The 144,179-nt window shown below is 43.9% G+C and overlaps 1 protein-coding gene across 2 annotated transcripts; it reads right to left on the reverse strand.

Moving 5' to 3' along the window:
• Positions 1-13,016: 13,016 nt before the first annotated feature.
• LHX9 (LIM homeobox 9) lies at positions 13,017-64,106 on the reverse strand. 2 transcript variants are annotated; one of them, XM_078643978.1, is made up of 5 exons: positions 63,786-64,106; positions 59,327-59,529; positions 53,538-53,896; positions 22,504-22,700; positions 13,017-14,172 (listed from the first exon to the last, which is right to left on the reverse strand). In XM_078643978.1, exons 1-5 carry the CDS (start codon positions 63,960-63,962, stop codon positions 14,116-14,118), a joined length of 993 nt encoding a protein of 330 aa, XP_078500104.1. In that variant the 5' UTR covers positions 63,963-64,106; the 3' UTR covers positions 13,017-14,115. The 2 variants fall into 2 exon arrangements, with proteins under 2 accessions (XP_078500104.1, XP_078500095.1); XM_078643969.1 differs by lacking the exon at positions 13,017-14,172 and adding an exon at positions 18,663-21,145.
• Positions 64,107-144,179: the final 80,073 nt, after the last annotated feature.

A 144,179-nucleotide genomic window follows, 5' to 3' on the forward strand; every position in this document is an offset into this window, starting at 1 on the left:
AGAAGAAGCACATGTGCGGCCCCGAGGAGCGGTGTGGGAACCGGTGCTGACCGGTATCTGCGTAAAAGACGTCGCAGGGCTGCATCGTGGAGAAGGACGACCACGAACTCCCTCCCCCACGCTGTCACAAGGGGCACGCGAGGGTACAGAGGCGGGGGGCCCTTGGGGCATGACGACTACCACTGCCGGTGAGTGATCCCCGACCACGCGGAACGCAGTTCGCAACCATCCGGTGAGTGATTGATCTAACTGGAGGTGGCGGCCCGGAATCCCGGCGGGTGCCCTGTCTATCACGACTTGCCCAAATCGGGCTGGCTGTTCACCCGTAGGTGGCATGGGGAAACCTAAAGGGCCGAAAGGTGAGGCGGGACCGACCACAGAGGCTCCTGACGCCATGCAACAGCCCCAAACAGAGTTGCAAATGATGCAGGACACGATCCTAGGAGCTATTACGGCCACGAAAGACGCTCTGCAGCAGGACATAGCCCAAGTGGCAACGAGCCTGGGGCTCCTGAGAGCCGACCATGGGAAGCTGGCCGACAGGGTCAAAGAAGTGGAAACCACCCTGAAAGAAATAGTGCCGGGACATAAAGCCTTGGAAGGAAAACTCTCGGACGCCCTGGACCGCATCCAGATACTGGAGAGAAGGGCGGAGGATGTGGAAAACCGAAGCCGGCGGAACAATGTACGCCTGGTGGGCCTGCCAGAGAAAACGGAAGGGGCAGACATGATGGGTTACGTGGACAATTGGCTGCGGACAGTAGTGGCGCCAGAGGGCCTGTCCCCGTTCTTTACATTGGAGCGAGCACATCGAGTACCGGCCCGGCCTCCGAAACCGGGGCTCCCCCCGCGACCGGTTGTGATTAAATTGCTCCACTATAGGGACAGAGACTGGCTTCTGCAACGAGCGAGGGAGGCGGGGCCATTCCAAGTTGATAATAGTAAAGTCACGCTGTTCCCGGACTACACCTTCGAAACTCAAAAACAACGGGCTTCGTTCCTATCCATTAAAAAAGAACTACGTACGGAGGGACTGCAATATTCACTATTATTCCCAGCACGGCTCCGAATATCACTGGATGGGAAGGCATTGTTCTTTACGTCATCAGCGGATGCCTGGGCCTGGTGGGACACTTACAAGGCTGGAACGGATGGGGCCCGCTTCAGAGCTGAGGGGGAGTTCCAGCAGGGCTCGGTACGAAGATCCAAGCGACTTCGGAAACGTGGACAACATCGGAAGAAGCCGACGGAATCGCAGACGGAAGCGGAGCGGAGAGCAGCTCTACAAGCAGTGAAGGAGGTATCGGGCGTGGTGTCGCCGCAGCTGGGGGGGGAGTCGATCTCAGAGAGCAGGAAAATGGGGTCGGATACCGACCTGTCGGAGGTGGACAGCACAAGAGGCCCGACAGTAACGCCACAAACAGCGGAGGACGTTTTTGGCAGCTGAACTGTAGATGATGGGGGGTCTGGCGGCGACAGCCTGGCCGGGATGGCGTGGCCGGCTACGGGAGCAGGCAGACGTACGCTTGAACAATCGTGAGTCTGGTTGCATTTTTGTGGGGCGGGGGGGGAAATGGGAGGTGAATTCCACAGAGGAAGCTAGTTCACGCGCCCAGAGGCCCATAAGGCCGCCGCAGTACAGACTGTGGAGTAGAAAGTTTTGAGAGCACTTTTGCTCAATTGTTTGGACGGGGGTAACTCTTTTGTAGTTAGGTCCTGTTCTGGGGGGGGAGGATGTCTGGAGAGGTTGGGGTATCTCAGGACTGGGGTGGGGGATGGGGGGGAGGGGCTGTGCAGGGAGGGGTTGGAGGGAGGAATGTGAGGGGGGCGGAACTGTTGGGGATGGACGCAAGAGGGGTTGTTACTGGTGTCTGGCCACTGTTAATCAGGGCTCTTAGCCGACAACACCGAGATGATGGGTAGTGTGGGATTGTTAAACTGTGTGTTTTGGAATGTGCGGGGTCTGAACTCGATGTCTAAAAGACACAAAATACACTCCTACCTGATCCGCAGGGGGGTTCACATTGCCTTCCTGCAGGAGACTCATTTAACTAAAAAGGAAGGAGCCGCACTACAACGGAGGTGGAGGGGTCACCTGTACTACACCACATATTCAGCGTTTGCCAGGGGAACACTCATCTGGATTCGGGCCGGGGTCCCCTTACAAGTCACTAAGCACACTGTAGACCCGGAAGGGCGATTTGTAGCTCTTGAGGGATTACTCAGGGGCCGTGATGTAGCACTCTGTAGCGTTTATGCGCCGAACACTGAACAAGCGGCATTCTTCACTAAGCTATCCAAGCACTTAGCTGCCTATTTCGCTGGCCCTCTATTGATGGGAGGAGACTTCAACTCTATTGAGAACACCACCTTAGATAGATCTCACCCTCCGCTGCACGCTTCCCCAGTGCATAGACTGGCGAAACACAAGTTGAATTGGCAGGAGCAGTGGGACCTGACTGATGTGTGGCGCATACAACACCCGGTAGAGAGGGACTATTCATTCTATTCCAGCATGCACGACCTACACGTCCGTATAGACACGTTCCTCTCCTCCCAACAAGTATTACCGATGGTTGCCCGTACAGAATACCTGACACGCACGATATCAGATCATAACCCCCTACTACTCACACTGGCCTGGATGACTGAGACCGCGCCGATCCCGACGTGGCGGCTCTGGCCAGACACGTTGGATGACCCCCCGTTCAGTGCAGACTTAGAACTTAGAATCACCCAATACTTTACGGAGAACGAGGAGACTACCTCCTCAAGAGCCGCTGAATGGAACGCATTCAAGGTAGTGGTGAGGGGACACTGTATCGGGAAATTTGCAGGTGCGCGGCGGACGTTGGTGGAGGACGTAGACAGAGCTGAACGGCTATTACGGGACGCTGAGAAATCGCGACCCAATCATCCCGAATTGCAGGGTAGGGTATGTGCGGCACGTGAAGCGGTGGCTGTTGAAGTAGAACGCCTACGCTGCTTTGATCACAAAGCCTATTTGTCTAAAGCTCTCGCGGAGGGGGATAAGACGGGGACACTCCTAGCCTGGCTGGCCAACCCCAATCGGGGTACGACCCCGATATTATCCTTACAAGGGTCGGGCGGGGAAGTGTACACCACCCAACTGGACATAGTGAGGTGCTTCAAGGCCTATTATGGCAAATTATACAGGAGGGGCTTGGAGACTCGACCCGAAGCGACAGAAGCCTTGCTAGCAGAGATCCAGCTCCCTCGGCTAGACCCGGAACATGCCAAAACCATCGGAGGCCCAATCGACCTCGCGGAAATTAGAGGGGCCATAAAGAGTATGGCCCGTAACAAAACACCAGGGATGGATGGGCTACCTATTGAGTTCTATGCAAAGTATATGGATTTACTAGCCCCCAGGCTTCGAACGGTGTATAACGAAGCAAAGGAGAGGGGCGAGTTGCCCCAATCGATGCGTAAGGCGATCATGATCCCACTGCTAAAACCGCGCAGGGATAGCGCAGATCCAGCTTCATACCGGCCGTTGTCTATGCTGACGACAGATTACAAAATACTAAGCACGATCCTGGCCACGAGACTGGTAGCCCATATGAGGGGTCTGATTCATGGAGCCCAATCGGGCTTCATCCCTACTAGAAACACATCACACAACATTCGACGGTTGCTTAGACTAATAGCGGACCCTCCGCGAACTGCAAGAGCCCCTATGGTGCTATCAGTCGACATCGAAAAAGCATTCGATAGCCTGGAATGGGACTACCTCTACACAGTAATGCAGGGGTTTGGGCTGGGGGACGACTACATAAAGTGGACCAAAGTGCTTTATGCATCGGCAGGCGCGAGGGTGAGAGTAGGCGCTTTAATATCGGATCGTTATGAGGTGAACAGGGGTACGAGGCAGGGGTGTGCGCTTTCTCCTCTATTATTTGCTCTGGCGATGGAGCCATTTGCAACGATGGCTAGAAGGGGCGAGGCCTACCAGGGAATTGAGACTAGAGGTACCCACCACCATATCTCGCTGTACGCGGACGATCTTCTGTTGTTCTTAGACAATGCCGGGGAGGCGGTTAAAGGTGCGGAGGAACTACTGATGAGATTCGGAGCACTCTCGGGTTTAAAGGTGAATTGGGCGAAAACTTGCCTCTTTCCGCTCTGGAAGTCGGAGAAATGCCCATCGGACGACATGAACGTGCGATGGGAACCAGACTGTCTGCATTACCTTGGGGTATACATCTACCACGATCCCACCAACTTGTTGGACGGGAACTTCGGACGATGTATCCGTGCATTGAAGGGCAACATGTCCTTCTGGGCTACCCTTCCCCTGTCCATGACGGGACGAGTATCCCTCCTTAAAATGATAGCCCTGCCACGTTTACTGTACTTCTTCAGGACCCTCCCGGTATGGATTCCGGGTGAAGTGTTCAGGCGCCTGAAATCTAGCATAATATCCTTCCTATGGGGAGACGGTAGGCGGCGAATCGCGTTGGCGACTCTTATGCGCCCGAAAGATCAGGGCGGCCTAGCGGTCCCAGACTTCGAGCTCTATTATTTGGCCGCGCAACTGCAATTCTTCACGCAAGAGGTGGCGAGAGTGTACCGGGGGCCTGATTAAGAGAGGGACGCGGGTACTCCCCGCCATGTGCTGGCATATATAGCCCTACAGCAGAAACTGACACTCAGTGGGTTGACCCAAGAGGAGAGGACGCTGCGGCTGTGCTGGAACCGCATGCAGAAGCGTGCCGGTCCTGGTCACCCATATGCACCAGAGATACCTTTAGGGATGATAACGGCGCTTCCGCATGGAGGGGATTGGTCGAACCTCCAATTGTGGGAAGAAGCGGGACTGCAGATGGTGGGAGACCTGTATACTGACGGGGTGCTGACGACATTCCAGACTTTGCAGGAGCAGTATGACCTACCGAGAGGGGACTATTTACTGCATGCGGCGGTAGTGAGGACTATTCAGGCACATTGGGGAGAGGGATTGATTGAACCTGAAACATCACTGGCGTGCCAATACACGATGATGACGGCGGGAACGATCAAAGCGGTCACGTGTCTCTACTCCAGAATGAGCTCGGGAAACATACCACCTTTAACACGCCTCAAAACACAATGGGAGACTGATCTGCAAAAAGAAATCCCTGACACAACATGGTCCCACCTGCTTCAGAGAGCCAAGAAATGCACTAGGAACGCCCGCTTCCAATTAATACAGCTTTACATCCTTCACAGGGCCTACCTCACTCCGAATAAAATAGCACAATACTTTGGAGCAGTAGATGCAGCGTGCCCCAGATGCGCGCTAACAGGAGCTGACTTACTACACATGCTCAGGGACTGTCCACAATTACAAGAATACTGGGAAGGGGTGGGGGACACCCTGAACGAGGTTACAGATAGAGTCCTGCACTATGATAGCGCGGTTGTCCTTCTGCATTGGTTTCCACATACACGCAAAACCAAACTGACGAGTAAATTTATAGACATGGGTCTACTTATCGCAAAGAGGGAGCTCACCAAGGGTTGGAAATCTAAGACAGCACCGACACATCAAAAATGGTTGAGGGAGTTTCTGAAATGGGCTGCGGCAGAGAGCACACTTAGGTACCAGCTGGCCAGGCGCAGAACGGATGAGAAGGCTCAGGAAGCGGCACTAGCGTGGGAGATCCTAGTCCAGGCACTTAGGGACGGCACAGGAACGAGGGACGAAGAGGGGGACGTAGGGAACACGGAGGCCCCGGAGGAGGAGGGATTGGACCCCGCCCTACCACCGGACACACACACCGAATAATCGACACCTTGATCCTAAAACCACCAACTCAAGTATGTTTCTGACATTAACACGGAGGCCTAGACACCAGGGGGACGGGGTGGGGGGGGGAAAGTTTAGAGTTGCATCACATCAGACATTATGGAAAGTACATGTACCACCACTGAATGAGGGAAACGGAATGCATTGAAAATTAAAAGCGGAAGGAGATGTATCGATGAGAACACATGTAAATGGATACTGCGGCACATTACACTGTGATATTACGCCACCCAACCTCCGGGATGTGGGTTATGAGGCTGTGTACATGACACTTGGTTGTAGAGACCTTGCTTGCGACACCGAGAGCAATCTGGTGTGTATGTTGTATAATTCACATTACTTCTGCAATAAAAATTGTTATACAAAAAAAAAAAAAGATGGAAATGGCTAGATCCTGCAGGAAGAATAAGATCGCTTTCTGGGACTTATTAATACAGTGGAGATAGTGAGCCCGGGTTTTATTTTTTTCCCGGGTCCTATGATTATGCCTTTCTCAGTTACTCCATGGACCTTTGTTTGGGTTCCCCAGCTCACCGATATGGTCCATCAGGTCTATAAAGACCAAGGTGGAGTAAAAACCCTTTCCTCACCCCTTGACATCCCTTCTGCCCTCCGTCCGTATCCCAGTCTGACTTCCTTAACCTATCAAAGTCTCCTGAACTTCTTCAGTAGGGCTACGAGAGGTGGTTTGCTTCTTTTCAAGAGGGTGAAAAGGCGAATGAGGACAAAAAAAAAACATCACTGTAATCATGTGGACTGTACCGACCCTGCTCCAATTTAGAAAAAAGGTGAATGCTCACCTCTTTAAAGAACACTACATCACAATGCATTATTCATTGACTTTATGCTTGTCTGTGACCATGTACAGCACTCCACTGCCCTTTGGCTAGGTTTCCACTATAGAAATACCATGTATATATATATATATAAACTTTTCAGATGTGGAATTGGTAAAGTGTTCCTTTACACAAATAAGTTCTCACCTAATAAACATGGTGAGCAGGATTTATTTCAGAGTGCTTGATAGACACTCTGTCAGCCCTGCACTGTTACAAATATTTCACTCACAGTGTTTGTCAAACTGTCCAAGATACAGAAAAGATAAATCAGATGTTTATTACTCGTTGACAATATGCTCCAAAATATAGGAAGAGTGGCAAAGGGAGACAGCATTTATCACACTTCAGCAGAGTGTGGAAACCTCTGTTGTGCCACAACACACATCCTGCGTTTGTAACAAGAATGATTGTTAGAAATGGGTTCCCCGGCTGGCCAGGGCTTGCGCCAAGGTCAGTCAGAGACCACCATTCCCACGTCAGGGCAAGGGAGTTACACGCCAAGATAACCCCTGCTCACCCCCTTGGTAACGTGACACGAGCAGTAAGGCCAAGCTTGGAGGCAATGTGAGTTAAGTGTTTGCGCGCGCTAGACCCTAGGCTGGAGAACCAGTGGCAGTCTAGTCCTGTCTTGCAGACAGGAAGAGTGGAGAATGGCTACTATGTACCAGGGGTTACTACCCCCCGCTCTGCGAATAGGCAAGGACCAGTGGGGCCTGGGTGACAGCTTGGGAGTACCAGTAGGATAGCCCACTTGTTCCAGACAGTGGTTTTGGAAGGAATCCCATGGGTTCACAGCAGCGTAGAACAGGAGGGTGTCCCTGCAGTTGCGGGCCCGCGTCAGTGTTCTATCACCCCAAGAAGGGAAGTCCATCACGGTGGTGTTTGGTCTCCCCTGCGTTTTGGCTAGAAGGGGGTTGTGTTGGACTTGGCCCTTCAGGCAGGTTCACCCCTAAACATTTTGCTTTTAATGGTGACCTGGTGGTGGTGCTTTTTGGTTTCTGCGCACTTTCACTGTGTCCCAGTGGAAAGTGCATGCGCACTCTGAGTGCATGTGGTGAGATAGGCCTGCCCTCCCATAGGAATGCATGGGGAATGTATGTGTCCCTGGTAGTTCGTGATGCGTGGGGTGTGCAGGCTCGAGTCTGTTATGTGCGGACTCGTGTGATTGAATGTTGAGCAATGATGTATGCGGCGTGTATGTGTCTAGTGTGGAAGTGCCACTTCTAGGCATGGGTGTGCGTGTGCAGTGAGTGTGCTGGCACGTGATTGGCTGGAGCTGGCTGGTGAGCCTGGCTCCAGGAGTCTGGATGGGTCTGCCCCGCTGGTGAATGGAGAGATTAGCATGCTGATGTGAGGGATGGGTGCACCTGGGTCCTGAGCTTTCCCCACACAATGCTGGCTCCACCCCCTGTGGTGCGTCTAATGTCCCTAGCCCTGCCAGTGAATAGAGTGAGGGGCTGAGCAAATCAAGAGTGCTCAAAACCAGCTCCGACTGGTTTTTCCCCACACCCTGAGCAAAGACAAAGGAATACTGTGTATAAAAAGGGGCTGTGTCCTCTTACAATCTGTTCTCTTCCTGGATCCTGTTGCTGAGGGGGGCTGCTGCTGGGCGCCAGGAGGACCGCCACTGGCGATTGCCTCCCTGTCTTGGAGGACCCCCGTGAGCTGGCTCTGGGACCAGCCTTGCCCCCCTGCCTGCCTAAAGAACTTTGCTGTATCTGGCCCTTGCCTCTAGCGCTTGGGAGCGCTTTAGCTTTTCATGAGCGCTGGGAGCGCTTCTACTTTTGAGCCCCTAGCGCCTGGGAGCACTTGTTTGAGCCCCTAGTGCTCCGAGCGATTTATTTTCACATTTGCGGCTGCGAACGCCGCTTGTGGCCGTGTTCCGGCCTCTTGCGTCCCCTGGCAGGTGCCCACCCCGCCAGGGACCTTGCCGCTGGTTTGTGGTTCCTTTTCGAGGGTGCCCGCCCCTCTTTTGCCCAGAGGAGATCACCGCCGCAAGCCCGAGTCTCCCCAGCCCCTGAGAAGCCTGCCCGCAGCGTCACGAGCCGTGCCGCGCTGGGATTGGACACAGCGCCAGCGCCGCGCTCCGATTGGCTGGGGAAAAGTGAAGAAGCAGGAGGCCGGAAGCCGCCGGCCGTGTCCTGCTCGGGGCTCCCGAGTGAAGGGAGAGCCCCGGGAAGAGCAAGAAGTCCAGCCGCGAGAGCCGCGAGGCTCCCAGAGAAAAGGGAGAGCCCCGCAGCCAGTGAAGGAAGACGCCGCGGAAGAGCGGAACCTAAAAGAGAAGCCGGTGAGTGTCCATTGCCGAAGAGGAGGGCGTCGGGGCACATTACCGGTGCATGCCCCTCCCCTCCAGCGCGAGCCTTTGTGGGAGCCTGAGAGGCTCCACTAGTTCCTCATTGCCGGAGAGCGGCCCCGATTGGCAGCGGGCCGCACCCCCCCCCCCAAAGTTGCTAATTCCGAGTCCCGAGAGCGGGACTCCAACGACCTGGGGGCACATTTCTTCAGGGCCCGAGAGGCTCGTGGGGGCATATTTGTTCTCAGAGCCCCAAGAGGCTCAAGGCGCCCCATTTGTTCTCAGAGCCCTGAGAGGCTCAAGGCGCCCCATTTGTTCTCAGAGCCCCGAGAGGCTCTAGGGGGCATCACTTTGTTTTAGAGCCGAGAGAGGCTCAGGGGACAGTCAGTTGTTCAGAGCCTGCAAGGCTCCCACGTTGGCCCCATCAGTGTCTCCACAGCTGCCCAGCACTTAGTGGGCAGCTGCTCCATTTAGGCCCCCTGCATTCTTGTTTGGCTGCCTGTGCAGCCTGCCCTGACATTGGGACACAGGGCGTCCTAGACCTAGAGAGGCCAGTTGGCCTAGGGACTGACACAGGTGGTGGCTTATGTGAGGGCTGCGCAATTGTTCTTACACCGCTGAATGTAAGTTTATGCATCATGTGTTTTCCTTCCCTACACCTCTGAATGTTGTGATGCATCATGTGTAATATGCCTATACCCCTAAATGTATGGTGATACTTAGGTGGTTGTTCTTTCTAGTACAGGTGTGCTAGTGAAGCCCAGGTTCCCTGCGTAATATTCTCCTAAGTTGGTTAGGGTTGCGTAGGTGGTACTTACCTGGTACCATTGATTACTGGTTGTGTGCTACAGTTGTTATTGTGTGCTAAAGTGATTATTATTCTATGATCTACAACGTGCTATTTCTAACAGTATTTCTAGTTCTAAAAGTGCTGATTTCTGACAGTGGTCCAGGTGGCCCTGTCTTGTACATATCCCCTGTAAATTCTGCCCGTGCCTGTTGGCACATTGTAAAGTGTGTGTTTTTATATAATGTGTTTTGGTATAATACAAAGGCTATTTTTATATATAACCTTGTGTGGAGTTTCCTTTGTGGTGGGCCTTGGGTGTTGTTGCTGGGTGCCCACGCAAACACTTAACTCACATTGCCTCCAAGTTTGGCCTTACTGCTCGTGTCACGTTACCAAGGGGGTGAGCAGGGGATATCTTGGCGTGTAACTCCCTTGCCCTGAGGTGGGAATGGTGGTCTCTGACTGACCTTGGCGCAAGCCCTGGCCAGCCGGGGTCACAACATTCGAGGTGTAGGAAGGAAAACACATGATGCATAAACATACATTCAGCAGTGTAAGAACAATTGCGCAGCCCTCACATAAGCCACCACCTGTGGCAGTCCCTAGGCCAACTGGCCTCTCTAGGGCTAGGACACCCTGTGTCCCAATGTCAGGGCAGGCTGCACAGGCAGCCAAACAAGACTGCAGAGGGCCTAAGCGGAGCAGCTGCCCACTAAGTGCTGGGCAGCTGTGGAGACACTGATGGGGCCAATGTGGGAGCCTCGCAGGCTCTGAACAACTGACTGTCCCCTGAGCCTCTCTGGGCTCTAAAACAAAGTGATGCCCCTTAGAGCCTCTCGGGGCTCTGAGAACAAATGGGGCGCCTTGAGCCTCTCGGGGCTCTGAGAACAAATGGGGCGCCTTGAGCCTCTCGGGCTCTGAGAACAAATATGCCCCCACGAGCCTCTCGGGCCCTGAAGAAATGTGCCCCCAGGTCATTGGAGTCCCGCTCTGGGGACTCAGAATTAGCAACTTGTGGGGGGGGGCTGGTGCGGCCCGCTGCCAATCGGGGCCGCTCTCCGGCAATGAGGAACTAGTGGAGCCTCTCAGGCTCCCACACTTCACTCGAGAGCCCCGAGCAGGACACGGACGGCGGCTTTCGGCTTCCTGCTTCTTCACTTTTCCCCAGCCAATCGGAGCGCGGCGCTGGCGCTGGCGCTGGATCCAATCCCAGCGCGGCGCGGCTCGTGACGCTGCGGGCAGGCTTCTCGGGGGCTGGGGAGACTCGGGCTTGCGGCGGTGATCTCCTCTAGGCAAAAGAGGGGCGGGCACCATCGAAAAGGAACCTCAAACCAGCGGCAAGGTCCCTGGCGGGGTGGGCACCTGCCAGGTGACTCAAGAGGCCGGAACACGGCCACAAGCGGCGTGGGCAGCCGCAAATTTGAAAATAAAGTGCTCGGAGTGCTAGGGGCTCAATAAAGCGCTTACAGGCGCTAGGGGCTCAAAAGTAGAAGCGCTCCCAGCGCTAATGAAAAGATATATCGCTCCCAAGCGCTAGAGGCAAGGGCCAGATACAGCAAAGTTCTTTAGGCAGGCAGGGCGGCATGGCTGGGCCCAGAGCCAGCTCATAGGGTCCACCAAGGCAGGGAGGCAATCCCCAGTGGCGGTCCTCCTGGCGCCCAGCAGCAGCCCCCCTCAGCAACAGGATCCAGGAAGAGAACAGATTGTAGGGGGACACAGCTCCTTTTTATACACAGTATTCCTTTGTCTTTGCTCAGGGTGAGGGGAAAAACCAGTCGCAGCTGGTTTGTGAGCACTCTTGATGTGCTCAGCCCCTCACTCTATTCACTGGCAGGGCTAGGGACATTAGACGCACCACAGGGGGTGGAGCCAGCATTGTGTGGGGAAAGTCTAGCCCTATTCAGGACCCAGGTGCACCCCTCCCTCACATCAGCATGCTAATCTCTCCATTCACCACCGGGGCAGACCCATCCAGACTCCTGGAGCCAGGCTCACCAGCCAGCTCCAGCCAATCACGTGCCAGCACACTCACTGCACACGCACACCCATGTCTAGAAGTGGCACTTCCACACTAGACACATACACGCCACATACATCATTGCGCAGAATTCAATCACACGAGTCCGCACATACCAGACTCGAGCCTGCACACCCCACGCATCAGGAACTACCAGGGACACATACATTCCACATGCATTCCTATGGGAAGGAAGGCCTATCTCACCACATGCACTCAGAGTGCACACGCACTTTCCACTGGGACACAGTGAAAGTGCGCAGAAACCAAAAAGCACCACCACCAGGTCACCATTAAAAGCAAAAAGTTTAGGGGTGAACCTGCCAGAAGGGCCAAGTCCAACAGTTATACAATAATGAGAAACTTTGTGGCAATGCCACTGCTGCTCTATAGGAAAATGTATAGGATGTATTGGTTGAAAGAGAGCACCATGACTAATTATGGAGGCACAGAGAATTGATAATTGGACGATATTGGAAGCCATATTGGTTGCGGGAAGAATATTAGAATGTGCCAATATGCACAAATAATATCTGAATTTCTGGAAACCATTAAATGAATAAAACAGAGAACATTTTAGACAGCACAGAGACAGCAATCCAGAGGAGGAAAAAAACGTGAATGAAAACTTACCAATTAATAAAGGCAATGAGGTTTGGATACAAGTGGGACAAGGGATCTTGAAAGGTCACTAAGGAATGTTGTCAGGAGATGTACCCACTGCTACTTGCTCTTTGGATTGGATGAATATGCTAACATACATTGATGTTGCTATTTTCTATGTGTAGAACGCCTATTACTGTGTTGAAAATGGAATTAACAGCAGTGTGTTATCATAAGTGATTAGGACTGTTGAAAATGAGCTGATCAATATTGAAATCATTGGGTGCATGAACTTCTTTCGATCAAAATCCCTTAAGAGAACTACACATGAACTTTCAACAGAGACTGACAACTATATTTTACATCACGTACCTGTAATTCATATAGGAACATTAGAAAATTAGTTTCCTCAATATCATTGGATAGTCAAAACAGAACTAATTAAAAACATTCAACATACTAAAATTGCAGGTCCATGTCATTCAAATATTTAATGCTCTTCATCAATATTCATAAATGTTACATAGGTACATATGATTCCTTTCGATACAATATAAATGTACTGCTACTGCTAGTATTTTCTGGGAAGTGTTCTATGTTAATGCCTTTAACATATGCTTTGGAGATTTAGCTAAATATGAGTATATTGTTTATTTTAAAAAAAAAATCAACAAGACGACAATGTTTGAATTCTAATTATAAAAGAATTGATACTCTTAATATTACACATTTTTAAATCTTCCATTTACTTTATTGTGCAATAATAAAATCCTTTTTCCGGATAGCTTATTTTTCTCTTTTTCATCATCTTTGCTCTTTGCATAGTGAGCAGCACGAAAGCTCATCAAGGAGCCAAAATGTGCATGTTGTTATACTCAAATGATGTTACATTTTACAAACATGCTTTCACGTGACAAGTTTCTGGTACATGTCAGTTTTACACATAAAGATTAAATTTAGATAAAATTAGAAAAAGTGAACAATATCATTGGTACACCCTGCAGCAAGGTTACCAAGGCATGTTCAGTATTTTAGTTTATGTATATTTCAAATATGTTTTGACACTGTTTTCAACAAGCCTAAAACAGCATGACTAGCAGATGAAGTCAGAAGCTGTGTTTGCATAAAGGTAGCAGAATTTCTTTACATGGAAAACAAGTGTTTATTAGTGAAAACGATTTATTTTACACAAAACACAAGGGTATTTCTTCATACAGAAATGCACACGATACATAACAGATGTAAAATTGCATGCAGACTTTTCATAATTTTAAAAAGTAACAGGCAGAAACAATATTTTCTATTTACTGGTTAAGGCCCTACTTCCATTATGAAAGAAAGTTGTCCTCTGAATTTACAAAAATGCTCTTTAACCAATATAACTAGTACACATTTGCAAGCAGAGGCAATGAAAATATGTGGGCATTTTTACAAGTGGTTTTGTTGGGCAAATGTAACTTATTTCAATATTTACTTTTATTTAACAAGGGAAGGGTAAATAAATGCCAGGTTGCTCTGGGTTTTACATAACTTGTCTTTTTTCTAAAAAAGTTTGGTAACACACAATTTCAATTCCATTTCGATTATTCAGATACCAGAAGGAACGTTGCTTGTTAACATTCAGGAAATGCCATTCTGAGTCTTTTTCTATTTTCTATTTTGGCTGGATAGAATTAAAAATGGATGCTTAGCATAACCTAATAATGTCTTTGTCTTCAGTGCAGTGGTTTTCCGATCAAACTTTCCCCGTCTTTTAATACTTTAGGGAATTTTCAAACGCCGGGATGTGTGGCTGTAATGACCCAAGATTTGTTCTCCCTGAAAGAAATCATAGTGACAATTTATTAAACTACAGAGCAACCTGGCTTTTAGGGGTCTGCAATTTCTATTTTGCCTTACATGTATTCATCTACACCCTGTACATCTACTGGTAATTAATGATTCTATGAATATTTAATGGTGAGGTCAATTGTCATGCAATTACTTCACAGTATCTGCTAAGATATGTGTTTTAGGGGCTGCAAGACCAAAAGGAAAATCAATTGCATATTATTGTTAAATATGTATATAATTATATTTAAACAAATTGTGAAGACATCAAAACATGTTTCTGTGCATGTATACATATTTGTGTATATTTGTGCATGTAAATGCATACATACATTCACATAAATAAGGATTTATGTAGATGTGTGTGTGTTTACATACACATATATAGACACATAGATCTATCTCACGATAACTTTCATCACCATTCATTCACATTCTTTTAATCATTCAAGCAACAAAGGTGTGTTGAGCTATAAATAAATACTAGCAGAAAGTAAAACTCCTTCAAATCAAAATGATTTATTCACACAAATTGAATAGGATATATCACAATTGTTTGGTCCATAAATATTTAGGGGCATTAGTTTCTATACAATGCATCTCAATAAACAAAGAAATTGGACAAATTTGCTAGACAACTTACTGTACTCTAAACACAAAGCTCAATATATAAGATTAGGGAGTTTTCCACAATACTGGAAAGAGTGCACAGCTGCTTTCTATGACATGGTTGTCCCCTCTAACATGGTACACCAGAAGTAGATTTTTTCCGAAAAAAAGAGGTAAAACAGTACAAAACTATTGAGGTGTCAAAAAGAGTGTATCAAACAATTAAGTTAACAAATAACACATACATCCTGATTTTCACAAAGAAACCCCAAGTTATATCATAAGGCACATAATAGAACTGAGTCATATTTAATTAGTCTACTTAATAAAGTAGGTTCATAATATTGTACTGTTCTGTCAAAGAACAATGTTTACCTTTCAATATTCTTTACCTGTAAAAGTGTATTCAAAGGATATCAGCATTAATACATTTGCTTCTATACTGGCCAGTGGTAAATGTCCATTAGGCAAGTAAAATAAGATCTATCAATGTTTTCAGTAAAGAAAGGTTTTCACTTGGCAATAACACATATTCCATGTTTTTTAGTCTGCTATTTTAATATGTAGGTGTCAAAATCCCCTGAGCAAAAGTTGCAAAGATGAACTTGGATATTTGAAGTACACTGATAACGTGTAACTAAATATGCATACAAATGGTCATCAGTCTAGGGTGACCAGCAATGTGGTTCATATTGGCAAGTGTGTGATGTTTACATGATCAGGAAGTGTATCACTCATGTAAGGAGGGAAAGGACAACCTGTGGACAGCAGCAGTTTAGCTTGTTATAAACCTTTGGCTGAAAAAATTATTTTGGGAAATCATGCAAAGTGCTAACAAACTACCATTATTTGCTTCCGCTGTAGTGCTCATGGAATTGATTTAGACTTATAACATACACTAGGTGGACAGAACTGAGGAGTAGGTGTTACCCACTTCTCTCCAGTGTCCCAGAAAAAGGAAGAGTTTTCAAATCTAATGAGATGATTGTTTTGTTCAGGTAAATGTAATTTAAACAAAATGGACATTCACCACTGCCCAGCTGCACGTGCAATAAAATAAATAAATAAAACAGTGCTGTTAAAAAGTAAAAAATTATTATTTATCAGCATCCACCAGGCGTCTGAGTTTGAATAGTGTTTTTTCAGATGTCAGAACATATGCAATAGTGCTTTAAAACTCAAATCGTTTAATTTCCTTAGAGAGGCCATGACTTTGGATACATACTTTAGACATATGGTGGTATATTAATAATGGATTGCTCTTTCTAATTATGTGTCTTTTGGATGTTATATATGACTCTACTCTGTTAGTCTGTAACTTTGTTTTGCATATTAAGTTTCTGGCTACCATAAATACAGTAGCCTATGCATGCAAATTGCAAATATAATATTACCTCTACAGACAAGGTTTTTGGCCGCATGATAGGAAAGTATCTCTCAAAGTGTACAAATTGGAGTGAGATGTTTCAATGTGTAAAGGTCTCCATGCTAAAGGTTTTTCTTGTAATGATCAGTCTTATATTCTTATACTAAAAAGGTAAACATCAGGGGGATTTTTTTATCACCATTAATTATCTTAACACTGCTCTCTCTCTCTCTCATTTACAGATCTCATATTTGTATGGTGTCTAAAATATATGTTAATACTGCAAAATGTCTTACATAGTACATCCACATAGGTGAAATACAGCTTTAAATGCGTATGGCAGCTTCTAAGTGTTTTGTGCACACATGTATGCAACAGTGAATTTTGTCTAGAGAATGCATATTGATTGACCATGAAATATGAATCTACAAAACCAGTAAGGGATTTCAGGTGACATGTTGCTAAATAAGGCGCTGAGGGCCAGATGTAGGAGCCAAAATACCGGTCGGTAACGGCCGATTTTGGCATTTACCGACCGGTATTTAGGATTTGGCATGTAGGGGGCATGTCATTTACAGAATCGGTAAATTTACCGATTCGGTAAATATACAGAATCGGTAAAATACCGAATCTGTAAATTTACCGATTCTGTAAATGAGATGTAGGTAGCACTTCAGAAAGTGCCACAGGCCCTTAAGAGTCGGTATTTTACCACCCAATCCTATTGGGTGGTAAAATACCGAATACAGGTGTGCATGCACATCCGTGCATGCACACCTGTGCAAGGTGACACACAGACATGCCCTTAGGGCATGTATGTGTGCCACATGTTAGACGTGCCTGTATTTGGGGTGCTAGAGGGTGTCAAAGTGACACCCCCTGCACCCTTGCAGAAATCGGTATTTACCGAATCGGTAAATACCGATTCGGTATTGCCCATTGATTCCTATGGGCTGCAAGGCCCATAGGAATCAATGGGCAATACCGAATCGGTATTTACTGATTCGTTAAATACCGATTTTTACAGATTCGGTAATTCCCCAAAATATTTTTCCTACATCTCCCTTCTTCTAATTTACCGATTCATAAATACCGAATCGGTAAAATTCGGTATTTATGAGTCGGTAAATTGAAGTTACCTACATCTAGCCCTGAAAGTCATAGCTGTTTGTATATGTTAGCAGAGCCATAAGAGGATATTGTAGGATATTGTGGGTTTGTGGAAGTGTGCCTTTTGTGTAATTGTGTATTTTATGTTTAATTTTTTACGCTGTCCTTTGGTTATGTATGTGCAATTCACAGAAAGTATGCTATTCCTGTAAATTATTTCCCAAAGTTCAGTAGTGCGGGTGGGGTCACAACTCACAAGAGAACAGACCTGGGGAGATATGCAGTCTGAATCCTCATGAAAAATCATTGAACATAAAAACTCTGCCTTACAACTCACACATACTCTTTACTACACCAAGACATTAAAGAGATAGTGATTGAACTTATGTACTAGGAAAATATTTTTAAAGTATCAAGAACTTTCTTTAAGGTCTCAAGTGACCCTAAAGGCAAACAAGTAAGAATTAAAGGAACAGGAGTTTGGTTTCAAGCATGGCCTGTTCATGTGACATGAAAACATAAATGTCTCCATGTCCTATTGTGTGTGTGTGACCTTAACTCCTGCTCTCAAAAGCAATTTGTTAACCATGGCATCTACATTCTAAAACAGACTAGGGATAGACATTACTACACAGAGATATGAATATGAGGTAATTTTTCATGAGACTTATGCAGAATTAAATTGCCTCAGTTATAGGTCATATAAGCATGCACGTCAAACAGTTATTTGTGCCAGTGCATAGTACTGATTTTTGGACCAGGTACTCCAATTGCAAGGTGAGTTTTTTCAGCTTTTTCTTAGCTGAAACGGGTGGCTGATCATAATTAAGGCTCACTGCCTGTCAGTGCCTCCATCCCAAATGACATTTGATTGCCATCTGTCTCCTCTTTCTTCATCCCTATTCAATTTTTAGCCATTCATGTTTACAACTGCCTGGTTAAAACTTTGGTTCAAAACACAGCTATGTCACCTTTCATCCCACATTCAAAAAAGGTGTTTCAGTGGTCTCGCTGTTCAGTACACCTCATCTTACGACTGACATCTGATAATGCCCATAGCACCATAGTACATTAATTTGAATTATCATATCTGTTCTTCCTTGTGCCATCAGGTATGATTGGATAGGCCTGGCTGTTTTTTGGTGCTTCACTGTGATTGAAAATCATACAAATTTCCTTCACAGTGTTTGGCTGTAGAAGTGGGGGAAATACATGTTATGAACTATGCATGATGCATACATGAATAAACGCTTTGGGGACACAGTGCTGAGCTCAATATATTTAACCTACAAGGTAGAAGAAATATAATGTATGAGAGATGTTTTTGTGTTAGAAACAATAAAATAAAACAGACTAACGCTTCTATTATGAAATGCTGCAGCCAATGCAGAATGGCTGCATACCACCTGGTGTGCAAGTTTCTATCGCACACCAGTAATACCAATTTGGGTGGGCATGCTCTGCATCAGTGCAAAAATGCAATATATAAATACAGGAGACATATCCGCATAGGCTCCTGCCCCATGCCCTATTTCCTGGCAACCAATGTATGCAAGAGAACAATTTTAGACAAAGATGGAATACACTACACCTGACCACCCCATTGTTTTATTAAATTGAGATTTTCAATGGGGCAAGCAGCAGATGGCTGTCATTTGTGGTGTGCTACAGTGCCCAGTGTGACAGTGTGTACTGGTGTACAGAACGAGGACACAAAATATGTAATAAGACACTTGGCACAAAGTTGCAACAGATGTAGTGCAAATTGCACTTTGCTCAAACAAGTAATTAGTTGGGCTTGGATGGCAAGCTAAAATTTGATGTACAAATGGAGATGGAAAGCTAAAATTGCTACAACAATTCAGTCTGAGTATACATTTATGTCGTGCATGTTTTTGTACTGTTCTGTACTATTGAGACCCAGATATTAAATTCTTGAGAGAGAGGGGGAGCATATGCATCAGATTATATTTGTTTTTCTTGGCTTGTAAATGATTTTCTCCGTTTTTCTCTATTCTGTCATTCTTACCTTTGGTGTTTTAGAAATATATGTAATTCTGCCTCTTGGCTACATTACCCATTAGTCCATGTGTTGGTACTTGATGAATAAATACACCTAAATAAATGTATTCCAGAGGTGTGGTGACAAATACACAGACGAGCTCATAGAGCTACTCCACATATTCATCAGTTAGCATTAAGAGAACATATGGCACATTTGTGTAAATATTGATTTTGCCAGCATACTACAAATGGTCTAGTTAAATTAATTTGAAACATTATCTGAATAACATGTTTTATTGAGATCGATGTAACCATATTGATTGCTGTAGAATATTCGTTCCTTCGAACTAAGCTCTGGCTAAAGTTATGTTTCATTGGCAAAGCATCAATTAAAATAATCTAAAAATGTAAAGAAAATGTACTCCAACAGAGTTCAAAGGAGCTATAACCATTTAGTGTTTGAAAATCTTTACACAATTAATTCAGATTGGATAAGATTCTAACCAGAGGATGACATTATGGGGCATGGTACAATAAATAATATCTCACTGATTTAACTTGAAAAGTAAATATACATAAAACATTTTTAATATACCATTCAGAGACACAAAAAAGATAACATTTAAAAATGGGAAAAATTCCAAACCCCATGAATATGTTAAAAGATTTTCTCTAACACCATGTTTTTTTCTTTTGTACAAAAGTAAAAAAAATAAAGAATATATTAGAACTATGTTTGCTCATATGTAAAACAAAATGTCTGATACAATCTTATGTAGCATCCAAAGCAAATTCAGAATAGCAATGAATAAACATCACTAACCATGTTTCCTAAACATCTTATTAAATTATATTTTGCTTATTTCCACGTTCTCTGAAAAAATATATTTTATAGAAAAAATATATTCGGTACTAGAGACTATGCCTAATTTAAGGCTTTTTCCCATTACAAAATAAATACTATTAACGAGAGAATGAAAAATCAATTAAATCATTTTTAGTCTGTAGAAAAGAAATAGTCAATTATAAACTGCATTTTGTTCTGCGTCTAGACTATCTGGAACAAATGCTGCCTGGAGAAATAGCCAAATGTTAAAAGCCAAGTTAGTATAATTTCTTCCTAATTTCTGATATGTACAACCAACAAAAGAAAAACATGATACATTCATGATTATTACTAATGATAGAAGTAAAATGACCACATAATGAGCATTATGAGCATTAAATTGATGTATAATGATTACATATCCAGTTTGTGAGTAATAGAGTTCCATTTCTCGTTGGAAAGTATCTTAGTTAAGTAGAATAGTCATGGATTTAAACTTGAATTTTCAAAACTCTGGAAATAAGGAACATACAATTTTAAGAGGCACTTAGTAGGATAATTTATGTATATTGATAACCAATCAATCAGTAATCTAATGGATTACTAAATTCAATATGATCCTAGAACAATTTATAGACAATATGTGTTTATTTATAGCATAGACATTTTACTTGCAAACTCATTTGCCAAGTGGCTGCAGATGCTACAAACCAAGCTGATTCCAAAATAGGTTGAGGTGGAAAAAGTCTTGTGAATTGTTATTAAAATAGAAAAAAGATCAGTTAGAAAAGGTTCGTTAAGGTAGTTTGTGAGGGGCTCCCAGATTCATGGCTGTCCAAGTGAGGGGTCACTGACGTCACTACAGTGATAGTGGGATTGGTCAAGTCTGTTAAAGTGGTTGCAGTGCCGGGTGGTGGAGGAGACAGAGCGCCGCTGTCTGATGAGGCTGGGGGCGGAAGTGACGTACCATCAGCTTTATCAACACCCCCATTCTCCTGTCGCAAAAGATTCCTTCTGAATTTGGCTCGTGCGTTTTGAAACCAAACCTGCAAACCAATCCCAATTTGTGATTTCTTTACCGAGTTTTTGTTTGGATGTAAAACTGGCAAATCATTTCAGTAACACTACAGTGCCATTGCTACTTTGGTAGTTTTGTTAAATTCATGGGCTAGTCAAATCACTATTTCATCAAATTAATTCATGGATATTGACTCTACACTAGAATTTCTTATGGATTGCATTAGAGAGATAGAAGAAAGACTACAACTGCAAGTTCTCATGACTCTCTCTGAGCTGACATCAACACAGTGGCCATCTTGACAAAAGTGAGATTATTCCTTTGAATCAATTAGGAAGGCATTGCAGTTAATCAACAAGTATTAGCATCATCCAAAATAATTATTTATTCAAACACCCTCTTTTCTTAGAAACAGTGGCAATTGAGTTGTCTGTAAACACATTAAATATGCAAGTCTTTCATTTTTCAAATTGGATTCCTCACAGTTGCTACTAAGGAACAACTACAACACTTTTAAGATGGCCACCATGTTTAACATTCCTAAGAAGCCATAGCTGCCAAATGTCCTTGTTTCATATATGCAATCTACAGCCAGGCCTTGCTTTTCAGCCCACAGCAGTTTACATGCTGGGAAAAGTAGGCCTACAACTAAAATGAGAATAGCAATGCTACTAGACACGTAATGTAAAGTGCTTTTGGCTAAAAGGCCAGGATATGGCACAGCGTCACTTGATCTCATAGAGAGTGATTTGTTAGTTAGTCCTCTTTATAAAAGTATTTATTAGACGACCAGATTTGCCAAAAAGTGAATCTAGGGCTTAACAACATTTCTTAGTCTATACATCGCCATGGCATTTAGGCAACATTCTATTTCATGTTTCAAACAGGCAATTCTATTCTCAAATATACATATATGATCTGCCAAGAGTGCATGGCTGAATTCACTGTTGACATAGATCAGGTTACATATTAACAATTGAACTTGGTATAAGGTGCACCAAATGATAACTGATTAATATAATTTTGCTAACCTCCCAGATTTACATTTAATATGAAGAAAAATTCCCATGTGAAAATAAAATGCAACTGTGCCATATATTTTCTTTGTTCCACTCTCAAAATTAATTATGCACTAGCTAATTAAATGTAATATAATGTATTTGTTCCCCTTGGTAAACATTTTTACATTGGCAGCTATGCTCTACCGGCAAGTCTATGATGTTTTACCATGCAATTAATACATGCATTCATACTACATGTCCTTTCAAGTATATCCTGCTACCAGGACTGCACTATGTAACATGAATTAGACTTGCAGAGCCTCAGAGCTAAAAACAGAGTATATTATTAATTAATACATCACAGGAAATGCTAAATGGTGCTCACCTGCAGAACCCTCTTTGTTAATCCTGTTTTTTGGGCAAGCTGTTTCAAATCCTTTGCATCAGGATTGTGATTGATGGCAAAGTAAGACTTCATGGTGCGGAGCTGGTGGTGCTTGAATGACGTGCGCATTCGCTTCGTCTTTTGGGAGGGAGGGTAGGACTGGTCTCTGTCCAGGTCTGTATCATTCTCATTACAACCTGCATCAAAAAGTCAACAATTATTTATCTGCAACAATGCATGCCACTGTCTAATCCATACAAATGAATGATCAATTGCCAAATGTGGGATATCAGTATGACATGTGACTCTGCATTCACTTTCCTTTGCCCTGTCTCACATGACATTGTTTACAATACCACATGGATTCCATTTGTCTTGTGTTTGCAGAGTAGGATTACTATTATGATCATTAATTATGTTGGATTATAGCATTACCTATTTGCCATTTGTTTTTAAATCTTCTTATTCATGTTAAAGATGATGTACAAATGATAGACAACTCATATGGTCAATTCAAATTTGGGAACCATGATTAGCCCCTCAAGAAAAATATCAATCTTATACTATTAGTAGATTCAATGAGATAGATAGATATAATAGTAGTACGAGTCATTTTACATGTAGTATTCAAAACTGTAACACTAGTAATGCCAGATCTAATGAATCTGAGGATTCTCAATAGTAAAAGTAATATAATTTAGTAGTTACAGTAGAAGCACCTGTTAAACATAGCATCACTACTTATAGGGGTCACAATAGCCCTAGCACTAAAAGATCTAGCTATAGCAATGCTATTAGTGGTAGCAATAATACTAATTCTAGTACTGATATTAGTCCTAGCTTAGTGCCTGTAGTAGTCATAATTACACTTATATTAGCCATATGAGGGCTTGGCAAAATAATGATATGGATACCAGAACCAGTGATAGCTATAGTAATTGTATTAATGTCAGTGTTGGTAATTACAATATTGTAGTAAAACTATTTTTACCATTAACAGTGCTGCTAAACAAGGGCCAAATTCTCTAACCTTTGGCACAAAGTAGCACAACAACCAAAGTTGCTGCCCTGTGTCACATCAAAGGGGAAGAGAAAACAGCACTATATCTACTAAGATATGATGCTGCATTTGTCCCTTCCACCTGCAGTCTTGCACTTTTGGCAGCATACACACGCTTGCATAATGCTGCAAGGGTGTGTGCACTCTGGCAGGCATAGGTTTTGTACTGGAAGGATATGTTCTGACATAATTTAATACTTTACCCACTCTGAATGTGTCCTGTAGAGTGCAGCACACGTGCAAACGTCGAAAGGTTTTGTGAAAAGAAAATGTTTTCAAACCTCTTGCTTGCCTCAAGAAGGCGAAAATTTTTGGTGAAATCCTGTCAAACTTTTTTATCAGATAAGGCTTTCCGTCAAAACCTATGGATGATTGCATAGGAATGCCCATGTACTACCCATGGAACACTTCCTTGATGCAAATCAGTGCAAAGTAGTGAGTAGTGCTACTTTGCATCACTTTAGGATACTTTCCAATGGAAATTGGGATTTGTGTTGGAAAGCAAATCCCAAGACAACACTTTGCACTGAGGTTGCGTTCCTTTTGCAATGCAAACCTGGTGCAAAGTGTTTGTAAATGCCCTCCTGAATGACTGATTGTAGTAATTATAACACTGACAGATTATAACAAATGAGAACACTGACAGTAATTATAACACTGACACTAAAACGCTAACAGAATGTAGAAGCTGATGTTCTCAAGGTGCAAATCCTTGGTGTATGGTAAGTGTGGAAGACTTTGAGGGACAGTATACCATGAACATAATTAATTAACATTAATACTAATGCATAACCTCGAGAGATTTTACTTTTGATAGGAAATATCTCTTGGATAGGGCCTTTATCGATCATATGCAGGGCTGGATAAAAGATTTTTTTTTCAGAACAACAGACACTCCACGATACGCGGAGTAGTATGGGATGCATTCAAAGCCTGCTTTAGAGGCGAAACATTGAGCTTTAGACTCTATAAATAGAAACAGGCCAGACTGGCAATGCAGGAGCTATACAACAAACTTAAAGGAGCAGAAGAGAATTTTGCTGGTGGGATAGGGGCTGGTAGCAATAATATTATAGAGCTGCAAGCCAGTCTGGCTAGAAGCAAAGCTAAAATAAATTCAGTATGGAGTAAAGAAATTGCATTAAAATTTCAGACTTTAAAAAAAAGAATGCTATGAATACGGGGAGGCCATAGGGCGATGCTTAGCCCAGAAGCTACGTTCGAAGGAAGCGGGACAAAGAATTACCGGAATACAGAATGCTATGGGGACATAGTACATGACCCACATGAGATTATGCGGGTTTTCTTCGATTCTTATAAAGAACTCTGTTCAGGACAGGAAACGGGGCAATATCTTTGGCTCTAGGACTCCCATGCTCCCATTAATACTAATGCATAACCTCGAGAGATTTTACTTTTGATAGGAAATATCTCTTGGATAGGGCCTTTATCGATCATATGCAGGGCTGGATAAAAGATTTTTTTTTCAGAACAACAGACACTCCACGATACGCGGAGTAGTATGGGATGCATTCAAAGCCTGCTTTAGAGGCGAAACATTGAGCTTTAGACTCTATAAATAGAAACAGGCCAGACTGGCAATGCAGGAGCTATACAACAAACTTAAAGGAGCAGAAGAGAATTTTGCCGGTGGGATAGGGGCTGGTAGCAATAATATTATAGAGCTGCAAGCCAGTCTGGCTAGAAGCAAAGCTAAAATAAATTCAGTATGGAGTAAAGAAATTGCATTAAAATTTCAGACTTTAAAAAAAAGAATGCTATGAATACGGGGAGGCCATAGGGCGATGCTTAGCCCAGAAGCTACGTTCGAAGGAAGCGGGACAAAGAATTACCGGAATACAGAATGCTATGGGGACATAGTACATGACCCACATGAGATTATGCGGGTTTTCTTCGATTCTTATAAAGAACTCTGTTCAGGACAGGAAACGGGGCAATATCTTTGGCTCTAGGACTCCCATGCTCATTGTGGGAATTACTGGATAGGGAGGAGGCTGATAGCTTGGATAGCCCTATAACTATTGAGGAATTAGAGCAAGCGATAAACAGCTTAGCGACTGGAAAAGCCGTAGGCCCACACAAACTCCCACTAGAAATGTATAAAACCTTTTTTCAAGATCTTAAGACCAATATGCTTGTGACTTTTCAAGCAGCACGAGCAGGGGAGGCACTGCTTTCCTGGGATGAGTCCGGCATTATTATTTTTAAAATGAAAGATAAACCATCAGATCTACCAGGGTCTTACCGCCCGATCTCATTGGCCAACCGCAATGGTAAAATTTATGCTAAGATTCTTGCCAATCGGTTGGTGAAGGTTCCCTCCCCCCTAGTCTCTCCAAGATAAAACAGTTTCATTCCTGGAAGGGGGACCGTGAATTATATCAATAGAGTAGTGACTTTACTTGACATTGCTCATGTAGAAGCTAGGGACTTGGGATTGATTTTTCTCGATGCTGAAAAAGCATTCGATCGTGTGGCGTGGGACTTCCTTTGGGGAGTCTTACATCGAATGGGGTTTGGCCGGGGATTTATTCAGGTGAATCGGGTTCTATATTGATCACCCACAGCTAAAATATATTCAATGGGGTGTTTCTCTGAGGCAATTCATATCTCCAGAGGTACACGACAAGGATGTCCTTGCTCCACTCTTTTGTTTGCGCTTTACATTACCCTTTTATAAATATGTTAGAGCGGAGCTCCCAAATGATACCCTTTAAGGTACATCAGGATTGTTTTTGTGTTTTGACGTATGCCGATGATATCGTGATTATAACAGCAAATTTTGTCTCGGCGTTACCTGAAAACAAACAACTGGCACAGGAGTTTGGCGCAGTTTCATGTTACAAACTTAAGGCATCAAAAACTCAGATCCTATGTACGATTCAAAGGTTGAATAATGACCCTAGAATAGTCACAGAAGTCACATACTTGGGTATTAAGATCCGGACCTGCCTAACAGATTTAGTTACGGTTAATTGGGGGATATTATAGGTAAAGTGAAACTATCACTTGAGAGATGGGAGAGCCTGCATCTTTCTTTGGTTGGCAGATCTAATGTTCTTAAGATGAACATATTGCCCAGGGTTATGTACTTCTTTAGAGCTGTCCCATTGGAAATATCTCAAGGAGAACTCCAATATTTACAGTCATTGTGTGCTAGATATATGTGGGCTCCTGGGAAACCACGCAGAGCCACCCCTTTTATGACTCTGCCTCGAGAGGGAGGTGCATGGTCGATTCCTGACTTCGCGTTATATTACTATGCATGCATTCTATCAAATATACGCATTTTACTGACGGGAGAGGAAGTTAATAACCTAGCTGAGGGTCCGTCAATCTATCAGATGGTTTTGGGCTCAGAGGTTAATAACTGTTTATTTAGGAGGATTGACAGTAGCTACTATAAAAGAACCTGTTTCAAGATATTGGGAGCCATTTTTAAAGTTTGGAATATTGTTCGTAAAACCGCACAGATACCTGGGATATCTGTATATACACCCACTGCAGCTGTGGGATTATTGCCTTAGATCTTCAGGGATTATGTGGCAGCTAACTGGAGATCGAAGGGAATAATCCAAATTGGGGATTTCTATCAACCTGGAGGAGTCCGCCTGTCTTTCTCATGCTTGGCGGATAAATATCATTTAACTAAAACCCAATTCTTCACATTTCTACAAATAAGGGATTTTTTAGGTAAACACCCAATCACTAGGACATCGTATGAGATTGTAGAATCTGTCAGACGTCAGGAAAGGATTGGTTCTTTGTATAAAATACTGCCAGCAGCACGATTAGATGATTTGGAGAAGTATAACTCTAAATGGGGAGATTGGCTGGGGGATCGATCGATCGATCTCCTTGGAGAAATCGATAGATATAGCAGGGGAGGTACTTTTGGCAGCTAATTTAAAATCCCAACATTATAAAACTTTATTTAATCTCTATCACACCCCTGCGAAGATGGCAAAAATGATGGGAAATGCTTTCGTATGGGGCAGACAACGCTGATATCATTCACATATTTTATTAGTGCTCCACTTTGACTCCTTTGATAGGATGCATGGAAAAGTTCTTAGCTGAAGTTACTGGAATATCTGTAAGAATATCAGCCTCTATGATGCTGTTAGGGATATGTGGGAGTCTATGTCAAGGGATGCCAATGTACACATTTCGCTATTTGATTTTTATTGCCACAGCAGTAGCACAAATATCTATAGCATCCTTCTGGCTACAACATGAGGTTCTATCTTTTGAAATGTGACAGGCTAAGTTATATAACACTTTTAATATGGAATTTAGTTTGTACTCTTTGAAAAGGCCCAGGAAACAAAAAAAAATTATTTTGGTTTGGGGGGCAATGATTGATTATATGGTGGACTGATACCAATGGGTAACTAAGGGAAGGAGTTGTAAAATGCTTGTGTCATATAGCTTAGCTATTCTCAAGGTCCGGCACTTTGGGTTGCACCAATTGTATATATGATGGATTTATATTAATGGTTATACAGGAAAATGAATTGAATTAGTACTGTGTTAAATCATGAATATATGTTTAAATGTATTTTATTTACTGTGGATTTTTGATAAATAAAAAAAAATACTAATGAAATAAATATAACACCGATTATAAATATTGATTCATGTATCTACTGTGCTGTTTCAATACGGTCTGGAAGAAATTATTTTACCAGACCCTCAAAATGTTAAAAAGGATGAAAAGTATGTGTTACAAAGTCTGTCATTTACTTTCATTAAAACAGCACTGCAAAAGTACTTAAAACTTTTCATTGTAAAAGCATTAAAGTGTGATTTGACAGGGTGGTGCAAACGTCTATTCTGGCGTATGTTCCTAACTTGCTGTTTCTGGATCCTGAATGTTTGTGAGCTTGTAGACTGTTTTTAGTACTATTTCATGCTAGATTTAATGCCACTTAGTTGCATTCAAATAAGGAATAGCCATTTTGTCACACCTTCAGAGGTTCTCTTGTTTTATAAAATTACTTTTGATTGTCCTGAAATATGTATACTGGTGTTGTTTGCTGCCTCTTGTTCAAGAACTCTTTTTTCTATGACTAGTATCCTTATGAATTTGGTTCTTATGAAAGGATTTTTTGCTATCTTGGCTGAAAGGCTGCTGTTAGTCAAAGAACTTTAGTTGTTAAGCTGCTGTAAGGCAAAGACTTCAATTTTCTTATTTCCTGTTTTATATGTTCCCACTTTAAATGTATGCACATTTCAAATATATGCAAATTATTATACATTAGTGGGTCTGGATTTCCTAGGATCTCCTCTACATTTAACTTTATGGGCCTTATCACAAGTCTGGCAGTCCATGGACCACCAGACTCGCGGGGTGTGGTGGTGGCGGTCCAGCCACCGACTCACGGGTGGTCTGTCCGCCATGTTATAAGTTTGGCGGTAGGACCGCCATTTGACAACTGCAACCGCCAGGGAACCGTGTTCCCTGGTGGTGGCACAGCGGTCAAGGTGTTAGAATACGCTGGCAGTGCTGCTGCTGCCAGCATGTCATGCATATTGTGATTTTCCCAGACACCAGCCTTACATTGTGGTCTACACCACCATGTAAAAGCTGGTGGTGGGGAAATAAGGGGGCCCTACAGGCCCCGCCTTATGTAATGCAGGTAGGTGCATGCAGGGTGGAGCATGTTGTGTGCAAGCATCCCCCCAGTTCCAGCACGGCATGGTCTTAACAGTCCATGCCTTGCTGGAATGCGCTGTGGCAGTACCTCGGCAGGGCAGTATTAAAGGCTCATTGAGCCTTTTTACTGCACTGCTTCGGGACCGCTACGCTGCCCGGCAACCAGACAATAATTTGTATCATAATCTGGTGGGCGGGCAACGTACAGGCTTGGTGGTGAGGGAGCGGGGCGGTGGTGAACCACCTCGCTCCCACACCGTCAAACTTGTAAGAAAGCCCTATACCACACTTTATTGAGCATTATGCCTCAAAAGAAAATGTACCATTAAAAGTAGAACTCGTTTTGGCATTTCTTTTTGTTATTTCAGTTGATATACACCTTGAAGACATTATTGTATTCTCTTTTTTTCTTTTCTGGTTTTCTTTTCTTTTTTCTATAGTGGTGCATGTTTACACATATCTGAGCTGACATAGCTATCACTATTGGGTCCAGTAGAAGCAATAGAAAAGGTTGGATGCTCCTTGCTTAACTGTCAAATTAAATTCTTTCATTATTTTGTTCAAGTGATATGAGTGGTTCTCTCCTTGCCCACAACATTTCAAGGAACATATTGAAAACAAGGACTTTTTTTGCCCTTTTTTGTCCACAATAATATACATGATTTTATTCTTGATTTCATAAATGATGTCACTTTGAGTTTGTTAAGTGTTATTTCATCAGAGATGTCATGAACATTTCCTTTCCTTTAACGTTTTATTATGGGAACCTTAACATTAGTGCTTTGATTTGATTTTAATACGTATTATCTTTTCTGACATTGATTATTTTTTGTGTTTGAGTTCTTATGTTTTTTTGTACCAATCCAGCAAACAGTCACAGCAGACTCAACTGGTTTTCATACATTATTGTGAGACTGGTCTACCAAGCAGAGCGTTGCCTTCAGTAACTAAAGTCCATGTTGTGCATGCAGTCCACTAAATAAGGACCCTGACAGCAATCTGTGCTTGTCAGACTGGTGCCCCAAAAGACAGACATTAACTGGATGATAGCTCCATCTACGCTTTTTCAGAGAACAGTCGGAAACATGGGCAGAAGCTGCATTCTGGGGGCTGACACTCTTGTTCTTTACGCTTGTTAAACAAATTTGGACCACAACAGTGATAATATCTCATCCTTATATTGGTTAGCTAAAATAAAGCATTTGTAAGATTGAACCATGAACCACAGATAGTCAATGTGTGCTTAAAATGCCCCCATACATTTTTCAGATTCATTTTCATTTTCAAAATTCTAATTTTTTTATTCTGCAGCTTCAAACATAAAGATATTTTAGTACAGCCCATTCACAGAAAAAATGCATATTAAATATTATTCTATATTTGTTAAAACTGCATTTTGTTTTACCGATACCTACATTTAAGAAGTAATTAACATTTTACAGGGTACTATACTTTTTTTAATTAATGCTGTTTTATCTCGGTTTTCAAAAAAGAATGTTTTGAACTTCTATATATTGCTTGTTTGGTGGACTGGTCAAACTAGCCCATGTCAGAGCCTGCGGCCGCTCGTATGTACAGTGTTATTATAGAAGTCCAAATAAGCAAAGCATAGCCATTTGTGGCTATTGTCTTTGTTGCCAGACCTAAATAGGAAGCTCAAACCTAAACTTGTTTCAGATGTTGTCTGAATTCCTCGAACCAGATCACCAAATGTACCTAAATCATAGACGTTTCAGAAAATGTGCTATTTACCAGACTCTGACTTTTTTTAGAATAGTGAGCCAAAGATAGAGAACACTTACTATAGAATATCTCAGACTGCCCACTAAACATAGATCATGGCTGTAGTTTGTTGACTGGGAATGGCTTTGAAACTTAGAGCATGGGCATAAAATGCCAGAGTCCACATCTGCCTGAGCCATTTGCAAGCACATAACCAGGGCCACTGGAATTAAGCGTTTGGCCGCCGTGTTGTCTGCATATTTATACATTTGCTGCATTTGCCACCTAATTCATCATCTGCTGCATATTCTGCAAATTTTAACAAAAACGCATTTTGTTTCTAGCTCAAAAGGTTCAAAAGTTTTTTAAAATGCATCCACATTTGTTGCCGCGCAGTGAATAACTTTCTGCAAAGATTGAAGGGCCACCTTTCTGTTGCTTATCGCTGTATTTGCGTGCTAAACTAGTACAGTGTTAACAAGCACACAAATTACAAAATAACGAAGTAGTACAATCACAAATTGTGCCATATTATGCAGCATAGTTTGCCTTCTTTTGCTGCATAATTTACTCAACCCTGCCACATAATTTGAGCCTCCCCGGCGGCATAATTTCAGTGGCCCTGTACATAACATCTGAAGCAACAAAGACCTTGGATCAATGTCAGCATGAACAGAAATTAAATCGTATGAATTCTTTAAAAGTTTAAATACACCAGTGTAAGTAAGAAGTGGTATGATTATAAGCCATAATGGCTTGAGTAACACGCAGTTATTTTTTTTGTTTACTGAATTAAAAAATAACTGTTGTTGTGCTCATCTCTAAATTAGACAGATGATAGTGCCACTATGTAGCAGACTGTCATAAGTGCTGGTGTTGCCAATTAAGTGCTGGTGCCGAGCACCGGAAACCACTGGCTCAAATTAAGCACTGCATAGGTTAATGCCTACCCATTGTTATATTTAATGAGTCTTTGACTGATTGACATATATTTGTAATCTACAGAAGTATATTACATGCATAGTGCTTGATATTCACTAATATTAATGGCTTACTCCTCTTTCCATAAACTATGAATGTGTGCATGGTATGCAATAGCAAACAGTACGCATGCAGCTCCTTGCGCCACTAGTGCGTCACTTTTTGTGACATACCGGTGGCGGAACCTGCTGCCCCATATTTACAAGGACACATGAAGCCACCCTGCATGGTTTTTCAAGTCTTTGTGAATATGGACCCAGTAAAAGCAATACTTTGCGTGAAAGGGTTGTGCCATGGGTATTGCGTTGGGTGTTCCCATGCAACACCCATGGCTTCTGCCGCATTTCCAGACTACAATGCAGCACATAAAAACACATCATCACAAAAAAATAACACAGCACGTGATGCCACAACACATTGCAACAAAACAAATACGGACAAACATTACTGTTACATTTTACCACCTTCGCAAATCTGGTTTCATAATTAAGTGGTAACAGGTGTTTCCAGTAATCACTGTCTTGCTTACCACCAAAAAGGGCGGGGGTCCCGAAGCCAGCATTAGGATGTGCCCGCCACAGTGGCGGGCACATCCTGCATTTGTAGCATTGTGGCGGGCGGTGCTCTCAGCACCGCCCGCCGCAATGCTAGAAATGCATTTCTGCATTTGCATTAACAAAGCGGCAGGCACCGCGCGGTGTCTGCCGCTTTGTTAATGCAAATGAAGGGGGGTACCACAGGTACCCTCCCATGTGCAATACCCTCCCCTCCTTCACTCTGGGGGCCCGCAGGGGGCCCCCAGAGTGAAGACCGCATGCCCGATGCCGCCACGGAAAGGTATCACCCTCAGCCCATCGTAATATGTCTGGCGGTGTCTGCTTGACACCGCCACCATATGAATCATTTTCCGCCCCGGCCGCAATGCGACCGGGGCGGAGAAGTGGCGGGCGGTGTTTTGCTCCGCCGTGGTCCCCCTCGCCATTCTAATATGGCGGGGGGGGAATACAGGGAAGGATGGCGGGCGGATTGCCCCCGCCAGGCTGGCGGTGGCTACCGCCAGCCTGGTAGAGCAATCCGCCCGCCATCCTAATGGACCCCTATTTTGTAGAAAAAATATCTTCAAGTAAAAACAATTAAAACGCAAGGTAAGATGTGCTATACAGTTTAAAATTAGAGTTAATATTAGTGAATGTCAATTATTTTGGGGGTGGAGTGAAGTGCAGTCACAGGTTTTACGGCTCCAACCAGACTTGTCCGTAGACCAGTATCGCCTTGCGTATTATGTTCAGGTTATCCGAACTTGTTGCGAGGTAGTTTGCTAAAGTGCAGGTGAACTATCCTTAATGTCATCAAAGCAAAGGCCTCTTCCCATCTGCAGAACATCTTAAATCGTCCAAGCATTGTGTTTGTTATATCAAATTTTTGGTGTTTTGGGCATTTTTTGTTCGGCCACCATAGGAATTTTACCAGTCTGCAGTTCAGTTGTGTGTTCTCCGGGTTTAAGCAGGCCAGCACTGCTTGCCTCCTGTTGCGGGTGCCTATCTGCTTAAGAGGTTCTTTTAGGAGCTGCTGCCGTTCTTGATGCAGTTCCCTGCATGAGCAGATTAGGTGTAAAATATCTCCTTGCCTGATGTTACACAGCCTACAGGTGTCTTGTGCCGTTTTCCTTAGCCATGGTGGAAGATGCTGAGCACCTGGAAGAATCCCCAATATATGCCTTAAAATAAATTTTTGTGGCTTTGGGGTATCCCTGATTTAAAAAAAGTGTGTAAGGCAAGTGATTTGTAGGAGTTCCGGGTCATCCAGGCATGAGATCTGTTTGAGAAGCTTGCCTTGTCCTCCACCAAGGAAATTTGTTTTATGCATTTCCAGACAATTTGTTTTAAAGTTTTCTAAATTATATGAATACACATTTAAAAAATCCAAAAACAATTATGTTGTGATGAGTTTTTTTGACCAGCTACAATATCAACAAATTACAAATGTTATCCTTTTAATTTGCAGAAGATAGGAATAAGATCGCATCCCTAGTGGGCCTGAGTCACAAAGTCCATTGTCTTAAAGTTATAAATTTGCCTCTGAAGAATTAAGCCCACATTCAGATGAAATTTCTCAGTGTGCCAGAGTTCACAGAAGATTCCCATTGTACTTTTCCATGATAATAATACATTTTCAGGTGTACTCAAATGTTTTAGATTGATAAATGCGCATTTTTGATCAGGGAAAAATTCACCATATGTAAAAGTGAAGGAAATGTCATTTCAATAAATGTAACTTGTTTCCCTCCACTGAAAAAATCTTTTTCCCCAATGAGAAGCCTTTCTTTCTATTTCTAGTTTGGCAAAGTTTTAATAACCATCTTTAACAGGAGCAAACACTGGCAAACTACACACTTTTAATACATTTTACTACCTGTTCTTCAGAGGACTTAACCAAATTCTAACTCTAAAATGTAAATCTATGAATCCAATAATTCAGTTTACCATTCCAAATTCGTTGCATTGGGATGCAACATCTGATACTGCACAAGAAACTCTGACGAGTATTCAAAGTAGATCCACGAAGACTACATCACCCGATTTCCAGGATCACTTCTCTTGCTCTACTTTTCATACAGGCAATGCATAGTGGCAACTTAATAATGTCTTCAAGTTTCAACTGACAGGAATCAGAATTTAACTAATCATATTTGGCCTACACTGGCCAATCTCCAGCAGGTAGGCAATGAAAAGGAAGCAGTCTGGAAGGCTAGACTAATGATGTTAGAACAGAGGAACTTTATGCAGTCAACTAGCTTGTGAATAATCCATGTGTTTTTGATAGGCAAAGTGCGACAAAGTTGTCATTTCAGACAGCAAAATACTGGTGGCTCCCTTTCAGCAAAGTGCCAACATTACAGGTTCTTCCCTCCCTTTGCAGTATGTTCATCTCTTCCACTGAATACTTTAGACTGCATTACTTATGAAAAAGATATATGTTATGTTTGTAAACTTTAACAGCTTGTGTACTTCGTTTATTTTACAGTTAAGTCCTTCATAAGAGACCGGCTAGACGTGTGGTTATTTTGTATTTTTTGTGCTTTGTATACCATGTGTAGGCCACTTGGATCTTTATAGAACTAACAAACAGATAATCAAGCAAGGGCGAAACAAACACTATTCGTATAATTGCATCATGACACCTATTGAAACATTTTTTGAGAAAGTCATTCAAGGTGTTGAGGCTTGAAACTATTTTAAATGAGGCAATTTTGCATTACAGTTAACCTTATAATAGTAGAATTTAATTCACATCAAACAACTCATAAAATATGTAGAACTACCAGCCAATTTTATAGGATAATACATTACATGATCTCCGTTATTCACTTACATATATTATATCTCCTGAATGAAAAAAGTAGCACATTTTGTAATATAGTTGAAGGGAAAAGAAACAAGAGCATGGCGGAGGTTTAACATATTTTAGAGGTGAAAAAGGAAGTGAAGAATAGATAAGGGAAAGAAGAAACACATTTTCTAAAGAAGGAGAGTAGCTAGCCACAAACGTAAGCATTGGCAAAAATAACGGACAAAACACCAACTTCATGAACATTTGTCAGTGTTTAAAAATCTCTCTGTTTTCTGTCTTCTGCACATTATAATATTTGATTACATTAATTAGTCAAGTGACTCATTGCACAAGGAAATTATTTGGATATTCTGGAGTACACCCTAAAATGAGCTTTCCATTGTGTGAATTGTAAAAATTGTAATTACAGGTGAGTGTACTACACCAATCCATACAAGGCGGGAAATTTGGACTGGTGTTACTGATCATATGACAGTATATATGCTTTGGGCCGTTCTACATATTGGTGAAATTCCAAGGAGAGCAAAAAAAAGGATTTGATGAACGTATCTTATGTCAGAGAGAGGCCTCATTTAACCACTGGCCAGGAATTTTGCACAAGAAGATAAATAAATAACACGGACTTGCTTGAAACGTCTATTATTGACTTCAAACTCATTTTAAAGGAAGACAAAAAAGAGTAAAAATAGAATCCAATATGATGTATCTGAAGGACAAGAATAATGCAAGCGACTGAATGTACAAGTTCCATGTATATTTTAGGCATGTAAACTAAGATCTTCTCATAAACCGTTAGTTATCACTGACAAATTAAAACATTTAGGTTGGAAGTAATCTGTTTTTAATCTAGGTAATAGAGTGTCTAGGATGGTGTTGTAAAGCTGATGCTCCCCAGCCAGAATCTGTGGCTACCATTTTATGAGAGCCATGCTTCCTGTATTGTTAATATAGAAACTGAGGCAGAGAACACCCAGAAATATTTTGATTAAGGCACAAAGAATCTTAAACTGGATGAGGACTTAATAGGAAGTGGAAGGGCATTGTTACGAGTCGTGGTAATTTGGTTTAGTTGAGTGGATATGCAGGCTTGTTTCAATCTTTTGTAGGTGAACAAGTGCTATGAACATTTTTTAGACTACAAGGAGATCCGAGAGTCAAGGAAGAAAGGTAATGCCTTCTAATAGTTCTCATGTGAAAATTGAACAATATTACATATGTGATTGATTTGTTAGCCTTCAGAGAGACTATCATGAAAGGAGACAAGTAGATGTTTTGCACATGTGTTGTGTGGGGGTGGTCATGCCATACCATACAGCATCGAAGAAACATCAAAGTTGCATTTCGTCTGTGTTTTGGAATCTAAAAGGCGATACAATTATTATTTGTATCCAGTAGTTTTGTGAGATATATTCCTGAGTAACTTCAAGTTACTTGAACAAATTAAAGAATTTTTGGAAATGTGACTTATGGTCTTTTTTACCTATGAGATTTCTGCGGGCAAATGTTGTTTGTCATGAGTGATTAAAGTGGATATATATTGAATTATGTCATTGATCACTATTGATTCTTCAACGATTTTTTACAGGTTTCATTAATATTATATAAATGACTGGAAGTCACTAGGATAATCTCTATTTAAAAATATTCTTCATTAAAAGTGGTAAACTTATATATATATATATATATATATATATATATATATATCTATATATATAAATATATATATATATATATGGTTCTCTTCAGTCAGTCTAAACTGCATTAAATATTTTACGAACTGTTGTAGCTCTTTAAAACTTGCATAAATAAGGGTATCTTTTTAGACCTCTCATGCCCACAATATATGTAAAGTCTGAGAATTGTAACGTCAAATGTATAGACAAAGCTTTAACAGTTGAAAAGTTTTGCCTAAGAATTGCAGCTTACAAGTTCCAAAATACTGGTCTTTAAACTATGTTGCTTCAGGCGCCTAAGATAGGTATCACAGCTCTATTTAATAGTGGATTTTTTAAAATCTTTCATAGCTTTTTTTACATGTGATTTTCAGTTTGATTGAGTACTTGTTACTATTGTTTATGAATTGCTTTGCGTGTCTTTGTGAACGACGTATGCCCCTTTTGATTGTCTTAATGGCCTTGTCTGACCCCCGTGGATTATATGGGGAATAAACACAACACATGCTAGAGTTAAAGCGCAGGACTGATTTTAGGAACACAGCTATGTGAGGCTCCCCGATCACAACACATTCATGTTGTCAGACTTAATCTGCAAGTAAAATATTACCCAAAGCTAAGAAGCTGTGTGTCTCGTACTTGGAACGCGAACCAGTCTACATATTAGAGCTGAGCACATTGAGCTACCAAACATTAAAATCCAGGGTACCCACAATGCAAATCTACGAGGAAAAAAACACATATGACTAATTTTGATGATGATTACTGGAATTTTAATTTGGCTACTTTGAAATACTGATATAATATTGCTTTTTGGTTCCATTAGTTGCAAGGCACTTATCTAATTACTTCTGTGATTAGGTAGAAGAAAAAATGTGTTTTGTGGGTATATAATGTGCACATAGAGCGTAGTATGTACATGCTAAGCATGATTCCAAGACACACCACTTCCCAGTCAACAGTAAAATGAGTGTTGAAAACAGAATATGAATGTGGGAGAAGGGGTAAAGGGAAAGAAAGAGGCTATTTGTGAAATAATTTGAGGGGTTCTAAAAAACGAGACAATCTAACAAATTTAACATCCTAAATTGACATTGTACAGTTTAAGAATCCCCCCAGAAAATGCATTAATTTTCTCATTAAGTTGTGTTATGTAAAATCTGCATTAATAAATATTTATCACAGTACCACAGGACAACAACACAACAGCTACACACAAGGTACATTCAGTATACTAAGGCTACTGGGAATATTAGTCTTTTTTGTGAGCGGCTTAATACAGCAGTTTAGAGAGATAGAGATATATCTACATTAAACATGCTTTGAGTTCTATGCAGCATGTTTGTTTTGTTTTGTATGTGTTTCAATGTCAAGAGAAATATTTCTGCTGCCTATATGTTTTTTTGGAAGTGCAACCTATGCATTAACAAGTTGTCTTGCAAGATGATGTCTGAATATGACACAAAAGAACAAAAACAGAAATTCGTGTTCACGCCTCTAATAAGTGCAATTTGAAAAGAATTTGAACATTAAAATATTGCGTATCGGGAAAGAGGCAACAGGTGGGTTTGAAATTTGCTTAAATAGTAGAATTATATACAAAGGACACAGCCTAGATATATTTTCATAGGAAGCAGAATTTGGGGGCTTGAAGTAAAACATGATTTGAGTAGGACCGAAGGAGTTTCTCAAATATAGCAATTTCTATATAGGACGCTTGTCAAATGCAGGAAGTACCGTGTGCTCGTCACTTTCTGGAAGATATTCACCTGAAGCTCATTCAATGCAGGAAAGGTTATATATGGAACACACCAGATGCATGATGCATTGTGTTGGGAAATCATCAGATGCAGGAATGCTGCTTTATGAGATCAGCAAATGCAGGAATTACTGTGTAAGGAGCTCATGAACGCCAGGAAGCAGCATGTTCAAGAAGTACTGAATCAAGACCTCTTCACCTGCAGGAAGTACTCTACAATGAGATCACCAAATGCAGAAAGTCCTATATTTGATGCTCATCTAATTCGGGAAGCTCTATATTGGGAACTCATCAAATACAGGAGCAACTGTATCGACGCTCGTCAAATACAATGGAGTCCTGTGTCAGGAACACATAAAATGTGTAGGGCATACTGGGTTAGCAGCTCATTAAATGTGGGTTGCATTGTATAAAGGCTCATAACTCAAAAGATGTGCATTAAGTATAAGGGTTCACCTCACACTTTATATGCCCTGTAGTGGGTCATGGACTGCTCAGCCCTAAACCTCTCAGCCTGTCATCTAACTTTGGCCACCCCTCCCTTACATTCATCTTCCGGTAATCTGGACTCAAATAAACTCCGCACAAAATACTATTCCTTGTACGACTCATGAAGATGCTCATGAGTTCTTCAAGGAGAAAATGGAAAGTATTCAGAACACAACTAGAGCCTGTTCAAGGCCTTCACAATTAATTCCTACAGAAACAACATGAATTAGACAATTCATTGACAAGCTGCTGCTGAATATCTCAATGTCAGGAGCCCATCCTTCTGCAGGGTGTTGTGTAGTAATCTCTGAAACAATCTACGCAAATGCCCCCAAGTCCCTAGGGACATTAGAAATCTAAATTAAGAAGGTAACATGAAAGTTTGTTCACCAGCTAAACAAGACCAATAGAGCTAACCAAGCACGTATTCGACCCATAACTAGGGCTGTCATGACATCACGTACATAAGGCTTCCCAAGAACTAAATCCTAATACTACAGCAAAACAGAGCAAAGTGGCGAAAGAGTGTTCCTGACTCAAGATTGCAGGCCATATGACCCCCACCCAAAATGACAATCGCTGGTTCCGTGTAGAGCAAGAAATCAAATTCGAAGTCTTGCATAAAGTCAGCAAGATCTTATGGAGGAAAATGCTTCAGCTACATCCAGAAACTGGCACCCCAATACCAACTCACAAAAAACCTTGGACCTAAATATGCTGCTGTGATCAATCAACAACTCATAATGAGGAAGAAACTCAGTAGAATAGTCCTAAAGGCCCAGAGAATCTCACCCTGGATATTTTTGGATTGATATTCATTTCAACTCATCGATTTGCCCTCTTGTATGTAGATTATTTTTACTGAGGGAGTCTATAGGCAGATTTAACCATCATACCATCCTGTTCCCCAGAAAGGTCATAAAAAGCATATACTGAGACATATATTTGTATACATATACACATACATGCATTCATACAGAGGCTTTCATTAGCCCCCTTCCTTTGTCTGTTCCAGAGTCATTCACATTTTGCTTCTGTCCACCACAGCTACATCATGTGGCAGTGGGTCTGACAGCTTCACCGCTGCCTGAAAGGAAGTAGACTTTTTTTATACATTTGCCGATAGTTTTAGCTAATTGCTTATGTATGTGTTTTAAAGGAAATATAGAAGTGTAGGTGCTCACTATGTGGTATACAACCTTTACAACAAAACTTTTACAACGAACTACCATTACAACGCAACTTTTACAACGCAAACTATTACAACGCATTGCTCTGGGAGGCGCTCTAGGATAGGGAATAGGTTAATTTACTATCCAATAACCTTCCCTAGAGTCCACGGGGACTGGAGTTGGAATAGTAAATTAAACTATTCACTATCCAACACCCAAAAGCGTTATGCGTTGTAATGGTATGCGATGTAAAAACCGTGTTGTAAAGGTATGCGTGGTAAAAGTATGCGTTGTAACGTCATACATCCCACTATGTATAGTACCTGCTTGCTCCTGAGAAGTGCTGATACTCTCCCTTTAAAGGTATTGCAGATGTGCTGAGAAATGCAGATATTTTCCCTTTTAAGTTAAAGAAGTACAGGCACTCAGTACTGCACACTACCTGCCCATTTTAAGCACTGCATATATATGAAAAACACATGTTTTTTCCAAGGCAAAGCGTATAGGCAGCCGCGGCCCGTGAAGGGAGTTCCGTGGGGAAGACAGGCGGGGCGGGGGAGGGGCAGGATGGGGGGTGGTAAACTCCGGAATATGGATGATTGAAGCTAAGTAAACAATTAAATTAATAAAACGAATTTCGTAGCGCGCCCTGCATTGCATTTTGCGATGAAGGGCGCACAACGAAATTCGTTTTTTAAATGTAATTGTTTACTTACCTGCAATCATTCATATTCCGGTGTTTACCACCCCCACCCTGTCCCTCCCCCACCCCGCCTGCCTACCACACGGAACTTCCTCCACGGGTCGCAGCGGCGTAAAGGCTTCGCCACAACTTGTTCCAAAATTATAACTTACCCAACCTTGCCTTCTGCATAACCCCTTCACTACTCACCCTACTACGACAACTCCTGGCTTGCTTCTTTCCGTCTCAACTACTACCCAGTCTGTAGTTTACTTTCTCATGATGTTTCCAACTCTGGCTCACCCATAGCAGATTTTCAGACCAACCACACCTTTACAAATACTGGATCAAAATGGGATTCATTTGTGTAGCCATTGGTGATACTTAAATTCTGCCATGGACGCAGGCTTCTAGGACTAATGTTGGCCAGCTTTCACTTACTCCACCCACAGCCACTGGGGTCTGCCCCTTTCCATATTACTGTTGCCACCTCTGTCAGAGAAAACTGCCCGCCATTTGATCATAGTGCTCAATTCTGGAAGGGCCAAGGGCTAGTACTTGAATAAGGTTCTTGTAAAATCCTCTGTATTTCTGTTAAGCATAGCAAACCTGCCTCTACTCACTTTAATAATCATTCAGAAATAGTTTGCACAGCTCTAAAATCTACCAGGCGATTTCGACTTGTGTTTGTTGTTTTAACTTATTTCGAAAAGGGATAAATACAATTTTTTGCTGGACTCGAAGTAAAAAATACATGCCAATCTTGTGGAATGTTACAACCTTCTAAAGGCAGTGCTGTCTCTGGTCATATAAAAACTAGCTGGAAGAAGCCGCGGAAAACAACCCTCCCTTTTTCTGCTCATCACTGACTCCAAACCCCTTTCATTGTCTGTGCGCCATTTTGCTGCTTAACATTCACAATGCACGGCTGGGCTGCACAATCACCATGTTACCTCTGACAAAGGGCAGTCTGAATATTAATAGCGCCATCCCAAATGGAACCTACCATGAAGAAGAGTAGGTATATATTTGTACTTTGCTTCACGTCTGCGGTCGTTCTTTAGATTATTAGCTCGACATGAGGAATGCTCTTGAATGGCCTCTTGTGAACTCTTTTGAAAGAAGGAAGTGATTACCCTTTACTATACATTGACGTGGAAATATCACGGAAGGGGCCAATGTAGACGACTTTTTGCACTCCTCAATGCATCACTGGGCAGTTGATGAACTCTACCAAGCTATTCTGACGACTAATCCTTTGGATAGATACCTCCTGTTGTCTGAATAGGGAAAGGACTCTGAATACTACGTATTTGTGCTTATTTTCTGTACATCAGTGTATGTTGCATATATTTGTTTTGGATATATGGAATTATGTTTTCTTTGTAAGTGTTGCTGTGTAACTTTATGTTGTCTTTCCACTCTTTAAATACATGAAATGAGGTGATGGGGAGGAAAAATATAATAGTAATGACAATAAAATGAACTAAGAAATATATTGATTTATATAATACGGGATTAATGTAATGTGGAGTCGATTAATCCATAGCCAGTGGGTGCCTGTTTGCTGCTTTGGTAGATTATTAGTATAGTTCTTAATATGCTCCAACGCTGATTCAAAAAGTTGCATATATAGAACGTATAAAATACATAGAAGATAGAAGAGCAAGCGCGGTAATTTGTCTGCCCCCCTTTTTATTTGGGTATTGGCTATAGTGTCATCGTAGTGGCACAAAGCAGCAACAATGCTTTAAGGGGTCTTGTTTGTATGTAATGCTGTAAAATACTGAATCTTATACTATAACATACTGAGCAGTACGTAGAATAAATAATACGTCTGTGGAGACCAGGTCAGACCAGATAACAGGAATCATGAAGCAGGAAGCGGGGAGAGGGGAGAGGGAAGCAAAGAAGTCTGGCCGTACATCTTACTTTTTTTTTTATTATTCGTTTTTTTCTTGGTTTGTTTACATTGAGTTTATTTGCGATTTGAAGCAGACAGAAAGAACTCGCAATTGCACTGCATTGGACGGTGTTGGGTCAAAGATATGAACTCATGTGCCATGTCTACCAGTACTTGGGTAAGTATTTTAGCCAATAAAATTCATCTCCTCCATCACGTTTTCTGTTGTCTGAAAACAAGTTATGCAGCCCTTGAGTCGTTTCAGCGTGGTGATGTGGTACAATAGAGGGATGGTAATTATGTAGGAAAGGAGGGAGCATGGACAGATGGCAGGCGAGTTGCTGAACTTGCTTTTAATACACAACCTGTCATTCGGCTATTTCGAAGTGATAAGGGAACGGAGGGGGCAGCACGGGCTGTTTACTAATCACTACATTGTTTGAAGCTAGTTTATGTTCTCAGAGGTGCCGTTACCACTGCAAGCCACTAGAGGTCCCCGGCGCACTCCTATTTAACTACCTTTCCTTTTATGGTTGTTGAAAACAGAGTATATATGCGCCATTTAAAAACAATATCAGGAAAAAAATGTTATTCTGAAACGGATTTCAGGGATTAGTTTTCTCAAGGATGTTCAAGAGAGCGCACAAAGAAACATATGCAAAGTTAGCAGTACTGGCGTGTATTTTGGGGTCGCTTAAATCCACTGCTATATGGTTTCTTGTGAATAAATAAATATATAATTCTTTGGACATAATCAAACTGAAAATTAATATTGCAGGGAGAAAGAAGGTCGTGCTTGAATGTCTTCCTTTAAAAGACCTTTCTGCCAAAGGCACAACATTCAGTTGCCAGGCTGGGGTTTAAACCGAGACTCCGAGGGATTACACGAGTCCTGGGCACTGCATTAAGTCCCCAATTAGTGCATAAAATCCCGCACAGCAGCAGCTCCCATCAGCTGGCCCGGGGAAAGTTCCGGCGCGCGGTGCTCCGTCAGGACGCCGGGTCACGCACTGCGACGGCGGGGCGGGGCTAAGCGTCGGTTCACAAACGGATTGGGAAAATTGGTCTCCGCGCGCCAATCTGGTTAATATTGTGTGTTTTCGCTGTCCGGCACAACTTGAACATTCAGGTTATCCACTTCAGCGAATAGGTGGGGGGCGGGGGGCGTTCAGAGATTGGAGTTACAGGGTTTTATTGTCTGTTTACGAGTTGTCTTTGTTACTGTATGCGTACTACGCTCTGCTACTTGCATATACATAGCACATTTCCTCCGTTAGCATGGCCTCTTATTAATGTATTGCACAAGAGTAAGAGGTGTGCACGTGCGCACAGTGCCTTAGCCAGGGTTTTAAGTGGGATACCATGAACTGGGGGGGGTCTCCAAAGGGCGAGGCTGATATAATTTGGGCGTGGTTTAAGAAGTACGCAAAAAATCTGTGGTTAGCATAGTGTGTCGCATGACTGGTAATTTACTGCTTCTGTCACTGTATCCAGATATATAATACAACAAGTAATAGTTGTTAGTTGGTTAAGATAAATGAGCAATATAATACACGTAAAATTACACTTACAACAAGCCCGGACTATTGGCTTTGTCAATGGTTGGTAGTTGCATAAGATAAATAACTATGGCTTCGTTGTATAGAATATTGACAATGCTTTAGTTATGAAATGTAGAGACTGTGAAAGAACTATAGAGTCTCTTTGAAGTTACATCAAAGGCTGTGAGTGAAGGATGGGACCGCTGCAGAGTTAAGATTTTTCACCCTGAGGATGAGGGTAAAAATGGAGAGCCTAATAGGGACCCGTCTCAGGTCCTGGCCCACTTAAAGCCCTAGCCATAATGCATATGAGCCCCTTGTAGAATGTTTAGAGGGACCCATGACACTCTTATATGTTACAGCTATTGATAATGCTGTGCAAAATAGGTGCTCTGAAGAGTGGGGACCCTCTGCTCTGCAGAGGCTGCTGGGTCCTGCGTTATGCCCATGGTCACTGGAATTATCTGATTCTGCATTATCTGCAGATTTTGACAAGACAAAATTGTTTCAAGCTCGAACAAAGTTACTAAAATAGCAGTGAACAAAGTTACTAAAATAGTAGTGACGCATGTTGCCACCCAGTGGAAGGCCCTACACAAAAGTTGACTCATCTTTCAGTTGTTTATTACATTATTTGGATAATAAACTGGCACTAAAGAGGTAAAACCTTTGCCCAGGCAGCGTTCACATGAAAAAATGACAAAATTATGCAGTAATAGTACCACAAAATGTGTCACATAATTTGGCTTTTCTTGCACCTAATTTGGTAAAACCCTACTGACAAATTTGGTCCTTCCCTTCTGCAGAATTCCAGTGGCCCTGGTTATGCCTACAGGCATAAAGTGTCTTATGCTGTTTATTACCATTATAGCCATTTTGAGTGCTGGTAGGGGATATGACTCGTGAGATATGAAGCCATAGTGTGTCGGACGCTCCTCCCCTCCCTCAACAATGGTGATCAATAAAAGATTCATGGTGCCAGCCGACATATATGGCCTATAGCATGCTGTTATGTCATATGCTGTATTTATAAATGAAGGTATTAACTAGAACCAGGATACAAGGGATTAAAAAACAGCGAATTGAGACACTACCAGGGCGGGACTGGGAACCCAAAGCAACCCTGGAAATTTTGACGGACTAGCCTCCCTTGCTTCTTTTGTTATTGGGGGCCGATATAGCAGCACTGCTGCAAAACCGGCCCACCCTTCCAACCTCCCAGGGAAATGCCCAATGCCAGCTATGGCCTGTCTGGCTCTGGAAACTACCAGGTATAATCAATGAAAACGCCTAATGACTTCTAGTAGAGTTACTTTTGCAATGTGAACTCTGTGAGACTGTCAGCTTTGCTTTCTCGGTCAGTGACACTGCCCTGTGGTACTTTTGTAATAAATGTGAACTCATTAGTTTACTTGCTCTAAATAACAAGTGGCATTGGCCACATCTGTTTTCACTGTAAGGGCATAAACATATTTATGCCATGTCAGTGAAAATAAAAGTGGCAAAATATCACATCATTTAGAGCAGCAACTGTGCTTTTAAACAAACTTTCAGAAATGTATTACTGATGAAATGGTCAAAATCCATGTTATTACCATAATGCAGTGAAACTAACATGTTGCCTCATGGATTGCACGTTACTGTGACTTTACACAGGCAAACAACTCTAACCAGTCGTCACAAGGCCTCTTCACTGAGACTATATCTCACTGCATAAATGTAAACCCAGGTTTTGAGTAAATATTTCAAATTATAACAAGTACATGAAAAGCACCAGGACATAAACCAAACCTGCATATGAGCAGAGTGTAATATGTTAATTAGTGGTTCTATTGTTCGGGAAGAGACTTCATGGCCTAATTAAGTCTTCACTTCTCACAGGTTAGACCCACTCCTCAAACTCAACAAGCATACTACATTATACTCAGCACGTAGAGATAAATGTGCAAATGCATGAGAATTAGCAAACTTGCTACAAATAACATGTTTTGGGAAAAGCATATACATTCACTAGCATGATATACGTATGTGTATTTTTCTGCAAGTTAATTTTTATGAGTGTGTGTTTTATTTCTTTAATTTAATTTAATGAGATTTTATATTGCACAAACTATACCCAAAGGTCAGAGCGCTTTACAAATGGACCAGTTACGTGTTTTTGTGTGTGTAGATAGACATACACTCTCTCAGTGGAAATCAATGTTTCCCTAAAAACCTGCTATTTGGTGCAAGTACTGCGATATGTATATTCACATATTTATTACTACAGTGAAAAGGTAAAAAAAATGTTCTTTCCATGGTGCCATCTATTTGATATTACGAAACTATGTTTATTGCTTCACAGATTCAATGTAATTACTCGTTTTTTTTTGTATGTATTGTCTTTGTGCTACAGTCACTCTGCATTTATAAACAACTGGGCACACACTCATAAGGCCTGTTTGTGAGATGTTATTTTACTGCATTAATGTAGTCCCTTGGGCGCTGGTTAAATATCTAATGTTATATGTATACATATATATATGTATGTAATAATGCTATATTCAACAATGAAAAATGGGTTGGCATGAAGTATATACCCAGAACCGTTTACAGGAATGTGCTATGTGCTAACATTGCTGGGGTCGAACAGGGGCATCATGAACCAGTCGAGGATTTTACTATAACAAGTCATGGGTGTCCCAACGCTCATTAAAGGGGCATGAATTGTCTAATATTGCCATTAAGGACTTCTGCCACATGATAATAAAATTATGAGGATAATGCTGGTTGAGTTGGGAATGTTACCAGAACTGCAAAATGCACCGTTCAACCGAAATATGCTCTACTCATTTTTTTAATATTGCATGTTCAATTTGATTTAATATGTTATAAAAATAAACATTTTTTAAAACGATTTTTAGAGGAATATATATGCTAGGGACTGTATGGTGCCAATCTCTTCTCAGTACTAAAAGAAGTGGAAACAAATATTTGATGCCAATCAGAAATTGAGGTGAGGGGGAGATGTTTACTGCCTAACAAGCATGCTTTGTCTGTGGGAAGGGGGGGTTTGCTAGCAGCCGTCTTCTGCAAGGTTGGCCTCTGGCTGAAGATGGGATCATCACTTTGTTTGCCATTGACGAGGAGAAGCCAGTGACACAAGTAGCAGTGATTACAAAGGACTGTGAGTTTTGATGTTTTCATCGTTTAAACACATTGTCATCTTTGAAGACTAATTGGGTTCTAGGAAGAAAATCAGACTAAAAAGCTAACTTTCTGTGCTTCCCTTTGGATGAAATCAATAATTCATGGGAATGGTTTTAGCTCTGCAAAATTTAGGAAAACTATTCATGTATAGGACTTAAATTGCTACGAAATATGCAGTTTCTAACCACTGTTTCTGTGCAAAAAGGATAGTGAAATATGTAACTTAAAATAAGAGAGTTACATAGATCATTTTACACGATTGCCCATTTGTAAAGTACAGAAAGCAGTTCTTTAGAAAAAAACATACTTTCCTGAAATTATGTCATATGTGTGAATTCGTTTCCAGGTGTATTTATTTTTTTACTATTAATAAATAAATACGTAACATGTAACTTTAGAACACCTCCTGTGGTTTCAAAAATAACTCTTAAGGAGGTTCTCGCAAGTGTTTAGAACTGGTGCGTGGAAAAGATGTGTCTGCTTACAATTTAGAACTATTAAAAGAGTGCTGAAGTATGCATACAAATGTGTCCAAGCTAAATGCATTTGCTCTGTACCTGTTCTTTAGTACTGAATAACCTTTGAATTGAAAGCCACACATTTATGTATATGCAGGAATATAACGTATTCTAAGACTATTAGTACAATTGAAACTACATTATTATTATATATTCATGTTAGCAGTTTAGTTCTTATTAGCATTATTAGTTCTGGTGTTCTTATGATTAACATAATTTGTAATCCACTATGTGTTCAAAGTGTGTGAATAACTAATTGTAGTTGGAGCAGCCATGTCCAAGGCCTAACCAACTATTACACATTTAAATTTAGGCACCTATTATCATAACTTTATTTTACCCCGGCTTCTGTCTTGACTACCCATCTGTCACAGTGGGGCAGGGGTCTGTAGGCGCCCATACACGAATTTTAGAAAGAGAGAACTGTACCTTGCCTGGTCCATCAGTCATACGGCCTCTACAGGTGCATCGTCGTTATACTCCTGTATACCCTGTATACAGCGTTACCAGGTGTATGAGCCAGGCGATTTATGTTCTCATAAAATGTATGCGACTCTATAGAGTACTAGGTCGCTCTCGACCCTGGTCTCCACCAAGCCTATCCCTTCACCTCAGCCTCCCGTTAGCCCCCCTACCCTCCTCTCCACGAGACTGGCTGTCTGAAACTGCCCCTTGGTCTCTCGGGGTCTGCTCGGTGCTCCCCCTCCCCTGTTCCAGGCCCCTCTGTCTCCTCAGGCCAAGATTAGCGGCCTGCTCAGCGTCCTACACTGCGCCGGGATTAGCCGCCCGGTCGGTGCTCTCTTCTTAGGGTCTGGGTCGCTGGCTGCTCGCGCGCACGTTCTCCCTCTCTCTGGCGGGGGCATCGGAGCCGGCAGCCCTCTTTTAATTGTTCTTTGTTAATTAGACTTGACGTTGGAATCCCTCGGTTTCTGCCCGGCATGTAATCACCCAGCGGCGTCCCATGAAAGGCCCCGATTGGGGTCGCCTCTCCGGGCCTGCAGCCCCTGCGCCAGGGCCTCCTCTCCAGGCCTGCACAAGCCCAGCAGCCCCTGCGCCAGGGCCGCCGACAACCCTCGGCGAGTTCAACTCTCCTCGCTCATCCTGCAGTAAGGGCAACACAAAACCTGGGAACAGCAAATGCCAGAGCCTTGTGCGACTGTGCTCTTACTCTGAGGCCCGACTAATACCCTGGTCATGAGAGAATGTGACAAGAGGGACACCAACCCAAGTAAATATGCTCCATGGACTGTGGCGCTATATATAGATGGGGCAAATCCGTTACTTTCCTGCGCTGGTACTTGTATAGTGCTTACTACCGGTATCATGGCGCGGTTTCATGAAGATCAGAGAATTTTATCAATGCTTTTGCTGATGTTTGTTTACTTTTATATAGTTTTTTCAAAGTTTTAGTTGGTTTGTGTTAGTGTGATAGTAAAATAAGTATGATATAGGTAAATGTATTTTTATAGTATGATGTGCAGGTTGATGTGCCACAGGAATTCCTTTTTTTTTGTTTATTTATGATTGGGTGGTGGGTTACTTGTCCACTGCAGGCTTCTTGCTATCCCTGTATCACAACGAAGGTAGTAACTAGGATTGTATGCTGTCTGGTTGGGGTGTAATATATTTATGATTGTTTCATCTGAGTGACTCGATGATATATATCAGTGTGGTGCCTGAGTGTGGTTGGTGTTGCAGCACTTTGCCCGCTATCTGGCTTTGGTGCTCTGTTGTGTAATTGAAGGTGTGACGTGTTTATACGTGTTTCATCTGAGTGACTCTAGGGTACATGTTGGTGTGGCGCCTAGGTGTGCTTGATGTGGCAGACCTTTGTCAAATAGCTGGCTTTGGAGCGGTGTTGTCTGATTGAGGTTGTCATATGTTTATGCTTGTTTATTCTGAGTTGCTCAATGGAGTGGCGCCAGGGCGATGTTGGTGTGGTGGCACATTGCCAGTTATCAAGCTTTGCTCCTCTGTGTGATTGGGAGTGCTGGATGTTTATGGTTGTTTCATCTGAGGGACTTTACAGTGTGTATTGGTGTGGCGTGTGAGTGTGGTTGATGTGGTAGCATTTTACCAGCTACCTGGGTTTGGTGCTGTGTTGTGTGATTGAAGTTGTGATCTGTTTATGCTTGTTTATTCTGAGTGGCTCAGTGGTGTGGCGCCAGAGTGTGGTTGGTGTGGTAGCACACAGCCATTTATCTGGCTTTTTATGCGTTGTTGTGTTGAAAATGTGATATATGTATGCTTGTATCATCTGAGTGACTTTACAGTGTGCATTGGTGTGGCGCGTGAGTGTGGTTGATGTGATAGCATTTTACCAGCTACCTGGCTTTGGTGGTGTGTTGTGTGATTGAAGTTGTGATCTGTTTATGCTTGTTTATTCTGAGTGGCTCCATGGTGTGGTGCCAGTGTGTGGTTGGTGTGGTAGCACACATCCATTTATCTGGTTTTGGTGCTTTGTTGTGTTATTGATAGTGTGCTATATTTACACTTGTATCATCTGAGTGACTTTACAGTGTGCATTGGTGTGGCGCATGAGTGTGGCTGATGTGGTAGCATTTTGCCATCTACCTGGGTTCGGTGCTGTGTTGTCGGATTGAGAGTGTGATATGTTTATGCTTGTTTCATCTGAGTGAGTCGAGGGAATGTATTGGTGTGCCACCTAGGTGTGCTTCATGTGGCAGCACCTTTTCAACTATCTGGCTTTGATGCTGTGTGAGGGTGAAGAGGTTCTGCTAGTGATTGCTCTCTGAAGAAGACCATTAGTAGGTGTGACTGTCCCAGTGGTGTGTGGTGTTATAGTTGGGTGGTAAGTGCTATTAGCTGTAGCATGCAGCATAATTGTTTGATAGCAGAAGTTGCCAAAGTAGTCATTCTCGAGGTTTTGTGTTGTGTACAGGGTTTAGGTGATGTGTGCATCATTAAAAATAGTGATTCTCCAAACCAAAGCATCGTTTTACCCAACTTTGATGTAGGTACTTGTGACTCATAAGCATACACCTATGGGCACACATTTTAGCACTATAGTGACACGTGTGAGCAATGGTGCCTATAATTAGGGACGTATGCACATTAGAACTAGAGATAAGGGGACATACAAATGACAGCACATGTAGTTAGGTACAATTTACAAAGGGTCATACATGATTACAAGGACATACATTAAGTGGCTTATACACTGCAAAACTATGCAAATGGATATATGCGACTATACAACACACAACTAGAGGCATGCACACCTAGTGCTAATGCACCTATGGCCCTACAGGCACAGACACCACGGAACTAGAACCTACATCGAGAGAGAGAGAGAGAGAGAGAGAGAGAGAGAGCTGCAGCAACGTGGTGGCCATCTTACGAGGGGCAGGCACATAAAGGAGCACTCAGAACGCCTACAGCAAAGGCCACGTGCAACAACTGACACTCTATGGTAGGGCCCTAAAAATAAGAGTTACCAACAGTTGTCAACAAAACAAGTCATCTACAACTACAAACCTTGTGGAAGGCACACATACGAACAACAGATACCCCTCAACTCACAACCCTGGGAGAACCTACAACTAAGAAAAGTGAGCAGCTTAACTATGTAGAAAATGGACACCACAGTTAGGGACATAAACAGCTAATCAGACCTCCATCTAGAGAAACCTACGACCATCAGGGTGCATAACCACACGCATAGCCAGAAGTAGGACGCAACTTTCCGAAGAAGGTTCATTTTTTACTTTCCTAAAACTTTACAGAAGCTATCACTGTAGTGTGCACGCGTACACATTCATTGGTAACATAAGGGGCTAATATGTGTGTTTTTTAACACTCCGTTAAGTCTAGCCGATGCTTTATGTATCCATTAACTTTGTCGTTTTGTATAGTGAAGTGTAGTGTCCAAAGTTTAACTTTGCAAGTTTTTGGGAGGAGGCATGGGGGCACCTCGTGAGTGTTTTCTCGAGACCATTAGAAAACTGAAAAAAAACTATTTAAAAAAGCATAATTCAGGACGGTATACACAGCACGCCATGCGCAGCAATGTGCCTTATATTAAGCATAGCATATGCTAGTATTACTGGCAGCACCCCTTTTGTGGACCTGGGGTCAGGAAGGACAGAAAGCTGAGTTTACACTGTTAGAGTTCAAAACCATGGCCTGCAGGCTGCACACGGATCTGCACTAGGCGAAAACTTAATGTTTCCTGAGTGGGGAATACTGTGGGGTAAGTGCTGACTGTAGGGCTTTACCTGGTTGGTGGAGGGAGGGGTGCAGAATGAGTGAATGCTGACTGGTGGGTAAATGCTGTCTTTATTGTGAAAACTGTCGGTGAATTCTGACTTGACATGAGTGAAACTGAAAGGTGAATTTCGATTCGAGTTCACACTGAAAGGAGGGAGCGAGCCGACAGGAGGGTGAATATAGAATCGATTGAGTACTGAAGGGAGGGAGGTTCCTGGACGGAGAGTAGGTGCTGACTGGTGGGTGAATGTTGAATCGAGTGAGTACTGAAGGGAGGGTGCTGACAGGTGAGTAGGTGCTGACTGGTGGGTGAATGTTGAATCGAGTGAGTACTGAAGAGGGGTGTGCTGACAGCAGAGTAGGTGCTGACTGGCGGGTGAATGTTGAATCGAGTGAGTACTGAAGAGGGGGGTGCTGACAGTAGAGTAGGTGCTGACTGGTGGGTGAATGTTGAATCGAGTGAATACCGAAGGGAGGGAGGGATGGTGCTGACAGGTGAGTAGGTGCTGTTTGAAGAGGGGATGTTGAATCGAGTGAGTACTGAAGAGAGGCGTGCTGACAGAGTAGGTGCTGACTGGCGGGTGAATATTGAATCGAGTAAACATTGCTGACAGGTGACTGGAGAGTGGGTGTTGACTTTGGACAGAATGTAGTCTGTAGGTTGCATTGTGGCCGGTGGTTAGTGCTGGCTGGGGCTCAGTTCTGAAGGGCAGTGCATGCTGACTGACGTTGGTATAATAATGGCTGTCGTAGCTTAAACTGGGGGTGCATGTTGATTCGGAAATGACGGCTCAGTGGGGTGAGTGCTGTGTGAATGGTGGTAATCATTTGATGGGTGAATGCAGACTGGTGGTCATTGCGGACAGGAGGCAAGTAAAGGCGTGTGAAAGTTGAAGGGAGCGTGAGGAGGGAGGGTTTATGCTGAATACAGAGTGATAGTGGAGGGTGAATGTTGACTGTGAGGTGAATTCTTCTTCATGGTGAATGCTGACCTGCGGTGAATGCTGGCGTGGACTGAATATCATCTCAACATAGGATGCTGACTGAAGGTCGCATGCTGATTGGCCAGAAGGGGAAGGCTCACCTGAGTTGTAGCTGACCATGTCCACGCCCAGCGCCGGACTCTTCCTCTTCCGGGGTCGCCCCTTCTGTACGGTGCCCGTGCCGTTGAAGTAGGGCAGGGCCGCCAGCCCCCCTCCCTTGGCCGCTAGCTCGGTGTAGCTGAGTTGCGGGTGGAAGTCGCCCTGTACTAGCGCCTCGAAGTGGGCCCGGCAGTACACCAGGCTGTCCTTCATGCCGAAGTGGTCGCCCGTGCTGAGCGTCTTGTTGCAGGAGGTGCAGGTGAAGCAGCTCAAGTGGTACACCGAGTCCCGGGCCCTCATCACCATCTCCGAGGCCGAGATCCCAAGGTGGCAGCGAGCACATCTCTGCACAGAGAACCTTCTGGAAGCAAGACATGCCATCAACACCGGGGCAGGGGCGCGGGGCACACGGCGACAGTCACACAGATTAAAAGCGGCTACAGTGCATGCACCAGGCCATCTGCTCGCCTCACCCACACATTGGCCTAGCCGCGCATCTCACCAGGTCATACCATTTACTCACCTCAGCCTGCTGTAGTCTTTTCATGCCTTCTTATCCATTCATCACACCTGTTCACCTTATGAGCGCACCGTAACTACACACCTGCTCCCTCACCCTGGCCTCACCTACACACGTCACCCATTTACCTGGCCAGTTTATTTCATCCTCTCACTTTTCTGCCTACCCCATCACCTCACGAGCTCAACTCGTTCCCTCCCCGTTCTGCCCACCTGATCGCCTCACCTCACAAGCTCCCTTCGCCTGCTCACATCAGCCACTCTCCCCCTTTTTTCACCTCATCTCACCTCACATGCTCAGCTCACCCATTCGCCTAACGTGGTTCCCTCACCTGCTCACCTCACCTGCTTCTCTCGCCTGCTCGCTTCCCAGACTTCACTCAGCAGCTTACCTCCCTTGCTCAACTCACCATTCACCTCACAAACTTCCCTCACCTACTAACCTCGCAGGCTGAGCTCACCCATTCACCTCACATGCTCAACTCATCCATGCACCTCACATGTTTCCCTCGCCTGCTCAATGGTTCCCTCAAATGATCACTTTACATGCTTCCTTACCTGCTCACCTCACACGCTGCCCTCGACAGTTTATCTCACATGTTCAATTCCCCCATTCACCTCACATGCTTCCTCACCTGCTCACCTCACATGCTCAGGGGTTCCCTCACCTGATCAGCTCACACGCTTCCCTCACTTGCTCAACTCAACCTTTCACCTCCGATGCTTCCCTCACCTGCTCACCTCACATGTTCAATGGTTCCCTCACCTGCTCACCTCACACGCTTCCCTCACTTGCTGAACTCACCCTGTCACCTCACATGCTTTCCTCAACTGCTCGTCCATGCTTTCCTCACCTGCTCACCTCACAGGCTTCCCTCAGCAGTTTATCTCACATGTGCAACTCACCCATTCACCTCCGATGCTTCCCTCACCTGCTCACCTCACATGCTCAATGGTTCCCTCACCTGCTCACCTCACACGCTTCCCTCACTTGCTGAACTCACCCTGTCACCTCACATGCTTTCCTCAACTGCTCGTCCATGCTTTCCTCACCTGCTCACCTCACAGGCTTCCCTCAGCAGTTTATCTCACATGTGCAACTCACCCATTCACCTCCGATGCTTCCCTCACCTGCTCACCTCACATGCTCAATGGTTCCCTCACCTGCTCACCTCACACGCTTCCCTCACTTGCTGAACTCACCCTGTCACCTCACATGCTTTCCTCAACTGCTCGTCCATGCTTTCCTCACCTGCTCACCTCACAGGCTTCCCTCAGCAGTTTATCTCACATGTGCAACTCACCCATTCACCTCCGATGCTTCCCTCACCTGCTCACCTCACATGCTCAATGGTTCCCTCACCTGCTCACCTCACACGCTTCCCTCACTTGCTGAACTCACCCTGTCACCTCACATGCTTTCCTCAACTGCTCGTCCATGCTTTCCTCACCTGCTCACCTCACAGGCTTCCCTCAGCAGTTTATCTCACATGTGCAACTCACCCATTCACCTCCGATGCTTCCCTCACCTGCTCACCTCACATGCTCAATGGTTCCCTCACCTGCTCACCTCACACGCTTCCCTCACTTGCTGAACTCACCCTGTCACCTCACATGCTTTCCTCAACTGCTCGTCCATGCTTTCCTCACCTGCTCACCTCACAGGCTTCCCTCAGCAGTTTATCTCACATGTGCAACTCACCCATTCACCTCCGATGCTTCCCTCACCTGCTCACCTCACATGCTCAATGGTTCCCTCACCTGCTCACCTCACACGCTTCCCTCACTTGCTGAACTCACCCTGTCACCTCACATGCTTTCCTCAACTGCTCGTCCATGCTTTCCTCACCTGCTCACCTCACAGGCTTCCCTCACCTGCTCACCTTACACTCTTCCCTCAGCAGCTGACCTTATATGCTCAACTCACCCATTCACCTCGCATGCTTCCCTCACCTGCTCACCTCACATGCTCAATGCTTCCCTCACCTGATCACCTCACAGGCTTCCCTCACCACACTCACTTCCCTCACTTGCTCAACTCGTCCTGTCACCTCGCATTTTCCCCTCACCTGCTGCCACCCCCACTCACGTCACCAGCTCCACTCACCTCACAGCGGCCTTGCAGCCCTGCAGCGGGGGAGCAGTTGTGAAGTGAGTACATGAAATCGGGGAAGCGCACATTTTCTAAAACACTGCTGCGCGTTACAATGGCAGTCGTCGCCCTTCAGTACCTCAGAAATGATGCAGAGGCGAGAGTGGGGCTGAGAAGGGGCTTCTCCCCGCGTAGTTATTTTTTGTTCTTCCTCAAATTTACTAACATCCCACTCAGCAAATAAAAACAAGGCCAGGAGAGCAAGATCTCGAATGCGAGCTTCGGAAGGGAGGAAATTGCATATTTTGGGTTACTTATGACATGTAGACACTTTTTTTCGTTCCTTCTTCTCCTTTGCAAGAACATTGTGTGCAGTCTATTGACAAGGAATGTCTACGAATGCACGTCCGTTTTAATTTATGTATTTCTTATTGTTCTGTAATAAATCCGAATGGATTTTTGGTGTGCAGAAAAGTCGAAGGGCGAAAGCGCTCATAGCTATATTTAATCCCTGCCAGTATAACTGATTTTAATTTACACAAAAACGAAGAACCGGAGTACCGAAGTGGAATTATAGTCAACAAACCGGAATCATTTTTCCGCAAAAGCAACATTCTAAGCGCACTCGAATTCACAGACAAAATACCTCGATTTATGCTGTCAGCGGCCAAATACATCTGGTTTTTAAAAAAACGAAGCTGTCAAGGTTAGGGCTGAACATGATTTTTTGTACTATTGGCTCATAAAAGTTCGTATTGTAGTAAAACTAAACAGCGGCAGGTCCCTGCCACTGAAAACAACTGAACCCCGGTGAATACGTTTTATATAGTTTCATATCTATAATTCCAGCATGTGACATGAAGCCGCTTCGTAACACTAGGGTTCTCTTTGCTATCATTAAGAGGCGGGGTGGGGTAACTGAAAGTTTCGGCATCATTATATACATTATATTTTAGTTATAAAAGCGCTGTTATTGATGTGGTACGAAGCGCTGTATAAACCATGTAAATACTATTGTTCCCGTTTCCAATAAAACACAATATTTACAGCGGATTATTACATCTGGGAATGTTATCTGCGACCTTAAGTTACACTCACACCTCTACACTTTGTGGGGCTTTAGTGTGCCTGGGGTAAGCGCGTACAAATAAACACGTTTTTAACTCTCATAAATATAACGGGAAAAGCAATTGTTTTAGACTCGAAATATTAGAGTGCCGCAATAAAATACTTCCAGGCACTGAAATAGAAGCGAGACACTGCTGATTATATAGTTAAATACATTTACGATAATTTTCCAGACAGATTTTTATTTTATAGTATTTTTTTGTAATAAACAGAGTTAACACAATGGTTCTTTTTTTGTGAAACGCCTGGCCGTAGGGGATTCCCCTCTCGGGGATTAAAACATTAATATTACTTACATCGGAGGTGATTTATAGCCCAGAACAGGAAGAGCACCCCGTGTTCTGCATTAAATGGGGCTCGGGTCGGTTCCTGCTGTTATAAATCTGGGGCTGTTCAGTGAAAGGCCTCCGAGGCCCCGCGGTGAGGTGTGTGAGCCGAGCCCTGTCACGGAAATGTGTCCGAGCGCTGAGCAGAGCGCTTCTGCTCGTTAGAGGCGCTTTATCTTATAACGAGGGTCGGCTGCTACGTTTTTCAGTCTGCAGCTGCGCGCATTTCAATTTCATGCTTTTAATTGCAAGGCTCTGAAAACACTAAAATTGCGGTTTGTACTGCGTCGTACTTGTTTCGCTATGAACCGGCTGCAGCACCTAATACTTCTGCTGATTTTAGATGACGTCAGTAGGGACCCAGAGAAATGCTGTCATTCTGACAGTGCAATGGACTCTCCCTTGTGAGGAGGGTTCAGTAAAAGCACAGAGGTGCTAAATTAAAAGCACTCAGGGGACTCGTTGCAGTTTTATTCTAAGTCATGCCCCTTCCCCCCCGTGAATGGGTCCATCCACCTTTTAAACTGACGTTCGTGTAGTTTCTTTCGTTTTTGCTGACGTTGCTTTTGCGGTGCCCGTTGTCACTTGTTGCTGCGGGTCTTAAACACGATTTGAAACCAGGGTCTCTCGGTCAGAAGCCAGCTTTGATACACTGTCCTGTTGACCTGCATCGGGTAAATGGGGCATTACAGCAGGGGGGCCGCTGCCAGGCCCGTAGGACTGAAGATGGCGTACCGAGTGCACTTCTTAGAGAAAGGAGCGGGGCTGAGTGTAAAGATTAGGCATGGGTCTGTTATGACAGGTGGGCTGGACTATGGTTAGGGTTGGGGATATGTTTGGGAGTTAACGTTAGAGATGGGGCTGTGGCTGGATGTTTCATGGTTATGGTTGAAAATGGGGTAAGTTTAGGCAGAGTGTGGAATTATGGACGAGGTCACAGGTGTGTTAGTGATGAGGTCACAGGTGTGTTAGAGTTAGGGACGAGGTTACAGGTGTGTTAGGGTTAGGGACGAGGTTACAGGTGTGTTAGTGTTAGGGGCGAGGTCACTGGTGTGTTAGTGATGAGGTCACAGGTGTGTTAGGGTTAGGGGCGAGGTCACAGGTGTGTTAGTGATGAGGTCACAGGCGTGTTAGGATTAGGGGCGAGGTCACCGGTGTGTTAGGGATGATGTCACAGAAGTGTTAGGGTTAGGCCACCATACTACGCGGATTGGACTCGGACAAACCCCATCTGTTAAAGGCCAGAGTACAGCAGAAACGCGGAATGTCCCTCATGGTTGGTGCCTCTGAAAGGCCAGTTGGGCTGGGGCACCAGAGGCCACGTGCACTGCAGGCCAGGGGAGACAGGGGGTAACAGGTCAAGAATCCACCCCTACCCCCTTTAAAACAGTGTCTGCCCCTTTCACTGCACCAGCCCCCGCCACCGCAGTCTTCTAGTAGGACGGCAACCACACCTCCTGTCATCACAGGCACTGTCCCTAGACGTGGGATGGATTCGTGTTTAGGTAGTTCAAATGAAATGACTACAGCACCCAGAATGCAATAGGTTATCACTGACAGCCCATGACTGTACATCTCATGCTTAACGACATGCCCTGCAGATGACCACTCTCTTCCGGGCCACCCTTCAATCACGCCCCAGCCAGCATAGCCCCCCACTTCTTTGCCACAACTACTCCCACAACGCACCCCATTGACCCCCGTCCTCCCCGCCGGGCTGCAGTACCTGTAGTAGTCCTCCTTGCAGTAAATGCTGCCGTCCTTGGCGAAGCAGGTGAGCTCGGACTCTAGCGCCAACTTGCACTCGCAGCACTTGAGACAGCGCAGGTGCCACTGCTTGTCCACGGCCAGCAGGTAGTATCTGTCCGCGATCTTCCCCCCGCAGCCGGCGCACAGGGCCGGCTTCTCGGGGCTCATGGGGGGCAGGCCCTGTGGAGCAAGCAGGCGAGAGAGACCGTGAGCGGCGGGCCATGCATGCAGAGGGGCACACGGGATGGCGAGGCGCTGCGCCGGGCCTGGCCTCCCTGAGTCGCGCAAATACTTATTGGGATGTTACTTCTGAAATGTAATAATGCACACACAAAATGTATTGAAAGAGTTAACGCCTAATTAACAAGGAAACACACAGCGAGGATGCAAACACCAAGAGAAGAGCTGGAACCCAGCTTTAAGTTGCCAATAAAATATAAACTAGCGATGGAACAGAAACGGCAAGGGTTGTATTTGTTTTTAAGAAACATCTGAAAGGTGTAGGCGCTCCTATGGAATTATCCATGCACTCTAGATTGAAACACTCGGGTGTCAATCCTTGTGACTAGTCTTTTATTTTAGTGAAGGAGGCCACAGCCAGTTTTAAAACCTAACAAAAGTTGCATTAACAAGTGGCCAATACCAGAGACTAAAACATGTTATATAAAGGAGTGCTTCCTAGACATAGGTACATAAAATAATGCTCGGGAGTTACATAGGTACATTAAATAATACGCAGGGGTTACAGCATGTGCAATGACCCGATGTGCTGCATTAAGTGACGTGGTTTTAATTGCACAGTGGGCTTGCCCCATAAAGGAACCTGTTGTGTAGTGTAGTGCCAGATTCTATTCTAACACAAATGAACAGGGTAGCCGGGAGGTAACATTATAACCTGAAATAAACCTTCCTGGTCATTAACAAAGCATTAACTGCACGTTGGGCGTTAATAGCACGGGGTTCAGTCTGTTAACAAAGACACCTTGGTTGAGCGGCGGTGAGGGGCCCTGCCTGGCACTGAGTAACATACTAGAAAGCCTTCCAGGCCTCCGTAGAACAAAGGGGCCGAAGCCTCCCTCCGCACCTTCCATAGACAGGCAACAGAGAGAAAGGACCCGGCGCGCACCTGGCCGCACTGTAAACGGGTGATTTAACATTATTTTTTTTAACATTATTGTTGCAATTACTTTTGTTTTTATTGCCATTATATTGGCAAGTGTCTAGGATTAATTTGACGAGAATGATTGTCATTAGGATTACGCTAATAATAATAATAAAAATAACCCTAATTGTATTTTACGTTAGGGTGGTAATATTACCTATTATCGCCAGGGGCCTCGACGCTTTCCCTTTACCAATATAAAAATTCACATTTCTCCCTGAATCTACACGCTGTCTCCTGCAGATTTCGGGGCTTCTAATTAAAGGTGTCTGAGGCCCCCCACCTCGGTGACGTGCCAATTAAACAGCTGGGAGCAGTGATCGATATAACTGCCCAGCACCATGGGGTGCCTTGGGAATGAGCCTGGCCTGTCCTTAAAAAAGATATTCGGCTGCTCTTTCGTCCCCTCGAGTAATTTCGCACTTCAGGTGTCTTTGTATTTATTATTGGTGCCCTTCTGTCCGGCCTGGAAGTCTTTCCTTCATTTCAACTAACGAATAGACCTGTGCAGGCTGGGGAAATGGACACAAAACACCCGCGTGTGATTTTTTTTAAAGTTGGACAATTTTATGGATAACATAAATAGCCGGTGGATTCTGAAATTAAAAAGAATATCAATATTTTTGGAAATCCATCCACGGTGTTAGATTTTATTAACGGTTACAGTGTGTTTGGACGTCACCGCAATTATTTGCATTGTTTTCTTTGATTCACCTTCTCAAAGACATGTTTTTTGTATTCCTGATACTACCATTGTGTTTATAGGCCCCATGGTTGGCTTTGCTGTAGAGCAAACTGCTATGCGACACTAAAATTAAGCAGAGGGACTAGAAAATACTGTTCAAGGAGCCTGAACACAAAATGTAGAAAACGCACTACATTGTGACGAGCAGAAAACGTTTTCTCAAGGAAAAAAAGACCAAACGTGTCACTGTCACCTTGTACGTGAAGTTCGCCGGGCTCAACCAAAACAAAACAGACATCACCGTTAACAGACCAGTTATTTCACGGAGATAATTTTACTAATTGCTGTCAAAATCTGCTGCGCTCCTCTGCAATTAGAAAAATCCAGGAGAGGGGTTTTGTGACTGGGCTTTGATTTTCTCCTGAGCCTTCATTGGCATGCGCAGAATGGGAACAGTGAAAACACGAGTTTTTGAAATATTGTAATTTCTAGGTACAGGCCTCTTCTTAACTGAAAGAGTTACTCTTATCTTATCATCTTATCTTATCAAGAATTTATAAAGCGCACGTTCACCCAAGGGTTTCATGGCGCTAACTGATATACTCTGGGAGATTACTGCTCAAAGGCTGAAAGAAATTAAGCCAGTGCCTGGGCAAACAACCACGTCTTGAGGAGTCGCCTGAACTGGAGAATAGTGGCACAGGAGCGAATTTCCCAGGTAAGAGAGTTCCACAGTTTAGTGGCAAGAGTAGCGAACCTGCGTCCTCCTTTACATTGAAATTTATAACAGGGGACTCTGAATGGTATATTGCAAACGAAGTTTATATACGCGACTAATGGGACGTAATTTACTGGACTATAAGGGACTTGCGTAATTACAATAACCTCTATGCATTCTTGTATACAGGAATATGTGTATGCGACTACAGTACTCTACATAGGCGAAAATAATAGGATGTATATATACATTTATATATATTTTTTTCCAGATTGAGCCGCTCCCCTGTGTTTTTATTATTTCCCGGAGTAGGTGATAAGTAGTGCAGTGTCCCTGAAATAGCGGCGGGACCCCCGTTTGGCTCGCGGGTTTCGGCTCACAGACATGGGCTAAACGACCTTGGATATCGGTGAAAGATTCAAGACCCCAACTGCCATCCAAGGCCTCAAATCCCCCAAGAACCAATTGGTATAATAGTTCGTAAAATGTGACGAGAGAGGCACATTTTAGAAATTATAAAAATCTGCAGTCCCCGAAATGTAGGCCAAGGAAAATCACTTTATATTCGGGATTCTCGAATCTTTAATTTGCAAATGTTCTTATAAACAGACTTATTTATAAAACTGGAGTTTTGCATTTTCATCTGATAACTTTTCGTTAGAAATGTTATGCGCCTTCCTTGCTCTTGTATCGTAATATCATCTGATTGTATGCTGTCTTTCTCTATAAACTACTTTGAATAGATAAAGAAACACGTTATGCGTCCGCCCCCTGGATGCGTGGCAAGTCGCTGTGTCTCCCTGTGCCTCGCTGCCGTTATCTGCAGATGTGTTTACAAACAGGCATAGCTAACCGGAACCGGACGTGCAAACTGCTCAGCCTTCAGAGATCGGTATGAGTTGAAAGGCAGAGGAGACGACCTGCCCTGTTGAAGGCACAACGTGTGCTCCGGAGAGGCCGTGTCAACTCTCTTCCCCATGTGTGTCTGTCTGTTGCACCCGGGAGCCTCTCTGTAGAGATTGTTAATTCTAGGGTGTGTGTGTGTTTTGTGTGTGTGTGTGTGTTTGCGCACGTGTATATGTGTGTGTGTGTACGTAGTGCCACTGTGTGTAGTTAGTTTCCCGGGTGCCTGTAGTGATTTCCTGCCACTCCTGCCCGCTTGTTGCCCCCGCGCCCCTGTGCTTGTAGTTTGGTGCACCTGGCCGCCCGTGTGTGGTTCCGTTCCGTGAGAGCTTCCGCATGTTTCCTGCCGCACTTGAGTGTTGTTCGTGCACCAGACTGTGTGGGTGCGATCGGTTCCCTTCCAGTGCCCGTGTATGCAATGTTTCGGCCTCAAGTACCTGTGTATGTCAGTTGGTACACCTAGATGCCCATGTGCCATCGGTTCCCGGGTTGCCTGGGTTAGTATTACATATGTGTACCTTTGTGTGTGCAGTGTCGCCTTCAACTGCTTGTGTGTGTGGTTTGTTGCCCCTGAGTACCTGCGGGTGTAGTTTGGTACATTTGAGTTTTGGTATTTGCAGTTTGGCACCTCTGAGTTCATATGTGGGATCTTTACTCCCTACAGTTGTCTAAATTATGTGTGTTGTTGTTTGTCCTGAATATCTACCTGCGAGTATGATCTGTTTTCCCAAGTGAGGAAGACAGTGTGTGTGTTTGTGTGCGCGTGTTAGTTGGAGCATGTGCAGTAAAGTGCCTGTGAGAACTTGAGCGCAATCTGTTGAACTCTGGCGGTGTGTGATCGCCGGCAGGAAGCGTGCTCGGGGGGATTCGCCTAGTGTACCCCCTCCACCGGTCCCAAGCCTCGGCCCTTCCGCCCACTGCACCCATCCGTCCCCCAGCCCTCCCTGCCGCCCCAGAGCCCTCCTTACCTCGCCCCGTCCGTTGATGGCCACCCCCTTGGCCAGGCGCGCCTCGGCCGTCTTGGAGCGCCGCTCCATCTCCTCCATGATGCCCTGGATGTGGCCCCCGGAGATGCCGTGGAAGAGCATGGCGGCGGGCCGGAAGGCGCACGAGCTCTCCTCTGCTCGGCACCCCACTATTTCCATGCACGGGTCCTCCGGGGTTCCGAAGAGCGGGCGGGCGCCCAGGGCGGAGGTGCCCCCGCAGGCCGTCCCAGGCTGAGGGGGGCTCAGGGCGCCGCAGAGCTTCCTGGGGGTGCAGAAAAGACACAAGCAGTGAGGGCCGGCAGCACGCGCCTGGCGGGGGGCATGTGCGAAGGGGGGGGGGGGGGGGCTGCGGTGGAAGCAGGTGGGGGCGGCCCGCACCCTGAATCCCGCTCAAGTCCTGGAGTCTGAAACCCAAGGGGCAGGAGCGGTATCCGGCACGGCTAGCCCGAGAGGTCCCCGCGCCTGTGGCTCGCACTCGGGAGTGCTGCCTTCCCCAGCAGTGCCCGCTCTGTTAAGAGGCTAAAGCCAGCCCACTCCCTCCTAATTCAGGAGGAGGAGCCCCCCCCCCTCCCGGAGCTGACACTGGCGGGGCTCTCTTTATCCGCACAACAAAGGCCTGTCATGCTCCCCTCAGCCCCCTGCGGATGGACACGCACTGACAGCCCTCGGGGTTGTTGGGGGCTCCTCCAACGCCCCCCCCCCTAAAAATAATTATATTAGATACACAGACTGGGCGGGGGCAGGGGAGTCAAAATCGTGCAGTGAACCGCAAAAGTGGAGGGGTACTTGGTCTGGCTCTTGCAAGTGAGGGGGGGGGTAGGGAGTGGGACTGCTTCACCCTGTCCAGGGACCCCGTGCCCTGTATGACCCCCCCTGCCCCTTCCATCAAACTACTCGCCCCGCTTCCCTTCTGTTTTAGCTTTAAAGGAAAGTCAATCCGAGCTTCCTGTTTACGAAAAAAATATATTTTAATACTCGTCATACATTTTACTTGCACACTTCCAAACTAAACCCTTGTTTTACCATTAATTTTTGGAACGCGTCGCTCTTTTCACACATTTAAATAGACCTTACTGACTTTTTTCGATTTTGTGATGGCAAAAGAAAAAATACATTCACACATTACCCCGTTTGACACTTTCAGTCATTCTACAAAATTGCAAGAGCGCCGCTGAGAAATCAGGGAAACCAGAAGGCTCCGACTTTGGCGCACTTTACCCTGCGTTTTGAATGCACCGGCGGTCCCTGCCTATTTTCCGTCGGACAAATAGCCTTGGAGTCTGCACTCTTGCCCCTGTTTACCAAACAATCGAAGAGGCAGCACCCTTAACAAGTCCCAGCTTCACTGGCCGGAAACAGGACTAAACTTTGAAGCTAATTCGGTTTCTCTTCATTATCCAGGGTCAAGTGCAAACCTTGGCGGTATTTAACGCAACCTTTCCATTTACCTCTACCACCCCCATGCGTGATATGGACCATTCCGTCTTCCATTAAGCACTATTTGTTGTCTTTTAAGGCACGTGCAAGGCTTTTTAGTAGGTTGCAGAAATAGTGTGTGTTCTCTGAAGGGGCGTGGCCTAAGAAGCATTTCTAGGAATCCTTTCCACAAGGTGTGACTTATGTACCTGGGGGCCTAATGTAAACAAAATTCTGTGCTTTCCCTATTGGCCTCAGACTAGTATTGTGGTGCCTGCTAATAAGCTTTGTGTTTATGGCACCCAAATGTATCACACATTAAAAGATATGCACCTAAATTATGCTAGACCTATCAGTCTTGCCAATGCTAGCAGTATCAGACAAGTAACAGTGACTTTTTATTATGAATCATTATAATTGAAAATATTTCAATCCTAAAAAGATGAGGCTGTGGATTGACTATTACTGTGGCCTGTGGAAAGACTACTGTTCTTCAGAATGTTGTATTTACCTCACTTCTCCCCTTCACACACTTTCCTCCCTACTGTGTGATACACATCCTTTTCTCTCCACATCTCTTTCTGAAATTCCCACCGGCATAGCCATCATTTCACCCTCTCCTGCACACACTTCATTGCACCCCAACACACTAGACACCCACTCACCTGTAACCACTGCTTTTTTAAATTCACTTTGCTCTGTAAATAATTCGACAGCTGTGTGCCCTTTCACACACACTGGATTAGAACTACAATTGGCATTCATGACCATTGTACTGCATCTGCAGAGAGGCCAAGGACTGCATGGGCAGTATTGTGGTCACCTTTATGCCCGCTGGCAGGTACCGCGAGAAACTCCCCCTGTCTGTAGTCTCAACTCTGGAGTTTTCAAACATGACCAGAAACTTCTCTCTTTCCACTTCTACAGTTATGGCAGGAAAAGGTTTCACTGTTTTTTTTTGTTAATTTCTGGCAACTGTGTAAACTTTCACAGAAACTGTAACGGTTTATAGAAAAATATAACCTTCAAATGCACTATAATACTAAACTTTTTTTTACAAATAACACACCTTTAAATGACCACCCACAACCCGACTCACACGCAAGCACCTACAGACGAACCAGCTCAAAGTAAAACGTATTAAAGAGGAATACGCTGCTTTAAAAGAAAACTGCAGAAACACAGCATCTTGGAAAACGTAAATACCCCTAGAAAAGTAATTTAAGATACCCATGTAATACAGAAACTACCTCCCCGATATGGGTTTTCTTTATAGTTTGCTCAGCCATTGTTCAAAAAACATGCAAACGTTTCCCCGAGAAGCTAAGTGCAGAATATAGCGCCTGACAGGGACCCATTTCAACGTTTTAAATACTGCCTTCGGGATCCGGCGGAACCCGGCCCATTTAAAGCCCAGGGCACGTGCTTTACAAGTCAGGCGCCGATACATCGTGCCTTCTCCGAGGTTCATCACGTTACTCGCGCTTGCCCTGTCAGGAGCCGGAACGCTGCTGAGGTGAGTTTACCGCCGCCCCAAGCCCGCCTTTTAATGTTATTCCGAGAGCAGCCGTTTCCAGGCGCCAACAAGCGAATTAAAATGCGGCACAACCCTTCTCTCCGTGGCACTCTCCAGGAACTGGGATCGCGGCGTGATCTGCGACGCAATCACCCTTCTCAGAACTTAAAATGTTTGTTATAAAGCCCACAGAATTCGTATCTTTTATTAGACAGCTCAACCTGTAACTGTCACTTGGGAATTTGACATTGAAAATGGCAATTTCTGAAACACAATTTTATACGAACGGAGACCTTTTTATTTTGCTTCCAGGTATGTGCGCGTAAAAATCAGTGCTGAATATTAACAGTAAATTGCAAATTCGAATTTGAAAAGTAATATGAATTAGTTTTTTTCTGTGCACATGTGGGTGCCACTAAGATTTGCACATATATCTTTTTGTGTCTGTATATTGTGGTCTGTTTTCTCTGCGGGTGGGGACTTCTGTCTGCATGAGTCTGTCTGTGAACTTAAGGTTTATTTACCGTCCAGTTGTAAGTTTACAAGTCTCCGCGAGTGTTTTGGACGTTTTTACATGTGTAAGCATCTTTGTGTCTGCGACGCCACGTGACTGCTTATCCAGCTGGGTTTGTGTATGTTTGTGTCACTGTTACCTGTTTCTGTGTATGCTGGGGCAGCAATGATTGTGTATGTGTGTGCGTGTATGTCTGATTACATGTGCGTGTACCTTTGTGTGTAGACCTGTAATCCTGTTTTTGTATTGATCTTGGCGAACATTTCATGTTGGCTTCCCTTGCTGGTTTGTCTGTGCTTGCATATAAGAAAATTCATATGTGACGATGTGTTTCTGTGTGTAAGTATGTTAATATTTGTGTCTATGTGTATATGTGTTTGTGTGGTTGTATGTGTGGCTATACCCATATGTGCCTGTATATGTATTTCTGTCTGTGTTTCGCTGTGTGGGGTACACGTTGTGTGTGTGTGTCTATGCATATATGTGTACTTGGGAGTTTTTGTGTCTTAATTTACATGTGTGCTTCTGTAGGTCGGAATGTATACATGTGCTTGTGTGCGAATGTTTGAGCCTGTGTGTATCTGTGCATCTGCGTGTTAATGCCTTATTCTGTGGTACTGCTGTGGGTAAGTACTTCTGAACTGTATGTTTGCATGCTAGTTTGGGTGTCGATTTGTGCGTGTTTATGTGCATCGGTTCAGGCAGTGAAGCTGTTAGTCAGTACACCTAGAAGTGTGTTTGTGTGGCAGTCGTTTTCTTTGTTTATCGGTCTGTATGGCCATGCTCGTCAGTATGTGTGTAACTATCGGTCCACCAGACAGTGTTTCTGGGTGCTTGTGTGTCTATGGGTCTGTATTTTAAGACTTAGCACGTTTCTCTGTGGGTGAAGAGGGTCTTATGTTAATGGTCTTGAGTGCACTTGTGCGCTTATACGTTTGTCAATTTAATGTGTCTCTTGTGGGCACTATCTGTGTTTGTATAAGTGTGATAATCAATCTCTGCATGTTTTTGTGTCAACCCGCCAGTCGGTGAGTGTGTGTGACTGTGTGTAACTATGTACTTCTGTTTGTGCATCTGTCTCTGTGTTTTCCAGTCCATGTGTTAGTCTGTCCATTGGTGTGTTCCTGTGGTAGTTTGCTTGCCTGATGTGTATATTTGTGTTTATCAGTGTCTGTTTCTTAGTCTGCGGGTTGTCTGTTTGTTGGTGTGGCTGTGTGTTTGCCTGAGTGTGTGTGTGTATGCATGTGTTTGCCAGTCTCTGTATCTGTTTGGCAGTTTGTATGTTGTCTGTTTGTTAATCTGGCAGTGTGTATGCATGGTTGTGTTTGTCAGTCTGTGTTTGCCAGTTTGTGTGTTGCCTGACTGTATGTGTGCTCACGTTTACTAGGCTGTATTAGTCAGTCTATCTGTTGCCTGTTTGTTGGTGGGGCTGTATGTTTGCCTGAGTGTATGTATGCTCGTGTTTATCAGTCTGCGCTTGTCAGTATGTATTGCATTAGTGTATGTATGCTTGTGATTACTAGTTTGTGCTTGTTAGTCTAGATGGTGCCTGTTAGTTGGTGTGGCTGTGTGTTTACCTGACTGTATATATGCTTGAGTTTATCAGACTGTGTGTTGTCTGCATGTATGTATGCTCGCAATTACGAGGCTATGTTTTTCAGTCTATGTGGTGCCTGTCAGTTGGCGTGGCTGTATGTTTGCCTGTGTGTATGTATGCTTGAGTTTATCAGTCTGTGTGTTGCTTGAGTGTATGTATGCTTGAGTTTATCAGTCTGTGTGTTTGTTGCCTGAGTGTATGTATGCTCGTGATTAACAGTCTGTGCTTGTTAGCCTATGTGGTTTCTGTTAGTTGTTATGGCTGTGAGTTTGCCTGCGTGTAAGTATGCTCGTGATTACCTATCTGTGCTTGTTAGCCTATGTGGTGCCTGTTTGTTGGTATGGCTGTGTGTTTTCCAGCATGTATGTATGCTGGAGTTTACCAGTCTGTGTGTTGCCTGCGTGTATGTATGCTCACGATTACCAGGCTGTGTTTATCAGTCTATGTGCTGCCTGTTTGTTGGTGTGGCTGTGTGTTTGCCTGCGTGTATGTATGCTTGAGTTTTTTAGTCTGTGAGTTGCCTGAGTATATGTGTGCTCGAGCAGTCTGTGCTTGTCAGCCTATGTGGTGCCTGTTAGTTTGTATGGCTGTGTGTTTGCCTGTGTGTATGTATGCTCGCGATTACCAGGCTGTTTGTAAGCCTATGTGCTGCCTGTTTGTTGGTGTGGCTGTGTGTTTGCCTGCGTATATGTATGCTTGAGTTTATCAGTCTGTGTGTTGCCTGAGTGTATGTATGCTCGTGATTACCAGGCTGTGCTTGTCAGCCTATGTGCTGCCTGTTTGTTGGTGTGGCTGTGTGTTTGCCTGCATGTATGTATGTTTGAGTTTATCAGTCTGTGTGCTGCCCGAGTGTATGTATGCTCGTGATTACCAGTCTGTGCTTGTCAGACTCTGTGCTGCCTGTTTGTTGGTGTGGCTGTGTGTTTGCCTGCCTGTATGTATGTTTGAGTTTATCAGTCTGTGGGTTGACTGAGTGTATGTATGCTCGTGATTACCAGTCTGTGCTTGTCAGACTCTGGGCTGCCTGTTTGTTGGTGTGGCTGAGTGTTGCTTGGGTGTATGTATGCTTGTGATTACCAGTCTGTGCTTGTCAGCCCATGTGCTGCCTGCTTGTTGGTGTGGCTGTGTGTTTGCCTGCGTGTATGTATGCTTGAGTTTATCAGTCTCTGTGCTGCCCGAGTGTATGTATGCTCGTGATTACCAGTCTGTGCTTGTCGGACTATGTGCTGCCTGTTTGTTGGTGTGTCTGTGTGTTTGCCTGCGTGTATGTATGTTTGAGTTTATCAGTCTGTGGGTTGACTGAGTGTATGTATGCTCGTGATTACCAGTCTGTGCTTGTCAGACTCTGGGCTGCCTGTTTGTTGGTGTGGCTGTGTGTTGCCTGAGTGTATGTATGTTTGAGTTTATCAGCCTGTGTGGTGCCTGAGTGTATGTATGCTCGTGATTACCAGTCTGTGCTTGTCAGCCTCTGTGCTGCCTGTTTGTTGGTGTGGCTGTGTGTTGCCTGAGTGTATGTATGCTCGCGATTACCAGGCTGTGCTTGTCAGCCCATGTGCTGCCTGCTTGTTGGTGTGGCTGTGTGTTCGCCTGAGTGCACGCGCCCCTGTGTGTATTGTCAGGCTGTGTGTTTCTCTGTCAGTCCATCAGTCAATGTGTGGATTCCGGGTATAATGTTTAATCTTTCCTTCTTCCTCACTCTTCACACTCCTCTGCGGGTGAACAGCTGGCGGCTGTTTCCTGACACCTCAATCCCCACCGAGGGATCTTCCCGGCGGCGGAGGAGCTGCTCCCGGTCCCCCAGGGATGCCCTCGCTAAACCCAACACAGTTCGTCAAAAAAGCACCAGGCAGGGCCCCGTTTCCTCTCCATGCCTTGTAGCTCACTACCTCCTCCTCCTCCAGGGGATTACACGGCATCTGCAGCCTCCTCTCCCCCACACACACGCCCCATTTTTCTGTTTAAAGTCCCCTGTAATGTTATTTGCAGCTTGAATTTTGCTGCATTCCTCTCGGTGCCAGAATACAGCTCATAAAACACAATTTCACACAAAGATGGAGCCAATCAAGTGAAATAAACCGGTCTTTTTCCTCTTGGCTCACTAGATCCTGGACAGCAGGGCTGCTATTTACTGTAAGTAATGTAATTAGCCCCCTTTGGACGGAAATCAATGATTTCTTGAAGTAAAGCAGCCATAGCTGTGCAAACATCAAAATATCAAAGACAATCTCCCATTTGTTTCAAAATGTTGGCTGCGCCAAAAATGGTGTGAGTTTTTGGCAAGTAAACATGCAGGCAGGTTTCAGGCGCAGGGAATGTCCTGGGAGAAAACAAGCCAATTAACACAACAAGCAAGATAAACAGGGAAAGTGAAACCTTGCTGCTGCCTGCCATGTTTCTAGCCAACTTCCCGCGCTGTGTGTGTGTGTTTGTGTGTGTGAGAGAAAAAAATAAAGCAATAGAGAGATTAAATGTGTATGTGTGAGAGAAAGACATAGAGATTGGATTCGTGTATGTGAGAGAGAGCTAAAGCAAGAGAGATTGACTGTGTGTGTGTGCTTGTGTGTGAGAGAGAAAGACAGATTGAATCAGTGTATGAGAGAGAGATAAAGCAAGAGGGAGATTGACTGTGTGTGTGTGCATGTGTGTGTGAGAGAAAGAGAGTGGGAGAGAGAGAGAGACAGATTTAATTCGTGTGAGTGTTTTTTTAGTCAGTTGGTGTTTATGTGCTTCTTTGTGGGAGTATGTCTGGGTGTGTATTTATGAGAGAGGCTGTTTGAGCTGTGTTGGTTTTCCATAACTTGTATGTATGTACTGCTTCATACTCCACGTGTTGTTTTTAAGCACTCTTACAAATAGATATCACTCATCAAATTTAATGGCACTCAGTGTATCTACAGAAGGGTGAAAGACATATTGGGCCTGGCTGGATTCAAATGTGGCCTGCAGATGGCAGAAGATATCAGAGTTGAGTAAAACAGAATCATTTCAATGGCAGAAGAGGGTGATGGATGTGTAACAAGACTGTTTCCTCCACTAAACATTAAGATTCGATTTTGTAAAATTTCATTATTAACTTTTCTGAATTTTTTAAATAACAGGAGAGTGGATTTTATTTTGCAGTATTTTAGTTCCCGTCTAAGTTTGCATGTGGAAAGACTTGATCCCAAATTATAGCAACTCTGCAACGTTCAATACTTGGGCCTAGATGTACTAATGTTCACGCAACACAGGATAGCAAACAAAGTTACTGCACAACCTTGCATGAAATGGAGAGAGCAGAATGCACAATATCTGTTGACATATAGCACACTTCTGCTCCCTCGTAGCGCTGGCATCCTGTGCGCTGCCTAGCACCAATGCACGCACCCTTGCACCATGCTGCAAGGTTCCTGCTTTATGAGCATGACTGTTTTTGGGCAGACTGCAGCAGTATAGAAGCAGGTAGTAATGAGAAATAAAGACATTTCTCCTCATTTTGCCTCTTGGAGGTAGGTGCAGGATTTTGGTGCAATCCCAGGTGGAGTATATATAGATTGCATTTTTTTGTATGTAATATTAGGAACCAAGGCAATGCAGCACAAGAGTTGGTGTTGCAGTCTTCTTACAACTTTTCTTTTTTTGATGCTAAAATTAGGCCATTTATTAACTGTCTATTAGATTATCTAGTCCGGGTACATATATATATATATATATATATATATATATATATATATATATATATATATATATATATATATATATATATATAGACATATATATATATATAGACATATATATATAGCTGTATGTATAGATAGATAGATAGATAGATAGATAGATAGATAGATAGATAGATAGATAGATAGATAGATAGATAGATAGATAGATAGATAGATAGATAGATAGATATGGGTGATGTAAATACAGCTTATGGAACATTTACATGCCTTCAAGAATGTTGATGCAAAGATGCAAATTATCTGATGGTGTTATACTATGCTGAGAAATATGATAATGATCCCTGGAAGTGGTGGGAATATATAAAGAAACAAGTACGGGAATAGGATGAAACCTGGAGCTGCACCTATGATGGTTGGAAGCTAGGATGATTTTGATATGATAAAGTCCCCTAAGGGCCTTAATACAGAAGAAGAGCTTTGTGTTTTAGGATGTGTACACTCCATAGTAAGAAAAAGGAAAATGTAAAATTGGTATACATTTCTGGGTTTATTGCTATTACTTTGATGGAAAGTGGGTAGAAAATGTAACATTGGTATACAATCAGTACAAGGCGCTTCCTGTTTTCCATTATAATCACAGGACAATCATTATGTGAACTCTCTTTCGCCATTTTCCTTTGAGAAAGGCCTAAACATGTTGGGTTCCTTCTTTATCATATAGCACTTTGACCTATGTACATTTGCAAGTGTTAAAAGGAGCTCCATTTTACCTCATCTTCTTTATAGGGAGTTTATTAATTCTATTTTAATGTCTAGTTCTCCTACATGTGCTCTGTGGGATGTGCTGTTCTGCATTATTGCAATTTTATTTTGAAACTTTTTGAAGCTGAACTGCCATTGTTGCACTTATTGGAGCTTGTTGATGAAGGCATTTGGAACCACCAGATGTGACCCGCTCCTTTTGCCATGGCTTAGCTATCATTTGTGAAGCATGTGCAGTGGCACCAGACCCTAGTGAGGCAAAGGAACATTTGCGCCCCAATTATGGTTGTCTTTTACTAACCAACAGGGGAGTACGGAGCATTTTTCTTGCATGCATTAGGTCCCAGGTGCCTTTGCTTCCCTTCTGCCGACAATTTGAAGGCACAGTGGGGTCCACACCCAAGGCCATAAAAGGCTACACAAAGAGAACGGTTTTCAGAAACAAAGGCCGCTGGCGCCACCTACAGGATCAAAGACAAAACATCTTCAACCAGAACACTCTGGGCTTGGAGGCCACAGGGGCATTTGGTGAAGTCTGGAGGCAGCAGTCAATAACACAGTGTGGTCTCACTGCTCATAAATGAGGGTCATGTAAGATTCAATTTAGAGCTGTGTCCATTCCTCCGAGGGTAGAGTCTTTGAAGATAAACAGAATATATGACGTAGATGGACATTGGAAAGTCTACTGTGAGCTTGATGTTTCACATGCATACAAAAAACAAACCAAAGGGCCTGATGTTTGATGTAAGTACAAAGAATAGAAGAATGCGAGGGACTCAATTGTAGAGTGGTCTCCCGTGATAACGCAATGAACTGTGTGTTTGAAGTTGTTCCTAGTCAAACAGAGAAGAAGCAAGTCTGCCCATTACTTCCAATCCCCAGTATGCGCAGTGGGTTCAGAAAAAGCTGATGGAATGGCTGTCAAAGGTAGATCTAATGTTTTCAGGACACTGGCACTCCAAGCGTCCTATGAGCAGACAGCGGATCCCGCTGCTCCATGCACTGACAACGGGGCCTATCTCAGAAACATTTAATGAAACCAGAAACAGGCCCTGCAAGCTTCCTGACAGTCCTGACAAACTGACCAGGAAAAGATCTGATGAAGAAAGAAATTTGACGTTGCCAATGTCCTGTAAACTGACTTGAGACTCCACTGGTGAAGCAAGCTTCCAATACACTGAGGACGCGCCCTATCTCAAAAAGATCTAATGAAATCAGTAAACTGACACTCCAAGTGACCCTTGACCTGCCAGTGGACCCTGTCACAAAAAGATCCAATGGAAAAGGTCAACTGGCACTGAAAGTTCCCTCTGAACTGACTGCAGGCCCTGCTGGCACTGCAAGCCTTCAATGTACTGAAGACTCAAAAGAGATCTAATGAAGCCAGTTAATTGGCACTGCAGGCGTCCAATGAACCGACAGCGGACCCCGTCACAAAAAGATCTAATAAAAAGTGAAAGCTGGCACTGAAAGTGCAATGTGAACTCTCTAAAGGCCCTGATGGTGCTGCACACGCCCCATTCACTTTGGACCAGCCCTGTCTCATAAAGATTTAATGCAACCAGTAAACTGGCCCTGTGGATATCCCATGAGAGGACCCTGTCAGTTCTACAGGCTTCCCATAAACTGACAGCTCACCCTGTCAGAAAAAGAACCAATAAAATAAGTAAACTGGCTCTGTCAGTGTGCCACCTCGTTCCAGTTGGCCACAGCACAGAAAGTCGTGGACAATGGCACTGGAAGCATGACATGTACTCACTTAGGGCCCTGGCACAGAGGTAGTCAATGAGACCAAGGCACTGGCACTGCTAGCATCACACGTACTGACAGCAGACCATGTCATGGTATTCTATACTGAAACTCTCACAGAAGACGCTGTCTCAGAAAAAGTGAATGAGTCCAAGACATTGGCATTGACCAATGGTCCGTGTACTGACCGAGGAGTCTGGCTGCCACATTGGGATGGGCAGGTAAAATTCTGGGCAAAAAGAAAAGAATTCCCTGTTGAATCGTGCGTATGAGGTGGAGTCAAGGATGTTCACAGGTTACATAACTGCATGAAGCAAACACAAAGAGATGATGGACGGAGCGCTGAAATTTTTCAGACACTCACCCCAAGTCACAGATCTGAGTTGAATCCATCATCGTTCTTTAGCTCACTTCACCAGCCCAGTTCAGACCCAGCTATATGCACATTAGTCTTGACCCTGTGCCTGAAGGTTACAGACCACCCCGAACTGCCAAGCCAGGCCTTCCCTGAACCAGAGGCAAGCATCCTGGGACCACTTTCGGGGTAACACCCCTTATCAGCCAGGCGAGCTTGAATCCAGTGGCAAAGTGAGCAAGGGACCCTACAAAATTGCATGGGCATCAGAGGTGGGGCCCTGCTTGGAGGTAAACGTTCTACACTTGGCCGTGCAACACAGTACAGGCACACAGAGCGACACAGTGCGTTTGGGTGATCGCTGTTAACGACAGAGGAACTCTACTTAGCTCCCAGCTGTTCCCACAACTACAGCAACCTAGGAGCTGAGGGAAAGCGGCGCGTTCTAGATTAACTAAACCAGCTCTTCTCTGAATTGAGTGGGAAGCACCCTCTGAAGCGGTGAGTTCCTCGTCCACTCTGTCTGTTGTTGCTCTGATTCACTGCGCATGTGCGAGAGGGCCTCCCCCGGCCAGGTTCTTTAGAAAATGGGAAACCTGCACCTTATGCTCTTTTCTTTTAATCAAATTATTGCATCATGGCACAAAGGTATCAGTACTCTCCAACCGAACATGCTGCACTCTGTTGAGATGTCTGTGTACCATCCCTTCAGAAGTATTGCACATGTATTTAAATGTTGCATCCACTCATCAGGCCAAAGAGCGCACCTCCAGACGGCTTCAGACTAGGACAGAATATAGGCCACAGCACTAATCTAAAAGTGGACCCCATGAGTGAACTAGATAGGTAAAAAGGTGGTCCACGTTTGCACATTGGGGCAGTTTTGAACTTGTAAAGAAATGTTTAAGTATAGGTGTATAAGTGTTTTGTATGCCTATAAGTGTGTAAGTGTTTTGTATACATATAAATGTATATGCCCTTAGTATCCGGTGCTTTGGTTCGCAACGCACGGCTTTCAGTGCCTTGTTCTGGCCCTTGTATCGTTATTCCAAGTATAGGAAAAACGTACTCCTTCAACTTCTGAAAACAATCACATAGTGGGATATTCATCCAACATAATCATTTGCCCTGACGAAGTTCTTTCCAGAACGAAATGCGTTGGCTGTTGTTTTACATTGGATTTATATGATTAAAGACTTTTTTCTACGAAGGAACTGATTGAGCTTCATTATTAACTCTTGGATATTTGGGTAGTGCACCACTCCATTGTCTCTGCAATTCTTCTTTCCCATTTACGGGTTGTACCTTTCAACGGTGGGTACAGGAGTTGTGTATGCACACCATACAAACACGAACATTACAAGATACTTTGGGAACAAATAGGGGTTTGTGCGGCATCTGGAGTCCACCGTTGGCCTTCTGCATTCAGTAGTAAATGTATAAGTATAGGTGCATAAATGTTTTCCAAGGTATAGGAGATTGCATGCATTTGTGCATGCAGCAAGCAATGTTTGTGGTAAACTAAATGAAATCAACATCATAACCCACACACCAGACCATAAAACAGGCCCACTAATGGGCAAATATCTGCCCCACACACTGACCTGTCAGACCAGCCCTCTAACCCTGTCTGATTTCCTTGTAGACCAGTCCGACCCTGCTTCCAGTTAAGAGTGAGAAGGCCATGTACTTTCCGACACAGCCTTCTGTTTTTCGATAGTATATATCACCTGACGCGGTGGAATGGATGTCAGGTTGTTTCCTCGAATAAGTATCTTCTTGCAGAGTATGACGACTAAGTAGGCCTACTTCAGGGGCATGCAGTCTTGTGCCGTCTGCCCCTTCACAGCTGCGCACAAGGGGCACCGCCACGCTACCCATATGCAAATGATTCCGCAAATATCTAATGCGACAGCGACACGTGACAGGGTCGAGGTGCTCAATGCACAGAAGTACTTGTAAAGCATATGTAGTAGTAAGGGTGACCAACTGGCATGGGTGCAAATTCAGGACGGTGAGTAAAAATTCAGGACAGGAGGTCAAAATTTAGGACAAAAGGTAGGTTTTACAGATACAGCAGAAGAGGCCGAGCATTAGTATATAAGTATGTAAATAAACAACCACTTAAGTGCAAGTGAAAAGAAGTTTATATTAGATTGAGACAATTGTGCACACCACTACTAGAAGCATAGAATGGGCTGGCGTGGGAGGGGCCGGCGCAGCGCCCTCACGGCACAATCGAAATGGGTTTGTGGTGCCCTAAGGGCAGCTGACGTTTGGTGGAAGCTGAAACAGCTCATTTTCTAACTCCTTCCCTAGAATAAACGGGGAAAGTGCCCCATTTCCCCAGAAATAGTCCAGAGGCGTGTTTAGTATTTTAATTCCAGAGCTGGAATATTTTGGTGAAATGTAACAACTCCCCAAACCCAAAGAAATGTTGTGAATGATCCTCTCAGTGCAAGCTTGGGGGCAGCCAGTCTGAGGAGGCCGTTGACGGCATAACGCCAGGTCTCGGTGTGAGCCTCACGAGGGCATCAAGCAGTCCGGGCACAGAACCTCGTACCCATGGTTAGAAACGTCCATAGGTAGTGCCAGGATCCCAGGGGTTATGGATGTCTCAGCCACAGTGCCAGGCTCCCAGGGGGTAAGAACAGGGCTTTAAGTGGGCCGGGTCTCACCGGTGCTGAGCACCAGCAGTTTTTTAAAGGTGGTCTCGAAACGGGTCTATATCGGACTCTCTTTGTGCCCTGGCACAGGTGGTCCGTTTTTTCCTGGTCTGCAGTGAGTGCAGGCACATTGATGTGCGCTGCTCACACTGCTCACTTCTCACTAGAGGAGAAGTTACGGCATGACGTCATACCAGGTGAGCATTGTAGGGGAAGGGAAATCCTTTAAAGAGAGTCATTTTCTCTCTGGATTTCCCTTCTCTTTTTTAAACTTAGCAGCAGCAGCAGCATTGTCTTGATGTCACCAGGACTTTAAGTGGAATCTTTTTCAATATTACATACAAGCCATAGTTGTTGCTTATTTATCTTATGCAACTAACAAACATTGACAAAAGCCAATAATCCTGACTTCTTGTAGGTATGATGTTACTTGTATCATATATCTAGATGCAATGATAGAAAAAGCAAAATACAAGTTGGGCGGCACACTATGCTAAGCACAGGTTTTTAGCATACATCTTTTTAAGCCACGCCCTTAATTATATTGGACACGCCCCTTTGAAAGACCCCACCCCAATGTTTTCATCCCACTTACAGCCCTGGGTACGAATGTCTCAGATGCAGCGCCAGGCCCTGGGGATCGAGTGACTCATACGCAGTGCCAGGCCTCTAGGTTATCAGTGACTCAGACACAGTGCCAGGCCCCTAGGGATTGAGTGACTCAGACACAGTGCCAGGCCCCTAGGGATTGAGTGACTCAGACACAGTGCCAGGCCCCTAGGGATTGAGTGACTCAGACACAGTGACAGGCCCCTAGGGATTGAGTGACTCAGACACAGTGCCAGGCCCCTAGGGATTGAGTGACTCAGAAGGGATTGAGTGACTCAGACACAGTGCCAGGCCCCTAGGGATTGAGTGACTCAGACATAGTGCCAGGCCCCTAGGGATTGAGTGACTCAGACACAGTGCCAGGCCCCTAGGGATTGAGTGACTCAGACACAGTGCCAGGCCCCTAGGGATTGAGTGACTCAGACACAGTGCCAGGCCCCTAGGGATTGAGTGACTCAGACACAGTGCCAGGCCCCTAGGGATTGAGTGACTCAGACACAGTGCCAGGCCCCTTGGGATTGAGTGACTCAGACACAGTGCCAGGCCCCTAGGGATTGAGTGACTCAGACACAGTGCCAGGCCCCTAGGGATTGAGTGACTCAGACACAGTGCCAGGCCCCCAGGGATTGAGTGATTCAGACACAGTGCCAGGCCCCTAGGGATTGAGTGACTCAGACACAGTGCCAGGCCCCCAGGGATTGAGTGATTCAGACACAGTGCCAGGCCCCTAGGGATTGAGTGACTCAGACACAGTGCCAGGCCCCTAGGGATTGAGTGACTCAGACACAGTGCCAACTCACTCCTGGCTCTCTGAGGATGGATGGTCAGGCCTGCCCTAACTCACTCCCGGCTCTCTGAGGATGGATGGATGGTCAGCCCAGCCCTAACTCACTCCCGGCTCTCTGAGGATGGATGGTCAGCCCAGTCCTAACTCACTCCCGGCTCTCTGAGGGGGGATGGTCAGCCCAGCCCTAACTCGCTCCCGGTTCTCTGAGGAGGGATGGTCAGCCCAACCCTAACTCACTCCCGTCTCTCTGAGGAGGGATGGTCAGCCCAGCCCTAACTCACTCCCGGTTCTCTGAGGATGGATGGTCAGCCCAGCCCTAACTCACTACCGGCTCTCTGAGGATGGATGGTCAGCCCAGCCCTAACTCACTCCCGGCTCTCTGAGGATGGATGGTCAGCCCAGCCCTAACTCACTCCCGGCTCTCTGAGGAGGGATGGTCAGCCCAGCCCTAACTCACTCCCGGCTCTCTGAGGATGGATGGTCAGCCCAGCCCTAACTCACTCCCGGCTCTCTGAGGAGAGATGGTCAGCCCAGCCCTAACTCACTCCCGGCTCTCTGAGGAGGGATGGATGGTCAGCCCAGCCCTAACTCACTCCCGGCTCTGAGGAGGGATGGTCAGCCCAGCCCTAACTCACTCCCGGCTCTCTAAGGAGGGATGGTCAGCCCAGCCCTAACTCACTCCCGGCTCTCTGAGGAGGGATGGTCAGCCCAACCCTAACTCACTCCCGGCTCTCTGAGGAGGGATGGATGGTGAGCCCAGCCCTAACTCACTCCCGGCTCTCTGAGGATGGATGGATGGTGAGCCCAGCCCTAACTCACTCCCGGCTCTCTGAGGAGGGATGGATGATGAGCCCAGCCCTAACTCACTCTCGGCTCTCTGAGGAGGGATGGATGGTGAGCCCAGCCCTAACTCACTCCCGGCTCTCTGAGGAGGGATGGATGGTCAGCCCAGCCCTAACTCACTCCCGGCTCTCTGAGGAGGGATGGATGGTCAGCCCAGCCCTAACTCACTCCCGGCTCTCTTAGGAGGGATGGATGGTGAGCCCAGCCCTAACTCACTCCCGGCTCTCTGAGGATGGATGGTCAGCCCAGCCCTAACTCACTCCCAGCTCTCTGAGGAGGGATTGTCAGCCCAGCCCTAACTCACTCCCGGCTCTCTGAGGAGGGATGGTCAGCCCAGCCCTAACTCACTCCCGGCTCTCTGAGGAGGGATGGTCAGCCCAGCCCTAACTCACCGCCGGCTCTCTGAGGAGGGATGGATGGTGAGCCCAGCCCTAACTCACTCCCGGCTCTCTGAGGATGGATGGTCAGCCCAGCCCTAACTCACTCCCGGCTCTTTGAGGATGGATGGTGAGCCCAGCCCTAACTCACTCCCGGCTCTCTGAGGAGGGATGGATGGTGAGCCCAGCCCTAACTCACTCCCGGCTCTCTGAGGAGGGATGGATGGTGAGCCCAGCCCTAACTCACTCTCGGCTCTCTGAGGAGGGATGGATGGTGAGCCCAGCCCTAACTCACTCCCGGCTCTCTGAGGAGGGATGGATGGTCAGCCCAGCCCTAACTCACTCCCGGCTCTCTGAGGAGGGATGGATGGTCAGCCCAGCCCTAACTCACTCCCGGCTCTCTTAGGAGGGATGGATGGTGAGCCCAGCCCTAACTCACTCCCGGCTCTCTGAGGATGGATGGTCAGCCCAGCCCTAACTCACTCCCGGCTCTCTGAGGAGGGATTGTCAGCCCAGCCCTAACTCACTCCCTGCTCTCTGAGGAGGGATGGTCAGCCCAGCCCTAACTCACTCCCGGCTCTCTGAGGAGGGATGGTCAGCCCAGCCCTAACTCACCGCCGGCTCTCTGAGGAGGGATGGATGGTGAGCCCAGCCCTAACTCACTCCCGGCTCTCTGAGGATGGATGGTCAGCCCAGCCCTAACTCACTCCCGGCTCTTTGAGGATGGATGGTGAGCCCGGCCCTAACTCACTCCCGGCTCTCTGAGGAGGGATGGATGGTGAGTCCAGCCCTAACTCACTCCCGGCCCTCTGAGGATGGATGGTCAGCCCAGCCCTAACTCACTCCCGGCTCTTTGAGGATGGATGGTGAGCCCAGCCCTAACTCACTCCCGGCTCTCTGAGGAGGGATGGATGGTGAGCCCAGCCCTAACTCACTCCCGGCTCTCTGAGGAGGGATGGTGAGCCCAGCCCTAGCTCACTCCCGGCTCTTTGAGGATGGATGGTCAGCCCAGCCCTAACTCACTCCCGACTCTCTGAGGAGGGATGGTCAGCCCAGCCCTAACTCACTCCCGGCTCTTTGAGGATGGATGGTCAGCCCAGCCCTAACTCACTCCCGGCTCACTGAGGAGGGATGGTCAGCCCAGCCCTAACTCACTCCCGGCTCTCTGAGGAGGGATGGTCAGCCCAGCCCCAACTCACTCCCGGCTCTTTGAGGATGGATGGTCAGCCCAGCCCTAACTCACTCCCGGCTCTCTGAGGAGGGATGGTCAGCCCAGCCCCAACTCACTCCCGGCTCTTTGAGGATGGATGGTTAGCCCAACCCTAACTCACTCCCGGCTCTCTGAGGAGGGATGGTCAGCCCAGCCCTAACTCACTCCCGGCTCTCTGAGGAGGGATGGTCAGCCCAGCCCTAACTCACTCCCGGCTCTCTGAGGATGGATGGTTAGCCCAGCCCCAACTCACTCCCGGCTCTTTGAGGATGGATGGTCAGCCCAACCCTAACTCACTGCCGGCTCTCTGAGGAGGGATGGTCAGCCCAGCCCTAACTCAATCCCGGCTCTTTGAGGATGGATGGTGAGCCCAGCCGAAACTCAGTACCAGGCTTCTGTCGACTGGCTGCTCTGACTAACCCCTACTTAAAGATACGCTCTTTCAGGGTGGGTGCTCTGTTCAGCCCGTGGTGAATGCCAGCCTGCCACTGCTGAGTGCTCAGTTAAGCTCGGACTCTGTGCCAGGCATCCATGAACTGGGCACGGAGACCAGCGCACACATAACGACAGGTTTCAATGCGCTGTTCGCTGAGGCCGGCTCACACTCAGTGCCAGGCTCCTGGAGACTGAATGTTCAGTCCACCCAGCGCTCAGTGCCAGGCTCCCAGTGGCTGGTACTGAGACTACCCAAGACTCGGTGCCAGGATCCCCGATAGTTCAGCCGGACCAGCACTACAGGGCATCTCTAAGGGGTCAAAGGGCAGTCCAGCGCGGACTCGATGCCAGGCTCACGGCAGCTGGGCAAGGAGACACTTTCAGGCCCAGTGCCAGGCTCCCCGGCTGGCACACCGCCACTCCTGCACACAGCAGGAAGTAGCACAAGACTCGTGCCACCAATGCCAAGGCTGTGACAGAAGCAGGGCGGAATACAAGATATGTGTCAGGGTACATTCACCACCCCTTCTGCAGTCGCTGCTCGTGTGAGCGGGTCACGCTGTTCACTATTTACAACAACAACCACCAAAATGACCAACCCTTGCTCTTCGTATATACGTAATAATGCTTTGTGTGTGTCATAACAATTAAACCCGCGTGTGCGTTTGCAGTTGTTCTTTTGTTTCAGTCAGTAGTTCATAGATTTGCATTAGCCTCACTGAGATGTCATTTTATATTTCACAATTCACTAGCCATGCACAAGTGTGTGTTTGCATAGATGCGGAATGAATCCCGGAAATGGCATGAGTGCGCTATGCAAATGCTGTTGACAGAACACAGACAAACATAAACATATATGTGAACATATATAAACATATATGTGTGTGCGTGTGTACGCTTGTGTCTTATGGAGAGAGAGAGATTGTAAGCATTTGGTTAATGTGTAAAGTGTTTTTCTGAATACGTATAAACGTTTGGAAAAATATAATTGCCAGATCCAAATATTAATTTTATTTGAAATATTGCCTACAAAAATGTAGACTTTTCATCAAACGAGATCCGCTGTAGAATGTTGAATAACTCTGTTACAGTCATGTTAGTTGCAATATCTATATACCTATATCTAGCTATATCTATATGTATGGGTGTGTGCCTAGATATATATCGTGTACGTGTACGCTTAAATCATACGCGAAAACACATATTCAAATCCTCCAGCGAAAAGTCACATTTTAAATAAGGAAGATGAACTCAGACTATTTGTAAAGATGTGTAAGGTAGCCCGTGACCATCCGTGATAGTACGCACACCTTTGTGGCGTGCACGGGAATTATATTTTTTATTGACAGCTATTATTACTGGCCCGCCTGTTCCCGCAGGTAAAACCGTCCATCTGCCGTCTTCCGTCCTGAAGGGGGATACGAAAAACTACAAAGTGAGGCGCCTGGAGCCGCCAGCGGGGGCAAGCAGCCGGCGAGAACCCCATAACACCCGAGTAAAGAGGCAAGGCATGGGGTGACTGCGCCCCGAGAATCCTCCTGGCCCCAATCTTCTGTTTATGTGCCACTATGCTAGGGTTATTTTATTCCAGAAGTCTATGATATTATCCTAAAAAAATGTAAAATGTAAAAAAAAAAAAATAGCATTTTTGCAGTAAAACACACAAGGCAAAAGAAGCGTTGCCGACACCCCCTCAATCCTGAATTTAGACATAATAAGATGAACGGATTTCTCACGCTGAGCGCGGGTTCTGTCTTGAAATCCGCAGCCTGTAGGAAGAGACTGCACACAGGGCGCATCCGAGGAAGCTGGCACCGGTCGGTACTTTGGGCAAAAATGTGCCAGTTGGTGATGGTCCTATCTCAGGGACGGAAGGAGGTGAACGAATTCAAACGAGTGCGAGAGAATAGCCCGGAAATGGTGGGATTTAAAAACGAAAAGGCACTGGTGCTCCCCTCAGGGTCCCTCGACCCCCGCGGGATGATGCCCGGGGCGCACAGGGGCGGCGGGGGGCGTCCTTACCTTGGCACCGGCGGCTTCCAGGAGCGCGCGGACGGGGCTCTGGTGCAGAGGGGATGCAGCGCTCCTGCCACAGGGTGGACGGCTCCGTGTGCTGCTGGCAGACAGCCTCGGCGGTAATTAAAATAAACAGGCTGCAATGTGCACCCCCTCCCACCAGCCCCCTCTCTCGCCTTCCGCACTCTCTGCCACTATACGTGCCCAACTCTCCTCCCACCCCCTCTCTTCATGTCATCGGATGATCTGCTCCCCCTCCTTTCTATACCCCTCTCTCTCTCTAGGTGTGCCCCCAGCTTCATTCATTGCCCACCAACCACGCCTCCCTTCTCCCATCACCACCCCCTCATGCACGGAAGGTTTGGAGGAGAGTCAGAGACAAACGCAGAACTCTGTCTGCAGCGGGCTCCTCAGCCGCCGGGGGCAGGGGATGGGTCACTGGCAAGGGCTGCCCCTGGAGAGCTGGCCTCCGGCCTCGGGATGCAGGGGATAAATAAAGGATAGGTAAGGGCTGCCCCTGGAGAGCTGGCTCCGGCCTCGGGATGCAGGGGATACATAAAGGATAGGTAAGAGCTGCCCCTGGAGAGCTGGCTCCGGCCTCGGGATGCAGGGGATACATAAAGGATAGGTAAGAGCTGCCCCTGGAGAGCTGGCTCCGGCCTCGAGATGCAAGGGATAAATAAAGGATAGGTAAGGGCTGCCCCTGGAGAGCTGGCTCCGGCCTCGGGATGCAAGGGATAAATAAAGGATAGGTAAGGGCTGCCCCTGGAGAGCTGGCTCCGGCCTCGGGGTGCAAGGGATCGGGTACAAGCAAAGGCTGCTGCCCCTTGAGAGATGGTCTCCAGTCTCGGGATGCAGGGATGGGGTATACGCAAGGGCTGCCCCTGGAGAGCTGGCCTCCTGCCTCGGGATAAATAATGGATAGGTAAGGGCTGCCCCTGGAGAGCTGTCCGCTGGCCTCGGGATGCAAGGGATAAATAAAGGATAGGTAAGGGCTGCCCCTGGAGAGCTGGCCTCCTGCCTCGGGGTGCAAGGGATCGGGTACAAGCAAAGGCTACCCATTGAGAGATGGTCGCTGGCCTCCGGATACAGGGAATGGGGTAAAAGCAAGGGCTGTACCTGGAGAGATGGCCTGCAACCTCGGGATGCAGGGGACGAGGGAGAGGCAAGGGCTCCCCCTGGAGAGATGGCCTCAGGCCCCGGGATGCAGGGGATGAGGGAGAGGCAAGAGCTCCCCCTGGAGAGAAGGCCTGAGGCCCCGGGATGCAGGGGATGAGTGAGAGGCAATGGCTCCCCCTGGAGAGAAGGCCTGAGGCCCCGGGGTGCAGGGGACGAGGGAGAGGCAAGGACTGCCCCTGGAGAGATGGCCTCGGGATGTAGGAGATGAAGACCAGGAAAGAAGGCCTCGGGATGAAGGGGGTGAAATAGAAGCAAGGGGGAGATGGGTTCCATCCTCGGGATACAGGGGACTGGCCCTGTTGGGATGGCCTCCGGCCTCGGGGGGCAGGGGATGGAGTACAAGGGCTGCCCCATGAGACATAGCAAAAGACACACAAATGATGGACAGACTGCAGAACAAATCAAACATCCAACCCCAGTCAAGAGATCTGGGTTAAATCCATATTTCTATTGCTCCCCAGTTTAGACTCAGCCATATGCAATTCAGTCTTGACCCTGATCCCCATGGGAACATTCCAGCCTGAACTAACAAAGCAGGTCCTCCCTGGACCAGAACCAAGCATCCTGGGACCGGTTTCAGTGTATCACCCCTCATCAGCCTGGATAGCTTGAATCCACAGGCATGGAATGGGTTACAGGCAAGGCCTGCCCCTGGGGAGATGGCCTCCGGCCTTGGGATGCAGGTAATGAGGTACAAGTACTTCCCCGGGAGCAATAGCCTCTGGCCTCTGGATGCAGGGGATGGGGTACAAGAAGTGCCCCTGGAGAGATGGCTTCTGGCCTCCGGAGGCAGGGGATAGGGTGCAAGCAAGGGCTGTCCCTGGAGAGATGGCCTCCGGCCTGGGATGCAAGGGATGAAGAAGAGGCAAGGACTACCCTGGAGCGATGACCTTCAGCCTCAGGATGCAGGGGATAGGGTACAAGCAAGAGCTGCCCCTGGAGAGATGGCCTCTGGCCTTGGGATGCCGGCGATGAAGGAGAGACAAGATCTGCCCCTGGAGAGATGTCCCCCGACCTCGGGATGCAGGGGATGAGGGAGAGGCAAGGCCTGCCCCTGGAGAGATGGTCACTGGCCTCGGGATGCAGGGAATGCGATACAAGCAAGTGATGCCCCTGGAGAGATGCCCACCGACCTCTGGATGCAGGGGATGAGAGAGAGGCAAGGGCTGCCCCTGGGGAGATGGCCTCGGGATGCAGGGGATGCGGTACAAGCAAAGGCTGCCCCTTCAGAGAGCACAAAATGCTGACCCCCACTTTGCGGAATAACTTAAGGGGCCCTCAGCCCCCCATATCTCACAGATATTCACATACATTGGGCTGAATTGGGGCTCCCAGGAGGGAGCCTGTGCACCCCCCACCCCGCCCCCCTCCAGTGTCGCAGGAGCTGCAGGGGCCTGGTTTACGCCCCTGTAGTTCGCCCCAGTGTGCGGGGCAGGGGAGAGCCAAGCCCTGACCCTTGGGGGGGGGGGGGGGCTTTCTCTGGTGCTAGGGTGGGGGGGGGGGAGGCAAGGAAAGGCGCTGGGGCCCTCGGAGGGATGCGGGCGCCTCAAGGGTCGAGACGAAGAGGAAATGGCTGCTCCTGCAGGGACGAGTCTCTAGCCCGTGCTTACAGAGCCCAAGTACCCAATAGTGTGTGCACACCGGCACGTGCCCCCCGTATCCACCACCCTAGGAAATGAGCTTAGAAGACGTCGACACCACAAATACCTATGAGAAGCTCCGAAAGTAACATAAACCCAGAATAGGCCTAAAGTTAGAGCTCCGACGGCCCCGTGCTCTTTTGAGTTGTTAACTGGACCTGCCATCAGGGGAGTAGCTTCCAGTGAGGCAGCAGGTGCAGCGGCACCGGGGCCCAATGGCCTGCGAAGCCCACTCAACCCTAATTAGTGCTGCATGCTATTACACTTCACACAGCCGCTTAGGGCCAGGTTCCTTCCTTGCACCAGGGCCCATGACGCACTGTCGAGCATTTACTGCCTGGCATGGTCCCAGGATGCCCCCAACAGGTGTGCAGGAGTTCGGATTGGACACGGCACAGGATTGGAAGGCCGAAGGAGGGAGGGGCACATAGGTTCAGGAGGTAATACGGCGCGCCTTGAACCTGCGCATGCGGGTTGCGCTAACCTGTTAGCACGAGAGGCAGTTTATTCACTTAGAGTGAACATTAATTATTAGGCAAAGCACTGATGCGCGAGATACAAGAGGAGAGCGAGGGAAATGGGAAACGGAGACTTAGCGGGTGTGGGGAGGGTAGAAAACTAGAGATGGGAGGGTAGCAAGTGGCAACAGACTAACTACGCTGGTAGCAACAAGTAGTGAAAGATGACAATTGTGCCATTGATAGAGCGACTTGTGTTAGGTTGTTTTCCTCAGAGGCGTTCCTGAATATATATATATATTTTTGTCCGAGTTTATCAGAGTGCACAGTTTTGAGGACCACAGACGGACTGTTAAATAGAGTCCGGAAAGTGCGTGACGTCACAGCGGCCTGGTACTCTGCTGCGCCTGACGCCAGGCACACTGCACCAGCAGGCCCAGGGTCATCTCCCTAGGGCTTGCTGAGACAGCCACTGGTAGCTGCAACCAGGCCAAGTCCACAAAGACCAACTGGAGAGCGCTGCTTATTAGGGCGCCTGCCTCCGCTGAGTGGTTACCAGAGCGCCCCCTGCAGGTGAGCCTCAAGCGGACGTACATCATCGGAACGATGGCCTTGTGCAGGCAGGAATTTAGCTACTATACTTTTTGTATTATATTACCTACCTGGCAAGATCCCGAGTCATTATTACAAAAACAGGGAACCAAGGAATATATCAGTAAATTGCCCTCACATTATACAATTCATTGTCAAATCGTATGAAGCCGAAATATACAGGCTATATAAGGACTATATGGCATTGTCAATCAAATCCAGAGAAAAACATGAAAGAAAACAAAACAATGAGAAAAATCAAAAACCGCCCTGAAATAACTCAATCTATAAATGGCTATCGAAATATAAACTGTGGCTATGGTAAACTGGGGTCAGATTCGTCACAAATCCTGCACAAAAGCTGCTGTTAGCATGTTCCACCCTATCGTTTGGCTAGAGCGTGTTCAGATACATGCTTGTCACATATTTCTCCATTAAAGGGTGTATAGATATATAGGGGGTGCCGGTGGGGTGGTTTCAGACTCTTCCAGTCAGGCGCCCCTCGAAGACGAACCGCGGAGCGCGCTAATTAAGGCGCCTGCCACCGCGGCGGGGTTAGCACAGCGCCCCCTGCAGCTCTCACCTCTCCCACCCTCAGGCGGACCTGCGCGGGCACCGGGCCGCAGACATGCACCTTCTGCCGCCCCGACCGCCCCAGGGATGCAGCTTTTGAACCGCGGTCTGGCGCGGGCTGCGACTTAGCCACCATAATGACTGCCAGTGCTGCTAGCAGATGGCTCCCCGCGCTTCCAGGAGCTGCTGAATCCTGAACAGAAGTCCGCGAAACGAGCCCCGAGCATTTAGATTGTGTGCTTTCTCTGGCTTTTCTTGGTATTTCAGCAATTACCGTGCTCTATATCAACATGAAGAGATGTGATTCTCGAACACCGCTATCCCAATTGTAAATCCTGGTAATGGGTTGGCATAGGTGGCACGATGAGGGGCAGGTTCAGTGCTGGAGTCAGCAAAACGCCAACTTACCCGGAGAATCAGCCTCCAGCTTGGAGTACAGCCCCTGGCATTCATTCACCGAACTTACCACCTGCATCTCTACCAGCCACACGTTAACAACGCATTAACAAGCATTGGAAATGCAATAGGTCTCGCATTAGGAAAGTTTGAGCTATTGGTATTGTAAATGACACTTTTTTTATTTATGTGTAGGTTTTGAAAGTAGCAAAATTAATAGCTTTGTCAGTTACAATGTCAATAGTTTTAACTTTTGCAAATGTGACACCTATAGCATTTGTAATGCAATGTGTGTTGTATTTACGTGACTTAGATGTATTGATATTACAAATAACAATGGCTTTTAATTTTGTAAATAATTAATACTTAAATAAAAGTTATTGTAATTTATAATGGCAATAGCTTAAACGTTTGTAAATAACTTTTGTGAAGATTATGTTCAGTGTATTTTATTGTGACGACAATCCAAGAACATTGCATTTGCACCTACACACACAGAGCCACACACATGTAGATGTGGTGGTGGTGGATCTGGGGGATATGGTGGTGGTGGATGTGGTGGTGGTGGTGGATGTGGTGGTGGATGTGGTGGTGGTGGTGGATGTGGTGGTGATGGCGGTGGATGTGGGGGTGGATGTGGTGGTGGATGTGGGGGTGGTGGTGGATGTGGTGGTGGTGTTGGTGGTGGTGGAGGTGGTGGTGGTGGTGGTGGAGGTGGTGATGGTGGAGGTGGTGGTGGTGGAGGTGGTGGTGGAGGTGGTGGTGGTGGTGGTGGAGGTGGATGTGGTGGTGGTGGATGTGGTGGTTGTGGATGTGGTGAAAGTGGTGGTGGAAGTGGTGGTGGAAGTGATGGTGGTGGGTGTGGTGGATGCGGTGGTGGATGCGGTGGTGGATGTGGTGGTGGTGGATGTGGTGGTGGTGGATGTGGTGGTGGTGGATGTGGTGGTGGTGGATGCGGTGGTGGTGGATGAGGTGGTGGTGGATGCGGTGATGGATGTGGTGGTGGTGGTGGATGTGGTGGTGGATGTGGTGGTGGTGGATGTGGTGGTGGTGGTGGATGTGGTGGTGGATGTGGTGGTGGTGGATGTGGTGGTGGTGGTGGTGGTGGATGCGGTGGAAGTGTTGGATGTGGTGGTGGATGTCATGGTGGATGTGAAGGTGATGGATGTGATGGTGGATGTGATGGTGGATGTGGTGGTGATGGTGATGGTGGATGTGGTGGTGTTGTGGTGGATGTGGTGGTGGTGGATGTGGTGGTTGTGGATGTGGTGGTTGTGGTGGATGCGTTGGTGGATGAGGTGGTGGATGAGATGGTGGATGAGGTGGTGGATGAGGTGGTGGATGAGGTGGTGGATGCGGTGGTGATGGATGTGGTGGTGGATGCGGTGGTGGTGGATGTGGTGGTGGTGGATGTGGTGGTGGTGGATGTGGTGGTGGTGGATGTGGTGTTGGATGCGGTGGTGGTGGTGGATGTGGTGGTGGTGGATGCGATGGTGAAGTGGTGGTGGATGTGGTGGTGGTGGTGGATGTGGTGGTGGTGGATGTGGTGGTGGTGGATGTGGTGGATGCGGCGGTGGTGGTGGATGCGGTGGTGTTGGTAGTGGTGGATGGGGTGGTGGTTGTAGTGGATGTGGTGGTGGGTGTGGTGGTGGTGGGTGTGGTGGTGGTGGTGGTGGTGGTGGATGCGAAAACAGCGAAAAGTTACTAACACCCTTCTTCAATGACTGAGTCAACCTTCCACTTTTGATGTATTAGCTTGTAGGTGATTTAAAGGTAAAACAAACCCTCGAAACATAGCTAGGAAGGAGTAGATGCTCCCACAGTATATGCAATGCAATGGTTTTGGATAATGTACACAGATGAAGAAATCGTGAAGTGTTGGGGGTGGGGGAGAAGTTTTTGGGCTTAGCCCTACTGACCGGAGGAACTGAATATCCGGAGGATGCAACTGACTGTTTAACTATAAGCGTTTTATGCTAATGCTGTCCATGGTTTGTGATAAACCAAATAAATCTTGTAATAATAAAAATAAAAATAATACTATAATATAATGTACAAATAAAAACAGTAGCTATAAGAAAAACGTGCACGTTCTAGTGAGTTGCTGTCCTGTTTCCTGTGCTGCAGATCACCATCGTACACCCTGAACTCGAACGCAGAGCATCTAGCAAAGGGTAACGCAGGTCGGCGAAGTTCCTCGTTCAGCAAAGTGCGCGAAAATTGCCGTACAATTCCATTTGCAAACATGTTTACCACCGCATTACATGTATTATATATTTCACGAATGCGTGCAAATAGGTTCTCCCTTTGGTACAACGAGCACCAGGTGTATGCATACGTTTATAAACAGTAGACGCATGACTACATCAACAGCTCCCTGAGTTACAGATTAATATTTTGAAATGTAAAGCCAGGCGTACAGAGCCGTAGGGGGCGAGACCTGTTGATATATAAAACTATTGGTACAATCATCACAACAACGGCACCCTGACGGGTAGAAAGGGTGTAGCTGGGTAGAACGAGATGCCCATCTAAGCGCTAGGCCCCGCACCCCCTCGCTCCCCGTCTACCAGCGGGTCCACGTGCCCCACATTTCAAAGGTGAAAGCCGGGCCCGGAAAAAAAACACGTTGTGTGATAGATAGCGCCGAGACAGTAACAAGTGGGAGGGAATAGCTCTCGGCATTGCTGGGTGGGCGGGGGAGCAGGAGTCTGTGGTGTGAGAGACAAATGTTGGTGTGTGAGGCTGCCTTTCAAGTCGGGTGGGGGAGAAGGTAGTCTAAATGCGACAAATGGTAGTCTGGTGCGAGGCGGGGGAGGGGGAGCAGGGTAGCAAGCGGGAGTGGGAGAAATAAGTAGGGTCGGGGAGTTTGTTCGCATATTTGCAAAGGAAATTGCAATAATATATTTTCAGTAGTTTAATGTGTCACTTTGAAAACTGAAATTTAAAATATGCTGTACGACACAGATACATTTCTTATTGATTGTATGAAACTCCAACTGTGCAATAAATAAACCCTTTCCTAAAAATGTCTCCGTGTTGCTACCTTGCGTGTCAAAGCCATTTAAAGATCAACTAATTATTATCGTGAGGTGCGGAGGATGTGTCGTTCTTTCACCACACCCGTTTCATTTTAAATAAAAGTAGTTTAAAACAAAACACAGAGGAGCTCGACCAGAGAGAGAGAGATGCCGAGACATTTCGAATGCATACAATCGAAAGGTGTCAGTTAATGGAGGGAACATACTGAGCAAACATAAGATCTTGAAGAATGAATATACAGACGACCTCTGCCTCCTGCACCCAGCACCGTAGCTAGGAAAGCTCCTGTATCCCCGACTGCACAGCTATTAAGATAGGTGGCTGCGTGTATGTGTTAAAGCTCCTCCTCCCAGAAGCACACTTTCGGGCTTGGGACAAATTGCTTGCAATTTGCATTTTATCTGTTGAAACAGCAGGGTCAAATAGCCGCAATTGAAAACAGAAGGGCAAATACAAATATTGGTTCCTAAACAGAACCACAAAGCGCGTTTACACGGTCTTTTGAGTTCATGCGAGTGATTTGGGCAAGAGCGAGGAAAAACAAGCATTGGCCGCGGGGCCGGGAGCGATGACGAATTTTGGATGGGGGGAGGGGGGAGTATTGCCAAGCACTTGAGAGCTAATAGAGATTTTATTACAAAGCCAAACAAAACTGTACCGCAAGTCACAAAAAGAACAAGCTTTCACTTTGTAAATAATATACCCCACCCAAATGGAGATCAGGACTTCAAGGGAACATACAATACCAGGGCTTTGGGGAGAGGAACATTTTCTTGCGTAGTGCTGTGCATTTTTGCCGCTTGGGCTCTCCGTGTCCTATAGAAAGTACAGGATCGCTCGAAAATAATTAAAGCACGCTGTCAAGGTTGAACAGCAATTGTTGAAACATCTGAATGCGCTTCCTAGGTGGGTATACACACATACACAACTTGCAACCAGTCAATTCAGCATCTAAACAGAGAAAGCACCAAGTATAGATTGCGGGTGCACATTGTCTGTTACCAGAATGCAGCCGAACGTTATTAAGAAACCGCAAAACCCTGCGATGAGGACGAGTACTCCTTACGACGAAGGAAGTCGGCAAAGCAATTCACCGGCCACGGTGAGTGACACACGCCTTCCTCTTGACATACACTGAGAGTGCAGACGGTGTATTATGAACGCGTTAAAAGCGGATATGGAACACAAGAATAAACAGAAGGGAAAATAATGTGATGGGGACCGAAAATAATGACCATAACCCTGCGATGAGGACAAGTACCCTTTACGACGAAGGAAGTCGGCAAAGCAATTCACCGGCCACAGTGTGTGACATGTGCCTTCATCCCGACATACACTGAGAGTGCAAGCGCTCGTGTATAGAGTAGCGGATGGTGTATGAATGCGATAAAAGCGGATATGGAAGAACGCTACATTAAACAAGACGGAGGGATTAAACAAGACGGAGGGAGAGAAGGGGAGGGGGGAGGAGAAATGCGACACGGCGGGCAGGGGAGGGGGCGGAGCGGGGAGAGGGTGTTAAAGCAGCCGGCTGAGGGAACTGATGTGCACGAGCTTTTAAGCTCAATGCGCATGCGCATTGAGCTTCAATTTCACGGGCACTGCAAGGAATCGCCACGATTCCTTGCAAGTTGGTTAAAGACTGTTTAAGCCCCAATAGTCTCGCAAGCTCGATGCGCATGCGCATCGACAGGCGAGACCTAAAAACATGCAAAGCATGAGGTCGCTGTCACGCCCATCACATATTTTCAATAGCGCAATCTTTTCTGCTGGAATTGGTATTTAATTACTGAATTATTGCATTTGACCCCATAATGAGTTGTTTTTATTTAGGCGCTTTGCAAAGCACCGCTTGTCCTATACAAATAACGTTGTTCACCCTGACTAAACAAGAGTGAAATAGTCACGAAAAATCAGACAGCAGGTAAGGTTCTATCTGGTAGAGTCCATTCGGATGAGGTGACATGATAATCCGATATTTAGCAATTGTGGCCCATGGAGGCAGTTTTCAGGCAAAGGGGACCTGAACATGCGGGGTTATTTGGAATCTCCTACATTGGAGGTGGTTGGGCTCAGCTCAGAGTTATAAACTCAGGGCATTCCACATTTTTTACCTAACACTCCCAGAGGGCGACCACTGTGTTTCTACTCGCCGTCCGGGGTCAGGCTCAGAGATGCTGATTGAACATTTATTCGCAGAATGTAGTGTGGAGCCAGTTTTTATCAGTAAGGCTCATGTATGATAAAGTCGAGAAATAGGACAAGGGAACCCAGCTCACTAATGAACCTGGGTGGGTAAATTATTGTCAGAAACAGTGGTTCCTGTGGAATATTAGAATCAATATAGATAATAAGGTGCACAATCGCAATGGAAGGGTTAAAATGAGGTCAGAGGGCGAAGAAACCACATACACCTATGGTTTTAGTTTGATACAATCATATTTTATATTTTACAAACAAAATTCTATATATACAATGAAAAAGAAAAATGTGTGTAGTGTCCCCCAGTGAGAAACAGGAACCTAAAATATTGGTGACATAATTGTGACAGTATTTTACAAGGTTTCCAAGGTATTCAAAAAAGACGACCATTTAGCAACTCAATACATAATATACAGCAGCTATGTACAGTAATACGCCCTGTTAATGGTTTGCTTTCTTTTGTTGTTGACGATGTTTCGACCCTATACAACATCTTGTGCTGCCCGTGTAGTGGATAGTCATGCGCTTTGAGGACTGCTATTATTGAAGGATTCGTCTTCATTGAAAAATACTCGCTTCTATAGATGGTCTTAATACCATATGTAGGTACAAACCACCATATTGAACATTCGTGATTAACAGGTCAGCACGACAGCACCGCTTGTGATGAACACCAAACCCATAGTTCCTCATCACCGTCTTCATACACGTCTCCGTGTACCATCAACACAGTAACAGTGCTCAGCTACCCATAGAGTGCCAGCCTTCACTCTCACTTGGGTACCCGGTTGGGTGTCCTTGTGAGTATCTCGTTTTCCTTTTCCTCCTTCACCCACTGTTGGCACGTACACCTCATGCGGCTGCGCATTCTACTCGTCAGATGTCCCTAAATCCATAGGTCCGGATGAGACCCTAAATCATGTATAGGGTCGAAACATCATCAACAACAAAAGAAAGCAAACCATTAACAGCACATATTCCTGTATATAGGTGCAGTATATTATGTATTGAGTTGCTAAATGGTTGACTTTTTTGAATACCTTGAAAACCTTGTAAAATACTGTCACAATTTGGTCACCAATATTTTAGGTTCCTCTCACTGGGGAACACTACGCACATTTTTCTTTTTCATTGTATATAGAATTCTATTTGTAAAATATAAAATATGATTGTATCAAACTAAAACCATAGGTGTATGTCGTTTCTTCGCCCTCTGACATCATTTTAACCCTTCCATTGCGATTGTGCACTTTATTATCTATATTGATTCTATTATTCCACAAAGCCACTGTTTCTGACAATTATGTATGATAAAGAGCAGCTTCAAAATGATCATATTTGTTCATAAGACCTAGTGGGGGCCAGTGAGGTGTTTTTAGAGCTGGTTTGGTGTGGTCACATTTTTATAACTCCAGAACAATGTTGGCAGATTTATCTTGGAGTCTTTAGAGTTTAGGTATTAGAGCCTGGATTTACTAAAATTTTATGCAACGCAGAAAGGGAGCTTGATGCGCTGTGTTGCGTAAAAGAGCGGAAATGTGCCATATTTACAAAGAAGTGACACTTTGCCGTCTCCTTGTGTTATATAGCGTTTTAGGACCCTAGTGTAATTTTCCCGATTCATGCCCTTATATAGGTAAAAATCACCATATCCTTATATAGGCATAGAAATCATACCCTTATTTAGTCATAGCTCATGCAGTCCAAATACGGCATGGCTACTTCCACAAGTTACGAAAATCCACAACGATTTCTTGGAAAAACTCGGCTTCAGCAGTTAGGGACTTCCCCTTGCTTGAATATTGATTTGTCCAAGAACTTATGGAGTTTTCAAAGACCTGAGACTCTTTGATGACGTTATTATGTCCAACTTTACGTCAAACTCGGCACCTTCAAGGTATAAATATGCCCACAATTGCCATAGCAAACACACAGTGGTTTGGAGCAGTTCAACTATCTACTTGCCCGACGAAGCTCGCTACAGCAAGTGCCAAAGGAAGCCGACCCTCCAGCAGATGCACTGAGAGAGACGCTGTCTTTTCTCTTGCCGAGAAATCCAGCTCCAGTGTTTCCAAGCTACTCTTGCGGGTTGTTGGGAAATCGAGTCCTGAGACAAAGAGATACCAGACCTCCTTCATTCTAAACCAAGGTACGGAGCTGATTAGACCCTAAAAGAAATCTTGGATAGATTCTTGGCAAAAAGAATACTAGATTTATGCTACACCTCACTTACTCCTTCCCTCGTACCAGACTTAGGTTAGGCACACCGGGGTAGGCGTATTTTAGAAGCACCAGTTGAGTACTTTTTTAACCTTCTGTTATTTATGTATGAATTCTATGGCTTAGAAACCATACCATGCTTTTACAGTATTATCTTATAATACTCTTCTTGTTGTACGCATTATACTTTACAGCCAGTATTACGATTGTAGCAGTTCACTTTACTTGCAAGAGAAAGAAGACTGTTCAATAAATACTTTTATTGAAAACACCCGTCTCTCTATTTCTCTGCACCTCTGTTGAAACAAAGCATGCACGAATGACTGAGTAAAATATCTATCTATCGTTTCCACGACTCTGAAGATCAGTTTTATCTTGGGGAAACAAAGTTGTCATGTTTATGCGGTTGTCAGAAACGAATCCCTTCTTGTTCATTCGAGAATGTTTCTAGTGACCTCTGAGCTAGCTGGCACTCACAATTAAGTCTAGTATATTCGATAGAGACCTAGTAGACCTCAGTCCTACGTCTTATCTATAGGATATATTATTCCAATGCGCCGAGCCTATTGGGAATATAGGAACGACACTACACTTGTGCAGGCACCCGTGTAGCAGCCAAGCGCCAATGCAGGCACCCATGCATCATGACGCAAGGTGCCTGTGTTGTGTTCAGAATACTTTTTGTGAAGGAAGGTATCCCTTCCAGTGCAAAAAGATTCTTAGAGGTTTATCCTCTTTGTATATGTGCTGCATAATGCACACATGCCAGCAGGCAGTAACGGGGAGAAATAAGATTATTTCTCCTCATTATCCCAGCGTCAGGTAGGCAAGCCCTTTTGGCGCAAATCCAGGAATACAAACTTTATTAAATCTAGGTTTGTGTTAAAAACCAGGGAAGATGAACAGAAATGCCAATGTTCCACCGATGGAATGCCTCCCAATGCAAGGAAACGCATAGGAGCGCTATGCGCTACCTCATGCTACTTTTATTTTTTAACTTAGCCACACATATGGGGCTTTAAATGGATTAGTAAATACTGAAATGGATTTTGATGCATAGTATCTAAAAATGCATGCAAAGCAAAGTTGCTGCGCTGCTTTACATGCACCAAAGATAGCTGAACAGCACCACAGTTACTAAGATGTGGTGCTCTTCAGTTGACTACCTGTGCTGGTGCACTTGAAGCTGCGCAGCAACAAGGCAGGCATCTGCAAGGGTGCCTGTATTACTGGCAGGCTTATTGTTGTGCAGTAAGGGAAACCTTTCTGTAAAATCACATCCTAAGAGGCAATTTCTGTTTTCTATGGTCAGGGTGATGTACCATTTTGGCAAAATTTCAGGTTTACTGACTTCAATAAATCTGAGATTGCATCAGATACTTTGGGGGGATGTACGGGAGCAAACATGCCTCAACCATGGAACACTTCCTAGCTCAAAATGTAACATAAGGTAGCGCAAGCCTCTGCGTTATTACATTTCTTTATTAAGCCATACAAGGCGGCGCAAATCACCCCTTGTATGGCTTTGTAAATCTTCTTAAGCCTTTGTGTCGCAGGACAAAGGTAAGACTTAGCAAATCAAGTCCTTTGCATTGGGGCTGCATCAAAAAAGTGACGTACCCTGATGCAAAATGTTAGAATAGCTGGCCCTAGAATATTAGGGAGACCTTTCTAAATCATATTTTTCAGTACTTGGCTAGGCAGTCTTCTTACTGAAAAATATGGCCTGCCCCGTAGTCAAGATATCCTGACTGGGGAACAATGGGCAGCGGGACTTGTATGGTGAAGAGCCTAAGGTAAGTGTACTTACCCCCTTCAACAATAATTGGGAGGGATGTATGATCTAACTTCATGCTTTTTTCTCATAATGATCGCAAATCCTGCATCCTGACAGCCATAGTCAGAGGATTTATTTTTAAACAAGCATTGGCAAAATCAAAGAGTCTTGCTTTTCAAAGGAGTTAGCTGGACTGCTGGCTATGCCAGTGCTTGCTGCAACATCTTGTTAGTTCAACGTGTCGAGGGGTTTATAGCAGTGGAAGAAGTTTGTAAAGCATGAAAAGTTGCATATTGACATTTTTCATACACAAATTCAATATGAGAGGTTCAAGTGATGTTTGAGCCCTGTGAAGAGGAGGAAAGACGTGGCCCTAGACTGGGAAGTCATTTAATTGTTAGAAATATGGCATTTTGACCTCCTAGAAGCTAGGATTTAAATTTGAGCTTGTATAGTCAAAATCATTTTTAGAATAGTTGTAGCTTTGCTTGTCATCACTGACATTTGATAGTTTGAGGCCGGCTTCAGACTGGTATCTACTTGTAATTGCTGTACGACATAGGTTGTCAGAGACACAGTAACACAAGCAACCACAAGGCTATTATAAACCTCTATTTCTGATGTCACAAAAGCTTAAATAGCAGAGTAAAAAAATTAAACATGTATGTAGTCGCTTTAAAATAGGTGTATGTTTTCAATATTTTTTAGGGGCACCACTCGATCCATGTCCACCTATGGTCATCAAACCAGTGACCAACTTGATAGCCCCCATCCTGACTAACATCTGCAACACCATGTTTCGTTCAGGGTTCTATCCATCGGTCTGGAAGAAAGCAATCATCAAACCGTTATTAAAAAAACCAAGCCTGAACCCCTCTGATTCTAAAAACTATCGACCTATTGTATGCCTTCCTTTTCCCTCAAAAATATTCGAGAAAATCACGAATCATCAGCTAGCCAATTACATTGACCAGAATAATCTTCTTGATAATACTCAATTTGGCTTCAGGAAAGGCCATGGGACCGAAACTGCCCTTATAAAGGCAGCAGACGAGGTCAGAGTAATCATGGATCAAGGTGGCGCAGCAGTCCTGATACTATTGGACTTGTCTGCCGCTTTCGACACGGTCGATCACAACATCTTGATCGACCGTGTCAGAAGGATCGGCATCCAGGACAGGGCAAAATCACTGCTATCCTCCTTTCTTTCTGCCCGTGAGCAGTCGGTCAAACTGGGTGATTTCATCTCCCCTACTTTTACCTTGCCGTGTGGTGTTCCTCAGGGATCCTCGCTAAGTCCGACGCTATTCAACATCTATGTGTCGGACTTGGCGAGGGTCATTAAATCCTACGGTATAAGTTTAACATCTTACGCTGATGATACCCAGTTAGTACTGGCTGTTCACAACAATGGAAGAGCGGTTGCTGCCAACTTCCAAGACGGAATGATGGCCATCAGTTCCTGGATGGACCACAACTGTTTAAAATTAAATTCAGACAAGACGGAGGTCATGATATTCGGCAGTTTGACCCCGTCTTGGTCCCCAGCATGGTGGCCATCTGACTTAGGCCTTCCCCCGACACCGGTGAATAAAGTCAGGAACCTAGGTGTTCTATTTGATAATAAACTGTCATTTGTAAGCCACGCCAACGCAGTAGTCTCAGCATCTTTTTACACCCTGAGGATGATCAAGAAATTATTGCCGTTTCTCCCAACTAGCGCAGGTAAAACCCTGATGTCAACCTTGGTTTTATCAAAGGTTGACTACTGCAACGGTTTACTATTAAACGCCCAAGCACAAGTTCTGAATAAACTACAACTTGTCCAGAACTCTGCTGCCAGAATTCTAACCCACACCCCTAAATTCTCGTCTATCTCCCCAATCATTCGACAACTGCACTGGCTACCAATCAGGAGCCGCACAAAATTTAAGGCCCTATGTATCACCTATAAGGCCAGAAACGGCACAGGTCCAGAGTTCTTAAAGCAAGCCTTCTCTGTTGTTACGCCCAAAAGAGCGCTGCGCTCCTCCTCTGCTAATCTGTTATCAATTCCCCGCACAAAAAAAGTGAACTGGGGGGATAGACGGTTCACAGTCGCTGCCTCTAGGCTGTGGAACTCTCTCCCCCTCCACATAAAATCTTGCCCTTCACTCATGATCTTCCGGAGACAAGTAAAAAGATGGCTCTTTAACCAGTAAGACCTGATTTCCACGCACTGATCTGTATAGCGCCGAGACACCTTAGGGTATTTGTTGCGCTTAACAAATTGCAAAAATAAATAAATAATAAATAAATAAAGGAAACTTTGATAGAATAACAAGCAATACTTCTATATATTCCTTCTGAGAACAAAAGGAGAACAAGAAAGACGAAAAAGAGAGAAAGAGAGAGAAAGAATCTTTACAGATATGCGCTACCAGCATGCAATTGTATGTACGCGTTATATTCCGAAATGGGAGAGAATATATTTTTTTGTAACGAGTTTCTTGGTGCATCCTTATTTTATTTATTTATTTATCTGAAAAGTTTTATATAGCGCCGGAGGTATCAGAACACTTTGCATGAGAATCAAGGAGTTACAAGTTACATCTGTTACAAGAGCATAATCAAACATAGGATAAAAAAGCAATGTTATGGTAATTCGTCGGAGGGTGTGGGAGGAAGGAGACATAACAGGGAGATGGGGAGAAACTGTGACCAATGTCCGGCTGGGTAGGAGATGGCCGAGGGGGTAAACCCAGGCCGATCGCCTCTATAACTGTCTAGGCAGCTGCACCGGGCATTGGCCATTATGCTCGGACTCCGCTGTCAGGATAATGATCAGGTTTAATCTGAGAATGTCAAAACAAGGGAGTTGGAGAGATGAGGAACTGCAGTCCGATCAAAAACCCAGGTATGGATGGGGTTATTGTTTCGGTGATTATGAAGGCGCAGTCAGCAGGAAGCTTGATGTCTGGGAGAGGCAGCCGCCAGAGAACCAGAGAAAACTGCACCTTCTCTGTTGTGCAGCTACTCAAATCCTGTGGGGTTTTTTCTTTAGGTGGAGTGGACTTTCTATTCTTGGAATTTCACAAAAAATCCAAGGAACACTTGTGAAAACCCACAGCTGTCATAGATTTCCAGGAATACTCGTGCTCGGTTGCAAATCGGCATTTTCAAATGTAAGTTTTTTTCTCTATCCTAATTTTTTTTTAGTAGTGTCGAAAGACCGTCCCAACAACATATAACATACTGCGGGCTCATTTCCTTTCCAAACAGAAATTGCATGGAAAGGCACTGACTACTGTCTATATGAGGAATAGTTTTAAATGCCTTTTTTTTAGGGTGGGAAACTACCTATTAGTGTGGGAGCAGAACAACGAACTCCAAATTTTTATGCACCCCTAAAATTTAGATCACCGCTTCGAAGTGGGGGAAAAACAATAAAAAAAAGAAAAGTACACATACCTTCCTGCTGCCGGCCGCTACCTCTGTGATCCTCTGCTCCCGTACCTCGCTTCACTGCTCATCTGCTTCAGGAACTGCATTCCCCATGAGCACAGGCTCCCAGACTCCTCTACGGCCAATCAATCCCAGCGCTTCTTGAAAAGCGCTGGGATTGACCCAAACAGGCTTGTTTTCTGCTCCAAAGGCGACTGGAAGCCTGCACCTGCTGTTCTCTCCCCCCGGAAATGCTGCTCAGGTTGGGGAGATGTTAGTGCGCATGCCGGTTTGGCCGTCCTGAGATGGCCGGCCAAACCAACTTTCACACTGACAGCAGGGCCCTGTGACCAACACTCCTGCAGCTGATGGCCCTCCCCCAAGACTCAGCCGATGGCTCCGGCTCCTTCAGGTATAATAAAATTATAATAAAGCAGTTTTAGTAATTGTTTTATTATCATTTTATTTTCCGTTTTGATCTTCCACTTCCAACAGTGGGGCAACGGTCGTCCGCCATAACGGAGGAGCTGCCCCTGCATAAATTTACCTTCAAGATTTCTCTCCATCACCCTTGAACTTCTGATAAAGAACGCTGTGAGAAATAGGGTAGTTGGTTGATTGGGGTGGGAGCCCTGCTGAAGCAGCAACCATAATTCTCATCAGGGTGAGGCAAACACCAACCCTAAATTAACCTGTGCTCTACTCTCTGGTTGCTTAGCACAGAGCAGTCAGGCTTAAATTAGAGGCAATGTGTAAAGTATTTGTGCAACATTTCAAACAGCAATAAAGTGAAAACACCACACAAAAAGACCAAACACCAAGTTAGAAAAATTGAATTTTCTTTGATAATAGACAAGGCCAAAATGACAAAAATGCAATCAGTAGAACTACGGAGGTGCAATTTTAAAGATTTTAGTGAAAATAGTGCCTGGAAACACAAAGCGACAACTGTGGACATCCGGTTGCGGCGGACCGGGACAAAGACACAAGTTCAGGCCAACAGCGCGGCCTGGCTACAGTGACCCAGTTAGGTCTGCTAAATAGAGTACCTCAAATCTTGGTTTGTGGAGTGCTGCGAGAATTGTCGTAAAGAATATGTTGCACAGCTGAAGTGATGCATCGGTTCTGAGATGCGACTAGGCTGCGATGTGAGGGCCTGTATCATCAAGGGTCCCATTGACGGGGCTTGCGATGCAAAGTCCGGCGTTGTTGATGCGTCACACAGTTGAGGCGATGCTTCAGTTCAGCAAGACTGCGATGCGGTGTCCGGCATCATCCTCGAGTCGATGAGGGTTGTGGGGGCCTCCACTGAGGATGCATCGAGCAGTGGTGGTTTAGATGAGGCTGTGAAGGTGATGCAGGTCTTTGCAATGGGTCCAATCCATGCAGCAGGGATGATGTGTCTATTCTGCTCATGTTTGTGCCATGCAGCAGTGTAGATGTGTCAGTTCCGCTGGATTAAAAGAGGCTGGCAGAGCACTTTAAGCACCACTTCCAAGGGTCCAGGACTGGGGTGGCACCACTTGGCAAGGTAGACTCACAATTTGCAGAGTCCAGGTCAAGGGTGTCGAAAGCCCTTTGTGTGGAGACAGGACACAGCCTATTCAAATGAAATTGGAGCTGGGCTCAGCTCCTCCCTCCCATCCTGCCAGAGACGGTCCATTCAGTCACACCTAAGCTCCCCATTGTGTGTGACTGTCTTGGAGGAATACATAAAGTACAACTGTCAACTACACTCAGTCATGTAACCCAGATGCAGGCTGCAGGCACCAAATGGTCAAGGCAAGAAAATCTCAACGTTCTAAACATTGCATTTTTAAAATTGTAATTTTTAAAATCCGACTTTACCATAAGTTAGGATCTTTCTGTACAAGTCCCGGGACACCAAACATGAACTGGTCACTTGTTTCCATTTGGAAATTACATTTATAAAATGTAATAAGGTAACTCCAATGTTATCCTCCCAGAGAGGTAGGCCTTGCAGTAGTGAAAAATGAATGTAAGGATTTTTCATGACCAGGACATGTTAAACTGAAAAGTACATGTCCTACTTTTTAAATACATTGCACCCAGCCCTCTGGGATGTCCAAGGCCTACCCTAGGGGTGACCTATATGCATTAAAAAGGAAGGTTTGGAACTGGCAAAAAATGTACTTTGCTAGTTCAAAATGGCAGTTTAAAACTTCACACACAGGCTACACTGGCAGGCATGAGACATGTTTAAAAGTGCACAACCAGTGTTGCAGATCCACTTTTAGCATTTCATTTAAAGGCCTTGGGCACAGGTAGTGCCATTTTACTAGGAACTGACAGATACATCAAATATGGCAATTGGGTGTAAAACAATCTAACATGTTTTAAGGAAAGAGCACAAGCACTTGCAATGTTCAGCTGTGGTAAAGTGTGCAGAGTCCTAAGACCAGAAAAAATGAAGTCAGCAACAACAGGAGCCCCTGAAGGCAAAAAGCTTGGGGGAAAACTAGGCAAAGGATGCCAGGTCTAACAAACAACCGCCTTAACTTCAGGCCCAACATAAATTTAGCAGAGTAATAACATAAGTAACTGGGACCAGTCAAAAACTGAATTCTAGATCATGGAATGTGTAAAGAATTCCATTACAACTCTCATAAATCAGGTAGTCCAGAATAAATGTTAAATTCCATGAAGACATAAATTCAGAGGCACCCCTCCTGTGGCCAATTTTGACCACAGGGACCCCATCCCCCGGCGTCAGTCCTTATGTTTAAAAAAAGAACATGTGTAGGGGGGCTGCGTGGGCCCCCTGTCTGGGCTTTCATTGGTCTGGGACACCATCGCCATGGGCATGGCCACAACGTTGGGGACCGCAGGGGGAGCCTCAAGGCCCCTGCAGTCCCTTTCTGCTCTCCGTCTCCTACGGGAGCTGGCATTGCTTTTGGGCAGAGGGAACTGCAAACATGCAGCTCCCTCTGCCCAAAAGCAATTCTGATTTGATTCATGGAAGCAAGAGCATTTTTTTTGCTTTCGCTTCCATGAAGCGATGCAGTGTTTGGTATGGCATGGCGGGAGCAGCGCTCCTGACATGCCATAGCAAACTGCAATGTCCTGGGGGTGGGTACCCCGGGACATTGCTGGAGCTGGCCCTGGTGGTCTTCAGGGCCATTTACGGCTCTAGGCCAGCAATACTAAAGCCCTGGGGAGATGGTAGTCCCCGGGGATGCGTGTGGGGGCAAGAGCCCTCCCACGCCTAATTAGTAAATAGCTTCAAGGAGGTAAAGGTCCCCGGGGCTGCGGGGGTGCATGGCCCCTGCATTTTAACATAAATAGCCTAGGTTAGGAGGTGGTCCCCGGGGCTGCAGGGCCCCCGTGTGCCCCTGAATATCTAATTTCAATTGTCCCAGTGACCCGGCCGACCTGGGGGCTTAAAAGAAACAAAGTGCGGAAAACCGCACTCGGTTTAAAAAAATATTTTGGCAGGATTTGTGGATCCTACGCAACTCCCACTGAAAATTAAAAACCAAACGTTTTTTGGGGGGACCCCCTCAGCAGGCCCACGGTTCAGGGTGTTTCTACCCTGCCCCCTTTTCTCAATTTGTAATGTTTTTCAACTTTTTAACTTGTGACTCCATTCATGGTTGGAACTGTTGGCATCCAATCAGATCGCAGGACCGAGATTGGGAGGTTTCGAGGATTATTCATGTAAATATATGGATATCTGAGAAATGTTTACATTTCTCAGGACCTACCAAACACATTTACACCATTTAACAAAAAGAATGCTTTCTGAACCAAGAACTACCTTTTTGTCAAACTTGGTGTAATTCCATTCAGCAATTCGGGCTGTAGCTGTGTCTAAAGTTTCCTATTGAAATTTACATGGAGAAAACACGTTTTGGGACCCCCCTTTTTCTCGGCTCAAGCTTGACGAATCACCCTGAAACTTTCAACACAACACCTGAAGTGAGTGGACCATTCATTTTGAAAAATTCGCAAAGATTCGTCAAGCGGCGCCAAAGATATTGGCAAAAGAAAAAAACGCTTTTTGAATAGAAACAAGGTAACCGCCAGTAGGTAATATATATATGGGAGCTTGTTTGAGACCACATCTAGGTTCTTGGACTATTTCTTACAAGATATTGTGAAGTTCTTACCTTCCTATATCCAACATACAGGGGACTTCTTTAGAAAATTACAGGATGTACAATGGGAAGGGGGCTATTTGTTGATTCCTCTTGATGTAGTTTCATTGTACACAAGTATTGCTCATATGGACGGCCTAAAGGCACTTAGACATTTTTTGGGGGAAAAAAACACTGAATTTGTATCAACATTCTGAAATGCTTCTGCAGATGGCCAAACTATATCTAGAAAACAGTCTCTTCCTCTTTGGCACCAACACTTACAAGAAACTGAGAGGGGCGGTGATGGGCACCTGCTTCGCCCCCAGCCACACTAATCTTTTGTCAGTCAATAATCTTTATTCAGCTGAGTGCCAGCCATAAAAGAATACATCTTAATAAAAATGACATTTCAAGGAACTGACAGATTAAAATTTAACCAACATAAGCAGTTCACAAAGAATCATTTTCCAAGAATATTCCAAAACCGTACAGCAGTAGAGATGTACTTATAAATCATCAGACAAGTAAATTCATCGTTTAGCAGGAGTAAATAATGTAATGCAGGCCTGCACTTTCTTATATTTAAAATACTTAATATTGGTAATAAAAAAGCATGTCTTGGAATAGTATAAAGTTTGCAAAAAACATAAAGTGCAAAGTACTCTGTGTAGACTCTGAATCACATGGGCACAAATTTAATTTAGCATCACAGTGTGCATCACGAGGGAGGTAGGAGTCCAAGAAATAAGAAATACCCATCCTAAACCTGATCAGATAAAACATTTTGGCATGAATGAAGTAAAAGGAGAGGTAGCGCTCAATGCCTACAGAGTTGACTAAGAGTGAATGCTCAACAACCCTTTTTTTCCAGCCCTTGACTATCTCTGACTTGATACAAATAGGAGAGAAAGTCTCTTTTCAGCTTGGCTCTTTGGATTTTGGCTATATTTCCAGGGGTATCAAAACAGTCAGACAGTCCCAGCTTCCCCAATTGGGTGATCCAAGGGATTTTTCTCACACTGTCCAACTTCAAACAGTGCGAGATTATAGCACAGTTCAGAACTGACTCCTCTTTTACCCAAATATTGCACCATAGCATCAAGGGTGCTAATTGAATGCGAATAGAAAATGGGGTTACACTCAATTCATTATGACAAATAGTAGCTGCGGTACTTTTGGGGAACGCCAAGAATCATTTTAGAAACAAGTTCTCAGGTCTCTGTAGGACCAAGGTATTTGAGCAACCCCATACTCTGGCACCATATAAGGTGACAGCGAACGTGGGTGCTTTATAGATGTCTATAATAGCTTTTATGGGCCGGGAGCCTCGTTTTTGGTGAATCTAAAAATAGCCTAAACATTTTGATTAAAACCTCCAATCCTTCCCTCAACTAAGTTTGACCAAGAGATTTTTTGATTAAAGAGGATGCCTAAATAAAAAAGTTGGTACATGGAGCAATTATTCATTATTTATATGAATAGATTTTGTTTTCGGGGGAGATTTACCCACCACCATAACATGTGATTTTAAAACATTTGTTTTTAATCCAAGGTCACTCATAAAATTGTTAAAACTAGTTAAATGCCTTTGCAACCCCACCCCGGTTCTAGACATTAAAACACAGTCATCTGTGTATAGTAACGCTAGGGCGACCTACGGCCTATCAGGGTTGCGTCTCCTTTTCCAATTCTAATGTAACTTTCTAAATAGTTTATATATATATACAAAATAAAAGAAACAGCAGGGCACGTCATTCTGCATTCTGAAAGCTGCCACCCCAAAATGTTTTAATTGAGTATCCCATATGCGGTACAACTGCGTCTGAAGAGAAATTGCAGTGAAGAAAACTCATTAGCTTCAGCACAAGCAGAATTGACAGGAAGATAAGTGAAAGAGGGTACAGTGAAGCAGTTTTAAGTCAGGCATTAGCAAAAGTGGAGAAAAAGTCCTGACAACAGATCCCATCAGAGAAAAACAGAACAGAAAGAAATGAAGAAGGCCTCTGCTCAAGATATCCGAATGATAACCGGGTACAGTACCTTTTATGCAAGGGTGAGAGACTGCATGAATAGGCACTGGTACCTGGTTAAATCAGACCCTACTCTAGGCAGGAAAATCTCTTGTAAACCCATGCTTACATATAGAAGGGCTTGCTCCATGAGACAAGAGCTGGTCAACTGCAGCCCTCAGATAGTGGAGAGTGGTAGTTGGCTTAAATCCAATCCAGGATTCACCAAATGTCTAAAATGTAAAGCTTGCAGACACGGGGTAAACATGAAAGAAGTGCAACTGCCCCTCAAGGAAAAGTCGTGGAAGATTCCATGTTTCCTGAATTGCAAGAGTGACCATGTGGTTTACGTGTTGCAATGGACATGCCCATTAATCTATGTGGGAAGCACCATCCACATGGCTCAGATTAGAATTTTGCAACACTTGAGGGCTGTAAAGAACAAAGATCAATCATATCCTGTTACAAGGCATATGAATGAGGTTCATGGTGGTAAAGAGGAGGACCTGACATATTATTTAGTAGACTTTGTTCCCAAGATAAAGAAGAGCTGGAAATAGAGAAGTGAATCTAAGGAAACTTGAATCTCGACACATTTTGATGTTTGACTGTAAAATCCTGAATGGACTGAACTATGATGAAGATCTGTATATTCATTTGACCTAAAGACAGAAGATGCTCAGAAATGTAAGCCTTCCCTCCCAAAGTTTTTAAGCAATTTTCTTAAGAAGTATGTTACTGAAAGAAGTATGAACTCTAGGTTGACTGTTTGTAGATTTTTTATATTTTAGATAATTATTTGTAAAATCTTTGGATGAATGTAATACTAGGGATGCCACTACCATAGAAGAAGATAGGTTGGAGTATTGATGGCAGAGTATTGTAGTGTTAAAAATGGGAGTGTTGTGAAGGAATCAATAATCATTCATTGGTTTTAAAGTGAAAATATGCTGAGAAAGTACTTGCACTTTAGTACATGTTGCAACATATTTGCGTAATTTGCACAGGTATCATAGAGTTATCTACTCAAGAGACTGTATCTAGAAGAGAGGAGAACAGTAAACCTTACTGCACTTGCACTTTATAGAATTTGCAAAATTTGCACAGTATTCTGAAATCAGAGTATGCTGCTACATCATAAGATTTTGTCAGTTATGTGCACTGGCACCTTATTCTCAAACAATTTGTGTAAATTTGCACAATTATACTTTTGAGCTATTAAATCAAGACAGTAAAACCATTAACTAAAATACCTCCATATGTTCTTGTACTACATTTTAAGCATGAAGTTTTGCACAGGTTAAGGAAATTCAAATATGCTGCTACTTTGGAATTTGTTATTTATGTACACTTGCACTTTATTATGTGCACTGGCACTTTATTCTGAAAATGACTTGCACTAAGCATTTGCACTTTAGCTCCACCAAAATATGTGATATTTAAGCTGTAGGTGGATAGTGTCATTATACAGCAATAGTGTGACACATTAATTCACTTGGACAGACAAACACTCAGGACATCAATTGAACAACATTGCAGTGATCTTATTACCCTTTATAGCGAGGTCATGGTGGCAGCAGGGTCGACTGTATCAAATACTCGAGCCAGGTTCTCACATCATATATGAAAATAGTCATCCCTGAGATCTGATTCAAACACTGTGGTACAATAACGTTTTTTGAATGTACAAAATGTAGATGGAGCCATTCTGATGTGAGGAAAAGAAAATAAAAAAATAAAAAAAATAAAACTTAATACATTTATGTTTGTATGAGATGCATGTTAAAAACAAGAATGGCCTTAAAACAGGGATATTGTAAAATAAGCAATTAAGGAAAAACAGAAAAAGAAAACAGACACACAGGGAGTATGTTGTCTGTGTCTGTTAACATGTGATGTCAGAAAGAGAGTTTAAAAATAAAGTTATGAATTGTTGCTCGTTGTGTCAGCAAGGCAGGGGATCCTGTCGAAATGCGAAATAGCCCTTAAAAAAAAAATGTTGGAAACTGATCTTCGATTTGCTGTGTCATCTTTCTGGCAGTGGAATTGTGGAGACAGGAAGTGGTAAAAGAGATATATACATATATATATATATAAACATACATATATATTCACTGAAAAAAACATAGGTTGCAGGCCTGATATAGTTAGGAATTAGCATTTAAAAAACCTTAGAAATTGACTGAAAAAAACATAGGTTTTAGGGGTGTTATAGTTAGCTGGACATTTCACTCGTACAAAACCATTGAAATTCCTCCGATATAGTTAGTTGTACTCACTATATCTCGCGCGCCCACAATCCACTGCTGATGATGTCACATAGTACATTATTCATAACATGGTCATTGACATCACTGATGACATCTCAAATGACATCACTGATGACATCACTGATGACATCATCCTGTGAATGTGGTTTGGTTTGCTATTTAAATATGTATTATATGTATAGCAATTTGCATTGAAGAATGAGTGGATATTTAAATATAAATATCTGGATGGAGGATTTAGTAGCAGTGTTGATTGACTGTTTTCTTGACTAATTTAAAGTGTCTCACTAAATATATTGGATAGTGACTAAACTGTGTGAATATCTGTATCACTTTGTCAGTTGTTGTGTAAACTGCCTCTCCAGCTGGTTACTAGCTATTTGAAAGTCTATATTAGTTATTGATTAGTTAACTGAGTATTTGTATGGGAGAGTGAATGTGTGTGTGATTCGGTGGAGGGGTGGAATGACTGCCCAAAGATGTGTGAATCGTTGATTCATTAGGTATATGAAGTTAAAACTACATGTTATAACAGTTGTTTGGGAGAGTGAATATCTTTATGGGTGTGGTGATGAGCAAGTATCTCTCTCAATGGTGCATGTCCAACAAACTAGAAAAATAAAAGGCAGTGTATGTGTCAGTTGTTGTATATAAATAAGTATACATAAGACTCAGTGATTGTATGAGTGACTGTATGGATAACTGTATACTTGTAATAGTGATTTTATAACACACTAAGGGGCGATTCCGATTCGGTAAAATCCATTCCGAATCACCGTATGGAGCGTTTTTTCCCGTACGATTCGTATGCAGAACCGTACCGTACGTACGATGTAGTACGATGTCTACTCAATGCAGTTCTCCGTACGAATCGTGCAAAAGACCGCACGATGCAAGAAACCATATGGATCGCACTGGGAACACGCAGTACGCAATGTTCGTACGGATCGAGGCAGCTTTTTACGAACCAGCAAGTACAATTCGTCAGGACGACACTCCGTACGACTCTTTCTCTACAGGACTTTAAAACATCCATAAAAGCACATTTCGACTCTAAACGCATGTGAAACGGACTCCCCCGGGTACGCGAGTGTACCCTATGATCGCAGGGGTACGGTGCGAACTGGTACGGTGCATCGGGGTACGGAGCGTAGGGGTACGGTACATCCGGGTACGGTACATCGGGGTACGGTGCATGGGTGTACCTAGCATAGGTGTACGGTGTGTAGGTGTACGGTGCGTAGGGGTGCAGAGCATTGGGGTATGGTGCGTACCCCCAAGATCGCAGGGGTACGGTGCGTATGTGTATGTGTGGTTCTCCATACAAATTGCTCATTTGCCGCTTTCCGTACGAATCTTGTTCTCGGTCCCCCGTCCAGGTCGTACGGCATGTTTACGAATCGCACGGTTCACTGGGCGGCTCTATGTCGTACGGATTTAACCTTGTTTTTCGTACGGTTCGCAGACATTCGTACGTATTCTTTTCCTACAGATCGTACTACGTGATTTGTACGGTTTTGTACGATTCGTACGGAAATGGCTACGAATACGAAGCGTCGTACGGATTCGTTTCCCAAATCGGAATCGACCCCAAAGTATGAGTTACTATCTATATGAATAGATAAAGTGGTGTTTGTGTAAGCGTGTAGCTAAGTAAATGTAAGTATGATCCATTGTTTGCATAAGTGAGTAGGATGACTTCATAAGTGATTGGATGTGTGCTGGTGTGTAATGTCGATATACATGTGTAAGTATATTTGATAGTGTTCTATTGATCATTGACTGCATGTATGAGTGAATATATAGGTAAGTGATTAGATGAGTGTATAGATCTAGGAATCACTGAGTCGGCTTTTAGAAACTTGTATTGGTGTGTCAATGGATTCAAATATGGTACTCAGTATTTTACAGTGAGTGATGAAAGGTTATACTAGTGTATGATGAGGTTTATCTGATTGTCACATGGATGATGTCATCAGTGATGTCATTTGAGATGTCATCATGAATGATGTAATATGTGATATCATCAGCAGTGGATTGCGGGCGCGCGAGATATAGTGAGTACAACTAACTATATCGGAGGACTTTCAATGGTTTTGTACGAGTGAAATGTCCAGCTAACTATAACACCCATAAAACCTATGGTTTTTTTCAGTCAATTTCTACGGTTTTTTAAATGCTAATTCCTAACTATGTCAGGCCTGAAACTTATGGCTTTTTCAGTGAATTTCAAAGGTTTTTTAAATGCTAATTCCTAACTATATCAGGCCTGAAACCTATGTTTTTTTCAGTGAATTTCGAAGGTTTTGTAAACAACAATTTTTAAATGTATTAATTGTTATATTTATTTTTTTGATAATGATTTACTACATTTTTTTAAACTATTTATTTTTAGATATTTTATTTATTAAATTACATTATATTTACATTATGCATTACATTACAAAATATACTTTCTCAGAATGAATTACTTTAGTTTAAATACTTTGCAAATAGGCAATAGAATTATAAGTACAGTAGTTACAGTTGTTGCAATGGGCAACACAATTTCAAACACAATGCAACATTGACCTCAATGTGAATTTCTAGTTAAATGCAATTAGTTACTTTATGGATTACTTTTCTAACCACAAGACTGGATCCTAGATTCAGTCCTTGGACATCTCCTGTAAACAGTTGAGTAAAAGCGTTTTGGTTACAGTAGTGATTTTTAAGGAATATTATTGTATTTTAAAACTTGACACAAAATATTTTTCACATAGAATCACCAATGTTATCCTATGACAGGAAATTCCTTTAGCAGGTAAGTAGTGTTATTGTTACTTTTTCTTACTCAGTGGTGGATCCTGGATCCAGCACCGGTGCATCTCCTGTAAACAGTTGAAAGAATGCGTTTAAGTCATACAGGCGATTTTTAAGGAATATTTGAAGTTTGTGAAAATAGAAACTTTTCTTGTGGAAACCAGACAATGGATTCCTATGGATGGAAATACAAGTTACTGGTAAGTACGGTTAGAATTACTTTTCAGGATCAGTGCTGGGCTAAAAGATGCAGCAGCACTGGGTTCTCTCCTGATAACAGGTGAGTAAATCGGAATTTGTTGTTCGGATCATTTTATAGGAATATTTTAAAGTTCCAAAACCCCACACTTAGAAGAATTTCTAAGTGAAACCGGTCAATGTTAGCCTATGGAAGGAAATTTACTTAGCAGGTAAGTAGTGTTTTCGTTACTTTTTCTTACTCAGTGGTGAATCCTGGATCCAGCACTGGTGCATCTCCTGTAAACAGTTGAAAGAATGCGTTTAAGTCATACAGGCGATTTTTAAGGAATATTTACTTTACTTACTTGCTAAGTGAATTTTCTTCCATAGGCTAACATTGACTGGTTTCACTTGGAAATTCTTCTAAGTGTGGAGTTTTGGAACTTTAAAATATTCACCTAAAATCATCCGAACACCGAATTCCGATTTACTCACCTGTCATCAGGAGAGAACACAGTGCTGCATCTTTAAGCCCAGTACTGAACCTGAAAAGTAATTCTAACCATACTTACCAGTAACTTGTATTTCCTTCAATAGAAATACATTGTCTGGTTTTCACTAGAAAAGTTTCTAAGTGTCTATTTTCACAAACTAAAAATATTCCTAAAAAATTGCCTGTATGACTTAAACGCACTTTCAACTGTTTACAGGAGATGCACCAGTGCTGGATCCAGGATCCACCACGGAGTAAGAAAAAGTGACAATAGCACTACTTACCTGCTAAAGGAATTTCCTGTCATAGGATAACATTGGTGATTCTATGTGAAAAATATTTTGTGTCAAGTTTTAAAATACAATAATATTCCTTAAAAATCACTACTGTAACCAAAACGCTTTTACTCAACTGTTTACAGGAGATGTCCAAGGACTGAATCTAGGATCCAGTCTTGTGGTTAGAAAAGTAATCCATAAAGTAACTAATTGCATTTAACTAGAAATTCACATTGAGGTCAATGTTGCATTGTGTTTGAAATTGTGTTGCCCATTGCAACAACTGTAACTACTGTACTTATAATTCTATTGCCTATTTGCAAAGTATTTAAACTAAAGTAATTCATTCTGAGAAAGTATATTTTGTAATGTAATGCATAATGTAAATATAATGTAATTTAATAAATAAAATATCTAAAAATAAATAGTTTAAAAAAATGTAGTAAATCATTATCAAAAAAACTAAATATAACAATCAATACATTTAAAAATTGTTGTTTACAAAACCTTCGAAATTCACTGAAAAAAACATAGGTTTCAGGCCTGATATAGTTAGGAATTAGCATTTAAAAAACCTTTGAAATTCACTGAAAAAGCCATAGGTTTCAGGCCTGACATAGCTAGGAATTAGCATTTAAAAAAACGTAGAAATTGACTGAAAAAAACCATAGGTTTTATGGGTGTTATAGTTAGCTGGACATTTCACTCGTACAAAACCATTGAAATTCCTCCGATATAGTTAGTTGTACTCACTATATCTCGCACGCCCACAATCCACTGCTGATGATGTCACATAGTACATTATTCATAACATGGTCATTGACATCACTGATGACATCTCAAATGACATCACTGATGACATCACTGATGACATCATCCTGTGAATTTGGTTTGGTTCGCTATTTAAATATGTATTATATGTATAGCAATTTGCATTGAAGAATGAGTGGATATTTAAATATAAATATCTGGATGGAGGATTTAGTAGCAGTGTTGATTGACTGTTTTCTTGACTAATTTAAAGTGTCTCACTAAATATATTGGATAGTGACTAAACTGTGTGAATATCTGTATCACTTTGTCAGTTGTTGTGTAAACTGCTTCTCCAGTTGGTTACTAGCTATTTGAAAGTCTATATTAGTTATTGATTAGTTAACTGAGTATTTGTATGGGAGAGTGAATGTGTGTGTGATTCGGTGGAGGGGTGGTGTGACTTCCCAAAGATGTGTGAATCGTTGATTCATTAGGTATATGAAGTTAAAACTACATGTTATAACAGTTGTTTGGGAGAGTGAATATCTTTATGGGTGTGGTGATGAGCAAGTATCTCTCTCAATGGTGCATGTCCAACAAACTAGAAAAATAAAAGGCAGTGTATGTGTCAGTTGTTGTATATAAATAAGTATACATAAGACTCAGTGATTGTATGAGTGACTGTATGGATAACTGTATACTTGTAATAGTGATTTTCTAACACACTAAGGGGCGATTCCGATTCGGTAAAATCCATTCCGAATCACCGTATGGAGCGTTTTTTCCCGTACGATTCGTATGCAGAACCGTACCGTACGTACGATGTAGTACGATGTCTACTCAATGCAGTTCTCCATACGAATCGTGCAAAAGACCGCACGATGCAAGAAACCGTACGGATCGCACTGGGAACACGCAGTACGCAATGTTCATACGGATCGAGGCAGCTTTTTACGAACCAGCAAGTACAATTCGTCAGGACGACACTCCGTACGACTCTTTCTCTACAGGACTTTAAAACATCCATAAAAGCACATTTCGACTCTAAAGGCATGTGAAACGGACTCCCCCGGGTACGCGAGTGTACCCTATGATCGCAGGGGTACGGTGCGAACTGGTACGGTGCATCGGGGTACGGAGCGTAGGGGTACGGTACATCGGGGTACGGTACATCGGGGTACGGTGCATGGGTGTACCTAGCGTAGGTGTACGGTGTGTAGGTGTACGGTGCGTAGGGGTGCAGAGCATTGGGGTATGGTGCGTACCCCCAAGATCGCAGGGTTACGGTGCGTATGTGTATGTGTGGTTCTCCATACAAATTGCACATTTGCCGCTTTCCCTACGAATCTTGTTCTCGGTCCCCCGTCCAGGTCGTACGGCATGTTTACGAATCGCACGGTTCACTGGGCGGCTCTATGTCGTACGGATTTAACCTTGTTTTTCGTACGGTTCGCAGACATTCGTACGTATTCTTTTCCTACAGATCGTACTACGTGATTCGTACGGTTTTGTACGATTCGTACGGAAATGGCTACGAATACGAAGCGTCGTACGGATTCGTTTCCCAAATCGGAATCGACCCCAAAGTATGAGTTACTATCTATATGAATAGATAAAGTGGTGTTTGTGTAAGCGTGTAGCTAAGTAAATGTAAGTATGATCCATTGTTTGCATAAGTGAGTAGGATGACTTCATAAGTGATTGGATGTGTGCTGGTGTGTAATGTCGATATTGATGTGTAAGTATATTTGATAGTGTTCTATTGATCATTGACTGCATGTATGAGTGAATATATAGGTAAGTGATTAGATGAGTGTATAGATCTAGGAATCACTGAGTCGGTTTTTAGAAACTTGTATTGGTGTGTCAATGGATTCAAATATGGTACTCAGTATTTTACAGTGAGTGATGAAAGGTTATACTAGTGTATGATGAGGTTATCTGATTGTCACATGGATGATGTCATCAGTGATGTCATTTGAGATGTCATCATGAATGATGTAATATGTGATATCATCAGCAGTGGATTGCGGGCGCGCGAGATATAGTGAGTACAACTAACTATATCGGAGGACTTTCAATGGTTTTGTACGAGTGAAATGTCCAGCTAACTATAACACCCATAAAACCTATGGTTTTTTCAGTCAATTTCTACGGTTTTTTAAATGCTAATTTCTAACTATGTCAGGCCTGAAACTTATGGCTTTTTCAGTGAATTTCAAAGGTTTTTTAAATGCTAAATCCTAACTATATCAGGCCTGAAACCTATGTTTTTTTCAGTGAATTTTGAAGGTTTTGTAAACAACAATTTTTAAATGTATTGATTGTTATATTTATTTTTTAGATAATGATTTACTACATTTTTTTAAACTATTTATTTTTAGATATTTTATTTATTAAATTACATTATATTTACATTATGCATTACATTACAAAATATACTTTCTCAGAATGAATTACTTTAGTTTAAATACTTTGCAAATAGGCAATAGAATTATAAGTACAGTAGTTACAGTTGTTGCAATGGGCAACACAATTTCAAACACAATGCAACATTGACCTCAATGTGAATTTCTAGTTAAATGCAATTAGTTACTTTATGGATTACTTTTCTAACCACAAGACTGGATCCTAGATTCAGTCCTTGGACATCTCCTGTAAACAGTTGAGTAAAAGCGTTTTGGTTACAGTAGTGATTTTTAAGGAATATTATTGTATTTTAAAACTTGACACAAAATATTTTTCACATAGAATCACCAATGGTATCCTATGACAGGAAATTCCTTTAGCAGGTAAGTAGTGCTATTGTCACTTTTTCTTACTCCGTGGTGGATCCTGGATCCAGCACTGGTGCATCTCCTGTAAACAGTTGAAAGTGCATTTAAGTCATACAGGCAATTTTTTAGGAATATTTTTAGTTTGTGAAAATAGACACTTAGAAACTTTTCTAGTGAAAACCAGACAATGTATTTCTATTGAAGAAAATACAAGTTACTGGTAAGTATGGTTAGAATTACTTTTCAGGTTCAGTACTGGGCTTAAAGATGCAGCACTGTGTTCTCTCCTGATGACAGGTGAGTAAATCGGAATTCGGTGTTCGGATGATTAAGTTCCAAAACTCCACACTTAGAAGAATTTCCAAGTGAAACCAGTCAATGTTAGCCTATGGAAGAAAATTCACTTAGCAAGTAAGTAAAGTAAATATTCCTTAAAAATCGCCTGTATGACTTAAACGCATTCTTTCAACTGTTTACAGGAGATGCACCAGTGCTGGATCCAGGATTCACCACTGAGTAAGAAAAAGTAACGAAAACACTACTTACCTGCTAAGTAAATTTCCTTCGACAGGCTAACATTGACTGGTTTCACTTGGAAATTCTTCTAAGTGTGGGGTTTTGGAACTTTAAAATATTCCTATAAAATGATCCGAACAACAAATTTCGATTTACTCACCTGTTATCAGGAGAGAACCCAGTGCTGCTGCATCTTTTAGCCCAGCACTGATCCTGAAAAGTAATTCTAACCGTACTTACCAGTAACTTGTATTTCCATCCATAGGAATCCATTGTCTGGTTTCCACAAGAAAAGTTTCTATTTTCACAAACTTCAAATATTCCTTAAAAATCGCCTGTATGACTTAAACGCATTCTTTCAACTGTTTACAGGAGATGCACCGGTGCTGGATCCAGGATCCACCACTGAGTAAGAAAAAGTAACAATAACACTACTTACCTGCTGAGTGAATTTTCTCCCATAGGATCACATTGGTGATTCTATGGGAAAAAAATTCTAAGTGTCAACTTTTAAAATACAATAATAATCCTTAAAAATAACTACTGTAACCAAAACACTTTTACTCAACTGTTTACAGGAGATGTCCCAGGACTGAATCTAGGATCCAGTCCTGTGGTTATTAAAGTAATCTATAAAGTAACTAATTGCATTTAACTAGAAATTCACATTGAGGTCAATGTTGCTTTGCTGTTTGAAATTGTGTTGCCCATTGCAACAACTGTAACTACTGTACTTAAAAGTCTAATGCCTATTTGTAAAGTATTTAAACTAAAGTAATTCATTCTGAGAAAGTATATTTTGTAATGTAATTATATTGTAATTTAAAAAATAAAATATCTAAAAATAAATAGTTTAAAAAAATGTAGTAAATCAGTATCAAAAGAAATAAATATAACAAATAATACATTTAAAATTTGGCATTGAAAAATCCCTTGAAATTCACTGAAAAAACCATAGGTTTCAGACATGTTATAGTTAGGAATTAGCATTTTATAAATCTTCGAAATTCACTGAAAAAAACATAGATTTCAGACATGTTATAGTTAGGAATTAGCATTTAAGAAACCACGGAATTCACTGAAAAAACCATAGGTTTCAGGGGTGTTATTGTTAGTTGGACATTTCACTCGTACACAACCATTGAAATTCCTCCGTGATAGTTAGTTGTACTAAATATAACTCGCGCGCCCTCAATCCACTGCTGATGATGTCACATATTACATCATTCATGACATGGTCAGTGACATCACTGATGACATCCCAAATGGCATCACTTATGACATCACTGATGACATCATCCACGTGACAATCTGATACACCTCATCATACACTAGTATAACCTTTCAACACTCATTATCAAATATGGAGTACCATATTTGAAACAATTGACACACCAATACAAGTTTCTAAAAACCCACTCAGTGATTCCAACATCTACACACACATCTAAACACTTACCTATAGATTTACTCATACATGCTAACAAAGATCAATAGAACAATATTAAATAAACTTATACACCTACATCAACATTACACACCAGCACACATCCTATTCACAGATGCAGTCATCCTACTCACTTATGCAAACAATTAATCATACTTACATTTACTAAGCTACACACTTATACAAACACCACTTTATTTATTAATATAGATGGTAGTTGTACTCACTATAACTCGCGCGCCCGCAATCCACTGCTGATGATGTCACATATTACATCGCTCATGACATGGTCAGTGACATCACTCATGACATCACTGATGACATCTCGAATAACGGGAGAATTTCAATGGTTTTGTATGAGTGAAATGTCCAGCTAACTATAACTGGTGTGAAACCTATGGTTTTTTCAGTGAATTTGTAAGGTTTTTTCAATGCTAATTCCTAACTATAACGTGTTTTAAACCTATGGTTTTTTCAGTGAATTTGCAAGGTTTTTTAAATGCTAATTCCTAACTATAACATGTGTGAAACCTATGGTTTTTTCAATGAATTTCATCGTTTTTTTAATGCTAATTCCTAACTACATAAGGCCAGAAACCTATGTTTTTTTAGTGAATTTCAATGGTTTTTTAAATGCTAATTCCTAACTATATCAGGCCTGAAACCTATAGTCTTTTAAATTAAATTTCGAAGGTTTTTTAAATGACAATTTTTAAATGTATTAATTGTTATTTTTTTATACTGATTTACTACATTTTTGCAGGCAGGTGTTCAGAGGGCACGCCCCTTTTTACAACACTCTGCAGCGCAACCCCTGGCGTGTTTGCAGAGGAAGAACTAATTCCCCTTGCATACTGGGGGTCCCTGGGGGGCACCTAGCCCACCAGGAGCCTCCAGTATAAGCCAGTGGGCTGCATTGCAGAGAGGTGTAATGAGGCCACACCCTGTTTTACATCTCTCTGCAACGCAGCCCCCGGACATGTTTGCAGAGGGGGAACTAATTCCCCTTGCATACTGGGGGTCCCTGGGGCGCAACTAACCCACCAGGAGCCTCCAGTATGCGCCAGGGGGCTGCTTTGCTTTGCCCTGGAGGGCGGCGGTCCCCGCTGCAGTGTGGGGGTGATTGGGTACCCCACACTTCTTTATTACTATGCCCCCATGATTTGGTCCCCCTTGGGGGTAATTTTTAAATAAACATACCGGGTTTTTAAAAAAAAACATTTTTGGTCTTGGGGGTCCTTGTGGGACCCCCTGAGCAGGCCTAGGGGTTCAGGGTGCTTCTACCCTGCCCCCTTTTTTAGTTCTACACGTTTGTTTTTCTGCTTTCCAGTGCCTCAGTCTACCGAGGCACAAGATGCTGCCAACAATTTCTGTTTTGGAGGGTATACAACCTTTACAACAAAACTTTTACAACGAACTACCATTACAACGCAACTTTTACAACGCAAACTATTACAACGCATTGCTCTGGGGGCGCTCTAGGATAGGGAATAGGTTAATTTACTATCCAATAACCTTCCCTACTATCCACGGGGACTGGAGTTGGAATAGTAAATTAAACTATTCACAATCCAACGCCCAAAAGCATTATGCGTTGTAATGGTATGCGTTGTAAAACTTACGATGTAAAGGTAGGCGTTGTAAAGGTAGGCGTTGTAACGTCATACATCCGTTTTGGAGTGTTGACAGACAGTGGCAGCCAATCAGAATGCAGCTCATACTCGGGAAGGTACAGAGTACAGTAAGCTTACAGTGCACGCACGGTGCAATGCCCATAGATATATATATTTTTCAAAAACTACTGGAGTGATTTACACTATTTAAACAAAAGGGCGATCTGCGAATCAGACTCTACCATCTTGCCAAATTTCTTGTAATTCCGTTCAGCCGTTCGGGCTGTAGCCATGTCTAATTGTCCTATGGAAAATGTCATGGGGAAAACACGTTTTGGGACCCCCTTTTTTCTTGGCCTCCGCTTGACAAATCCCCCGAGACTTTCAGGGAAGGAGCGGAGCGTAACGGGCCAAAATTTGGGAAAATTACACGCAAATTCCCCAATCGACGCCAAAGTTATTCCAAATAGAATGTTGTGCATTTCCTATGGAAACTAGGTCCAAACTATACCTACCTACTGGCGACCGCCAGTAGGTAATATATATATATATATATATATATATATATATATATATATTCACTGAAAAAACCATAGGTTATAGACTATATATAGTTAGGAATTAGCATTTACAAAACCTTGAAAATTCACTGAAAAAACCATAGGTTATAGACCATATATCGTTAGGAATTAGCATTTACAAAACCTTATTTTACTCACACAAAACCATTGAAATTCCATATATAGTTAGTTGCACTAACTATATATCGCGCACCCGCAATCCACTGCTGATGATGTCACATATTACATCATTCATGACATGGTCAGTGACATCACTGATGACATCACTGATGACATCTCAAATGACATCACTGATGACATCACTGATGACATCATCCAGTGACTGTGTGTTTCTGTAAAGTTTAAATATGTTTTACATATTGAAGAATGAGTAGAAGTATAAGTGTCTGGATGAAGCATTTAGTAGGTGGGTGACTGACTGTATGAGTGAGTGATTAAATGTGTCTCACTGAGTGCATGGGTTAGTGACTAAACTGCCTTAATTTGTGCATTATTATGTCTGTTGTTCTGTAAACTGCTGCATGTGTTGATCAGTAGCTATATGAGTAACTATATGGGTTATTAATTGATTGTCCAAGTATTTGTATGGGAGACTGAGTGTATGTGTGGCTGGCTGGGAGATGTGTGACTCTGTGCAGATCAATGTGTACTTGTATCAATGATTGTATAAGAGAGTAAGTATGTGTTAGTATATGTTTGAAAATGTAAGGTACTCTATGTTTAACTGTATAGATTAGAAAATGGAAGTGTGATTGATTCTTTACAGGACTGACTAGGTGTGTGAGTAACTCCATGGATGAGTGGCAGAGTGTGAGTGTCTGTATAGGTGTATGAGTGCATATGATAGTGTTGTAAAGATGAGTGATTGTATGTATGAATGATTGTATGGGTGAATGAGTGAATGTGTGTGTAGACGTAGGAATCAGTGAGTGCGTATGTAGTAACTAGTATTGGTGTGTCAATGGTTTCAAAAATTATACTCTGTATTTAACACTGGGTGTAACAGAGGTTATATTAAAGTGTGAGGAGATGCATTGTATTGTCACATTAATGATATCATCATTGATGTGACCATTGATGTCAAATGAGATATCATCAGTGATGTCATCAGTGATGTCATTTGAGATGTCATCAGTGATGTCATCAGTGATGTCACTGACCATGTCATGAATGATGTAATATGTGACATCATCAGCAGTGGATTGCGGGTGCGCGATATATAGTTAGTGCAACTAACTATATATGGAATTTCAATGGTTTTGTGTGAGTAAAATAAGGTTTTGTAAATGCTAATTCCTAACGATATATGGTCTATAACCTATGGTTTTTTCAGTGAATTTTCAAGGTTTTGTAAATGCTAATTCCTAACTATATATAGTCTATAACCTATGGTTTTTTCAGTGAATTTCAATGTTTTTTTAATAGCAAATATCATAAGCTGTCGAATGTCAAGTACGTGGTAAGTAAAAACATTTTCGTGTTTATGCACACTGATCTGCTTTGAATGCTGCCCCCCACCCCTCATTTCTATTAGGAGTACTCTCTCTTTGCAGATAGTGAAGGGTAGTTAACGCAGGCCTTTGCCCCCGTTGTAATCCGTCATGCCTGCTTCTCTCTCCATTTGATTGATTGTTCTCTTTGGTTCATTCTCTATTTACAAACAAGCACAGAGTCTCAATACTCTGTTTAGTCTTTGCAGATAGCGAAAAATCGTGTAAAAAAACAAAAGGAATCGAGCAAAATCAGTAGGCCACTAATGGGATCTCTTTTTGACCTCGCTAAAATAGAAACATTAAGAACAACCTGTTGAAAATAGCAATGTGTATGTACATAAGCGGCGTCCATTTGTGTTCACAGTACCCCTTGTTGATTGTTTGAATCGAGCATTGAATTGTTCGAAGTTGGTTCTCTTAAGGATCTTCTCTGCCTGCAAACGAGGAAGAATAGGAATATTCTCTCTCCCTTTGCAGATAGTGAAGGGTAGGTAACACAAACCTTTAACACGTCGTGCCTATTTCGTTCCTCATTGATTGATTGTTTGCCCAAACATTGACTGTTTGGGAATTGGTTCTTTTTGGAGGTATTCCCTGTTTGCAAATATACGTAGGAAAATCTTTGCAAGTAGTGAAAGGGTAGGTAATGCGGACCTTTCTCCCCCGTTGTAATCTGTCATGCCTATCTACTCCCCACTGATTGATGCACCTGTTTCACCCGGACCATTTACTAGAGATACGTCGTCTGGCCCGACCAGAGAGCACCTCTAGTGAAAAGGACATATGCAATAATAACGAAGTGATCACTGTATCCTGTTAACAGAAACTTTAGCATGAAACAACCTGGAAAGAAAAGAATAGGAAAACGAAAATCAGTAGGACACTGATGAACTTTTTATTAAATAACAAACAAAGAAACGATAACAATACGTAATGATAAAACCTATTATTGTCCTAGAAACAAGAAACGTTAGAAGTAAGCCTGTAATAAGAAACCTGAAAACATCGCCCCTCACTGCCCCAAAACCTGTCTGTCCCACCGCCTGCCACGGCCAAATAACGGCAAACTGGGAAAGATAGAAGTCAGCAGACATCCGCCCCATTCTAGAAACTTCCAAAGGGCAACAGGTTTTCGGCTACGCCCAGCCGGAAGCAACACATATAAGGCGGGTCCTGCTGCCACGCCTCGGCCAGGAGTTCATCACGTAGGGTGTAGCCGGAGGAGAGGCCGAGGCCAGCGGGACCCGGCCAGGGGGATTGACAACGCTGGAGAGTTGCAGGGGGGGGAATGTCCATGTCCTCGACCCTCCCCTCTCTCTCCCAGTCCGGCCGCGGTGGCCCTTGACAGTTGCAGGTAGTCCCGCCACATTCTCTACCGGTCCGGCCACCAACGGCCGGGGCCGATGGGATCCGGCTGCAGCCGATAAACCAAGGAACCCGTTCATGGGGCCAGAGCAAGGGGCGTCCGGCCGACATCCACCGGAAGCCCGGCCCGAAGACGGACGGGACATTTCTTCTTTCTTCAATAATGGCTTTGACAACACTGGGGGGGATGTCTTGCACATGCCTCCGACCCCCCCCCCCCTCGTCCTCATCGCCTGGTCCGGCCATAACAAATCTCAAGCGAGACGCCGTGGGGTGCACTGGGAGGGAGAGACGGTGCGAACAGGCCTCTCCCGCCTCCCCAGTGGAGGCTTCCCACCTGCACCCTCAGCGCTCCAGGCGCCCGGAAAAGGGTTCTTCCACTGTGGCGATGCTGCAACGTCTCGCCCGGCAGGGTGGAGCCCGTCCGCTCATTTGACCCCGCGATCGCCAGTAGCTACCGAACTCTCAAAATGGCGGTCGACCTGGCAAGAGCGGGCCCAGCATAAAGAAATGGCCCGGTCACTGGTTGACTCCACCACCGTAGTCCTCCACGACCTTGAAGATTCTAGAGGAGCCGCGGGAGTCTCCGACCCCCGCAGACACCCCCGATGGGGAATGACTGCCATGATCGCCCGTGGAGTGACGAAACTGTATCCGCGGGACGTCGGCGCTCCCATGCTGGCGCCAGCCTCACTTTGAATGACTAGAATCCTGCAGACCTCAGTTCCGGTGAAAGCACACTGTGACCCGGTAGGAAAAATTGTTGCACCCCCTCCCCTTTTTGACTGATAGTTCAAACCACCGATCCTTTCCTTTGCCCTTTTACCAGAACTTTGGACTGCCTCCCCCTCTTTTACATTTTCTAGAGAAAACAAAACATTAACCACTACATTAGCATAGCAGTTGACACCAGAACTGTTTTCAAATTGAAAACCAACAACATCTTCAACAGAATCCTTTTTGTTTCTGCTGTGACCCTGCTACAGCACAGGCATTGTCCCCAGCAGTAATTCTGCAATGCCGGTAAGAATAGCTGTGGTGCCTACTGGACTCACTCACCCCCGCGGTGCCCCACGCCGTTATTTGCTGGGCGGCAACTTACTAGACATCACCTTCGTGACATCCAGATTTCAGCGCTTTCTGCTGCCTTGGAACTATTCGCACAACAGACCGCTACTGACAATCCACCCCCCGGGACGCCCCACGCCGAATACCCAAATCAGTGCGGCACCCAGGCAACATTTTCTGAATTTTCATAATTTGAAAGAACTAGTAACATGTCCTCATCAGGAATTTCCTCATGAAAAGTCTGCAATGATGATTCTTGTAACTCTATGGTCTCCAAACATTCGATAAATTCGCCATCAAGAGATTGATCAAAAAAATCATTCAAGTCATCTCCTCCTTGTGAGAATATTTCGTTATTGGTGCTGTCAATTTCAATAAATGTATTGGATAATTCAAAAGAAATTGCCACGGTCTCTTCGTTGTTTAAATGTTTTTACTGTTTTTGTTTTGTTGTATATATTTATAAGTTATTAAAGTTTTATAATCCTACTACTTTGTTGGAGTGCTATATATTTTTAATGTGACACATAAATGTAAAAACTTTGATGTACAAAGAGTCATCCCTGGAATCTTCCGCTTCAGGCTCGGTCCCCTCCCCAATCACAATACAGGATGGTTTTCAGATAGTAGGAACACGTGTGGTGTGACGGATCTCATCGGGTGTGGGCCTTGATCTACTATAACTCCTTTGAAGAGGGGTGATTCTTTACAGCTGGGGCCATAAACTACATCTGCAGGGCTAGCTGATAGCCTGGACAATCGGACACAGACGAAGAGGAGTGTCAGAGGGTGCGGTAGTGAATAGGGCGAAAGGGAGGTGTCGGGCGGGCACAGAGTGTGATTCTCAGGGAAGAGCAGCGCAGATGGGGGGAGGTTTATTGCCCATGCATAAGACAGAGAGCGGGGGTGACCAGTGCCTGGGGAAGATGCTTGCGAGGGTGGGGACCCATGCTACGAATCGACAGCGTGCAGAGAGTGGGTCTGGTCAAGGCATCTAAAATGGCTGCCGTGCACAACAAAAGTGTGGCATTTCAAAAAAGGCAAGATGGCGCAAACAATGTTTTTCAACACTTCCTCATTTCCTTCGAATCGAACGTTAACAGACGTTGGTGCATATTACCAAAGTTAAGCGATATTTATCGCTAACGATGCTTACCAACAAATTTTTTACCGCTAAGCATCGTCAGAAATTATCGAAGATAAACCTTGCTATTATCAAGGTTTATCGCAAATGCGATAAAAAACGGCCGCAATGCATGAATATCGCTAAAAAGTCAGCGATATTCATGCATTACCGAGCTAATGCTCTTAGCCATGTTATCCACCTCCCATTGGATAACATGGCTAAGAACTGCTCAGGGCAGGTGTTAGTTTTTGGAGATATTCGCGCTTAGCGCGAATATCTCCAAAAGTTGGTAATAGGAGATATATATCTTGCATGTTGTAATGCAAGTTATTGTGGTATATGGAACTCATACCATAATCTCTCAGGAAAGCAGAAACTGATCCTTTTGGGACCGCCTGAGAAGGCCTAGGGGGTGAGGGGTACTCTACTTTGCCCCCTTTTCACGTTCCGAACTATTTTATTTTACTCTCTTCTGTAATTACACAAAATAGCAGCGATAAGATGCATCAGAGACACACAGTGAGAGAAAGGAGGCCGGAGATGAAGAAGAGATGTCAAATACACATTGGAGATAATATAGTGGTAGAAGGGAAGTAAATATGAGTAAACTTACCATGTAACATAAAAATGTTGCACTCTATACTATAAGTCTCATTTTATACTACAATCACTTCGCTACAACCTCATAAATTAAAAATAAAAATGAATAATGTCTCAAACAATTTTTGATTTCTAAATATAAATTTATTCTTCTGAATTTTCTAAATTTGAAAGAACTAGTAACATGTCCTCATCAGGAATTTCCTCTTCAATCATCTCATCTGGAATCTCCTCATTAAAAGTCTGCAATGATGATTCTTGTAACTCTATGGTCTCCAAACATTCGATAAATTCGCCATCAACAGATTGATCAAAAAAATCATTCATGTCATCTCCTCCTTGTGACAATATTTCATTATTGGTGCTGTCAATTTCAATCAATGTAGTGGATAATTCAAAAGAAATTGCCACGGTCTCTTCATTGTGAGCCATTTTATTTTGAAATTGCTTGCTGTAAATTGCAGAAAAAAATAATCACTTTCATTTATCGTTTTTAGTAATACATAATATAAAACTAACTTTATCAAGTATTTAGTATAACAGAAGGACTGCAAATAAATAACAGAAAACATTTTTCAAATTATCTTCAAGTGTACAACATAGTTCCCCTTACAAATTAACAACTCACCTTTTTAAAAGTAGGAGAAGTGTTAGTACTGTGTAAATCAAACACCAAAAATTGACCACCAAAAATTCCTCACAAATGTACCTCAGACAGTAGTATCACAAAATGGCTGTGGTTTCCTCTCATTTGAGATATATACATAACCAATTAACTTTCATCACACACAAATACAAAACCAAAGTAACATTTTAATTGGTTCTAAATTTCAACACTTTCAAATGTGTTTTCCCCATGCAATTTTCCATAGGACATTTACATACGTCTACAGCCTGAATGGCTGAACGGAATTACACCAAACTTGGCAAAATGGTACATCAAACCTAAGAGGTCAGGGAGGATCTACTATGCCCCCTTATGGTCATTTGCCCCTTCGCTTTGGCCTCCTCTTGTCTCTCGATCCTACCGAGAGACAAGATGGCGGCCGCTACGGACTGTTTGGAATGTTTACAGACGCCGGAGAACCAATCAGCTTCGCAAAGCTCCGTAACGCGAAAAGTACGCGAAGCGGAGCGCTGTTACAGATATATATCTTTTTTTGAACGTTAATTTCTCAAAATCCACTGGAGCACATATATTGAGACCTAGCAAAGGCACATCGGGCTACCAGTCCCTAATATTTTGCCAAGTTTCGTGCAAATCCATTCAGCCGTTCGATTATTATTATTATTATTTTTTTTTGCCCCGCGGGGCCCTTTTAAAACCTCCACATCAAACCTAGGGGGTCAGCGAGGATCTACTATGCCCCCTTATGGTCATTTGCCCCTTCGCTTTGGCCTCCTCTTGTCTCTCGATCCTACCGAGAGACAAGATGGCGGCCGCTACGGACTGTTTGGAATGTTCACAGACGCCGGAGAACCAATCAGCTTCGCTTCACAAAGCTCCGTACCGCGAAAAGTCTGCGAACCGGAGCGCTGCCCGGTCCGCTGTTACAGATATATATCTTTTTTTGAACGTTAATTTCTCAAAATCCACTGAAGCACATATATTGAGACCTAGCAAAGGCACATCGGGCTACCAGTCCCTACAATTTTGCCAAGTTTTGTGGAAATCCATTCAGCCGTTCGGGCTAAAAGTGAGGCCAACCGCCCTATGGAAAACTCAATGTTAAAAACACGTTTTGGGACCCCCCTTTTTTCTTGGCCCCCCCTTGACGAACCCCCCCCAAATTTCCAGGGGCTGCTCAGAAACAAAATGTTCCATTTTCCAGAAAATTTCAGCCAATTCCGTCCACAAACGCCAAAGTTATTAGACATAGAATTTTCAAAAATCCCATAGAGAAAAAATCCTAACTATATATACCTACTGGCGACCGCCAGTAGGTATATATAGTTAGGATTTTTTCTCTATGGGATTTTTGAAAATTCTATGTCTAATAACTTTGGCGTTTGTGGACGGAATTGGCTGAAATTTTCTGGAAAATGGAACATTTTGTTTCTGAGCAGCCCCTGGAAATTTGGGGGGGGGTTCGTCCCGGGGGGGTCGAGAAAAAAGGGGGGTCCCAAAACGTGTTTTTAACATTGAGTTTTCCATAGGGCGGTTCAATCAATCAATCAGTGACACTTATAAAGCGCGCTACATACCCGTAGGGTCTCAAGGCGCTGGGGGGGGGGTGCCGCTACTGCTCGAACAGCCAGGTCTTCAGCTTCTTCCTGAAGGGGAGGTGGTCTTGGGTCAGGCGCAGGTCGGTCGGGAGGGAGTTCCAGGTCTTGGCGGCCAGGTAGGAGAAGGACCTTCCTCCTGTAGTCGCTCTTCGGATGCGGGGGACGGCGGCGAGGGCGTGGTTGGCTGATCGGAGGTGGCGTTTGGGAGCGTAGAAGTTGACTCGGCTGTTGAGGTAGCTCGGGCCTCGGTCGTGTATGGCTTTGTGTGCGTGGGTGAGGAGGCGGAAGGTGATTCTTTTGTTGACGGGGAGCCAGTGAAGGTCTCTCAGATGTCCGGAGAAGTGGCTGGTTCGTGGGATGTCGAGGATGAGTCTGGCTGAGGCGTTCTGGATCCGCTGGAGTCTCTTCTGGAGCTTGGCGGTGGTACCGGCGTATAGGGCGTTGCCGTAGTCCAGACGGCTGGTGACGAGGGCCTGGGTGACGGTCTTCCTGGTCTCGGTGGGGATCCACCAGAAGATCTTTCGTAGCATGCGCAGGATGTTGAAGCACGACGAGGAGACGGCGTTGACTTGTCTGGTCATGGAGAGGGAGGAGTCCAGGATGAAGCCTAGGTTGCGTGCGTGGTCTGTCGGTTTGGGTGCGGTGCCCAGGGCGGGTGGCCACCAGGAGTCGTCCCAGGCGGAGGGTGAAGAGCCCAGGATGAGGACCTCCGTCTTGTCTGAGTTCAGTTTCAGGTTGCTGGTCGTCATCCACTCGGCTACCTCTTTCATCCCTTCGTGCAGGTTGGCTCTGGCGGCGGCGGGGTCGTTGGTCAGGGAGAGGATCAGCTGGGTGTCGTCGGCGTAGGAGATTATGCTGAGGTTGTGTTTGCGTACGATGGCCGCGAGGGGGCTCATGTAGACGTTGAAGAGGGTGGGGCTCAGAGATGATCCTTGGGGGACGCCGCAGATGACTTCGGAGGCCTCTGACTTGTACGGTGGCAGGCGGACTCTCTGTGTTCTTCCGTCGAGGAAGGAGATGATCCATTCCAGCGCCTTCTCCTGAATTCCGACGTCGCTGAGGCGCTGCACTAGGGTGCGGTGGCAGACAGTGTCGAATGCCGCGGAGAGGTCTAGGAGGATGAGGGCCGCTGTTTCTCCATTGTCCATCAGGGCTCGGATGTCATCGGTGGCGGCGATGAGGGCGGTCTCGGTGCTGTGATTGGCTCGGAAGCCGGACTGTGAGGGGTCGAGGGATCCGTTCGTCTCGAGGAAGGCGGCCATCTGCTTGTTGACGGTCTTCTCGATGACTTTGGCTGGAAACGGGAGAAGCGAGATGGGGCGGTAGTTCTTGAGGTCGGTGGGGTCCGCTGTTGGTTTCTTGAGTAGGGCGCTGAGTTCGGCGTATTTCCAGCTCTCAGGGAAGATGGTGGTGTCGAAGGATGTGTTGATGATGTCTCGCAGGTGGGGTGCGATGACAGCGTCGGCCTTGTTGAAGAGGTGGTGAGGGCAGGGGTCGGTCGGTGATCCGGAGTGGATGGAGTTCATCGTGCGGATGGTGTCTTCGGTGCTGATCGGGGTCCAGGCGTGGAGGGTGGTGGTGGGGGGTGGTTGTCCGGTCCTGGTGAGCGTTGGTTGGTTGTTGAAGCTGCTGTATATGTCCGTGATCTTGTTGTGGAAGTATGAAGCGAGGGAGTTGCAGAGGTCTTGCGATGGGGTGATGTCGTTGTTTCCTGCGCTGGGGTTGGAAAGCTCTTTCACGATGTTGAAGAGTTCCTTGCAGTTGTGTGCGTTGTTGTCCAGCCGGTCCTTGAATGCTGTTTTCTTGGCGGCGCGGATCAGCTGGTGGTGTTTCCGGGTGGCAAGTTTGTAGGAGGTCCTGTTGTCCGGTGTCGGTTCCCTTTTCCAGACTTTCTCGAGGGCTCGGTTGGCCTCACTTTTAGCCTGAACGGCTGAATGGATTTGCACGAAACTTGGCAAAATTGTAGGGACTGGTAGCCCGATGTGCCTTTTGTAGGTCTCAATATATGTGCTCCAGTGGATTTTGAGAAATAACGTTTAAAAAAAGATATATATCTGTAACAGCGGACCGGGCAGCGCCCCGGTTCGCGGACCTTACGCGTACCGGAACTTCGCGTAGCGAAGCTGATTGGTTCTCCGGTGTCTGTCAACATTCTAAACAGTCCGGAGCGGCCGCCATCTTGTCTCTCGGTAGGATTGAGAGACAAGAGGAGGCCAAAACAAAGGGGGAAATAACCATAAGGGGGCATACTAGATCCTCCCTGACCCCCTAGGTTTAATGTGGAGGTTTTAAAAGGGCCCCGCGGGGCAAAAAAAATAAATAATTTTTTTGTTTTTTTGCGTGGGTAGCGCCCGGTCCGCGAACCGGGAAGCGTTCTGGGCAGCGTACTGCAATGAAAAATGAATGATAGACTTTTCAAATACTGTATGTTAATTGATTGTTGGTTTTGTTGATTATTTTTTATTTTTTTTTATTTTTCAAGCAATTATTTATTATTGTGATTGTGTTTCAAAATTTAATAACATTTCTAACATTTCACTGTCTGAAATGTTGTCATTTTCATTGAACATAGCTTGTACTCTATGAGGGTGTAAAATGTCCTCATTTTGAAGGAGGTCATCCACTGCTTGCACACATTGCAGTAGTTCTTGGTCCCAAGTCTCATCCATAAATTCTATATAATTTGGATCAATTAATTCTTGGCTGCTCTCTTGCAGGACAATTTGAAATGAAACTTTCTGTTCGCCTTCCATGTTGCCTGAAATTTGGATAAAAAAATATATATTAGTAGAGATAGGGCACTGTTGGGATTAATTTTAGATAGGCATTTTTTAACAGAGAATTTATCTTTGGGCAGTGTATAGTATCAGAGTGGAAGTAGGAATATAAAAAAGTGTATGTGATTTAACGTAAGTAAATTCATAATTATAAAAGAGAAGCCTAACTCCATCCATAACTATAACAGAGAAGTCTATCTAAATCTATAACTACTACAGAGGGATAGTATATAACTATCAGAAAAAGTTTACCATATTAACTGATAGTGCACAATATAGTTCAGTTTTTAAAATAACAACTTACCTTTAGAAAGAAGTTGAAGTGATTAGTGAAAATCCAATTGAAATGTACACCAGGAAGTAGTAGTCAAAATGGCTGTGTTTCATTCTCTTCTTTTATATATATTCAGGTACATAACCAATCAAATGTCAGGTAAAAAAAGTAGAAAATGAAAGTAACATTTTAATTGGTTGTCAATTCCAACACTTCAGATGTGTTTTGAGAAGTAATTTACCTCAGGGTATTTAGAGAGGTCTACAGGCTAAATGGCTAAATGGAATTCCAATCAAATTTGTGAAAATGGTAGGGATTGGTATGTAGTATGAGCTAATCTATATTTGGTGAAATTGTCTCCAGTGGCTTTTCTGTAAACCACCTTTTTTGATGGTGCGCTTCCCAGGGAGCGACCCGGTACGCGAACCGTTGAGCGCCCCGGTTCGCGAACCTTAAGCGGTACGGGAGTCCACCATTTTGTGTTTCGGTCGAATTAAGATACAAAATGGAGGGCAAATAATGTTCAGAATGGGTAGAAGGGGGCACGGTAGACTTATCTTGACCCCCTAGGTTTTGTGAGGGTGGCTGAGGAGGCTTATATGTGCGAAAAAAAACCTTTTTTTTTTTAAATTTCGCGAGGTTAGCTCCCGGTTCGCGTACCGGGTAGCGCCCCGGGGAGCGTACTTTGTTGAAAATTAGTGAAAAAAGTTAGAGTAAAATAATAATTGTGAGTGATCAGATGTAGGGTAGCTCTGAGAAGAGCTTTTGGGTTTATGGTACATTTAGGTACTTATAAGTAGGTACCAATGCACAGTCTTAAATTCAGAGTGAAAATTCTGTTGCCCTCATCTGAGAAGTGAACTCCATCTCCTCTGTAGATATCTTGCATGTAGTAACGCAAGTTATTGTTGTACATGGAGCCCATTCCATGGTCTCTCATGTAAGCTGAAACAGATTTGTTTACATGCTTCCTCGACTTCTCAATTTGTGGACAAAATTGGTTTGACCACCTCCATTTCTGTCTTTGGCATATATTTGAATATACCAAGGCAGTCTGAGGAAAAAGTGCCATTAATTGCTCAAAGGTGTCCTTTAAAAGCATTTCCAGACCTACCCCAGTCAAAGTGCCCAAATCATTACCTCCACAGTGCACAATTAACAGGTCAGGTTTGGGCAAATGCATAAAGGTTTTCACCAATGGTATCAATTGGTGACATTTTAATCCTCTGTGGCCAAACCACTTAATTTCCACATCTTGTAAATTGAGGTTAGGTAATTTTCTGTTCTCAGCATACCTGTGAGCCCAGTGGATATAACTATGTCCAACAATCCAGACAGAAAACATGGTGAGAGAAGGTTCTCCTGCAGTCAGATGAAGTGTGGCAATGAAATGGCAGTTGAAAAAATGAGAGTTTACAATGAAAAAAACTGTGGAGTTTCTGTGTTCATGAAGCAGTAACAGTGATTGGTGGATTTTGATTGCTGAAAACAGAAAGTTAGGGTGCATGGATGAGTTATTTGAAAGATGTATTTTGAATGGTCAATAAAAAATCATTAAATGAAAGAATGCACTGGATATGCAGGTGCACTGAGAGTTCAGAGTTCAATTGCAACATTGTTGTGTGAACTTGCAAACACCAGACGTCTTCCAAGAGGTGGTTGCCATGCAGAAAAGGCATGAAATGGCAGAGGGGGGAAGGGTTTTCATTTGAAAAAAAGTGAGGGAAGAGTTTTGATTGGGTGACATGAGAGATATGTGTGAAGAATTACAGCATTTCTGTGCTTTTGATAGCTGCAGACTCTGGAGTGCATACCTTTTGCTCTGCTGAAGACAAATTGGTGTGTTTCTGAGACTGTTTTCAAACTCAAAGTATTTGCTAAGGTGAGAAAATATTTCTTTAATTTAGATAGAGAATAGTGTGCTTTAAGGAGAAAATTATGAATTATGTGGCGCAAATTGCTTGTAAATATGCTCCCACCTGTGCATGGAAAATTTAGATTTTGAATGTTTGTGTTACATAGCCATGTTAAAAGTGATACAAACATGCTGCAAAGGCAATCAAAAAACGCTTTTATGTGTCTTAAGGACATTTTAAGTAATTTTCCCATGTGCAGTGTTTTGAAATTATGATTTGAAAATCGTTTTTGGGGAAAAGGAATTGTTTTTAAATTTATGACAAGGACATAATGGTGTATGCTTCTTTATAAGGCAATTGACTGTCCCTGATGTTATTTTTCCCATTTTAATGTAAGACCTTTCTCTGTGGCGCAAATTGCTTGTAAATATGCTCCCACCTGTGCATGGCAAATTTAGATTTTAAATGTTTGTGTTACATAGCCATGTTAAAAGTGACCCAACCATGCTGGAAAGGCAATCAAAAAACACTTTCATGTGTCTTAAGGACATTTTAAGTAATTTCCCTGTGGGCAGTGTTTTCAAATTATGAATTGAAAATCGTTTTTGAGGTAAAGGAATGTTGTTAAAATTTATGTGCGCCATATGCCCCCAAATTTCTTTTTCAGGGGTGCAGCAGGGTGTTCTTGAGACACCCCTGCACCTTTGGAAAAATTCCTAATTTGCGATGAGCTAATTGCTAATCGCAAATTGCACCTTCATTCATATGGGTATCCTGGCCCATGGAAATGAATGGGTAATTTGCAATTAGCAATTTGCTCATTGCAAATTTGGAATGGTAAAGAATCGCTATTTATTCCTTAAAATTCGCTATTTAGGAAATGCAAAATAGTTTGATGGTACATATGGCGGTTGATGTCTAACAAGATAAGAAGCTTAGGGATACATTTATGATGACTGGCGCAATGAAGTGGACATTACTTACTTCATTGGTAGAGCTTTACATGTATTATGTCCTCTGTATTCTTCATCAAGCGTAACTTTAATCTGCAATCCTGAGTAGGCCTCACCTTAAACAAACCTCTGGATAGGCCACACCTTATCGTCATCATGAATTAATCATTTAAAATGCTAGGGACAGATTTATGATAGGTGTATGCCTCTTTTGCGCCACTTACAAAACACTGTCCACGGGGAAATGACTTAAAATGTCCTTAAGACACATGAATGTGTTTTTTTAAAGCGTTTGCAATTTTTTTGGGTAACTTTTAACATGGCTATGTGACTCAAACAGTCAAAATCTAAATTCACCATGCACAGGTGGGAGCATATTTACAAGGAATGTGCTCCATGGGGAAAGGTCTTATAATGTAATATGGGAAAAATGACATCAGAGACAGTGAAATGCCTTATAGAGAAGCATACACCATTATGTCCTTGTCATAATTTTGCAAACCATTCCTTTTCCCCAAAAACGATTTTCAAATCATAATTTGAAAACACTGCACATGTGGAAATGACTTAAAATGTCCTTAATTCAAAATGTGCTATTCTTTATTTTGCGATTGCACTGAAGGATTTGCAAATTTTGCGATTCCTTAAATGCAATGTATCAAACAAAAAATATGTAAAAAATAACATTACGGATTTGGAAACTACCACCAACTTCTAGTTTGTGGTAATTTCCGAATTCTTTTCAAAAAGCATTTTTTTCCAAAAAACAAAAGGTGCCATATGACGCCAATACATGTCCTTAGGGCATGTATGTGCGCCATATGCCCCCAAATTTCTTTTTCAGGGGTGCAGCAGGGTGTACTTGAGATACCCCTGCACCCTTGAAAAAATTCCTAATTTGCGATGAGCTAATTGCTAATCGCAAATTGCACCTTCATTCCTATGAGCCTCCTAGCCCATGGAAATGAATGGGTAATTTGCAATTAGCAATTTGCTCATTGCAAATTAGGAATGGTAAAGAATTGCTATTTATTCCTTAAAATTCGCTATTTAGGAAATGCCAAATAGTTTGATGGTACATATGGTGGTTCATCTGTAACAAGATAAGAAGCTTAGGGATACATTTATGACTGGCGAAATAAAGTGGACATAACTTACTTCATTGGTAGGCCTTTACATGTATTATCTCCTCTGTATTCTTCATCAAGCGTAACTTTAATCTGCAATCCTGAGTAGGCCTCACCTTAAACAAACCTCTGGATAGGCCACACCTTATCGTCATCCTGGATTAATCATTTAAAATGCTAGGGACAGATTTATGATAGGTGTATGCCTCTTTTGCGCCACTGTGCGTCACTTTTATGATGCAGCGGCGGTGCAAAAGATTTGCTATGAGGCGACAAAATTACAAATTGATGCATTTAGGCAGATATGTCATGGTGTAAAAAAAACGTACCACATGAAACCGATGCAGCAGTGATGCAAAAGATGCACCATGTTGCAAGACAGGCCTCACTTGGGGCCATATGTATCAAGCTAATTAGCATTCGCAAAGATCAAAATTCTGCGAATTTCGGCCTTTGCGAATGCTAATTAGACAAATGGTATGTATCAAACAAGTTTGATGCAAAATAAGGAATAGCAAAATTTGCTATTCCTTATTTTGCGATTGCACTGAAGGATTTGCAAATTTTGCGATTACTTAAATGCAATGTATCAAACAAAAAATATGTAAAAAATGACATTAAGGATTTGGAAACTACCACCAACTTCTAGTTGGTGGTAATTTGTGAATTCTTTTCAAAAAGCTTTTTTTCCAAAAAACAAAAGGTGCCATATGACGCCAATACATGCCCTTAGGGCATGTATGTGTGCCATATGCCCCCAAATTTCTTTTTCAGGGGTGCAGCAGGGTGTTCTTGAGACACCCCTGCACCCTTGGAAAAATTCCTAATTTGTGATGAGCTAATTGCTAATCGCAAATTAAACCTTCATTCCTATGAGCCTCCTAGCCCATGGAAATGAATGGGTAATTTGCAATTAGCAATTTGCTCATTGCAAATTAGGAATGGTAAAGAATTGCTATTTATTCCTTAAAATTCGCTATTTAGGAAATGTAAAATAGTTTGATGGTACATATGGCGGTTCATCTGTAACAAGATAAGAAGCTTAGGGATACATTTATGATGACTGGCGCAATAAAGTGGACATTACTTACTTCATTGGTAGGCCTTTACATGTATTATCTCCTCTGTATTCTTTATCAAGCGTAACTTTATTCTGCAATCGTGAGTAGGCCTCACCATAAACAAACCTCTGGATAGGCCACACCTTATCGTCATCCTGGATTAATCATTTAAAATGGTAGAGACAGATTTATGATAGGTGTATGTCTCTTTTGCGCCACTGTGCGTCACTTTTATGATGCAGTGGCAGTGCAAAAGATTTGCTATGAGGCGAGAAAATTACAAATTGATGCATTTAGGCAGATGTGTCATGTTGTAAAAAAAAACGTGCCACATGAAACCGATGCAGCAGTGATGCAAAAGATGCACCATGTTGCAAGACAGGCCAACTTGGGGTCATATGTATCAAGCTAATTACCATTCGCAAAGATCAAAATTCTGCAAATTTCAGCCTTTGCGAATGCTAATTAGACAAATGGTATGTATCAAACAAGTTTGATGCAAAATAAGGAATAGCAAAATTTGCTATTCCTTATTTTGCGATTGCACTGAAGGATTTGCAAATTTTGCGATTCCTTAAATGCAATGTATCAAACTAAAAATATGTAAAAAATGACATTAAGGATTTGGAAACTACCACCAACTTCTAGTTGGTGGCAATTTGCGAATTCTTTTCAAAAAGCATTTTTTTAAAAAAAACAAAAGGTGCCATATGACGCCAATACATGCCCTTAGGGCATGTATGTGCGCCATATGCCCCCAAATTTCTTTTTCAGGGGTGCAGCAGGGTGTTCTTGAGACACCCCTGCACCCTTGGAAAAATTCCTAATTTGCGATGAGCTAATTGCTAATCGCAAATTGTACCTTCATTCCTATGAGCCTCCTAGCCCATGGAAATGAATGGGTAATTTGCAATTAGCAATTTGCTCATTGCAAATTAGGATTGGTAAAGAATTGCCATTTATTCCTTAAAATTCGCTATTTAGGAAATGCAAAATAGTTTGATGGTACATATGGCGGTTCATCTGTAACAAGATAAGAAGCTTAGGGATAGATTTATGATGACTGGCGCATCACCAGGGATGTGCCAGTCATCCTGCGCCGCTGTTCCGCCACCCATGGTGTGCTGCATTTACAATGCGGGGCATCATGGGGCAAAAATGGCACAGATGCATGACGTATCTGTGCTGTAAAGGTAGTGATTGCTGGAGTTGTATCGCAAGTGCGATGCAGCTCAAGCAAGGCTCAGGGGTGCCCCATCTCCACAATGTTGCGTCAAGACCTATGCCTGCTTAAAGCAGGCGCAGGGTTTTGACGCAGCTTTCTCCTATCTGATTGTAAATACGGCACACCATGGGTGGCAGAGCAGCGGTGCACGTTAACTGGTGCATGCCTGGGGATGTGCCATTTAACATAAATCTGCCCCTTTACATTTAAGTATGTGCAGGGGACACAGAGTTGGTAAGGCTTATCCAAGGTTAAGAAGAGATGAGTCCTGTTCACTGAAAAATTAGACATAGGCTTCACCTGCTAAGCATCGCTGGACATGGCTAAATAATAGCTGCAAAATGTTACTCTTGTTAAACAATTTTACTATTATAATCTCTGAGATTTGTCTCTTACTCTGCAACATCTCATTGTTGTTATCTTTCTTTAAAGATAAAGACAACATCAACATGAGCGACAATCTGCAATCAGTTGATTTTGACCTCATCATTGAACTTGTAATTGAAACATCAGTGGATGTTGATCCCTTGGATGATTTAAATCCTGAGGATGAAGAAGAGCGTGATGAGGATGCAGATTTGTCCGAATTATATGACATAGGGTGGGAAGCTGACCTGCTTGAGCCTATGGAACTATAAACATTTATTTTTAAAATTTATAATAAATAAAAAGTAAAAGTGTAAACCGTTTAATTTAAAAATAAAGACACCTTCAAAAACAGGTTATGTGTAGTGTCTTCAATAAAATATTAAAATATGCTCATAAAATTAGATCAGATTCACATATAAAATAGCACAGGTAACATGAATATAAATTCCATTTCTTTTCTGCTATTTCTGTATTGTAAATTTGCCAAGGACTAAAAAATCTTCTATTTAAAATGTCAAGTAGTGTGTTAAGTTTTTGATCACTGTTATTGATTTACTGTTTGGTAATAGTGGTTAATAACATTTTTTAATATATTTTACCACAGATTCAACTGCAGATCATTTCAACATTTCACCATGCCAACAAAAGAAAGAGAGAGAAAGGCTGCAAAACGTCAAAGACAGCAGGTGAATCAAAAGAAGCAGCAGTCCTCTAACAAAAAGATTTGTCAAGTCACGAAGAAAGCACCGGGTAAGAGTACAAAAACATTCATAAGAAATATGTGTAGTAAAAAAAATATTACTACAGAAAATGTTTCAGTCCATAAAAAGAGAAGCAATTCAAATGGAAAGGAAAGGCCAATCAAAAATGTTACTGCTAGAGCAAGAGATAACTCTGTGCATGATAGTAGAAGGAAACAACAGTTTAGGGACATTCGTAAACGAATGTTCCGCAACAGGATAATTGGCAATTTGTTAAAAAATATTAAGAAAGGTCAACAGAAAGTGGTTTTTTATAAGAGAAAAAAAAAAGTTGAGAAAGTTATTAATCAGGCATTTGAAATTAAACGTAAGTTATTTATTTTGATAATCAATAGAATTAGGAAGCTAAACAAGGCAATTTATGATTTCAAAAGAAATAGTAGATGGAAGAGAATAGTTAATCGTAGTAATTTTTGTGAAGTTTTTTCTGGAGAATGGATTCATAGTTCAAGCTGTGAGGCATTTTTTAATGAGGAGAGTTATTTCCAGGATAATGATTTGGTGCATGCAGTTGACACCAGTGGTCGTGCTTATGAAGTGAAAGATGGTTGTCCAGTTGAAAAAGAAAAACTTGTGACAACAGAGGCAGAAGAGGTGTTAGGTAATGAGGTTTTAGGAAGACGTGCTAAGGGTCCTGTGTACACCTGGAAGTGTAGTAGTATTTGTAGTGTGCGACAGGATTCCATCAATTTGCTTTGTGATTTTGTACGGTCATTTAATAAGAAAAGTTTGAAGCAGAAAATAAGGTTGTTGCAAGAATTAGATCCTTGCAGAGTGAGAGAAGTGACAGGTTTGCATGGTCATTCACTGGCTTGTCTTTCCAGGAGAGTATGCCAGAGTGTTTTTCATCATTTCAGGATGCTAGCAGTGCATCATAATAAAGTGAGGAAATTAGTTAGAATGTTGTATTATGCTAAGAGTCCAGCAATTATGCTTAAACAATTATGCACTGCTCTTTTGCATGGTTCTGAAATAGATGTGAAGAATATATGTGAAGAAATTGAGTTTTGTTACTTTGGAAGTAAAGAGGAGAATGTTGAAATTGACCAAGAAGAAGCGGGTAATGTGGAAGATAGTGTACAGGTTTCCAGTACAGATAATTTCCAGAGGGAAATTGTCACATTTCAGGTCAAATCAAGTGAGAGGCCAAATTTCACTTGTGTGTGTTGTCGACGCACTTATTATAAGAATCAGACTAAGTTAGTGGATTTATATGCAAAAAGTGAAAGGGAAAATAATAGTGAATGGAAGGATTTTGCAACATACTTGATGGTAGAAAATTGTTTTGATTTGGGATTGGATCAACGTGTGTGTACTTATTGTTGTTGCAAATTAAATCAAAACCAGATGCCTGCTAGAGCAGTTCATAATAATCTGGAATTGGTTGAGATTCCTTCTGAATTGAAGGATTTAAATACTTATGAATCTATTTTGATTCAAAGTATCCATCCCTTTCAGGCTATTGTAAGAATGGAGCCAAAGACAGGGAAATTGCCTCCATCAGATTTACAGAGAGGATTAAAGGGAAGAGTTGTTTATTTGCCTCTAGATTTCAAGAAAAACATTAACACAATTGGAGTAGAAAAAGTGGAAGAGGAACCTCTGGTTATCTTAGTTAATGGGGTTCTGACAAAGAATAAGAAAATATGGCAAGATTTAGTAGATGTTAGGAAAGTTAAAAAGGCAACATTGTATTTGAAAAAAAATAATAAATACTATAAGAATGTATATGTTGCAGAAGAGGAAGTAAGTGAGGAAGAGGATAGCGATTTGTGTGCTGGTCAAATTGAGAAAGTAGAACCCTCTACTAGTGAAGAAATATATGAACATTATAGTGTTCATCCTTTGCATTCCAAGGAAGTCATGGGGAATGCTATTGAGTTGTTTCAAATGAAACAAGCCAAAGGGAGTCCCATTAGTGTTTGGGAGGAAAGTTTGGAAGCTCGGTGTTTCCCACAGCTTTTTCCAACAGGTCAGGGAGGAAGATATGATGAGCGACCTCATCAAATTCCTGCTTCTGAATACCGGACTTTGCGATTGTATGCAGGAGATGCTAGGTATCGACAATGCATTCCTTATTTGTTTCATCTCCTGTTTGAAAGCGATCTGTCTGGACTGTCATATGCAGTGAACCACATCTTGAAAAGTGGTATACACATGCAAAACATCTCGGCAAGTGACTTTATGGATAAAGTCAATGTCCAAGACAGTATTTTGGATTTTCACCTGATTAATCTCATGGCGTGTCAGCGTGGTACTAATGAGTACTGGTACCGTCGTCATGGTGATTTAAAATGTATGCTGAGGAACTTAGGTACTCCCACATGGTTCCTCACTCTGAGCTGTGCCGAGTATGGCTGGGAAGACTTACTTGAATTTCTACAAGAGGCAAATGCTAACGTAGATAACATCGAATTCAAGACACCCGGAGAACTGTGCTCTTTGGATCCAGTCAATGTATGTAGGTACTTCAATCATAGATTTGAAGCTATGATGTCTTTCATCATGAATAAGAAGAATCCACCTCTTGGAGAGGTGTTGGATTTCTTCTGGAGAAAGGAGTACCAAGCAAGAGGTGCTCCTCATATACATATGTTGCTGTGGATCAAGGATGCACCTAAATTTGGAACGGATCCAGAAGACTCAGTGATGAGTTTCATCCAACAGTATTCTACGTGTGCTGTTCCAAACGCAAAGGAGAAGAAAAGCCTAAGAGAAAAAGTTCTGCGTTTCCAAAGCCATCGATGTGGAAAGTACTGCCGTCGTAAATTCCGAAACAAGGACAAGTTCTACACCAAATGTCGTTTCGGCTTTCCACGACCGGTGATTTCTAAAGGAAGAGTAAACAGTTTGATGTCTTCGCTGCGACATAATGTCATGAAGAAATCACCTAAAAACACATACAATTTGAAGAGGAACGAAGAGTCCAAGTACATCAACGACTACAACCCGGTGATTTTGTCCATGTGGAATGCTAACATGGATATACAGTTTGTGGCTGATAACTGTATGGCTGTGGCTCGGTATGTGACGTCTTACATCACCAAAAAAGAGAAGACAGAATTGAAGGATATGTGGGAGGACATTTCCCATGAAAAGAGCCTCAGCAAGAAGTTGTACAGTTTCAGTCTGAAGATGTTGTCGCATCGAGAAATTGGAGCTTACGAATGCTCTGACCGGTTGTCTTCAGCAAGTCTCTATGCCAAGTCCAGGAGTATCGTTTGGGCGAGTCTTGGTCTTGCTGCAACGCGTAATCGAGTTCTGAAACCTGTGCGGGAAATTGAGTATTTGGCGGAAAAGGAGCCAAACAGTACCGACATTTTGAAGACCAACATGTTGGATACATATTATCCAAATAGAAGCAGTCACCTCGACAATGTTTGTCTGTATGAGGTTCTTCAAAATTACATATTCAAGAGGAACATCAAAGAAGATACTGAGAAAGGAGTGTATGCTGTAATAGGAAGTGAGGGATGTCTGGTCAAGGAAAGAAAATGCCACTTGGTAAACCATCGAAAATTGAGTGGCGAATCTCCTGAAAAAAAGGATTTTTTCTATTTAGCACTTTCGCAACTTTTCAAGCCTTGGCGTGCAGAAGAGGAACTGCTTGGAGATTTCCTCTGTTACGAAGACTCTTTCAATGCCGCCAAGGAGACCATAGAATGTCCTGCTTTTCCCAAATATGTAGAAATGTTGAATGCGGAAATTGAGCAGGAAGCAACGATTGCAGCCGAGATTGCCAGAGACAGTTCTCAGGACAGTCAGAGTTCTGCTTCATTGAGTCAGGATCCACTAGGAGGACCTGTTATCGAAAATGAAGCTGCCACTGCCATGAATGAAGTGGAAAGAGCCATGGCACATGCTCAGGAGGATGCGGTTAACTTAGAAGAGTTGGAAAGACAACTCAACGTTGAGCAGAGGAAAATATATGACGAAGTTACCATGCAAATTGATCATGGATTAAGTCATGACAAGAAAGAGTGCTCATGTACGTCGTTGAAGCCTGTCCGACTGTACATGAGTGGAGAAGCGGGAACTGGAAAAAGTTTCCTCATTAAAGCAATTTCATGCTATTTGCAGGAAAGGACAGAGTCATCGCTGTCTTGTGTTGTCACCGCTCCAACTGGACTGGCAGCACATAACATTAAAGGGATTACTTTACATCGTTTACTGATGCTGCCAGTGGAGCATGACAACAAATTACAATATCACAAGCTATCTGGAGATGCTTGTTTTGAAGTTTCAAGAATCTTGAGGAAAATGA

Source organism: Lissotriton helveticus, chromosome 1_1 (genome assembly GCF_964261635.1).
Source record: "Lissotriton helveticus chromosome 1_1, aLisHel1.1, whole genome shotgun sequence".
NCBI classification, from domain to species: Eukaryota; Metazoa; Chordata; class Amphibia; order Caudata; family Salamandridae; genus Lissotriton; species Lissotriton helveticus.

Bases quoted from the DNA above. Each gene is read 5' to 3' on its own strand.
- LHX9 (XM_078643969.1), bottom strand. From the start codon at position 63,962: ATGGAAATAGTGGGGTGCCGAGCAGAGGAGAGCTCGTGCGCCTTCCGG. The intron at 53,897-59,326 runs GTACTGCAGCCC...TCTTGCTTCCAG, and splicing joins TGCAAGGAGGACTACTACAG to AAGGTTCTCTGTGCAGAGAT. The intron at 21,146-22,503 runs GTGAGCACCATT...ATTGGTTTGCAG, and splicing joins TAACAAAGAGGGTTCTGCAG to GTTTGGTTTCAAAACGCACG.